This window comes from Nicotiana tabacum, chromosome 20, assembly GCF_000715075.1.
Source record: "Nicotiana tabacum cultivar K326 chromosome 20, ASM71507v2, whole genome shotgun sequence".
Taxonomy (NCBI): Eukaryota; Viridiplantae; Streptophyta; class Magnoliopsida; order Solanales; family Solanaceae; genus Nicotiana; species Nicotiana tabacum.
The window spans coordinates 90,376,232-90,488,834 of NC_134099.1; the positions used below are offsets into that span (position 1 = coordinate 90,376,232).

General features: G+C 38.3%; 3 protein-coding genes and 3 long non-coding RNA genes across 6 annotated transcripts; 1 reads left to right on the forward strand and 5 right to left on the reverse strand.

Annotated features, from left to right (window-relative positions):
* Positions 1–13,385: 13,385 nt before the first annotated feature.
* On the forward strand, positions 13,386–18,150 carry LOC142174856 (uncharacterized). Its single transcript, XR_012703947.1, has 4 exons — positions 13,386–13,590; positions 14,894–14,994; positions 16,689–16,756; positions 17,889–18,150. It is a non-coding gene; the product is annotated as an uncharacterized LOC142174856 (long non-coding RNA).
* An 8,960-nt stretch (positions 18,151–27,110) lies between these two features.
* Positions 27,111–30,516, reverse strand: LOC107767301 (glyceraldehyde-3-phosphate dehydrogenase B, chloroplastic). Its single transcript, XM_016586264.2, has 9 exons — positions 30,031–30,516; positions 29,831–29,938; positions 29,426–29,587; positions 29,130–29,297; positions 28,362–28,522; positions 28,208–28,269; positions 28,034–28,083; positions 27,514–27,920; positions 27,111–27,373 (listed from the first exon to the last, which is right to left on the reverse strand). Exons 1-9 carry the CDS (start codon positions 30,127–30,129, stop codon positions 27,241–27,243), a joined length of 1,350 nt encoding a protein of 449 aa, XP_016441750.1. The 5' UTR covers positions 30,130–30,516; the 3' UTR covers positions 27,111–27,240.
* Positions 30,517–30,927: 411 nt separating this feature from the next.
* LOC107767302 (uncharacterized) lies at positions 30,928–35,251 on the reverse strand. The gene is made up of 5 exons (XM_075239946.1): positions 34,989–35,251; positions 33,389–33,509; positions 32,903–32,999; positions 32,583–32,669; positions 30,928–31,291 (listed from the first exon to the last, which is right to left on the reverse strand). The coding sequence occupies exons 1-5, from the start codon at positions 35,047–35,049 to the stop codon at positions 31,157–31,159; spliced, it is 501 nt and encodes a 166-aa protein (XP_075096047.1). The 5' UTR covers positions 35,050–35,251; the 3' UTR covers positions 30,928–31,156.
* Positions 35,252–50,864: 15,613 nt separating this feature from the next.
* LOC107822360 (flavonol 3-O-glucosyltransferase UGT89B1) lies at positions 50,865–52,573 on the reverse strand. The gene is given in 2 exon segments (XM_016648893.2): positions 50,865–51,034; positions 51,036–52,573. Coding segments are annotated over 2 exon segments (1,407 nt in total). The 5' UTR covers positions 52,416–52,573; the 3' UTR covers positions 50,865–51,007.
* Positions 52,574–57,069: 4,496 nt separating this feature from the next.
* Positions 57,070–65,933, reverse strand: LOC142174841 (uncharacterized). Its single transcript, XR_012703920.1, has 2 exons — positions 65,343–65,933; positions 57,070–57,377 (listed from the first exon to the last, which is right to left on the reverse strand). It is a non-coding gene; the product is annotated as an uncharacterized LOC142174841 (long non-coding RNA).
* An 11,432-nt stretch (positions 65,934–77,365) lies between these two features.
* LOC142174842 (uncharacterized) lies at positions 77,366–83,775 on the reverse strand. The gene is made up of 2 exons (XR_012703921.1): positions 77,642–83,775; positions 77,366–77,555 (listed from the first exon to the last, which is right to left on the reverse strand). It is a non-coding gene; the product is annotated as an uncharacterized LOC142174842 (long non-coding RNA).
* Between the last annotated feature and the right edge of the window lie 28,828 nt (positions 83,776–112,603).

The following is a 112,603-nucleotide window of genomic DNA, read 5'->3' on the forward strand; positions in this document are numbered from 1 at the left end:
AAGCATGACATCAAATTCTCTGTTTATAATCTAGTTGTCTTTCTTTGAATTGCATAGTGCTACTTCTAGATTCATAGTATTTCTTAATCGTTTCATAGTTTAATCTTTGATTTCCTGCTATTGTATTTAACCTTGGGCTGTTGAGATATGGATTTGACTTAGTTGAACAATACGTGAGTTGTATGGTAGCGTTTGATTCCAGGTTAATTTTATGGTTATTTGTTATATTCTGGGTTCAAATGGCTTCAGAATCTATTGTTTGGCTTATGAGCAACATGGATGAAAGCATTAAGTGTCTGATGTTGGGAGTTCTGTTGAAAAACTTTAAAGCTCAATGCAACTACTTGAAAGCTATTTTTGGATTGTATTTACCCTGTTAAAGTCAGTACTTGAATTCTGCCTCCCTGGCATTAGTATTTGCATGCATGAATGATGTTTGCTTTAGACTTGTGATTTAACTCTGTGATATCGGGAGCCTATTTCCCCCAATGAGTATATTGTTTACTTTTAGCTTGGGACTGTTAAATTCATTTGGAAAATCAGAACCGTTTGAGCATGAGTGTAGGGTTGTTTGTAAATTGGAGTTATTTTATCATATATTGCATAAGCTTAATATCGTTAATCTAGTTACTGAACTTTTCTTTTAGCTGCAGGCTCTTCTTTTGATTTGGGCTTTATGTTGAGCCCAATTACATTCTCATGTCATGTTCAAACTATTGGCAATTGGTTGTTAGGCACATAGCTAGCCTAAATTCTTTTAACAATCAAACGTGGGTTCCGCTTCTAATAATCCTTTAGCTTTCAAATTGCAAAGTAGTTTGGTTTGAAATTAAATCAAAAGTTCAAGTGGTCTTTTAATAAATTAACTGGATTATTAATGTGATTTCGAAGTGAGTCATATTATGCGAGTTATAATAGTAGCCCTCCATAGTTAGTTCAAGTTCTTAAATGCATGGCCCTCTACTAATTTCTTATGATTTAGATATAAATAACAAATGTTCATAGTTTGCTTTAGGCCCGTTTAATATACCATTGCGATTGTGGACACGTCCGCATGACATGATTGCAAATTCTAAAGGTAACTCGAGGGATGCGTTCGCGCAACATCAACCAATTTTTCGTAAATAAATAAATAGAGCATTATTAATTATGGGAACGTTCGCGTGACATGATTTTTGACACGCCAAAGGAAAAGAGTACATGTACGCGCAACTCAATTCTTTAATTACGAATAATCAAGTGATTTAAAAGCGATTAATAGGTAAATGCACACAGGTTCTAAAAATGAGTAATTAAACAATTTTAATAAGCCAAGTATGATCAAAGAGACCGTGCTAGAACCACGGAACTCGGGAATGCCTAATACCTTCTCTTGGGTTAACAAAATTCCTTACCCGGATTTCTGTGTTCGCGGACCGATAATAGAGTCAAACTTCCTCGATTCAGGATTTTAAACCGGTGACTTGGGACACCATAAATTATCCCAAGTGGCGACTCTGAATCTTTAAATAAACAAATCCCATTTCGATTGTCCTTTAATTGAAAAAACTCCCTTGTATTTATACCCTTTACGGGGTGTGGGTAAAAAGGAGGTGTGATAGGCATTACATTGGTTCTTTTGTGAAGCAGTGTGATGATGAGGTGCGGGGTGATTCTGCTGTTTTGGGATATTTTGAGGAGGTGTAGGGTTTTGAGTGTTGGGGAAGTTGATATCTGGGGTGTTGAGGGAAAATGACAGGTTTGCCAGATTCCAAACCTGATCGAGCTCTTCCTGGAATTTCAACAGTTTCTATTCAAGTTGTGACACGTTCTCGTTAGAAACCCAAATACCCTGGCCATCAGTGGCCTCTACCCCTTCAGCTGTGTTCTCCTTCCTGAAGTTGTTTAAATCTTCCATTTTGCCTTTAATCTTGCCTTTAATGGGACTAAGAGGAGGAGTGGGTGGAGGGACCCTGGATCTTGTGAAATAAGATGATAATGCCAGAGAGCACGAACTAACTTTTGGGGAGGAGAAAAACAAAAACAAAAATAAAACAAAGGGTAATCAAGTCAGTAAGGATTATAAAATGTATTGCAATATTTAAACACATAGTGCAGGAATGTAAGGCGTGTCCTGATTTGGGAACCTCTTTGTGCCCGAGATAGGCCTAGCGACAAATAGACTTGGAGAACTTTTAATGCTAAATGCCTCATTTTATTGATAAAGATAGGTGAATCCCAAAACGGTACTAAATAAGCAAGAAATAAAAGTCACTAATGGCCATTGGCCTTATTACATTCATAAAGCGAAAAATTAAATTCCTATTTATTTGGTCCCAGAAGGACCTTCCCCAGATTCGACATCCTTGGCTCCGTTGAACAGCTTCCCCAAATCGCGAAGTCTCAGCAAGAGGTACGCTCTGGCTAGATGTCCACCTTTGGTCCCTTCAGCCTTTTGACAGTCTTCAACCCTTTTGAGAAATTTTCCCTCTAGTTCTACTATGCCTCGCTCCAAGTATCCTAGCCTTTTGTTGGCACTGATAGTCATGTCTTTCCATTCCTCAATCAGCTTCTTGTTGGACTCTTGTATCTCGCAGTGTTCGCTCTCGCATTCACGGATCCTTTTGTGCAGCTGGTTGTACTTGACTTGCACCTCAGCCTTTTCATCTATAATTTTGTGACTTCGAACGAACCCTGGCTGGCCCAGACCATCCCAATTGTCTTCCAACCAACCCGAATAGAAAGGGGTACAACTGATATGATATCTGTCTGGCTTGATGGTGTCTTTCCCCATTACGATCTTGCAGTGCCACATGTGTTGGGCTTGGCACTTGTGGGGACTATCATCATTTTGGAAGCTAGCTCGAAGATGGCTTATCTTGTCGACCCTGGGTATGATTTGCTTCCTACTTGCTTGCCTCATAACTCGAAGAGGACGTAAGGGTATGTTCCTCTTAGACCAATCAGTATCAGGAAAGGTGCATCTCTGGATCGGGAGATGAACTCTTCTGTCGGAAGCTACTCGAACATCCATTGAACATGTTCTTCAGTCAGATTATCAAAGAGCTCAACCCATTCTTTGGCATTCTCAGGCTGAGCGAACATATCAGGGATGTAATTTATTCGCTTTGGGTGGTGGAAAGCGATGTGATCATCCCAGGCCCTTCGCTGAATTTCTTATCGGTATTCGCCCTTTTGGAGATGTTCCATGAGCCAAAGCTGAAGTAGTAGAATGCAGCCTTCGAAGAGTCTCGCTCCTCGTTGACACTTCTCTAAGGCTCGGTATATGTCTGCGATGATCATAGGTACAATGCTGAATGTCTGCCCACCAATCCCCTCCATTAGGGTTTTGGTTACCATAGCCAGCTTGGTATGGATTCTCCCTTTCTTCACTGGAAACACAATCAGACCCAGGAAGCAAAATATGAAGACAAAAACCCTATGATGGATATGTCCCAAGGACGTGATGGCAAACTCGTCATGGTAGGTACGGTATGATTTGTTGTGACCGTACCTTTCATACAGGTAGTCAAAAGGGATGTACGATTCCTTCAGGCATACCAATTCTGCATTCTTTTTCAAACCCATCATTTTTAGGAAACCATTGCTTGTGCGATTCTCAGGTATTAGCAAACCTGGAGTTTCCCACACTAGACCAGCGAGTCCTCCTATCTCCTCTAGAAAAGGTGTCATTTCGATGTCCCCAAAGCGGAACACGACCCTTTCACAATCCCAAAATAAGGTAGCAGCTTCTATTATCATGTTGTTAAGCTGGATCTCTAGGAGGGATGGTAGATTACCCAGATATTATTTGACAAGGGTTTTTTCACTAGAATGTAAATCTTCCCACCAACTTATCAACCTTGGGTGGATATTGGTGACCATGCTGAATCTGGGGACTTCGTGCCTTATATTTCTGCAAGACAAACAAGGTTATGCCTTTACCCTCACCAGACTCGACTATTTAATATCAACAATTAGCATGAAACATTTAGTTCTCCAAATAAATGCACAGAACGTGATGATGTCCGTTTGGGTTTAGAGAAACCCAGTGGACTTTGGACAAGGCTATCTTAAAGGATCATTATGTGGACAACATAACTGACCCGTCTAGGTTTTACCATGATGCATGCACAATTTAAACAGAGTAATGATTCTATGGGGTTTTAGACTGGTATCCTTGAGCGAACAACTCAAGGGGGAAGGTACGGAATTGTCGACTGCACCGCTGATCAACTAGTTTTACCGCAAATAAGCCTTTCCGAATTTAGGGGGTAATGATATAGGAAGGGCACAACCACTCATCAAGCATTGCTATAGTATTTGTTTGGCACGAGTGGAGTATGATGTTGAGCATGATTATGCAATAATTAAAAGCATGTTGACATGTATTTGCACGTTAAGAAAGCGATAAATACAACAGTTTTATAATTTAAAGCAGTTATAAAGGAAGGAAACAAGAAAGATATGCTAGTTTTGCTTTTGAAGAAGAAATTAAATGCTTAAAGAAATTAAATAGATAATTGCACATATGGAGGGGTACGAATTCACAAAAATGTTATGAAATGGTAAAAGCCTAAATATCCCCAGCAGAGTCACCATGCTATCGTGCCTCCTTTTTCCTTGGCGGAATGGGGTTTATAATATTTTGGTTGAAAACCTTTCCTTTTGGAATGGGGGTTTGTATTTTTGAGGAGTCGCTACCTAACGATTTAAAGTGCGTTAGGACACCTATGGGGTTCATTTATAACTACGTTTGGTAACCAGAGATAGGGTAAGGGCTTGAAATTATCCTAAGGGGAAGGTGTTAGGCACCCCTCAGGATCCACTAGTGTGGTTCTCGGCCAAACAGTTTTTGTGAATTTGTACAAGTAGAAAATAAACAAGTATGGCTCAAATAGTTGGGAATTTAAGCTTAAATACACAAGTGTTTAATAAAAAAACAATTAGTGAAAAAGCGAGATTTTTTAAAAGAATTACAATCTAAGCATATTCGCAAATGTAAATGGGGTGTCCTAGGTTTGTTTATAATATGGATCACATCAATGCAATACTCAGTATGACACTCCTCAAAGAGGGGTTACACGTGGTATTAACACACCGGTCATCATGTTCATATCTACCCTTTCCAGCCCCATGAAGGTAATTAAAGCAAAGGTTGGTCTCGACCTCTATTGCATGTTGTTACTCGTCCCTTCCTATCAGTCCCGAAGGAATTTAGAACTCCTATCCCATAAAGGGGAGTTCTAGGCAGACCCTCAAGTTTAAAGGTAAAATACTAAGGCGGCATACAATAAACAAGTAGGACTTTAATAAAGGGGAGCATGGAAGACAAATGAAAGGCTCAGATATACCTCCACACATAGTACACATAAATAGCATGACTCATACACAATTAAGGTCTAAATTCAGATCCTAACAAGGTATCTAAGTGATAACAGAAGAACCTGATTTTTTACATGACTCAGAAAAGAAGTCTGAATCAGGCTTGCCTACTAATTTTAACACGTTGACAGTTGAACACTAATCACAAAGACGGTTCTGGTTTTATTTTAAAGTTGATTGCATAAGGCTTTCCTAGGCGTGAAATAACATGTAGCAGTTAATAATTCTAGGTTGTTATACCTAATAGCATGCAGTTCTAAATGTTGCAAACATCCAGAGACTAATTACCAGTTTGTTTAGAACAGGTGGACCGTTTATACTTCTGTGTTTAGACTAGGTGTGATTGAATAAGTGCGATCCTATAACATGATTTCTAATGTAGCATGATGCATAATAACTCAAACCGCATTTCTAAATGCATTTCAAGTTATGCACAGTTTCAAAATAGGCAGGAGTGACTGTTTTTTTTGTTGTTTACCTAAAGCAGGATTTCTAAGTGTGGATGAAATACTGAAAATAGTACATATAAATCCTAAATAGCATGATATCTAATGCATGGAATGCTTGGAATTTTGTACCTAAACATGGTTGCTATTGCGCATAGAGAAAGTAAACCTAGGAACATGATTTCTATCCCGGATTATACTACAGCATGCATATTATCTACCCTTTTTCACTATCCAACCCTAGATTCGTTTACAAATTATTACAGACCAATACTGAAATGAACTACATAAGAAAAGTAAAAAAAATTACACTATAGAGAGCCTGAAACAGGCCCAGACTTTCAGCACCTGATTAGGACTTCCTCCCTAAGTTATGTAATAAATCACCTCAAGCGCCAAGATTGTTCCATAGTCTTTCTCATATCTGGGTGTGACAGAGTTCCCTAAGGACCTCAAGGGATCCCGGGCAGTGCACACACCCAGATTTTATAGCCAAGACAGAGTAAGTGCAGCATGGAAAGGCCAGCTTTTATGTGTCCAAGTTCAGGTGGAGCTCAAGGGTCCCAAGGCAAGGCTCACACAAAATGGGCAGAACCTAGTGGTCTAAGAGTATATGTGAGAGTTCTTGACATAGATTTAAAAGAGTTGAGTTGGAAATAGTTTTGACAATGATTAGTTTGAAATAAGCTTTAGAAAGCAATAGAAGAGTTTTCCTTGGTGAAAACCCAGTTTAAAGAAGAAAAGAAACAGGACAACCAACAACTCAAAACCAAATCAACATACATAGTTCAAACACAAATAGGGAAAGGAGGAATTGGGGATACGTAGTTCATATGTGAAAGCATATTTGCACACAGGTTAACACCATAGAAATACTATAGAACTTGAATAGTCACAGCAATAGCCTATTATAAAAGGTTCATGTTAGGAGCTTAATAGTATTAGATTAAGGGATGCTAAACAGAGTTACTCATTAGGCTTAGGGGGAAGGGTTCAGAATCACATAGTGACTAGGTGTCATGCTTATGATGTATTGGGGGTTAGGGGTAGGGCAGAATAGTAGTTGAAAATGCAAGAAAGTAGTAGACATACTGAATTACAAGGAAGGGGGTAATCATATGGATAAATAGGCATGCTAATTGCAAAGGAGACAGCAGAACCACAAGTAGAAGCATAAGAGAAACAAAAGGAAGTGCAATACAAATAGAAACATATTATTTTGGGTGTTGTAAGTTAAACTAAAAACATACCAGTAAAAATGAGAAAATAAATGCAGAGTGAGGAGTGAAAAAGCAGTATAATGAAAGAAAGTAGAGCAGTAGTGTGTAGAGCAGTAGAGTGGTAGAACAATATAATCACTCAGTTTTGGCTTACAGCCGACTGAGTATCAAGTCAACAACAAGAGAAATAAGAGAGTATGTATGTGTGTAAGAGAGAGTTCAGAACAGTGTAATTGTTCATATCCTATGCTAAAGAGAGGGTTGAGCATTTATAGTCTAAGAACAGGCAGGAAAATAAGGTAATAAGTATTGACTTAGCACAATTAGAAATAATACAAATCAGAATCAATTAAAGATCCGCACTTCAATTAGGGAGTCATAGTTCAAACGGGTACAAGTTGTATCAAATAGGAAAGGAATTACTTATAAGACTGATTTTACCAAAGTAGGAGTAGAAAAAGCATGTAGCATGTAATAAGGACTAAGTACAGAATATTTTCGAGTAAGGAAAGTACACGTTAAATAACTAACGGCATATTTGGCACATAAATAAGGTAGAGTACAATTTTAATTCTGAAATTAAGTTCAAAGAATCGTGAATGAGATTGAAAATCACCAGGAATCAACACAAACTAAGGAAAGTATCACAAAAGTAAGGAAGCAATTCGAAAAATCAGTACAAAATTACAAGGAAAATACACAAAATCACAGATTCAGGGAAGATATTGCATGTCTAAGGAGATTACACAAAATCAATATAAATTATGTGAACAATCAATAAAATAAATAGTCAGACCTATTAAACGAAAAATAACACGTGTTGAACAAAATCAGAGAAAGCAGGAAGCACAAGAGCATATAGAACATACATGAAACCTAGAATGTTCATAAGAGACATGCAAACACATCGCAAACAGACTCAAACTTTAAATCGAACCCAGAAGTATTAGGGTTTCTTAACAAAAATGAATCGAGCAAAAGGAAAGACTCAAGTGATGTTTAAACATGCTAAAAATCACAAAGTAATTGCTAAAAATCATAAAGAAATCGTTTTTTGCAAAAGGGTTTTGAAACCCTAGTCTGGAAAATGAGGAAATCGTTTGAAATCAGAGAAATCTTTTGAGGAAAACAGGTGAGAACCTTAGAAGACACATAGATCCATCACAGATCTAAAAAGATCGGAGGATTTAAAGCTAGGGTTTCCAGAAAAGTAGCAGAGATGATAGAATAGGTCAAGAACCCATAGATCCATAATAGAACAAGAAGGCGTTCTTACTCACAAACGGAAAATGGCCTGAGACAGGCTAATAAACAAAGTTCCAAACCGGAACCAGTTGGGGTTCCCTTGAGAAAACCTCAAGGATCCAAGAAATCGACGAGCCATGGCGTGTGGAAGACCAGGTCCGGTCGGAGAAGACATAGAAACATTGTAGGAGGGGTTCACGCTGGTGACGGAGTTTTAGGGTTAGGGTTAGGTCTTAGAGAGAGTTTGGAGAGGAAGGGATTCAAGGGCGGTGCAAATGAGAGAATGGGGTAGGGTTTGGGGGTCGTTGGATTAAAAAAGGAAAGAAATAATGTAGATCATTGATCTGGGAGATCAACGGTCGAGATTAAATGGGGTAGGTGGGTTCCAGGTTTGGGTATGGGTTAATAGGGTGTGGGTCGGGTTTTTTAATTGTAAAATTGGGTTGGGAATTAGGGTCCGATTTGGCTATAATTGAAAGACAATTTTGCTATAATTTAAATAGCCAGTTTTTTTCCCTATTTAATTTATAAAAAATAGTAGATAATTTCTGAAAAATAATTTAAAATGCTAATATGATTTATAATACATAATTAGCAATTTAAAAATAGAGGATCCAATTTTATGCATATAAAACATAATTAAATTTTAAAAGGGCTAATATTGCCATTATGTGCAATTTAGCTTTAAAAATACTATATGTAATTATAAAAATATATAAAAATTACCTTAGCCATATTTTGGCATAAATATAGAAATCCAATAGATGAATTATCAAAACAATAATTTTGGAAATAATTATTGGAGATTTTATGGATAAAAAAGGAGAAAATAAATCAATTTGAAACCTTAAAATTGTGGAAAAAATAATAAAAACCTTGGGCATGCTTATATATGTTATTTTGAAGGTATTTTGCATATTTAAAATATATATGCTATTTTGAAGGTATTTTGCATATTGAAAATATATAGGAAAAAATTGGGTATACACATGCCCCAAGAGTCCAAACTGGGGCAACTCTTAGAAAGTTCAAGTGAAAAAAAATAGTCAAAGATCCATGCCCTCGGAAAATAGAAGTTAAGGCAACTTGTAAAGAAAAAGAAAAAATAAAGAGACAAAAAGATGAAAAAAAAAATAGTTAGGTCAGACGTTTGACCTGATTCCTTTAAAAAAGGATACGTAGACAGCCTTACACGGTTCGGTCTAACCAAATAAAAATTCAAAAAAAAGAAGGAAAAAAAATCCTTAGTATCTGAAACTGGGGCAAAGATTTTATTTCACTTTCTAAAGAGTCGATTCCAAGAGTTGTGTCAATTCCATAGTTGTAAGTCTATAACCCCTCATTTTGAGTCTACTTTGAGCCTTCATGCCGACCTCTCTTTCCAACCCTTTCCAAAAACCTTCCAAATAAAGAACTCTCGATATGCTTTCAAGATGCCGAGAGAAGGATGTAACGAGCAACGGTTGCAGCGGGACATAGAATAATGTCAAGTTGCTCACACAAGAAAGCAAAAGAAAAATAAAAATAAAATAAATGAGAGAGTCTTACTAGTGAAAATCTTCACGGACGACGGTAAGCAGATATGAATAAATGAGAGAGACTTCTTGGTGAAAACTCCCCGGGGAACCACTAGTCGAAAGTGAGTCGTGAAGCTAATGCAAAAGATTGGCACGAACAAGCCCGACTTCAAAGTCATAAGAATGTTAAAAGAAAATATTGGATCAGTTTGTTAGATCAGGCCGCTAAGTCCAAAATGCATGTCATGATCATTAAGTCTAGTTACCGTAAAAAAATCTTCCTTTTTGTCCTTCACGACAGAGGCATTTCTTTGTATATTGTTTCTTTGCATCATTGTGTCCTTCACTCTGAGTCCATCCTTGTCAAAACAAGCAAGAAAATATTTCAAAATCTGCTACCAGCTTTTCAGTTGCACCAAAATAAATTTCGCCAGCACACTCAGTTGTTACTTTCAACGTGCCTCGAGGATTCATGCAAAGGCTCCCCCCAAAAGACCCTTGTCAGCATACTTGGCGTACGCAAAGATAAGTGGTAATTCTCTCTGATAGAAAATAGCTCAAAAAGCAGAAAGTCATTCAAGATATCAGAAAAGATCACCTAAGCAAAGATCTCTTTTTGGGATAAGGCTGATTGAGCCACAAATACAAATGGTAGTGGGAGTGAAATAATCAGTGTTGATATAGAGCAAAAGTCTCTTAAAAGCAACAACAGAGTCTCCCAGCAGTGCAACCAACTACCAATATAGTTGGTCTTCCAAAGGCTGGATGATCACAAAGCCAAGCTGCCAAAGACATCAAGGCGACAAACTGACCATCACTTTTAAAACTGACAAAATTTTCTTTGTTTGAACAAGAATAAAGCAGTGCAAGGAAAGTGGTTTCAAAAAAAAAGAGAAAAAGAAGAGAATAGAATAGTCGGCAAAGGGAAGTTTCTCAAATCTTTGCCTTTATTTGTCTTGCTAATGAGTATTAAATTTTGCCAATGCACTCACATTTTTCCTACTAGGATAAAAAACCCTAGTCTGATGAATTTTCTCCCAATAAAAATCTTAGTCTGATGAATTTTTCTCCTAAAATAGGAAACCTAGTCTAATGAATTTTCTTCTAGGATAGAAATCTTAGTCTGATGAATCTTTCTCCTAAGATAACAAAAAAAGGGACCTAGTCTGATGAATTTTCTCCTAGGATTGAAATCCTAGTCTGATGAATCTTTCTCCTAAGATAGAAAACCTAGTCTGATGAATATTTCTCCTAGGATAAATGTCTGAGTCTGATGAATTTTTCTCCTAAGATAGAAGAACTAGTTTGATGAACTTTCTCCTAGGATCAAAATCTTAGTCTGATGAATCTTTCTCCTAAGATAGAAAACCTAGTTTGATGAATTTTCTCCTAGGATTGAAATCTTAGTATGATGAATTTTTCTCCTAAGATAGAAGACCTAGTCTGATGAACTTTCTCCTAGGATAGAAATCTTAGTCTGATGAATTTTTCTCCTAAGATAGAAGACCTAGTCTGATGAACTTTCTCCTAGGATAGAAATCTTAGTCGTATGAATCTTTCTCCTAAGATAACAAAAAAGGACCTAGTCTGATGAAACTTTCTCCTAGGATCGCAATCTTAGTCTGATGAATCTTTCTCCTAAGATAGAAGACCTAGTCTGATGAATCTTTCTCCTAGGATAGAAATCTTAGTCTGATGAATCTTTCTCCTAAGATTAAAACCTAGTCCGATGAATTTTCTCCTAAGATAATAATTTTAAACAAAAAAGGGGGTCAATTAGTTTTCTTAAGTTATTTCTTTAGTTTTCTTGAAGTCAGGGGTCCCGCCTAGAGAATAGGGTCAGTTTTTACTTTAGTCAAGCTTAGTTTATAGTTTTTCACTAGCTCAATCCTAAATCTAGGAGACGCACTTTCTAGTCTGGGTCATTCAGGTTTTTTTAGTAGACACATTTGCTAGTCGAAATTTTCTTGGTTTTACTCACAGGAGACGCACATCCTAGTCGAGTCTTTAGTTTAATCTCATCATTGCATCAATAGCATAAGTAGTTTACAGTTTTGCTAACAACTCACAAATCTTCCGAATGCAAACTGAGGCAGAAAATTTTGTTTGTTTTGTTGTTTTGATTGCACGCACCCATCTGGAGAACAAGAGAATTCATTTCGGAATTATTTCAAGTTTCAAGTCAGTAGCAGGCGCCCACCTGGAGAACAAGGAAATTCATTTCAGAATTCAATTCAAGCTAGCAGTAGCAGAAGCTTGCGGCAAGAATGCAAGTCAACAATCCGAGATGACCAATAGAAGTACTCTCAATCCAAAAAAAAGGAAAATAAAAAGAAAAAAGAAGTTAATCCAAAATGTAGAAGCAGATGAAAGATATGAATTGCTCAACACATGGCTGAAGTCACGAGCACTACATGTCCGGTCTTGAGCTAAAGAAGCCATGGAAGAATGAACCTACACCTGCATCTAGCAAGCATCAAGGTTCAAATCAAAGGTCTGCATGAAGAACCCTTCAAGACTCAAGATCAAGCTTCAGAAGACTTAAAGATAGGAATCTTGTAACTCATAGCTGATAGGTTTAGTTAGTTCTTTTAGATTTTGATTTTAATGTAAACAAGACCGCGGACTGGAACCTCGACGGAATAACACCTCACTCGACTCATCCTTCCTTCTTTTCCAAAACTACACTGACCTAATTCCTTTATAGCCAAGGATATGTAGGCAACCTCAGAAGCAAGATTCAGTAAAACTTTTCAAATGCTTCCCGTGGAGTATCCAAACGGGCAAATATCGCTCATATTTGCTCACTTTATCTGTGCCCGAAAACTCTTCGTGTTCCCGAGCAAAGAGGGGCAGCTGTGAGCACGTGATTTTTTCCTGAATAATAATATTCCTACAAAAGTCACAAATGGATTTTTATTTTAAGTGTTTTATTTTTTTTAGGAATTTATAGTAATTGTTTGCATTTAGTTACATTTTGGTGCGTATTAAATATTTTAAAAAAACTCATGGGAAATACCCTAAAATGTTCAAATTTCATGCATTGCATTTTTAGGTTGATATTGAAACTTTTAGGTTTAAGTTGTTAATTAATTGCATTAATAAACAAAAGAATAAAAAAATATTGGCCATTTTTACATTTTTAGCTTTTAATCGCAATATAGCACTTTTCTTGCATTAGCTTTGAGTTAATTATTTATGTTTAGGTTAAAAAAATATAATTTTATAAATTAAATTTTAGTCTAGGATTTTTAATTAAATTTAGTAGTTTAAAAATCAAGAAAACATTAAAAAGGGAGGGGGGAACATTGATTAAAACCCGAAATTGGGCCAAATCTAATTTTTTAAGCCCAAGTTTTTTGCCCAAATCACGCTTAGCCCAATAACCTTCCCTTCTACTTAAACCCTAGCCCACTCCTCTACCCAGCCCAAAACCAGGCCTCAACCCATGACCCGCTAGACCTACCCCTGACCCGCCCCAATCCCCTCTCTAAATCTCAGTCTTTGATCCAATTAAATCGAACGACCCCTATTCCTCCCCACTATCATATAAAAACCTAATATCATCCAAACTCTAAACCTAATATAACTAAATCAAACAGCGCCCCTCCCCCTTTTAACCCTATTGCTGCCATCAACACGCCCCAGCCACGCCAGCTCCACCTCAATCCCGCCCACATGATCCCCCTCATCTCATCCTTCACGTCACCCAACCATAGCGACTTCTGACAACAGAAAATATTCCATTTCCCCCTTCTCACGCGCTCTTGCTTCTTTTTGATGGAATTCGGATCAATGGTATACGTAGGATTTTAAGATTTTAAATCCTAGTCTTCCATTTGTCTTAGAACCATCCAGAAAAGAGAACAAAAGGGGATTTTTGTTTTGGGCAGAAGGTTTTCAAATTTAAGGGGGTCGAAGAAAAAGAGCGAGGGTTTTGATTTGAGGGTTTCTATATTCTCCTCTTCTTTTTTGTTTTTTCATGTTTTGAGATATATAAAGAAAAAATATATATGTCAAATTCGTCTGGTTTCAATTTTTCAAAAGTCAAAAATACAAAAAAAATCAGTTTCTTTTTTTTTAATTCCTCTATTCTGGACTTGCTTGATTTTACTCGATTCAGTGGTGTATTTTTGTTCATTGAAAGCAAATCTCAGGTTATTTTTATCCCCATGCTTTATTTTGGTGTGATCAGCGTGTGACTGATTTCAGAATATGTGTTATACTCCATGTTTTAAGTTGTTGCTCTTTTAACTTTGTATTAATTGGTTGTTGTATGTGTTATTAATGAATATGTATTAGAATGTAGGAATTGTTTATGGAGCTGAAAATAGCCTGTGTGTGTTCTGGTCTTCCACTTTACATAGTTATGAAGGTCGGATTTGCTTGACTTTGGTATGAATGATTGAGGTTTGATCTAGTCTATGCTTGATAAATGAGATGCAATTGTTGTTTATCGATTCATTGACATTTACAAAACTTCTCGCACATCTCGAATTCAATACAAGTATATGAAATTATCAACCAGTTAGTTTTTTTACTGCTGTTTTGTTGCTTAGTCAGTTGCATTTATTAGAACATGCTACGAATGCCGGAAGTTTAGTGATTCATGTTTGTCATGAAGCAGTAGCTGGTTTAGATTTCAGTCATCTAAGAGGAATTGATTTAACTTAGGTACCTTGTTAAGGATTGGTTCACTCTTGTCATGTTTGATTTAGCTTTGTATTCATGTGGACTATTTTTCCTCTACGTCAATGCGCTTCCTTTGATTGACGACACCAATTAGAGGATCTTCACTTTCTATCACTTTATGCCAATTTACAGAGGCACAACATTTGACTTGTATTTCGCTTGGCATCAATCTCAGTTAGCTTAAGTTCGTGGTTAGTTAAGTCCATTTTTTAGGAGCAATCACAAATCCCGCGACCTTAATTTTGCCTAAATACATGTATTTCTCCATTGTGGAGCATGAATAGAATAGGCTACTTTTCTCTTCTTCTTCTTCTTCTTCTGATTTTTCTCATTTCTCATTCTGATAATTTGATAAGTAACACTCTTATTAGAATTGGTATTTTATTTCTTCTTGTTGTTGAAATAACAGTTGCATTGGTGTGAATATAGCGATCCTAAGGGATTAGAGGTTGCAAGTTGGTTGACAGTAAGATTAGATATGGCAAGGCTGTGCTGGAAATGGATTTATATGTAAGTTATGAGCTCATCTATATCTGTTGAAATGATATAAAGAAAAGGGACCTTGTCCCATATTTTGTCATTTGGCATTTTCAACATGTTTTTGCTTTAGTCACAATAGAACTCACTGGTATGATTAAGTTGGTATTTGCTTGGCGTGCATAATTGAGTGTTATGTTGTCTTGTTGGTTAATGATCACCCGAGGTTATTTTGCTCATGGGCTTAAGAATAAAACTACTAGTGATAAGAGATTGAGCTTAATATGCATTGACGGGCCTTTTCACGCAATCATCGATGTAACGACCCAGCTGGTCGTTTCATGAGTTACCGCTCTGTTTCCCCCATTTCTACTTCTTTATGCTTTATTTATCCGTATTATGTGGTATCGGGTTAGTCGGATCGAATCCAGAATGGTTTTGGTACGGTTTGAGGCACTTAGTCTCTTTTGAGTAAACTTAAGTTGGAAAAGTAACCGGCTGTTGACTTATGTGAATAAAGGCTCGGATGTGAATTTCGATGGTTCAGATAGCTTCGGTAGATGATTTGGGACTTAGGAGCGTGATCGGAATGGGATTTGGAGGTCCGGAGTAGATTTATGCTTGAATTGGCGAAAATAAAATTTTGGCATTTTCCGGTTGATAGGTGAGATTTTGACATAGCGGTCAGAATGGAATTACGGGAGTTGAAGTAGGTCCATTGCGTTATTTTGTATGTGTGTGCAAAATTTTAGGTCATTCGGATATGGTTTGATATACGTTTTGATTAAAAGCGGAATTCGGAAGATTTTGGAACCTTAGGCTTGAATCCGATGTGTTTTGGTTGATTCGATGTTATTTGAGGTATTTTGAAGATTTGTATAAGTTTGGATATTGGTATATGACTAGTTCGTGCTCTTGGTTGAGGTCCCGGAGGCCTTGGGGTGATTTCGGATGGTTGATGGGAGGTTTTGGAGTTGAGTTTGGTAGCTGAAGTCTTATGGTTGTTGTCAATAACTGCATCTGCGGTTGGGAGGCCGTAGGTGCGACTCCTGCAGATGCGGAAGCAAGACGCAGAAGCGGCCAAAAGGCAAGTCAGGCAAAGTCATAGAAGCGGACTTATGGACGCATCTGTGATGGCACAGTTGCGAGAGAATGACCACAGGTGCGGTCCTGAGGTTTTTTTAGTCATTTCCGCACGTGGGGTGGATTAGACCGCAGAAGGGGTAGCGCAGAAGCGGAGAAAGGGACCGCAGGTACGAAATACCTAGATCAGAAAGTATATAAGGTTTCCTTCGCGAATTTTTGCTAAGTTCTCCATTTTTGAAGACGGGAAGTGAGCTAAGGCAGTGAATTTCAAGGGGAAATCGATGAGTATCAGTTGGGTAAGCTACCTAAGCTTCATTACTTGCGTTTATGACCATTTTTTCATTGTTTAATCATGGTATTAGTGGAAATTAAGGAAGAAAATTGAGGAATTAGGGCTTGATATTGGAGAGCTTTGAGTGGGGATTTGAGGGGCCATTAGAGGTCCGATTTCGATGCTTTTGGTATGAATAGACTCGTGGGAGGATAAGGATTCTATTGATGTGATTTTTGTGGAATTTTGAGACGTGAGCCCGGGGGTCAGATTTAGATCAATTTCGGGATTTTTTTGGTATAATTTGATTATTTTGCATGGGCTTCGTTCCCTTAGCATATTCTAATGTTATGATTCTAATTTTGGATAGATTCGGAGCGAGTTGAGGCCGAGGCAAGAGGCAAAGGCATCGCGGAGTAATATTTCATCCGGTTTGAGGTAAGTAACCATTGTAAATCTGTAACTGAGGGTATAAAACCCCGGTATTTCGTATTGTTTTGAAAAATGAATTGACACACATGATGGGTGACGAGCGTGTGGGCGTGCACCGGTAGGGATTGTGACTTGGTCCATCCCGTAGCGACTATTAAGCTGCGTATTTGATTTGAAATCTTATGATATCACGTATATTAGAGATTGATACTATATTATGGGTTGTATGCCATGTTTGGGGTCCTGTGCCAACATGTTGAGACCCTTAGGGGAATTTTTACTATTTTCCTCACTCTATTTGTTTGAAAGCATATCCTCAGTCATGTTTAACCTGTTTATTTCTTTGACCTAGTTTTTGTCACTCTACTCCTTAAAATGTGAAAATTGTTTGGGCTGAGTTCCCTGACTTCCACTGTTATGCCCGAGTGGCTGTGAGGTTAATGTCTGAGAGAGGTTGAGGACCTAATGGTGAGGATTATAAATATTACAGATCGGGTTGCACGCCACAACAATATTATACGTATATATTATGAATCGGGCTGCATGCCGCAACGATACTTATATGGATCGGACTGCGCGCCGCAACAATATGACGCTTGGGCGGGCTGCACGCCGCAGCGATATGACGCTTGGTCAGAAGGAGCCCCTCCGGAGTCTGTACACCCCTAGTGAGCGTAGTCCACTATAAACTATGGATCGGGCTGCATGCCACAACGGTTATTATGATTATTACTATTTTGAGATATTATTGAGCCGGAGTGCTGAGTGTGAGTACTGTGTGTGAGTACTGTGTGACGAGAGCTGAGTCACGAGTGACTGAGAGGCCTGCCCGAGAGGCTATATTTATGAGTGATACATTGCCCGAGGGGCCCATTTATGATATTTTTGATGCTTTCATTGTTCTTTTATATTGAGCCTTTGTTGAAAACTGCTAAGTAAATGATTTCAAAGTATTTCAATTGAAAACTGAAGTTTTTACGAAGTAATTGGCTTTTAAATTGTTGAGTTTGGTTTGATACTTTGTTGCCTACTTTTATATATGATTTTTTTAACTGTTCGTCACTGCACTCAGACCCTATTTACTTTAGCTACTTATTGAGTTGGCGTACTCACTTTACTCCCTACACCTTGTGTGTAGATCCAGGTACCCGAGCGGCAGAGTGATGGTCCCCAGCATTATTGGAGCTTACCGGAGACTGCAAGGTAGCTGCACGGCGTCGGCAACCTTGCTTTCCTCCTTCCTATCCTTGTTTTCTAAATTTTAGTGCTTATTATGTATTAGTCAGTCGGACTGGTTGTATTTAGAGGCTCTAAACTTGTGACACCATATTGTTGGGCTGTGTTGATATATTTTTGTACTGTTTTCCACACATTTTAGTTGATTTATATATTTCTTATGAAAATTTGAGACTTAATCAGTTTTAGGAAATGGTTTTACAAAATGAATTCACTATGATTACTTGTTGGGTTGGCTTGCCTAGTACTATGATAGGCACCATCACGACCGGGGTATCTGGGGTCGTGACAATCGAATTAGGGATTACATAATTCATGAACATCATAGTTTGCTTTAGGAGCGACTTAATCTACCATCATGATTGTGTACACGTCCGCGTGACATAATTATGATTCTAAAAACAAATCGAGGTATGCGTCCCCGCAACTTCGACCAAACTTTCTTAATAATAAAGCGTGATTAATTATGGGCACGTACGCGTGACATGATTTTTTACGCTCCAAACTAAATGGGTACACGTACACGTGACTCGTTTTTTAAGATAATTCTATAATCACGAATAATCGAGTAATTAGAAGCAGTAAGAGGTAAAAATGTACATAGGTTCTTAAATAAATAATTAGACAATTTAATTAAGCCATATATGATTAAAGCGATCGTGCTAAAACCACGGAACCCGGGAATTCCTAACACCTTCTCCCGGGTTAACAAAATTCCTTACCCGAATTTCTGTGTTTCGCAGACTGTAAAATAGAGTCAAACTTCCTCAATTCAGGATTTTAAACCAATGACTTGGGACACCATAAATTATCCCAAGTGGCGACTCTGAATTTGAATGAATAATCCCGTTTCGATTATTGTCACTTTAATTGGAAAAACTCCCTTATACCCTCTTTTGGGTAAAAAGGGAGGTGTGATAGAAACCTGACGTTGGGTTCCCCGACCTCGACCGGGATCAGGGCTTCGGTGCCATATACTAAGGAGAATGGTGTTTCCTTCATACTAGATTTTGACATTTTTCGATATGCCCAAAGGACTTTGGGCAAAATTTCTCTCCATTTTCCCTTAGCGTCATTCAATCTCTTCTTTAGATTCTGAATGATGGTCCTGTTTGTTGATTCGGCCTGTTCGTTCCCACTAGGATGATATGGTATCTACAAGATCCTTTTTATTTTGTGATCTTTGAGGAACTTGATTATTTTGCTGCCGATAAATTATTTTCTATTGTCGCATACTATCTCGGCAGGTATTTCGAATCGGCATACGATGTGATCCCAGATGAAGTCTATAACTTCTTTCTCTATGATTTTCTCGAAAGCCTGTGCTTCAATCCACTTAGATAAATAGTCAGTCATAAATAAAATGAACTTAGCTTTACCTGGGGCTGATGGTAGAGGGCCGACGATATCCATTCCCCATTTCATGAACAATCATAGGGGACAAGACTGAATGAAGTTGCTCCCCGGGCTGGTGGATCATCGGTGCATGTCTTTGGCATTTTTCGCATTTTCGAACTCCTTGGTATCTTTTTCATTCTATCCCAATAGTACCCTGCTATAATGACTTTGTGAACTAGTGATTCGGCATCGGAATGGTTTTCGCAAGTACCTTCATGAATTTCTGGTAGGATGTAGTCAGTGTCTCCCGGACCTAAACATATCACCAACGGCCCATCAAACATCCTTCTATACAATGTTCCATCTCCGACCAATGTGAATCGTGTAGCTTTCATTCGTATAGTCCTTGATTCATTAGGGTCCGATGGGAGCTTCCCATTCTTTAAATTATCGATATATTTGTTCCTCCAATCCCAAGTTAGGCTTGTGAAGTTTATTTCGGCATGACCTTCTTTGACAACCGACTTTGAGAGTTGTACGACAGTCCCTGAGCTAATTTCGTCATCTTCGACTGATGACCCCAAATTTGTAAGGGCATCGGCCTCACTGTTCTACTCTCGAGGTGCATGTTGTAGGGTCCATTCTTTGAACCGGTGTAGGGTTACCTACAGTTTGTCCAAGTACCTCTATATTCGATCTTCTCTAACGTTGAGGGTATTGTTGACTTGGTTAACCACGAGTAGGGAATCACACTTGGACTTGATGACCTCTGCTCCCAAACTTTTAGCCAGCTCGAGACCTGCAATCATGGCCTCATACTCGGCCTCATTATTAGTCAACTTAGGGGTTTTGATAGATTGTCTAATCATATTGCCTGTGGGTGGCTTCAAAACGATGTCTAGTCCGGACCCCTTCACATTCGAAGCACCATTTGTGAAAAGGGTCCACACCCCCGAGGATGTACCCGATTTTAGGAATAGTTCCTTTTCGACCTCGGGTATGAGGGCTGGCATGAAGTCGGCCACAAAGTCCGCCAATATTTGAGACTTGATGGTTGTTCAGGGATGATATTCAATATCGTACCCGCTAATCTCAACGGTCTATTTGGCCAGTCGGTCCGAGAGTTCGAGCTTGTGCAAAATGTTGTGAAGTGGGTAAGTGGTTACAACACAAATTGGGTGACATTGAAAATACGGTTTTAATTTCCTAGAGGCGCTTATTAGAGCAAACGCTAATTTTTCTAAGTATGGGTACCAGGTCTCGGCTTCACCTAAAGTTCGGCTAATATAGTAAACAGGAAATTGCGTATCTTGCTCTTCCTGAACTAGGACACCACTTACCGCAACCTCTGAGACTGCCAAATATAAGTAGAGTTGCTCAATTGCTTTCGGAGTGTGAAGCAATGGGGGGATAGAAAGATACCAATTTAACTCTTCTAACGCCTGTTGGCATTTCGGGGTCCAAGTGAAATTGGTTTTCTTTTTGAGCAGTAAGAAGAACCTGTGACTTCGATCTGAAGACCTCGAGATGAACCGGCCTAAAGCGACTAGCTGCCCCGTTAATCTTTATACGGACTTAACGATGTCCAAAACTGTGATGTCTTCGATCACCTTGATTTTATCGGGGTTGATCTCGATTCCCCGATTTGATACCATAAAGCCGAGAAATTTTCTCGAATCGACCCCGAGTGCACATTTCTCGGGGTTGATCTTCATGTTGTATTTTCTCAATATGTTTAATGTTTCTTGCAAATGTGTCAAATGGTCATCTGTGCGCAAGGACTTAACTACCATGTCATCAATATAAACCTCCATTGATTTACCTATTTATTCTTTGAACATTCGGTTTACTAGGCATTTGTAAGTAGCACCAGCATTTTTTAGTCCAAATGGCATTACATTATAGCAATAAGTACCATACTTAGTAATAAACGAAGTCTTTTCCAAATCCCCGGGTTCATTCGTATTTGGTTGTACCCGGAGTAGGCATCGAGAAAGTTGAGGATCTCGTGGCCAGCCGGAGCATCTATCATTCAGTCGATATTTGATAAAGGAAAAGAGTCCTTAGGGCATGCTTTGATAAGTCTTTGTAATCTATGCACATTCTATGTTTATTCCCTTTTTTGGGGACTATGACTACGTTTGCTAACCATCCGGGATATTTTACTTCCCGGATAGATCCTATTTGATTCCTTTCGGTGTTAGGAATTTCAAGACTTGATGAAGCGTTGAAGGTACTTCCCTTATATTATGGATCCAAGGTCTTCCGAGCAGCGCATTGTACCTCATTTCACCTTCGATTACGTGTAACTTTGTTTCTTGGATAATTCCAGCCACGTTTACTAGCAACATGATTCCCCCTTTGGTGGTTTCACTTGCCATGTTGAATCTATTGAGTACTTGATCTGCAGGCATGACTTGATCCTGGAGGCTGAGTTGCTCTACGACCCTCGATCGAATAATGTTTGTCGAGCCACCTGGATCAACCAACACACGTTTAACTTGAATTTTATTCATGAGGATAGATATTACCAGTGCGTCATTGTGAGGCTATTCGATCCCCTGTATATCCTCATCATTTAAAGATAAGGTATCTTCTGGTAAGTAGTCCCGGGTACGCTTATCCCTTGTGATTGTAACCTTGGTGCGTTTAAATATAGGGCCCTGAGGAATATCGACCCCACAAATGATCATATGAATCACGTGCTACGGTTCCTCCTGTTCGTTTTTCCTGTTTGCATCCCTATCTCTGAAATGATTTTTAGCTCGGTCACTCAAGAACTCTCGAAGATGACCTTCGTTGAATAAACGAGCTACTTCCTCCCTCAATTGCTTGTAGTCTTCGATTTTGTGACCATGGGTTCCATGGTATTTGCATATTTGATCAGGGTTTCTTTGATCCCGGTCAGACTGTAGGGGTCTGGCCCATCTAGTATCTTTGATCCGTCCAATAGCTGATACAATACCCGATGCATCGATGCTAAAGTTGTATTCCGATAATCGTGACGCTTCCTTGGGCTCGACATGTTTATCGAAGCCACTCTTACTCATGAGTCCTCGGGAGTTTTGTCCTCAATCATTCCTTCGATTATTCCGAACAGGATTACGTCCTAGTCCACTCTTTCTACGATCGACGTTGTATGGTTGGTACCGGTTTCTATTTGATCGAGGCTCTCTGTCGATGTCTCTTTGAAGCCTGCCTTCGAATATATTCGGATAAACAGAATCGGAAAGGGGCTCCCAACTGATCATCCTCGACTCTGATCTTTGACTGGTATCGATTATGTACATCGGACCACGTCACATCTGGATATTCAATCAGGTTTTGTTTAAGTTATCGTGATGTTATCGAACTTCGTTAGTTCAAACCTTTGATGAAGGCTTGGACATCCCAATCATCAGTGACCGGGGGCAAGTCCATGTGTTCCATCTAGAACCGAGATACGAATTCACTTAACATTTCGTTGCCTTTTTGTCTTACTTTGAAGAGGTCTGATTTCCTAGTCACGACCTTTATTGCCCTAGCATGTGCCTTTACGAACGAATCAGCGAGCATGGCAAAGGAATCGATAGAATTGGGCGGCAAATTGTGGTACCATATCATTCCCCCCTTCGATAGAGTTTCTCCAAAAAATTTCAACAAAACAGATTCAATTTCATCATCTTCTAGGTCATTTCCTTTATTGCGCATATATAAGAAGTGACATGCTCATTAGGAGTGGTTCCATTGTACTTGGGAATTTTTGGCATGCGGAATTTTTTTTGGAATGGGCTTCGGAGCTGCATTTGGTGGGAAAGACTTCTATATGAACTTCTTTGAATCCAAACCCTTTAAAATCGGGGGTGCCCCAGATATTTGATCAACCCGTGAGTTGTATGTTTCTACCTTTTTATTGTTAGCCTCAATTTTCTTTTCTCCTAATTCGATCCGTTTAGTGAGCTCCTCATTCAGTCGATATTTGATAAAGGAAAAGAGTCCTTAGGGCATGCTTTGATAAGTCTTTGTAATCTATGCACATTCTATGTTTATTCCCTTTTTTGGGGACTATGACTACGTTTGCTAACCATCCGGGATATTTTACTTCCCGGATAGATCCTATTTGATTCCTTTCGGTGTTAGGAATTTCAAGACTTGATGAAGCGTTGAAGGTACTGCCCTTATATTATGGATCCAAGGTCTTCCGAGCAGCGCATTATACCTCATTTCACCTTCGATTACGTGTAACTTTGTTTCTTGGATAATTCCAGCCACGTTTACTAGCAACATGATTCCCCCTTTGGTGGTTTCACTTGCCATGTTGAATCTATTGAGTACTTGATCTGCAGGCATGACTTGATCCTGGAGGCTGAGTTGCTCTACGACCCTCGATCGAATAATGTTTGTCGAGCCACCTGGATCAACCAACACACGTTTAACTTGAATTTTATTCATGAGGATAGATATTACCAGTGCGTCATTGTGAGGCTATTCGATCCCCTGTATATCCTCATCATTTAAAGATAAGGTATCTTCTGGTAAGTAGTCCCGGGTACGCTTATCCCTTGTGATTGTAACCTTGGTGCGTTTAAATATAGGGCCCTGAGGAATATCGACCCCACAAATGATCATATGAATCACGTGCTACGGTTCCTCCTGTTCGTTTTTCCTGTTTGCATCCCTATCTCTGAAATGATTTTTAGCTCGGTCACTCAAGAACTCTCGAAGATGACCTTCGTTGAATAAACGAGCTACTTCCTCCCTCAATTGCTTGTAGTCTTCGATTTTGTGACCATGGGTTCCATGGTATTTGCATATTTGATCAGGGTTTCTTTGATCCCGGTCAGACTGTAGGGGTCTGGCCCATCTAGTATCTTTGATCCGTCCAATAGCTGATACAATACCCGATGCATCGATGCTAAAGTTGTATTCCGATAATCGTGACGCTTCCTTGGGCTCGACATGTTTATCGAAGCCACTCTTACTCATGAGTCCTCGGGAGTTTTGTCCTCAATCATTCCTTCGATTATTCCGAACAGGATTACGTCCTAGTCCACTCTTTCTACGATCGACGTTGTATGGTTGGTACCGGTTTCTATTTGATCGAGGCTCTCTGTCGATGTCTCTTTGAAGCCTGCCTTCGAATATATTCGGATAAACAGAATCGGAAAGGGGCTCCCAACTGATCATCCTCGACTCTGATCTTTGACTGGTATCGATTATGTACATCGGACCACGTCACATCTGGATATTCAATCAGGTTTTGTTTAAGTTATCGTGATGTTATCGAACTTCGTTAGTTCAAACCTTTGATGAAGGCTTGGACATCCCAATCATCAGTGACCGGGGGCAAGTCCATGTGTTCCATCTAGAACCGAGATACGAATTCACTTAACATTTCGTTGCCTTTTTGTCTTACTTTGAAGAGGTCTGATTTCCTAGTCACGACCTTTATTGCCCTAGCATGTGCCTTTACGAACGAATCAGCGAGCATGGCAAAGGAATCGATAGAATTGGGCGGCAAATTGTGGTACCATATCATTCCCCCCTTCGATAGAGTTTCTCCAAAAAATTTCAACAAAACAGATTCAATTTCATCATCTTCTAGGTCATTTCCTTTATTGCGCATATATAAGAAGTGACATGCTCATTAGGAGTGGTTCCATTGTACTTGGGAATTTTTGGCATGCGGAATTTTTTTTGGAATGGGCTTCGGAGCTGCATTTGGTGGGAAAGACTTCTATATGAACTTCTTTGAATCCAAACCCTTTAAAATCGGGGGTGCCCCAGATATTTGATCAACCCGTGAGTTGTATGTTTCTACCTTTTTATTGTTAGCCTCAATTTTCTTTTCTCCTAATTCGATCCGTTTAGTGAGCTCCTCAAACAATTTCATGATGGTGGGGTCAGCTCCCGATGCGTTATCGTTCCATTTTTCCGGTATAAGCTCGACCCTATGAATCACTTCCTGTGATGTATCGAGTTCGATTCTACTTGGTGCTCGATTCTGATTTTGGAGTTGTGCTATCGCAGCTTGCTGAGTCTGCAACATTTCAAATAGCATTCGAAGGCTAATCCCGCCTTCTTCACCACTCTATGCATTCTGATCGGCTGCCCGGGCATCTCTGCGGGTGCTATTTTCAGGGTCAGCGCCTAAATTTCCATAAATCACAACACGAGAATTGACATCGACTGGATCTACGGTCTGTGGTCCATTGGGATTGACTGGAGATACTCCATTTCCTAGGGCGACTATGTGCTCGTTTTCGCCATGAAGACCAAGGCCGGTGTCTGTATGAGTAGGCACTGCTTGAGAGTTTGACATGTTGATTCCTGAAATCAAAGATACTTACGAGAACAAGTGTAAAAGCAATGTGTGTTATGAGGATTAATACTAGGCAATCACTATTATCCTTGGCCCCACGGTGAGCGCCAAACTGTTTACCCTAAAAATTGCATAACAATTAAACTTATAATGTGATTTTAAGGATATGTGATTTCACCTAACGCCAATTAATAAACGTAAAAATAAGTGATGCAAATTGACAATAATATAATGCAAACCAGCGTTTGGACAGAGCTCTCGAGCTCGGACACCCTCGACCTAGTTATGCAAGAAAGTGAAAGGCAGAATAAGCTGATGAATAAGAAGTAAACTGAGAAATATTTTATTGCTTTGATATTCGTGAATGTAAGGTGTCTACAAATGATGGGGACTCCTCTTTATAAAGTAAAGGAGTCCTAATTATCGTATAACTCTAATTACAGAAGTAAATCCCATAATTAGCCTAAACAATCGCCATTGACTTGATCTGTTCCGGAATTTTCGCCGTGATACGGATATCTCGCATTTCCGTTATTGCACTTCGTTCGGAGTCTGTCATATATGGTCTCGATCATTGTTGGCCTCGATCTCGACGAGCACCTCGATTCTCGAGCTTGATACTTTATCTTAGTGCTCTGACCTGATCCAGTACGAGACTGACCCACGATGTGATTCCCTGGTCTTCGATTAAATGGCAGAATCGAACAAGTCCTATTTTACCCGTATACAATGATATTACTTAGAAAATCACAATGACAATGGAAGTACTATTCGTTCCCTAGAATCCAAGCAAAGCAAGCAATTATCGGATTATATGTTGCATCTTTTAGTAGTGTGTCCATTTATGGATGATCAGATCTAGAGATACATGTACTGAAGACAAAGAGTGTTTTTACATAGAGGAATATGGGAAAAGACAGCTATAGCATGTACAAAGCTGCTCATAGTGAACGCTGAGGTTGGACCAGCTAAAGTGAAAGGGGATAAGAGCAAGAGTTTGTTGTTCGACGCGTGCATACTTGCCAAATCATTACAAAAACAGGAGGTGCAGAAATGGAAAATCATCAGTGAAGTATGGGTGGAGATGCTTGCTTATGCTGCTACACATTGCAGAGGGAACAATAAAGGAGGAGAGCTTCTTACTCATGTCTGGTTTCTCATGGAGCAATTCCAGATATACAGAGGCCATGCTAGAGCCAAGCCCATTGTCAAGTAAGACCTAAATGTATTGTCTGTTATTATTTTGATTATTAGTCAAGAAAATACATGAAAGACACTTGTTGAGTTAATGCAAGACAGAGTTGTTTCAGTTAGTTTCCGGGGACTTTATTTCATGCCATGGTTACCACTTACCAGGGTATCCGTCAAAAATTTAGTGCATAATTTCTTGAAAATGAATAAAAGCATATATTAGGAATGTGCATTATTTCTGAAATGCATCCTGGTGAGTGGTGAAACCAGTCTCTACTGACTGTACACATATGATTTCCAACTGTGTAATTTGACTGTCATATATTAATGGTCTTTCCTTCAGAATAAGTATTTGGACAACAAAAACAATTGGCTTCAAAAATCATCCATCCATTTCAAACAAAAGGTATAGAAAGCAGATAGATTATTCGTAGACTTTGCACTCCTTGTCAGCAGGGTTAGTCTTGCAGTAGTCCTCCAAGGCGTCTCCACTTCCTTCCACAGATGAACCAGGCCATTTGCTTGCTACCAGATGAGCCAAGTCAACCACACGTTGGCTGCAATTTTACCAAGTACGGTCACCGGTTAATCAAGGATATATATGTGCGCGTGTATGTGTGTGTTTAACATTAGTTGCTAATGCAAAAGATTTTTCAGGCTGGTGGTATAAGCACGGAAAAGTTTGTGCTAAGTTTACCTGTATCCCCACTCGTTATCATACCAAGCGACAACCTTGACCATGTCATCTCCCATAACCATGGTCAAAGAGGAATCAATGGTGGAGGAAACATCACTGCATCGGAAATCAACTGATACGAGTGGAACATCACAAACAGCCAATATGCCATTCAGTGGACCGTCAGCTGCCTTTCTGAAAGCTGCATTGACATCTTCAGCTGAAATTCCTTTCTTCTCAATGTTGACAACGAGGTCAACAACCGAAACATTAGGTGTTGGAACTCGGAGAGCAATGCCATTGAGCTTGCCCTTGAGCTGGGGTAGCACTAGAGAAACAGCCTTGGCTGCACCAGTGCTGGTTGGGACTATGTTCAATGCTGCAGCTCTCGCTCTCCTCAAGTCACGGTGTGAAGCATCCAGAAGCCTCTGCATACAACAAATACAATCGAACCTATTTAAGACTAATTATCGTTTGACAAGAGAGCACCATCGGAAGGTGCACATTTCACAGATTTCTATTCAATATCTCATATGATTACCTGATCTCCGGTGTAAGAGTGAGTTGTTGTCATTGTACCCTTAACAATACCTTCAAAGTGAATGGAAATAGTCAAAAATACTTCAAAACCATAGAAATTGTGAACAACGATTTCAACAGTATAATGTGACTGTGATAAGCGTGAAATATATGGCTAAAACTATCTGCTGCTTACCGAATTCTTCATCCATGACTTTGACAAAAGGAGCCAAGCAGTTAGTGGTGCAAGAGGCATTGCTGCATTTGTAAAGTACTGAAATTTTCAGATTTGGAACATTTGATGACCACCTTTTTGAACAAGTACATAATTCATTCAGTGAAGCATTGACCTTACGATATTGGCAACCTCGTGAGAGTAGTCTTGTTCATTCACTCCAACAACGTAGGTCGGAATATCAGCACCTTTTGCTGGAGCAGTGATAATAACTTTCTTGGCACCAGCTTGGATGTGCTTCCCAGCACCTGGACCATCAACGAACACACCGGTTCCCTGGAGTTTCAAACAACATAATTACATAGCTTAATTAGCACCTTTTTCTCAGGATTCAGCATCTTGTGAATGCTGGGCTCTTATTGATCAGGATTAATGTCAACACAATTCAATCCTGATTGATTTAATCTAATTAAGAAAATAAGGTGATGATGGGATTGAAGGAGATAGGTGGAAGTCATAAGCTTAGGGGAGGATATGCTGCTATGTTGCTCGGATCCTCCAAAAATGCTGCCGAAACTATGTTGGATCCTCCAAAAATGAGCAACTTTTTGAGGATATCCGAGCAACATAGATATGCAGTACTCAACTGTTATAATGAGGCATGACTTCTGATACTCTCTATGTTAATTATGTATATTAGCAGGAGATTTAGAGCTATAGACGGGTTAATGATTTCTAAAATTAGTAGGAAATATGAATAATAATTGGATGCATTACTTTTAAAATGATAACAACTTTTTCAGTTTCTTGTTTCTTCTTTGCTACCTCTCTTTTGGGTTCAAAGATGGAAACATGAAGTTACTGGGATTACCACAAATTCAGAAAACCTGTCTAAAGAACTAAGCTTTTTAATCAGAACTAAAGTAATTTATAAGTAGTTCACCTCAATAACAATGTCAATACCGAGTTCAGCCCAAGGAAGCTTAAGAGGATCCCTGCTAGAGACAACCTTGATGTGCTTTCCATCAACGCTAATGGTTTCATTATCCACTATTTTCACATCAGCCTTGAATGTTCCGAGCATGGAATCATACTTAAGCAAGTGGGATGCCTGCATTAATATAGTATTGCAGTACCTTTTAATAAAGGACTAGGAAAAATTTGATAGTAAAGCCAGGAAACTGATATTGATCAGTTTATTTATTGAAGGAAAAGAATAGACTTTGGAATAGTACTCACATTCTTGACACCGCCACTGTCATTGACGACGATGACATCCAGTGGTGAATCTTTGCGGCCATGCCAACAACGGAGGAAATTCCTGCCAATGCGTCCAAAACCATTGATAGCAACCTTCAATTTGGCAACAGTTTCTCCCTTCACAGGAGCTGATCCTGTGGTCTAATTTGGGATAGAATTAGATGAGGTCCAGAAAAACAGTTACAGAATACTACTACTCCGTTTCATTATATATGTCAGTGTTTGATTGCGCATGCAGTTTAAGGAGAAAGAATGACTTTTGGAACTTGTGGTCTTAAACATGTCAATGACATTTCTGTGGGTATAAGAATATATCAACAGCCTGTGACGTCTTAATGTTTTGCTTGGCTGTCTAAAACAGAACTGAGGACAGTATATAATTACCTTGGGAGTGAGTTGAGCAGACACAACATCAAAGAAGGACGACTCCCTGTTCGAAAATGTCACACATCCACTTGATCGAAGACCAGAGAACTCGGCTACTTCAAATTTCTACAAAAAGAAGTTAATTCAGAAAGCCTATAATTACAAAGAAATTTCCATGCACATTCATTGAAAGGAGAAAGATTTTATTTAAGTAAGACCTTGGAGAAGCATTGAGTAGGGAAAGAGTGTGAGTTCTTGGCAGGAAGCCTTGTGCTTGTGGGAATTCTTGAGGGAGCCAAAGCTGCATGAGAAGCCATGGCTGAAACTAAATGGTATTGACAAAAACTACTTAAATCCTTTGCTATATATATACACTTTTAAGTTAAGGTTTTTCTCCACCATATATCCTTTTAATATTCAAAATCAAGTCATGGTTGCAATTGAGGTTCAAGAAATGAGTGGTGTATATATCAAGATTGATAAGAGATAAGAATAAGATGATTTCCTCATGTATGTATTCATCACAATCTCAACCACAGATTGCTGGAAAATCCATTTATCTCTTTACCATAATTGTGGGAGCACATCATTTACAGTGGGAAAATGCATGACAAAGAGGTAAAGTGATAGCAACATATGGCATGTTACTACAGGAGACTACTCCAATAAGAACGGCATTTTTATATATTAAGAAACAATTACTCACATTTTACCCTTAGTGGCATGATTTTATAGCAAGAGAAATGTCATGACATAGTTATAACCACAAGTTCCGAAAGTCTTTCTTTCTTATTTAAATTCCGTCCCCAATCAAACACTTTCACATAAAATTATATGAAAGGAATCTTTTTTTTTTTGGAATTTACCTTGGCATTATTCTGGCTAACTGGAGAACTACTACAAGAATTATACCAGTGTCCATTCATTAGATGATGGGACAATTTAGAGATGGTCTTGCAGAAGGATAATTTCAGTGTAGAAGTACTGGCCTGAAAACGAAATGGCGCTCTCCGAAAAGAACCAGTGGTCCTCTATAATCCAAAGAATCACCATTTTTTCTTTTTAAAACTTGGCCAAAAGAACATTCAACTCACAATTCAATTTCACTATGGAACTTGCACGACCAAACCAAGGCAGTGAGATTAAACAGATTATAAGCATGTACATTAGAGTTGGAAGCTTGTGGTACAGAACAAAAACATAGCAGAGAATCACATTTTATTTCTCAGTTTGCATATTCATAGCAACACTAATGATATACTAAAACTGCAACCAGGAATGCTCTTAGAATATGCTCAATGTCTTCTGAAAGTTGATCTCTACATGAAACAAATAGAAGTGTTCTTATATAACAGTTTCGACTTCATCTAGGTTCACAGCAACTCCATTTTGCGTGTCTCCCGACCTCAACTGGTTGGAAATGTCATCAATAGCGTCGTTCAGCTGAACAATCTTCTCCGTTAGTATCTTGCGCTGTTTCTGCAGAGAAAACAGCACCCATACATTAGAAGAACTTGAAACAGAAACAAGAATATCATTCTCTTCACAATAGGATTGATTCCAATTAGGAGAGGCAAGTTTTAGCCCTCAGTTTTTTTGTTTTTTTTTTTGGGAGGGGGGGGGGGGGAAGGATAAGAGTATTCTTCGGAAGCTATATGACTCAAGCAAAGTAACAAAATAAAATAAAGGTGACAGTTTTGATGCAACAAGCCTTTCCTCTTTCTTGCAATAGAAATAAAAAGATAGAGAAATCAAGGAGCACAACACATTTGTATAAATCACCGAACTAGGTAATTAAAAGACCAAGAATAGCATCTGCATACAGTTACCCTAAAGCTTTCTAAAAAGGATTGTCAAACACCATTTATGTAGTATTCATTATTCAAGCGAAATTTTTAGTTCTAAAAGTAGAAGACACTCAGTTGGCTGCTTCAGATCCTTGCAGCACACTGGTTCTGGAGTATCTTCTCTAGCCTTTACATCTCTTGAAGAGTAATTTGTCTCACAAGTTCATGACTACATTATGGAACTAAACATAATTCAACAATCTACTCAATTATCCCCCCTTTCTCCAACTAGAATACTTTACAGGAGAAATAATCACAACTGATAGCAATAGCTGGTTAAAATACAGAAGTAGCACCACTTGAGTGTCCATCCATAGGATTTTGGAAAGCACCAAATCTTTGCTGACTAAGAGCCCGTTTTGGACATAAGAAATTTTTCCCTTTTTTCCAAAAGAATTTCACTTTTTTTTCCAAATCAGCGTTTGTTCATAAAATTTCCAATTTCCATTTGAAGATGCATTTTGGAAATTTTCGAAAATTTGAAAAATTCCATAAAGCTGTTTTTCAAAATTTTCACTCAAATCACTCACAAAACTTCAAAAACAACCCAAAATTATTTTCATGTTCAGACACAACTTAAAATTTCAAATACCATTTTCATTTGAAAAAAAATTTCACCCTGTTTTGGAATTTTACAATTCTTATGTCCAAACGCCCACTAAAATCATTACATGTTCGCTTTAGAATGTTTATACAGTGAAGATTGAGGAAGGTTGAAAGTGACAGATAGCTACACCTAGGCAGACTGTTCATAAGGAGAGATTCATTCAACCAGAACAAAGGATTCCGATAAACATACATACATACATGTGTATGCGTGTGTACAGTCACACAAAAAAGAAAAGAAAAAGACACATACACTCCCCCCCCCCCCCCCCAAAAAAAAAATTAAGAAAATGGAGACATGCAGAATACCAGCCTACCTCCAATGCTTTTTCTTCATCATATATAAATTTGGGCAATTTTCTCATGAGGTCCTTCTTGTCTGTTTCAGCTAATGCCTTGCTAATCTGTAAAAGAGAAATTAAAGGGCAGTCATCTTACCCCTCCCACGTACAGCAAGAGAGGAGAAATTCGGAAAAGGCATTTAGAGCAAAGACGACAAAAGACGGTAACCAATAGGGAAAAGGTCACCGCCTATAGTCGTCTTTATATCAAGAAGTGATGAAGCAACATTCACAAGTATTTTTAGAGCAAAGACGACCAAAGGCGGTGAGCAATACAAGTGCTACTGCACTTTTACCTGAGGCGCATAGATACAACCAAGTGCACCAATGATTACTCCTCCTAAAAGAAAGCCACCAACAAAAATTCTGGTATTGCCTGGCCTTCCACCATCACTGCCAATTAACAAGAAAGAGAAACATCCCATAAGATATTTTCTCCTGTCGGTGGATCACCAATGCGTGAAAGAAACAAAAGTACAATTTTCTTTTCCTATTAAATGGAAAGAGCCAAATTTACTTATGTCACTCCAGAGTAAATTGGATTCACAGTTTTGCAGAACAACTGTCGGACCAAACTAATTCAAACATGATCAGACAGAGGGTCCATTTATTAGGGATTGACCTTTTCAATTGATTTGGTCTAATCAACTCTAACATTAACTTATTAAGATGAAAATATAATCTATCGAAGGACTACTAAGCACCAAACAAAAGAAGGGTGATGCAACATCAATGTATATGTTGCATACAACTAGAGCACATGAGAATACGAGAAGAAATACCTATATCCAGCCTGAACGGTCAATGAACTTCTAGATGAGGATGATTTTCCTCTGCTCCTTGGACTGAAGGCCAACTTGGTGGCGCCACTGATACTTTGGTCTGCTGACTTCAAACTAGAGCCTAGCACATTGATAAAATTACCGGACTTATGCCACATTACTCATCTAGGTTTGGTTGAAAGAGAGAGCCATCAATGCAATGCAACAACTGACCGTGCCATGTATGACTAAACCAATCTTATTTGTCATGAGAACTTTTAGCTTCACGCAGTTCCGCAGATAACTTGAACAAAAAACACGCAATCCATTTTATATCCAACAATTTGCATTCAGATGTTATACTTAAAATAATTGAATAAGAAGCAGAGAAGGTTGTTGAATCTTATCAGGCTCTCTTATTTTTAATGTATTGAAATAAACACCTGGCACAAATTCAAATAAACATTTTGGAAAATGATGCTGGAACAGCATAAGGGTCACTGTATCAAGAGAATACTCTACAATATGAATATCTAAAGGCCACTCTGTTCATATCTGTCTTAGTCCAATACTATATAATACTCTCTTATTCATTTTATACAACAACTTTCTTTTTTTATTCCAAAAAGATTGACACCTTTTTATATTTGAAAAATGTTTAAATTTAACACTCCCGTTTTTGCCATTAAAGCCCTTACAGATATGATCTTATAGGAATTGAAGTGACTTCCATTGTTTATGTCTTTAAGTTTAACGCTCCGTAATAGCATATTTGCCAGCATGTACTTCCACTGTTTATGTCTTATTTTGACTGAGCACAAAATTTAAGAATATAATGAAGACTTTTGAATCTTGTGGTCTTAATTAAAGGTGTGTATAACATACAAATAATATCCTTTGAATCGTGTGATCATAAACTTTGTATCCAGTCAAACACTACCATATAAAATGAAAGACAAGAATATTTCTTATAATCAAATTGGTGTTACTTAAGACTGGATGTTCCATAAATCTCACATTTATCCCTACACGGACATACAAGTCTGTGTTCTTAACTAAAAAGCTCCAATGAGAAAACTACCTAACATAAGTATAACAACAACAAAAAAAGTTAATCGCAACTAGTCTGTAGCTACTAGCCCATTTTGATTTGTTCTTAACTAGGGTCTCAAGGTCTTTTGAGACACAAATTACTACAGGCTACAGTTAGTTTACTTTGACAGATAAGGAGACACAAAATATTGAAATACAGAGTACAGACCTCTGTAGTAGTCTTCCAATTACGCTATTACGGAGCTTAATTGATGTAAATTAATCCTGGCACTATTTCCTTATTAGTTCTTTCTAAAAAGAACAAACCCTGATATATGTGAAAACAGTTTAAAATTTTCATTTTTCTCTTAATGACATTCTTTTATAATCACAGAATCTCATGACATATTCATTTGAAACATGAGTTCAAAAAGTCTTTATTCTCGTACTTAATTACGTTCCCAATCAAACACAGTCACATTCAATCAAACAAAGTCACATAAATTGAAGTGAAGAGAGTAATGGGTGTAGCAAAAGCAGCGAATTATAATAATAATAATGAAAATTTAGAATATATATAAAGAATTACCAGAAGAGAAACGGAGAGAAAGGTTTGTTGGTAAGAGCAAAGAATTTGAAAGAGCTACCATCCTGTGAGGATAGGATGAGGGATTAAAGAGGAGGAACACGGAAGACAGTCACCGGAAAATGAATCAAAGGTGGATGACGGCGGCCGGCCGGCGAAAGAAAGAGAGAGAGGGGGGAGGGGGAGGGGGGAATGAGGTCTTCGGAGGGGGGATCAGAGAAGTGATATTGTTTTTTTAGTTCGATGAGGTCGATGATGATCAACATAATTAACCACGACGCGTGGATATTTGTGGATATTTGTTTGGGAACCAAATGCGTAAAAAACTAAAAATCAATAAAATCAAAATAATAAGGAAAAATCAAAAATGATATCGATAGAAAATTTTAATAAAATTATTAATATTCTATTTTGTTAAAATTTTCTCTTATATAAGATTAAGTTACCTGTTTTTTAACTTAAATTAATTAAGATTGTTTAATTAAAATAAAGGTGGTCAAAAGTAGTTTATCCTTCAGCATCACCAATTAATTTAGAAGTGTAATCTGAGAAAAAAAAAAAGGGAGAATTATACGCCTTATTACTTGGCCCCATAACCCATCAGAAAATAGTCCACGTTTGAAATCTTTACCACGTATGACTCTGATTGACATAGCTTGAAAATTTACTTTTCACCCGTTAGCCCACCCCTTTAAATTGTTTTTGTCACGATCCAAATCGATGGGTCGCGACGGATGTCCGAGTCTTACTTGTCAAACACCCCTAAGCATGCGTCTAAGATATAAACTTGAATTTACGAGAATAATATACATGAAGGAAACCTACCCAAAAATGCATACGTACATATACATGCAACATACGTAGGGCGAGCCGACAAAGCAGCTATAGACAACTATGTACCTCAAAACTGGAAGCCGGCAAGGCCACATATTATCCAACTAGACATACTGTCTACAGACCTCTAATAGAAATATAACTGTACAAAGACAGGACTGAGCGAAGTCATACCCATATATATACAAACATATCATACCAAAATCAAAAGCAGCTCCGGATCAAGCCAACTCTTGCTGATCAAGAATCCTAAGAAGGGGACCGCAAGCTTGCCTACCTGCACCTGCGGGCATGAAACGCAGGCCCCGTGAAATAGGGTGTCAGTACGAAAAATGTACTGAGTATGTAAGGCATGAAAATCTGTACGTAAAAGGCATAGATGAAACATGGAATAAAGAAATCCATCTGTAAATCTGAATAACTTTGTAAATTCTAAAATATTTATAATGTTATGCACGTGCATATAAATGTCGTGTCATGCATGGGTATAGGTGTACATAACATCATCAATCCACTGAGGACATCCCATCATATCATCTCGGCCACTGTGGGCAACATCATCAACATACACCAACTGATAAGGTGGTGGTGCGTATATAACACCGTAACATTTTTCCCATATCCCATATCCCATATATATATATATATACGTGTATATAACGTCATCTGGTCATGGGTCAATGTACATGTATAAATGAATGAAATGCATGAAAAATATGTAATAATCTCAATATCCCTTCCGAATAAACTTTTTCAGCTGCGTATTATTCTGAGACCCATGAACAGAAGATATAATAATATGTCACATAAGGAATCAAGAACATAGAGACCCCTAGTATTTCTATGAATATAGTCATTTATGAAAACTGTGCATTTGCTCGCTTCTTCTGTATAACGTGGACCATGCCAAAACGAAAGAAGGGATGGCCTTAAGATACCTGTAGTAGGAAAAACTCCATATAATATTCTTGGCGAAGATTGCACCGTACTCTTTTAGAACCGCAAACTTTGGATGGAATTAAGCTTCTGTTCTTTGAAGTATTTGAACGAATTTTAAGCTTCTGCTCGTTGAAGTGTTTGAATGAATTTTTAAGCTTCTTCTCGTTGAAATGTTTGAAAGAAATTGAGCTTCTGTTTTTGAAATATTCAAACCAAGAAATGATAGGTTCTTGCTTTAGGATTTTTGGTCATTTTTTGGTTCCTTTTCTCTAAACGAAATGGAATCAGATTGTGAATCAATCTTTTCCTATAAAGCTCTAAGGTAGCCACCTAATACTTAGAATGACTAAGAGTCATTTTATGCTACTACGTTACTTTTCTTGGGGGTTTAAGCTTATCTCATAATTCATTAATTAACTAGGTAATTTTCCGTTATCCGGTAATTAACTAATTATCCGTATAATTAAGAATTATTTCAAATTACCTAAAAATACTACTCATTTTTAATATACTTTATACATCATACTATCACGGCCATATGGTACCTTGTATGGTATTAGTCCAAAAATATCTAGTATTATCGCTCGACCCGTATTTTATCCCAAATTGGCCACTTTCAATGAAACTCATTTTCTTTAATTCGTGTACTTTTTATCCTTTATGGCACTTACTTATCGCTTGTTATAAATAACATAAATATGTTAATCTCAGTATAATCTCATCCCCGAGTCTACATCGATTAACTGAAGACGAAACTTTTAACGTATGAAAACACGAGATGTAACATCCCTTCCCCCTTAGAAACATTCATCCTCGAATGTTTAACTCTTAGGGATCTATATAACCTTGGCAGAGTCGCCTTTGCAACAATGCTACTAACAACTCTTCCTGATGAAACTCAATAATTTAATGCCACATAGGATCATAATCATCAATAACGGCAATGGCCTCACACGACCAATACACAAGAATCTGTGCACGTACCTTGAGGTTATGATGTCTCAGTCGGACCCTTTTCTGGAGGAGGAAATAAGTAGGGATATCTAGACTTCATGTCTTCCTCAGCCTCCCAAGTCATTTCTTCTACATTGTTGTTTCTCCAAAGTACTTTCACCAACGCTACCTCCTTAGTACATAGCTTACGGATTTGTCGGTCTAGAACGGCAACCGGAATTTCCTCGTATGATAAGTCCTCTGTAATCTGTACATTACTCGTTGGCACCACTCAGGGAGGATCGCTAATGCACTTCCATAACATTGATACATGAAAAACCGAATGGAAAGACTCCAATTCCAAGGGCAATTCTAACTCATAAGCTACTTGGCCCACTTTCCAAATGATCATATAAGGCCCAATATACCGTGAGATAAGTTTGCCTTTCTTGCCAAACCTCATCACACCCTTTATAGGTGACACCTTTAAGAATACCCAGTCATCAATCCCGAACTCTAAATCTCATTGTCGCACGTCAGAATATGACTTTTAACGACTCTAAGCTGTCAATAGTCGATCCCGGATCAACTTTACTTTGTCTATGGCTTGCTGAACCAGGTCTAGCCCATGTAATCTAGATTCTCCAACATCAAACCACCCTATAGGCGACCTACACTTCCATCCATAAAGAGCTTCGTATGAAGCCATCTGAATACTGGAATGGTAGCTATTATTATATGCGAATCCAGTAAGCGGCATATGATCATCCCAGCTACCTTTGAAGTCTATTACACAAACTCGTACACATATCCTCCAGTGTCTGAATAGTACGTTCATCCTGTTTGTCTGTCTGGGGATGAAATGTTGTACTTAGACTTACTTGAGTCCCCAATCCTTTTTGGAAGGACCTCCAAAAGTTAGCTGTAAATTGAGCTCCTCTATCCGAGATAATAGATACAGGGACACCATGCAGTCGTACTATCTCCTTAATATAAAGCCTTGCATAATCCTCTACAGAATATGTGGTCCTAACGGTCAAAAAATGGGTCGACTTTGTAAGCCTATCAACAATCACCCATATCGAGTCAAACTTATGCTGGGTATGAGGTAAGCCTACAATGAAATCCATATTGATTACTTCCCATTTCCAAGTCGGAATCTCCATAGACTGCAATAACCCACCGAGTTTCTGATGCTCAATCTTAACCTGCTGACAGTTATGACACTAAGCAACAAACTCCGTTATATCCCTTTTCATTCCGTCCCACCAATATGCTTCCCTGATATCATGATACATCTTTATCACTCCTGGATGGACAGAATAACAAGAATAGTGAGTTTCTCCCATAACCTGCTGATGCAGCCCTGCAACATTAGGGACACATAATGATCCTCGATATCTGAGGACCCATCTTCTATAGTTTCAAATGGTGTCTTATCCTTCTGAGGGGTGGTATCCCTATAATGAACTAACATAGGATCCTCGTATTGGTGTTCCTTTACTTCAGTTACTAAAGAGGATGTTGTCGTATCCTGAATAGTAATTCCAATATCACCTGAGTCCAGTAACTGAACTCCAAGGCTAGCTAACTGATGAACCTCATGGGCTATTCCCCTCTTTTCTGGCTGTAAATACGACAAGCTACCCATAGATCTATGGATGAGGGAGTCGACTACTACGGTCGTTTTCTATGGATGGTATAAAATATCAACGTCATAGTCTTTGAGTAGATCCAACCATCTCATTTGACGTAGATTCAATTCCTTTTGCTTGAAGATGTACTGGAGGCTCTTATGATCCGTATAGATATCAACATGAATGTCTTACAAGTAGTGCATCCACATATTTAGTGCATGAATCACCGCGGCTAACTTTAAATCGTGGGTCGGGTAGTTCTTCTCGTGTTTTCTTAGTTGTCTAGAAGCATAAGCCACAACCTTACCATGTTGCATCAGCACATAACCCAATCCAACGCCTGAAGCGTCACAATAGATAACATAACCATTTGTCCCTTTTGGGAGCGTTAGAATCGGTGCTGAAGTTAATCTGTCCTTTAATTCCTGGAAACTCTGTTTGCAAGCATCAGTCCATTGAAACTTTGCACCCTTATGAGTCAACTTTGTCAAAGGTGCTGAAAGGGAAGAAAATCCCTCTACAAATCTCCTGTAATAACCTGCCAAACTGAGGAAGCTACGAACCTCCGTCGGTGTTGTGGGTCTAGGCCAAGTCTTTACTACCTCAATCTTTTGTATATCCACCCGGATGCCTTCACCTGAAATTATTTGCCCCAGTAAAACTACCAGAATTCACATTTAGAATTTTGCATACAACTTCCCTTTTTTGTAGAACTCTGAGCAAAGTACGTAAATGATCTGCATGCTCAGCCTCTAAACGAGAATACACCAATATATCGTCGATAAATACAATTACGAACAGATCTAAAAAGGGCCTAAACACACGGTTCATCAAATCCATGAATATTGTTGGGGTATTGGTCAAACCGAACGACATAACACGAAACTCAAAGTACCCATATCTGGTCCTGAATGCTGTCTTCGGAATATCTTCCTCCTTAACCCTTACCTGATGGTACCCGGACCTCAAGTCTATTTTTGAAAAATACTTGGCACCTTACAACTGATCAAATAAATCATCAATCCTCGGGAGCGGGTACTTATTCTTGATCGTCACCTTATTTAACTGTCTATAATCAATACACATCCGTAAGGAACCATCTTTCTTCTTAACAAATAACACAGGTGCTCCCCATGATGATGTACTAGGTCTGATAAAGCCTTTTTCAAGCAAGTCATTTAGTTGTTCTTTTAACTCTTTCAGCTCTACGGGGGCCATTCTATAGGGAGAAATAGATATTGGATGAGTATCTGGTAGTAGGTCAATAGAAAACTCAATTTCTCACTCTGGAGGAAGGCACGAAAGTTCATCGAGTCAAACATCGAAAAACGCATTAACCATAGGGATGGACTGAATGGTTGGTGACTCCACTTCCACATCCTGAACCCGAACTAAGTGATAAATACAGCCTTTTCTGATCATCTTCCTTGCCTTGAGATAAGAAATAAATCTTCCTCTCGGTGATGTCGTATTACCTTTCCACTCCAAAATAGGCTCCCCTGGAAATTGAAATTGGACTATCTTTGATCTACAATCAATGTTGGCATGACAAGAAGCCAACCAATCCTTACCCATTATAACATAAAATTCTACCATATCTAACTCGATTAGGTCTGCTATGGTAGATCGACCATGAACTACTATTATACAACCTTTATATACTTGCTTAGTTATCATTGAGTCCCTAGCAGGTGTAGACACCTCAAAAGGTTTAACCAGTTCAGGTTTTATCCCAAATTTACTAGCAACTAACGGAGTGACGTATGATAAGGTGGAACCTGGATCAATCAGTGCATATACATCATATGAGGAGACTTCTAATATACCTGTAACAACATCAGGCGATGACTCCTAGTCATGTCGTCCTGCCAACGCATAAATGCGATTTTGAGGATCGCTCGAGCTAGATTCTCTGCCTCTGCTTCTACCACGACTCATTGGTGCTTATGGACCTTGCCTAGGGGGCATACTGATGATGACGAACCAGCTACAAATCCCGCTAGCTAAGTTACGCTTGCATCACCTCTCATCGGACAATCCCTCTTAACGTGGTCTGAATAACCACAAGTATAACAAACACCTAGTCCCATACCACATTGCCTAGTATGCTGCTTACCACATTGAGCACATTGTGGAAAGGGCAGCCTCATCTGACTTGACTCACCCCTATACTGAGAACCTAAGGCCTTGAAATTCTGACCAGACCCTGAACATGTGGAGTGATCAAATCTCTTACCGCCAAACTGAGGGGGCATGCTAGCCGATGGCTAGGCTGGATACCTCGGGTACTGTTGCCTCTGACCACCTCGAAACTTACCAGAAGGACCCGAAGACCTCGCTCTCTTATTTTAGGCCCTATTATGCTCACGATCGGCCCTCTGTTTCTGCTTACACTACTCTACACCCTGATCATACGCCTGAATACGAGAAATATCCATGTTCGGCTGAAGTGAGACCGACATACAATCGTTAAGCAACTGCGGCTCTAATCCCATCACGAATCGGTGAACCCGATCCTCCATCTTAGATACAATAGTGGGAGCATACCTAGCCAATGAATCAAACTGAAGATTGTACTCCCGAACACTCATGATACCCTGCCGAAGGGTCAAGAACCTATCAACTCTGGCCTGTCTAAGCTCTGGTCGCAGATAATGACGAAGAAAAGCTTTTGTAAACTCCTGCCATACTACTGGAGGTGCATCCTCACCTCTGGACAATTCTTAAGACTCGTACCAATTAACTAAAACATCTCGGAGTCTATAGAAAGCTAGCTCAACCGACTCAGTCGTAGTGGCCTTCATTACCCTTAATATCCTCTGCACTCTATCAATAAATACCTGAGGGTCCTTGTTTGGATTTGCCCCAGTGAATACCGGAGGGTCTAAATTAATGAAGTCACGAACCCTCACACTGACAGACCTATTTGCATGACCAATACCTACTTCCTGACGCCAAGCCTGCGCGGATACTAATCGGTTTAATAGCTAAATAGCATCTCTCATCTCTTGACCCGGTGTATCTGGCTGAGGTGTTGAATGTACAGGGGTGGGCGCTGGAGCTAGCGCCCCTCGGAGCTCTTCTAGAAAGGGCGGGGTATGTGAAGTTAGAGATGGAATCTCACTATGAGACTCTCCCCGAGCCCTGGTAACTCGTGGCACTTGACTAGTAGTCTCACCAACCACGGACTTTCCCTTTTGAGTTGATGTAGTCTTTGGAGGCATCGCTGAAAATATAACATATCGTTAGGAACATGAATTCTTATATCGCACAATCTAAGACAAAAAGAGATGATAACATCTTATATGTCCTGTAGCCTCCTGTTTATAAGTGTGATGCACAACACACCCATAAATAAGACTCTACTAGACACGGTCTGTAGACAACCCTAGGACAGAACTGCTCTGATACCACTTTTGTCACGACCCAAACCGATGGGTCGCGATGGGTGCCCGAGTCCTGCCTGTCAAACACCCCTAAGCATGCGTCTAAGATATAAACTTGAATAAACTCTGCTGAATTACCAGATAATATACATGAAGAAAACCTGCCCAAAAGGCATACGTACATATACGTGCAACATACGTAGGGCGAGCCGACAAGGCTGCTATAGATAACTATGTATCTAAAAATTAGAAGTCGTCAAGGCCACATACTATCCAACTAGACATACTGTTTACAGACCTCTAACAGAAATATAACTATACAAAGACGGAACTAGGCCACATTATACCCATATATATATATATATATATAGATATATACAAACATATCATACCAAAATCAAAAGCAGCTCCGGATCAAGTGGAGCATGCCAGCACTCGCTGATCAAGAATCCTAAGAAAGGGGACCATCAGCCTGCCTACCTGCACCTGGGGCATGAAACTCAGGCCCCGTGAAATAGGGTGTCAGTACGAAAAATATATTGAGTATGTAAGGCATGAAAATCTATACGTAAAAAGCATAGATGAAACATGGAATAAAGAAATCCATCTGTAAATCTGAATAACTTTGTAAATTCTGAAACATTTATAATGTTATGAATGTGCATATAAATGTTATGTCATGCATGGGTATAAGTGTACAAAACATCATCAAGCCACTGAGGGCATCCCATCATATCATATCGGCCACTGTGGGCAACATCATCAACATATACTAACTGATCAGGTGGTGGTGCATATATAACGCCGTAACCTTTTTTCCATATCCCATATATATATATATATATATATATATATATATATATATATATATATATATATATATATATATATATATTGTATATAACGTCATCTGGTCATGGGTCAATGTACATGTATAAATGAATGAAATACATGAAAAATATGTAATAATCTCAATATTCCTTCCGGATAAACTTTTTCAGCTACGTGTTATTCTGAGATCCATGAACAGAAGATATAATAATACGTCATACGGGGAATCAAGAACACAGAGACCACTAATATTTCTATGAATAGAGTCGTTTATGAAAACTGTGCATTTGCTCGTTTCTTCTGTATAGCTTGGACCATGCCAAAAAGAAAGAAGGGATGACCTTAACATACCTGGAGTAGGAAAAACTCCGTATAATATTCTTGGCAAAAATTGCACCGTACTCTTTTAGAATCGTAAAATTTAGATGGAATTAACCTTCTGTTCTTTGAAGTATTTGAACGAATTTTAAGCTTCTGCTCGTTGAAGTGTTTGAAATTTTTTTTAAGATTCTGCTCGTTGAAATGTTTGAATGAAATTGAGCTTCTATTTTGTAAATATTCAAACCAAGAAATGATAGGTTCTTGATTTAGGATTTTTGGTTCTTTTTCTCTAAATGAAATGGAATCAGATTGTGAATCAAACTTTTCCTATAAAGTTCTAAGGTAGCCACCTAATTACTTAAAATGACTAAGAGTCATTTTATGCTGTCACGTTACTAGGTTGTAATTTATTAAGTATTTATTCACTTATAAGTCAATTGGGTAATGTCCTGTTACCCGGTAATTAATCAACTACCCACATAATTTAAAAATTATCTCAAATTACCTAAAATTACTACTCATTTTTAATATACTTTATACATCATACTATCACAGCCATATGGTACCTTGTATGGTACTAGTCCATAATTATTGGGCATTATCGTTCGACCCGTATTTTATCCCAAATTGGCCACTTTCATCGAAACTCGTTTTCTTTAATTCGTGTACCCTATATTCTTTATGACACTTACTTATCGCTTGTTATAAATAGAATAAGTACTTTAATCTCAAGATAATCTCATCCCCGAGTCTACGTCGATTAACTGAAGACGAAACTTTTAACGTACAAAAATGCGAGATGTAACAGTTTTATTTCTATTCTTCGTTCTTCTTCTCCCCATGTCCCGACTTTGTACCCTAAATATTCTCTACCATTATTATTCTCCTTCAACTCTCTTTCCATATTCAAAGCTGATAATCACTATTTGGATAAAGAAGAAGAAAAAATAATACGTAAAAGAATTAGTTTTTTTTGGAGTCATATCAAGATCATTTATTCCATTAGAATGTAGAGAAGTGTGTTTATTGTCATGCATTAAATAGGTTCACTTGATAGATTACTGGATCATCAAACTAGAAAAATAGAAGCCACCTTTAAAGGTCGTTCAAAGATTCGATTTCGGAAATTGAATTTTCCATTGTTACTTGTTTGGATTGAAAGTTGTCGTAATTGATTGGAATCATCAAGAGGATTTCAAAACTTAAGCTTGAAGTGATTTGGAGTAGATTTAAGCTAGATTTGAGTTAAATTTCATAAGATTATCAAAGAAGAAGAAGAACCCGTAAAGCTCCATTGATAGGATGCATTTGTATAATAGTGTATAAACACCTCTTATACACTATTGTATACAAGATTGATACATCATTTACAGGTATTTGGTGAATTTCTCACATCATCTTCTTCTTCTTCTTCGCCTATTTATTTAGTGTATCACGAGCACTTTCACTAATGTGCTTATACATCTTTATACAATTTTATACAACTATATACATAATGTACCTTTTTGTATAAAAATGTATAACATTATATAAAAGTGTATAAGTATCTCTAACAAACTTCCTGTACATTTTTTCACTTGCAATTCTTATTTAAACTAGTCTAAATCCCCATCAAATGACTTCAAATTTTGTATACAACCTACCTAGACTATTTCTAATGAGTTCATACAACATCCACATTTTCACTAAATCATATTTGAAATTTTGACAAGATTAGCACTGAAGAAGATGAAATTGTAGGTTACTTGCATCTATTTATGCATTTTTGTAGCTAGGATATATATGTATAAACTTGAGGAAAAGGGAGAATGAAAACTCACGGATATTTCACGCTTGAAGAGCTGGAGGAAAAAAAAGATGAAAAAAGAATTTCGGATCTAAACTTCTTGATATTTGGCTACATATTTGTAAACTTGTAACTGGGCTAAAATACTGCAAGGTAGCTTATGAAGTGATTTATTGTGTAGTTCTTTAAATAAAAAAATAAAAGATAGGTTTGAGAAGAATCAAAAGTCTCGGTCGCTAATTTAGAAAGTAAATTAAAGTGTAAATTATGCCAATAGAAATTAAAATTACAACTGGTACCAAGTGTATAAGTTTTTCTTTTTTAAAAAAAAGAAGAGAAAATGCATAAAGACCCCATTCAAATTGTCCTGAAAAATTATTTACACACCTAAACTTTACGGGTGTCCTAACACCCCACTATTGTTTAAAGAATTGTATTTATTTACTCCCTCCTAAGGTCTGGCCAGCCGCGCGTCTTAGACAACCGAATTGAGCGCGTCCTTACTTTCTTTTAATCGTTGAAAACACCAAAAAAAAGAAATAAATTTTTAACGTCAATATTACCCCCAACCAACGGTAAAATCCCCTCTTCCCCAATATTTTACCAAACCCAATTGAAGAACCCTAATTTCTTCTTCTTCTTCTAATTTCTGCCGAAATTCCATCAAATTGCCCTTTGAAGTTTTAATCTTTGAAGGCAAAGGTTAATCTTTCTCCTTCTTAAGAAACCTAATTTTTTTCTTTTATTATTTTTATGTCTTTCTCCTACAATCCAATTATCTTATCTTTGAAAGCAAATGCAAATTATCTGACTTTGATATTGTCTTTTTGTGTTGTAGTTGTTGCAATGCCTTCAAAAGGCTTGAATTTGACAAGGCTTTGCACGGAAGAGGAAGAAAATGAGTCAAGTAGAGAAAATCGATGCAACCATGGCTATGTGTTGCCTTTGTTAATAGCTTGGACCCCTCGGAACCCAGGAAGAAGATATTGGGTTTGTCCATACTATGGGGTAAATGATAGTAAAAATTCTTTCACTAATTGAGTTGTGAAAAATTAGCATTCATTATTTTCTTTTGTTATTCATCTTAGGGTCCACGATCTTGTGATTTTTGGGTTTGGAAGGATTCCGAAATTGATCCTAGGTCTAAATTTGTTATTCCAAAATTGCTTGACAAAATGGGTGAACTTGAGAATGCATTAGAAGGCTTTGAAAATCTTGCCAAGCCGAGGACAACTTTAAAGGTTGAAAACACCATAGAAGAGGACAAGATGAAGAAGATTGAGGCTCAATTAGGAGAGGCATTCGGTATTTTGGTTCGGTATTTAAAAATTTCGGTTCGGTATTCGGTTTATCAATTGTGTATACCAAATACCGTACCAAAATATTTTGGTACGGTTCGGTATTTCTTATTTTGGTTCGGTACGGTTTCGGTATGGTTTCGGTTTAAACCAAATCTTCAGTGTCTAGAGCTCCCAGCTGAAACATAATAGAGGATCATTTAGATACAATTTCAGCGTTTTCCTACTCATTACTACATAAACATCTCAGTAGAAGAATTCCAGGAATCGCATCAATAGATTGCAATCATAAGAGAACGTTTCCAGTTCATTGTTGATTAATGTATCAGAATCAATATTGACCGTATAATTATTATCCAGCGGGACTTTAGACTCAGGGTTGATCGTAATATTATTACCCAGCGGGACATTTTCGTTTGAAATAGTGATAGGATTCAAGTCCGGATTATCAGTAGGGATTGATGATTTGGATAGAGAGGTACGTTGAGCAAAGTCGATGGCAACGAATATGGGAGATTTCTGGGAGTTTGAAATAAGGAGGAAAGTAACGAAGATTAGCAAAAGGAAAAAAGAGAGGATGAATGGGTATTTGCATTGCTTCAAGATATCTTGCATGGACGATGAAGATGATGATATAGCCATTTTTGGATTGAATATTCTGTGTCTGTTCTTTTGTGATCTCTCTGGCCAGAGAGATAAGGGAAAAAATGATGACGTGAAAAAATGTAGAATACACATTGCACTATTTCGGGATACCGAAATATAAAAAATCCAATACCGTATACCGAAATTTTTGTACCGAAATAAACCGAAATACCGAAAAAAAACAGAAACTGAAATACCAAATTAATTCGTTTCGATTCGGAATTCGGTTTTTCAAATTTTATGCCCACCCCTAGGCTCAATTGGTGAAATTTCAAGATGATATGAAAAAGATGAAAGAGAAGGAAAAGAAGTGGAAGAGTAAATTGGCTAAGTCAAAAGCTAGGGAAAACGTACTTTGGTTCATTATATTGGGATGTGTATTATTCTTGTTGCTTTTGGGTATCCAGGAATCTCATTGAAAGAAGATGCAATGAGGTTGCCATTGTGAATCTAGTTTTGTCATCTCAATATGAATGTAGTTGTTGCTTGTAGGTTTTATTTTGTATGTAGACAATGGACCTTTCATTCGAATGTAAGCCTTTTGTAGTTTTGTCATCTCAATATTTTGTAGTTTTCTCATCTCAATATGTATATAGTTGTTGCTTATCAATTGTTGTTTCTAAAGAAACGATGTTTTTATATTGTGAAGTAAACTGCATACTGCATAAACTTCAGAACCCAACAATCAACAATAGACACACAACAGTACTAAGTTTCATTGTCACCAATCAAAGTATTTCATTTCATGGCCAACACACATACTATCAACTTTGTGATCCCATCACATTTCTAATCTGTACAACACATAGATCACCAAAACATCATATATGCATTTGTGGTATAAAAGTCACAAAATGAGTTAACAAAACAACTGTTTGTTGTCATTGTAGCAGTAGCAAAACAGACACCAAATGTAACAAAATGCTAAATGCAGTCTATAGCTACCTAAAAATCCTTATCAAAATACAGAATTGCAGTCTATAGCTGCTTAAAATTTTAGCATAATGCAGTCTATTGCAATATAGTCATCAACAAAATAATATCTTCATCAATTGGGTTGATTTGTAGTGGTGCTTTCCTGGCTCAACTTAGCAGCCCTAGACCTTGTTTGAATGAGTTTCTTGCCTCTCGATTGTTGAAGCTGCCTTGATGTCATAGTTTTTTACCTTTCCATTTAACACCTCGTGTTGGTATGGCCTAGATCTCCAGTTACTTCTGCCGAAGACCTCACATTCTTAAAGTTTGTAGATGACATTCCAGGCTGCCAAAGCCTAACAGAAAAACAGACAATGAATTCACCATTTTGAATTTTGAAGCCACTTTGAGTGTGTAAAAATCCCATCCCAACCATCCTTGGTTTCTTATATTGTGTTCTTACATCAGTGCTAGTACCAACATCCTACATCAAATAATCAAAAGTAAAAATCTGGTAATTATTTAGAAAAGAGAAAGAAGACATTAAAGGGAAGAACTTCACCTTTTTTTTAGAACCTTTTGGCCTACCCCTTCCTCTTCCAGTACTTTGCTTTGGTGGCTTTGAACTACCAACACTTGCAGGCACAGAACTTGCTGAAGTAGCAGTAACATTACTTCCAACAGCTTTTGCACAGTTGCTTCAAAACAAATATAGAACCCAACAAACATTTTCTTTACACCTTCAAAAGTTTCTTCATTAAGCTTTACTACACATGTACTCCCTGGATTAGATCTAAGCAACTCATCCATATAATCTAATATCCTGCCATACTCCAGTTTATGATCACCCATTATCTCATTCAACACAATATTTTTTGCCCTCCTACAAACTGTCCTCCCAACATATAATCCCATTTTTTTCTAATCAACTCCTGAAACTTGAATATTCTAATGTTAGGTTGTTCTTTTATCCTCTCATTGAACCTTTTGGCTAACAACTTTGAATTACATAGCTTGTTTCTGTTAGTAGGGTCACATTTGTGAACTGGATTGTAGTTCTTGACTACAAAATCCTTAGTCCTAGAATCATGACTAGCAACTAGAAGCCAAGGACATGATGCCTTCTTGCACTTAACCCTCACCCTTGTAGGTTCATTTACATACTTTTCTATAGAAACCTTTTGTTGAACAACATATTTAGTTACAACTTCTCCGAAATCTCTCACACTTGCAAATGCAAGTCCAGTTTCCCAAACTATTTTCTTGCGAGTCTTGTCAAAGATTAGTTTTCTTTTAGTCTTTCTTATTCTAGCTTTAACTTTCTGTTGAACCTCCCCTTCACCTTCATCATCAATATCATCTGGCTCAAAACTAGCAGCTTCATCTGAGTGGTAATAAGGCTCATCACCACCTATCTTACCTTCTAAACTCTTCTTCTTCCTAGATTCATATTCATCATACCCCATATCTGGCCCTCTCTTACCTAGTTTAACATGTTCTTGTTCAGGAGCGCTTTCTTTCCTCTTCCTCCTCTCTACAATCCTTCTTTATGCCCTAAATGCCATGTATTCCTTATGTGTATCACTTCCATAATCAGCTTCTCCTTCTTCAAACAACTCCTCATGCTCTGAATCTGAGCTATTATTAATGCTGCTACTAGATTCAGATGAATTTGATTCAGATGAGGAGTTTGAACTATCATCAGTAGTAACAGCTGTAAGCACACTGATATTGGAACTATTTTCAGCCGTATTGGATGCCTTTTCAGAAGTTCCCAAACCCTCACAGCCTCCCAAATTTTGACCAGATTCCTTCTCAAAAGTAACATTACTATCACCCCCACTTGGCTGACATATTCTAATAGAGGGGGACCACTACAACTTCATCAACCATGTGATCTACATATACCTCCAAAATATCCCCATTTTTTAACTCTTCACAAATACCCATAAAGTCCCTATCAACCCTAATTACTACCAAACCAGGACAATTAGGTGGTCTAATATTGATAGTAGGTTTCATGTAATCGTCAAGGTTTATTTCTTTCATTATGTAAGACCTCCTGACAATGTTTTTGTTTTTTGATTTATATATTTATAAAAACTAGCCCTAGGCAATGCCTAGTGGATTGCAAAAAAAAAATGGTTATAATTTTACTCCATATATTGTTTAGGTTACTAAAATCAAATCAGCTACAATACATTGGGAAAGCATTTGAGTTCAATTTGAATTAGAAGGAAGGTAACAGGAGATTATGAAATGCAGAAATGGAAGAGTACTATACGCTGGAAAAAGGATGTCAATCAAGGTTCGAGTTAAAGGACGTATGCGCATTGAAAAGAGAAAATGCCGTAGAACCTCAAAAAGTTCGATGAATTATTAACGTGGCTAACTTGATTTACCTAACAATATATGAAGGTGAACCGTTTTCTACCTTCATCTTTTGTGGGCCTATCAATCTCAAGTCTCAAAAGTACAATTTTTCTTCTTCTTATGATCAAATAGTTTCATTTTGAAGTTGACCTAATTTGCTTGACAAATGCATCCAAATCTTGACTAGAGCTCCCTCCCTTTTGAAGGGCCTCTAAGACAGAATCATGGAGTTTACTCATTCGCTCTTTCTGTGGGGGGGCTCCAGTAATTGACTCGGATAAGATATGAGCCAACTCGACTGAATCTGGGACTACCTGACAACCACCTTCGCAAGCTCTAATTCCCACATTGAGTTCGTTAACCAACAATTCTGCACTTATAAATTGGTCTGCACCCATAGGCCATGTTAGCATGAGCACCTTAGAGGATATGCCTTCTAGTATCGAGTTCCATCCGCAATGAGTCAAGAAAACACTCACAGCTCGATGTCTTAGTATCGCAACTTGTGGAGCCCAACCTTTGATTATCAACCCTCTATTTGCTACTCGATTCTCATATTCTTTCGTGATCACGTCCTTGTAGCCTGCGACGTGTCCTTCCTCTTGAATTCTCAAGCACCACACGAAATTCACCCCACTACACTCCAAGGCTGTCGCCAGGGCATCCGCTTGCTGTCGTGTCAACATTGCACGACTCCCGAAGCTCACATAAACAACTGAATCATCGGCCTTGTCGTCTAACCACGTCATCACTTCATCACGTGGCATCACACTCGACCCGCCACGTTGAAAATAATATGGGCCTACCAAATTATTGTCCAAAGGTAGCAAGGGCCCAACGGCCCAAACCCTATCATGGCCCATTTCTTTCTTTACTCGATCGATAAAAACACCCTCTATTTCTCTACAAGAGTTAAACACAACACCCCAACTCTTCATATTTTCAAAGTAACCACCTCTCAAGAATTCCCAATCGGGGTCTCCTTTTTTGTACTGACTGCTCAACGTACTCACCTTCCACCGAGGATACTCCGGCGTATTGGGAATATTAGTGAAAGTAATCAAAGAGTTTTCATTAGTTGTAGACAAGATTTCTTCAACGTTGCTCCATGTGTGACTTATAACTAAGCAAGTAAAAGCTCCGGACGGCCAAAAGGCAATACGTCGAACACCTAGTCGGCATGCCAGTTTATGAGTCCAACCAAGGAAGAAGTCTGAGATAATGGCCACAGGAGGTGACGGGTGGGTACGGAACCAATCGACAATCGGATCGTAAAGCTCAGAGGTTGCACGAACCCTTGCAGCAAAACTGGATCCAGCAGGGAGTTGAGGAAATGAAAGGCAAAGTGTTTGAATAGAATCGGAAGGGTGAATTGCTCGGATTGGCTCGAGTAATGGTAGGTTTTGTGGTGTGACAAGAATTGTGAGTTTTAGGTGATGATTTATGAGGTGGTTGGCTAGGTCAAGGAGGGGGATTATGTGACCTGCAGTTGGAAATGGAAATAGGAGAACTTGTGCACCGGAAAACGCCATTATTAAGTTTTAGCTCAAACCAAGACTTTAATTTTTGCCAAGTATTGCAAGTTTGTACATTAATTTGGTTTATACTATGATATGTTATGTGACTTCTGATGTCATGCCTGACGCTTACAAAGTATTATATTTCAAAGTTTGGGTGGTTTGTCTTCTTTTTTTCCAATCAAATGAAAACAGTACCATTATCCGGGTTGATTGGTACACGAACTAAATTATTTTGGAGGGATTAATTTATCTCACTTGAGAGGTGGGATAATATAATTTCAAGTTTGATTGGATAAAATAGAATATCATGTAGTAGAATTGGAATTAAATTTATACCGTCTATCAAACATGGTATAAATTTAATTTCATACCTTATCCCATATTCTAAATGTGTCATATATGTTTAACACGGCCTGGACTTCTCACACGTTAGTAGTTCCATCATATTTAATCTTCTAACCACTACTATTGCATGTGGCTTCCTTTCACACGACATTAGTCGTTTATTCGTCCTACTATTCCATATACTATTTCCTTTTGAGCACCTGCGCAAACCTATTCATTGACGTTTTATAATCAACAAGTTCTGGCGGATAAGGCTCCATATTGTTGTTTTATGATTAAGGACTATAGTTGAACGCGTTATAATTTAATTAATGCATGTGTCTTGATGATCTATTTTTAGAGGAAGATTTCGATACTTGCGTGTTGTTAATTAATCAATTGAAGTGTCTCAATACGGTGAACAATATTTTAAAAGATATTTTCTAAACGAGCCTTGAAGCGACGCGTATCGAAAACGCACCGAGACATGCTAGCAGGGCATAAGTATCATGAGGCATAAGCCTCGGCATTCTGGCGTTCGTTTAGTGGTGTAAGCCCCGAGAACTTTTCCAAAATTGAGCTAAAATTACTTAAAATTACTTAATATTTTTTTTTAAACTTAAATATGTAAAAGTATAGTAAATTTTCAAACTAAAAATCTCAAAAGTCAAAGATCATTTTAATTATTTGTATTAATTTCATAATCTATTCTCTTTGTCATTTGATGAGTAACAAATATAGACCTTTGCCTGCGAAGTGCAAACTACAAAGCAAAGAATTTTGTCCTTCAATTTTTACTCTGCTTCAACGCTTGCATTTTCCTTTTTTGTGCTTTATTTTTTCAATTCCTTTTTTTGTTTTGCATTCCTAATTTATTCCTTTCAAGTTAATTTTTGATTTTATAATTTCTTTTGCGCTAATTTATATATTATTTTGAAATGCATGTCTCTATTCTAGCTATTTGTATTACTAGTCTCAGAATACGCGCATTGTGCGCAAACATTATCTCGATGAGTATGAACTATTAAAAATTATAATAAAAATTATGTTTGAATGATAAAACAAAAGTTATAGAAAAAATATGAGTTCTTGAAAATAGTATTTGTTGTATATCGCTAACACAATAAAGAAAGAAACTATACCCCATATAAGTGTCACGATCCGGAAATTCCATTCTCGGAAACGTGATGACGCCTAACATTCTACTTGCTAGGCAAGCCAACGTTAGAATTTATCCATTTTTAACAGCTCGGATTAAATAATAATAAAGAAACCGAAATAACTGAAATAAATTCTGAAGTAAAGTGCAAAAAACCATAACATCTGAAATATCTAATACAACTCGAATCTGGTGTCACAAGTGCACGAGCTACTGGAATACTACAAATAGATTCTGAAATAAATACAACTGTTTCGAATGAAATGAACAGTAAGAGAGGAAAGAGGAAGGGGACTTCAAGGTTTGGGAACGTCAGCAGATCTACCTCAAGTCTCCGAATGTGAAAATCCGAGCTAGTGCACCTCACGTACAGCTGGGACCAGTACCGAGCTCTGCACAAGAAGTGCAGAGTGTAGTATGAGTACAACCGACCCAATATACTCCGTAAGTGTCTAGCCTAATTACGACGAGGTAGTGATGAGGTTATAATAGGACACTCACATAATAAAACTTGTACAAACATAGCTGTATGTACCAAACAACAACAAATAGAGATTTATTATTTACAATTGGGAGGGAATATGCAAAAGGGGGACAAGATACGATAACTACGACAGGATCGACAACACAAGACAGTCAACTAAATCATCAACTAATAAAGACGGATAAACATACGGAATAAAGATGGAACGACATCACCCTTCGTGTTTTTACTCTCAATCTTACCATGTAATGATGACATATGTAGAATGAAATGACACGGCATCACCCCTCGTACTTTTACTGTCGATTTGTCCATGTAACAATGAATAATTGATATAGATGGCATGACATCATCCTTCGTACTTTATCTCTCTTTCTTTCTATGTATTAGTCAATAAATGATGTAATAAAACGACACGACATTACCCTTTGTGCTTTAACACTCTTCCTTACCATATAGTAATGAATATAAAAAATTCGAGAGATAAATAATGCAAAGGGTGTACTTTACATCAATAATGGTTCCAAGATACCAAACCTCAACTCCCAAAATACTCAACCATCACAATTAATCCATAAATACGGAAGGAATGATCAAATAAGTAATAATCTAATCTAAGCATGGATGTCATAGATTAAGAGGCAATAAATCACAAAGAAACAAGTTCTACCGTATGCTTTAAGTCAAGATTAACTACGATACTTACGTCGCTCCGCAACCAATTCAAAGTTCAACTATGGCCTTGCCTTTCGAACAAGCCTCCGAACCAACCAAATCTAGAAAATTATCAAACAAACGATTCAAAATAAGCCTTAGAAACTACCCATGAATGAAAGAGGTTCAATTTTGATCATTATCGAAAAAGTCAACCCCAGACCCACTTGGTCAAAAATTGAGGTTTTAACTAAAACCCGATCAACCATTCACCCCCGAGACTGGTTATGCCATTTGTTTTGAACTTCGACCTCAATTCGCGTTCTAAATTCTAATTTTTACAAAAATCTCTAATTCTACCCAAATCTCTCATTTCCACCATGAAAATCCTAGGTTTAATGATGAAAACTTATGAAATGTAATGGGTAAATGAAAGGAAGTAGATTAAGGTCAATTACCAATGAATTGAGGAAGAAAAGCTCTTGGAAAAATCGCTTCTAAGATGTTTAGGGTTGAGAATTTGAAAGAATGAGGTAAAATCCCATTTTCCCTTCTTATGTCCAGGCGCAGATGTCATAATTATGACCTGGGGTTCGCAATTGTGAACCCCGCAAATATGAAAAATCCTTCGCAAATGCAAAGATTTCATACTTCTGCTGTTATCGCAATTGCGATGGTTCGTTCGCAAATATGAACTGGGACTTCTAGCAATTACGACCATTTTGATCGCAAGCGTGAACTCTGTTGACCCAACCCCACTTTGCAATTGCGAAGTAATTGCTTACAATTGCGAACTTGACAGAAGCACTGTAACATCACAAATGTGAAACCAGACATCGCAATTGTGAGGTCTGGGATCTGCACCAGAAAAGGGTTTTACTAGTTATTTTTCTAAGTCCAAAACACTCCGAAGCCTATTCGAAACTCACCCGAGTCCTTGGAGCTCCAAGAAAAACATGCACACAAGTCCAAAACTTCATACGAACTCGCTCGCGCGATCAAAACACCAAAATAACACCTAGAACTACAAATCAGATACAACGAATAAAATTTTCAATGAAACTTAAGAACTTTCAATATTTCAATCGAACGTCCGAATTACGTCAAATCAATTCTGTTTTGTACCAAATTTTGCAGACAAGTCATAAATATGGTATGAACCTATGCCAAATTCTGAAATAATAATTCAGACCCGATATCAACAAAGTCCAAACTTCGGTCAAACTAATTAATTCTTTAAACCTTTAAGCCTCTAATTTTCAATAAATTGTGATAATTCGAGCTAGGGACTTTCAAATTTGATTCTGGACATACGGCCAAGTCCCAAATCATGATATGGACCCAGCAGGAGCGTCAAAATACTGATCCGTTTCTGTTTGCTCAAAATATTGACCGAAGTTAACCAAAATAAGTTTTAAGACATGATCACATTTTTATCAAATTTTTACATAAAATCCTTCCGGAAAAGACACAGATTATGCACACAAATCGAGAAAGACTAAATAGAGCTAATCAAGGTTTTAAAACACAAAATTTAAGGTTAAAACTGTAAGTGACCTATCGGCTCATCACAATAAGGCCTAAATCATATCAGTTAATATATTCAACTTAAAAATTATTGAAAATTTTATAATATCCTTATTTCAATTTCACAAATTATGATTCTTCACTTTTAGTTTTAGCAAGAATGCATTAACCCTTAAAAATTTAAGAGTTATTCCGTTAAATTTTATTTGAAAAGCAATATATTCTTAGGTTCATCATAAAAGATACAAACAAAGTTAAGTAACTGACAGAAGATGCCTTTTTTCCTCAACGAGAAAATACAAATTGTGCTATTACTTTAATCAATAAGAAAAAATATAGTAAATATTTTCAATAAATTAGTAAGGAACTAATCGTCTATGATTGTAATAGAATTACGTATTAGTCACAGATTCTAAAAAGACTGTGTTAATACTATCCTAATGTCACGACCCCAAACCACCCAGTCGTGATGACGCCTATCACAATACTAGGCAAGCCGGATCAACACAAATAACATAAAGGTCATTTGTAAATTCATTACCAAATCAGTTATGAACACAAGTCTGGCATTTAATTTAACAAAATACGCGAAATAAAACAGGTACGCAAATACATCCACACCGCCCGATCCTGGTGTCACTAGTCATGAGCCACTAAGATACTGTCCAGTATTGACTACTCAATATAAGAAGAAAAGACTGAAATAAATAACACTAAGGATATGAAGGAGAAAGGCAGGTCTGCGAACGTCGTGCAACTACCTTGCTATCCCCGGAAATACTCAGAAGCTACTGAAGCTCTCACTATAATGCTCTGGCACCTGGATCTGCACACAAGGTGTAGGGAGTAACGTGAGTACGCCAACTCAGTAAGTAACCAAAGTAAATAAAGTCTGAGTACAGTGACGAGCATTTAAATCATATACATAATCTAACATAAAATCTCAGTGGAAATATCAAAGTCAAATCCGTAGTTCAATTTCCAAACAACTCATAAAAACTTCAGTTTCAATGAAAGTTATTTAAAATATTTGTTCAACACATTTTCAATAGAAGCTCGGTATAAAGGAGAGTGAAAACAGTAATTTCATAAACAAGACCATCGGACTAAACATCGCTCACATATATATATATATATATATCCCCTTGGACAGCCTCTCAGTTACTCGTGACTCAACTCTCGTCAAACAACACTCTCACTCAGCACTCCCGCTCAATAGATATCTTATAATAATAACCGCTACGGCATGCAACCTGATATGTAATATATGGTCGACTATGCTCACTGGAGGTGTGCAGACTCCAGAAGGGCTCCTACAGCCCAAGCATAATATCATTGCGGCGTGCAACCCGATCTAACATATCGCTGCGACATGCAGCTCGATCCATATAAATATAGCTGACTTGTGCAACCCAATCCATAATATATATATATATATATATATATATATATATATATATATATATATATATATATATATATAATTCTCACCATCCGGCCCTTGGCCCCTCTCAGTCACTAACCTCACAGCTACTCGGGCATTTCAGTGAAAGATAGGGAAACTCAGCCCAACAACTTCCAAATATTTAAAACAGAGTAATGAAACTAACTCAAAAGTAGACAGGTAAAAATCACGACTGAGGATATGATTTCGAGTCAAAATAGTGTGAGGAAAGTAGTAAAATACCTCTGAGGGCTCAAACAGTTCGGCACGAGGCCCCAAACATGGCATTCAACCCAAATTAACATGGTTCAGTTCTAAAGCAATAGATGTCATATAGAGTTTATCAAAATAAGCAACTCTACAGTTTTCACGGGACGAACCAAGCCATAATCTCTATGGGTGAACGCCCACACGCCCGTCACCTGGCATGTGTATCACCCCATTTACCAAAATAGTACAAAATTCCGGAGTTTCATACCCTCAGGTCCAGATTTACAATCGTTACTTACCTCGAATCGGATGAAAATCTACTCCGCCCACTCGACTCAGCCTCAAATCACCCTGAATCTATCCAAAACTAGAATCATAATATCAATATATGCTAAGAGAACAAAGCCCATGCAAAAATAATTAAATTACATCAAAAATCCGAATTTGGTCAAATCCGACCCCCGTGCCCACGTCTCGAAATTCGATAAAAATCATATCACTAAAATCTTTATCCTCCCACGAGTCCATACATACCAAGAACATCAAAATCGGACCTCAAATGGCCCCTCAAATCCCCAATTTAAACTCTCCAATTTCAAGCCCTAATTTCCCAATTTTAACACTTGAATCCCACTAATTTCATGTCTAATCAGTTAGAAATCACCATAGAATTGAGTATTGAGTTCAAAAACCTTACCTCCAAGCGTTACCCCTCGAATCCCTCTTCAAATCCTCTCAAAAAGCTCCAAGCCCGTCTCAAAAATGGTAGAAATGGGGCAAAATTCGCCAAGGGAAGCTTATATACTTTCTGGCCCATGGATTCTACACCTGCGGTCCTTTTCTTGCTCCTGTGGTCAAACCAACCGCATATGTGATTTTCACTTATTTCCCTTAAACTGCACATGCGCCTCCCTACCCGCAAATGTGGTCTCGTTCCATCTTCCGCATCTACGACTTCTGACCTTCTCGCTTATGGCCGCATCTGCGGCTGCTCTAGTGCTTCTGCGGTCCCCAATCCGCAAGTGCGGTTATGACAGGAGCAGCAGCTGAAGCTGCTCAATTTCAAAACCAAACTTTTCGAAAATCATCTGAATTCATCCCGAGGCCCCTGGGACCTCAACCAAAAATACGAACAAGTCCCATATCATCATTCAAACTCATACCAACCCTCGAAACACTTAGAACAATATCGACACATCAAAAAACCCTCGGATTCAAGCCTAAGGTTTCCAAAACTTCTGAATTCTGCAAACGATCAAAAAGCCTATCAAACCTCATCCGAAAGACCTGAAATTTTGCACACACATCACAAATGACATAGCAGACCTACTCAAATTTCCGGAATTCCATTCCGACTCCAATATCAAAATTTCCACTACCAATCGGAAAATGCCAAATTCCAATTTCGCCAATTCAAGCCTAAATCTACCAAGGACCTCCAAATTACATTCCGATTACGCTCATAAGTCCCAAATCACCTAACGAAGCTATCCGAACAATAAAAATCAAATTCCAAGATCATTTACCTACAAGTCAACTTTCGGTTGACTTTTCCAACCAAATGGATAACTTAAGAGACTAAGTGTCTCATATCACTCCAACACTGCTCCAAACTCGAACCAACCAACACGATATGATAAAATATAGTTGAACAACACGTAAAGAAGTAGAAATGGGAAAATGGGGATGTAACTCATGAAACGACTGGTCGGGACGTTACATCCTCCCCCTCATAAACAAACGTTTGTCCTCGAACAAGTCAAGAAACATACCTGAAGCCTCAAATAGGTGAGGATATCTATTCCGCATATCCATATCGATCTCCCAGGTAGCCTCCTCTATGGGCCGACCTCTCTATTGCACTTTCACTGAAGCTATATCCTTCGACCTCAACTTTCAAACCTGACGCCCCAAAATAGCCACTAGCTCCACATCATAAGTCAAATCACCGTCTAACTGAACCATGATGAAATCCAAAACATGACATAGGTCGCCAATATACTTCCAAAGCGTAGAAACATGGAATACCGGATGCACACTCGACAAGCTAGGTGGCAAAGCCAACTCATAAGCCACATCCCCAATCCTCCGAAGTACCTCAAAAGGCCCAATGAACCGAGGACTCAATTTAACCTTCTTCCCAAATCTCATATCACCCTTTATGGGTGAAACCTTCAGTAAAACCTTTTCCCCAACCATGTAGTACACATCACGAACCTTCCTATCAGCATAACTCTTCTGTCTCGATTGCGCTGTATGAAGCCGCTCTTGAATCACTTTCACCTTGTCCAAGGCATCCTGTACCAAGTCTGTACCCAAAAGCCTAGCCTCTCCCGACTCATACCAACCAATTGGAGATCTACATAGTCTCCCATATAAAGCTTTATATGGAGCCATTTGAATACTCGACTAATAGTTGTTGTTATATGCAAACTCCACGAGCGGTAGAAACTGATCCTATGAACCCCCAAAGTCAATAACACAAGCACGTAACATGTCCTCCAATATCTAAATAGTGCGCTCGGACTGCCTATCCGTATGAGGGTGAAAAAATGTGCTCAACTCAACTTGAGTACCCAACTCTCGCTGCACGGCTCTCCAAAACTGCAAATTAAACTGAGTACCTCTGTCTGAAATGATGGAAATTGGAATGCCATGCAAGCAAACAATCTCCGGATGTAAATCTCTGCTAACCGCTCTGAAGAATAGGTAGTACACACAGGAATGAAGTGCACGGACTTGGTCAGCCGATCCACAATTACCCAAATAGCATCGAACTTCCTCATAGTCTGTGGGAGCCCAACTACAAAGTTCATGGTGATCTGCTCCCACTTCCACTCTGGAATATCTAACTGTTGAAGCAAGCCACCCGGTCTATGATGCTCATATTTTACCTTCTGACAATTGAGACACCAAGCTACAAATCCCACAATATCCTTCTTCATTATCCTCCACCAGTAATGCTGTCTCAAATCCTAATACATATTCGCGGCACCCGGATGGATGGAATACCGCGAGCTATGAGCCTCCTCTAGAATTAACTCCTGAAGTCCATCTACATTGGGCACACATATCCGTCCTTACATCCTTAATACCCCATCATCACCAATAGTCACATCTCTGGCATCGTCGTGCTGAACTCTATCCTTGAGGACAAACAAATAAGGATCATCATATTGGCACTCTCTGATGCGATCAAACAAGGAAGACCGAGAAACCACACAAGCTAAGACCTGACTGGGCTTCGAAATATCTAACCTCACGAACCGATTGGCCAAGACCTGAACATCAACTATAAGAGGTCTCTCCCTAGCAGTAATATACACCAAACTACCCATACTCACCGCCTTCCTACTCAAAGCATCAGCCACTACATTGGCCTTCCCCATATGATACAAGATAGTGATATCATAGTCCTTTAGCAGCTCCAACCATCTCCACTGCCTCAAATTAAGATCTTTCTTATTGAACAAGTGCTGGAGGCTACGGTGATCAGTAAACACCTCACAAGACACACCATAAAGGTAATACCTCCAAATCTTCAATACGTGGGCAATGTTATCCAACTCTGGATCATGAACATTGTAGTTCTTCTCATGAGGCTTCAACTGATGAAAAGCATAAGCAATCACTCTACCCTCCTGCATACACACACACCCAATACCAACTCTCGAAGCATCACAATACACTGTATATGAACCTGAAGCTGAAGGCAAGACTAACACTAGAGTTGTGGTCAAGGCAGTCTTGAGCTTCTGAAAGCATGCCTCACACTCATCCAACCACCTGAATAAAACACCCTTTTGAGTCAATTTGGTCAAGGGTAATGCAATAGATAAAAATGCTTGAATGAACCGACGGTAATAACCCGCCAACCCAAGAAAGCTGCGAATCTCTATGGCTGAGGACGGTTTAGGCCAACTCTGAACCGCCTCTATCTTCTTCGGATCAACTTGAATACTCTCGCTAGACACCAGGTGCCCCAAGAAAGCCTTTGAACTGAGCCAAAACTCATACTTGGGGAACTTTGCATAAAGTTTCTCCTCCCTCAACCGCAGCAATACCACTCTCAAATGCTCCGCGTGCTCCTCCTGACTATGCGAGCACACTAGAATATCATCAATGAATACAATGACAAACGACTCTAGATAAGGCCGAAACACGTTATTCATCAAATGCATGAATGCTGCTGGGGCATTGGTCAGCCCAAAAGACATCACAAGGAACTCATAATGACCATATCGGGTCCTAAAAGCAGTCTTAAGAATATCCGAGTCCCTGATCTTCAACTGGTGGTACCTTGATCGGAGATCAACCTTGGAGAACACCCTCGCTCCCTGAAGTTGGTCAAATAAATCATCAATATGAGGCAAATGATACTTGTTCTTGATTGTAACTTTGTTCAACTGCCTGTAATCAATGCACATCCTCATCGTGCCATCCTTCTTCTTCACAAATAGAACAAGAGCACCCCAAGGTGACACTTAGGCCGAATAAACCCCTTATCAAGGAGTTCTTGAAGCTGCTCCTTCAACTTCTTCAACTCTGCCAGTGCCATACGATACGGTGGAATAGAAATGGGCTGAGTTCCCGGCACTAGATCAATACCAAAATCAATATCCCTATTTGAGGGCATGCCCGACAGGTCTGCAAAAAACACATCGGAAAAGTCCCTCACCAGTGGAACAAAATCAATACTAGGCATCTCTGCACTGACATCTCTCATAAATGCTAAGTATGAAAGACAACCTTTCCCAACCATCCGCTGGGCCTTCAAAAACGAAATCACCCTACTAGGTTAAAATCAGTCGAACCTCGCTACTCAATCTGTGGCACACCCAGCATAGACTACGTCACTATCTTAGCATGACAATCCAATATATATCAACACTGAGATAGCCAATCCATGCCTAATATCACATCAAAGTCCACCATACTCAGCAACAAAGGGTCTACTCGGGTCTCCAGACCCAAATAGTCACCACACACGACCAATATACTCGGTCCACAATAATAGTATCACCCATCGGAGTAGATACATGAACAGAAGAAATAAGAGACTCACGGGGCGTATCCAAATAACCAGCAAAATATGATGACACATATGAAAAGGTGGAACCAGGATCAAATAACATAGAGGCATCTTTATGGCAAACTGAGACAATACTTGTAATCATCGCGTCTGAAGCAATGGCATCTGGTCTGGCTGGGAGGGCATAAAAACAGGCTTGTCTGCCACTTGATCGGCCTCCCCCTCTAGGGCGACCCCTGGCTGACTGACCCCTATCCCTAGCTGCCTAGGCAAGTGGTGAAGTAACTAGAGCTGAAGTCGAGGGCTGACTCCTATGCTGAGATGGACCCTCAAAAAGACGAGGACACTGCCTCCTCATATTTCCAAACTCTCCACACTCGTAGCAACTCCCTAGTGCGGGGAAAGGGGACTGAAGGGAACCCCTAGGATCGGAATGACCAGTAGAAGGACCTGGCATGGAAGAGCCATGAACTGATGGAGCACGGGACAAACTCTGGGTTGGTAGGGCACTAAGTGATGAATGGACCTAATGAGATTTGTGAGAACCATGGCCCGATGATGCCCCACAATGAACTGGGCGGGCTGACTGAGCATGCCTGAATGGGCAGCCTCTATCGTGCTGAAACTGACCTCACGAAGGAGCACCACCAAAACTACCAGATCCCCAAGGCCTCTTAGCCTCCCTCCCATCTCGCTCTTGGCGACAAACTGACTCAATCTCTCGAGCAATATCAACAACCTTCTCAAAAGTAGCACCTAACACTCTTTCTCTGGTCATGAGAACCCGAAGCTGATATGTGAGGCCATCAACGGACCTCCTGATCCTCTCTCTATCCGTAGGAACCAACCAAACAACATGACAAGCTAACTTCGATAACCTAATCTCATACTGCGTCACAGTCATATCACTCTGACGTAACTGTCACACCTCCTTTTACTAATGGGAGTTTTTTCCAATTTAAGTGACAATCGAAACAGGATTATTTATTCAGATTCAGAGTTTCCACTTGAGATCATTTATGGTGTCCCAAGTCACCGGTTTAAAATCTCGAATCGAGGAGATTTGACTCTATTTTAATGTCTGCGAAACACAGATATTCGGGTAAGGAATTCTGTTATCCTGGGGGAAAGTGTTAGGAATTCCCGAGTTTTGTGGTTCTAGCACGGTCGCTTTGATCATACTTGGCTTATTAAATTGTTTAACTACTCTTTTTAGAACCTATGTGCATTTGCTTCTTTTAATTAAGAAATATCTTGATACAGGTCACGCGTACGTGTACCCATTTTCTTGGTGCGTCAAAAACTATGTCACGCGTACGTGTCCACAATTAATAACGCTTTATTAATATTAAGAAAGTTTAGTCGAAATTGCACAAACGCATACCCCAATTTTATTTTTAAGATCGTAATTAGGTCACGCGAACGTGTACACAATCATGGCAATATATTAAATCACGCCTAAAGAAAGCCACGAATATTCATGGATTATTTATTCTAAAACTAGTTAAGGTCATTGAGAGATCATGAATATAGTTCCATGATTCATTTAGGACGTAATTCATGAGAAACACATTTGGCTTTATACGAGCAGAAGAGCTGAAACTAACAATTACAAAAAGTGTGTCTTCATAAGCTTAACATCATGAACAAGACAAAAGGAATCAAAGAAGATACGATCAAAAAAACTGATATTAAATGCTAACTAAGGAAAAACAAAATCTTAAGCTTAATATCACTTAAACTTAAGCATATCTGTCCAAATTTAAGGATTGTTACATGAATAGATTCAAATCTTAGAAATCAAAGAGCCATTATTCAGTTAGTCGAGAGACGCTGAATTCTAATCTTGTGATGAAGCTTAATCCAAACATCCAATTGATTAAACCCAAGTCAACAATGAACAGAGATTATCCTAAAAACCTTCATACTAGTCAACATTAATGTTATAGAACACAGATTATCAACAACAAAATCTCAGCATGGGGATAACAGTCATATCAATAACATAATGAGCAAAATCAATACATGTTATCTTAGATGAGCAAATGAAGCATTTACCCAATCAATATAACAAATCGGTACAAAATGAAACTTAAAATGCACACCTTAAGCAACTGCAAATTTCTTCAATACTTGACTAAATACAGAGCCTCCAACGAACTGAAACTCAGCAATTCGAATGGAACCTCCAATCTAGACCTCAAAAACTCGTCAGAATCGTGACAAAATCCAACAACAACAATGGCTGAAGCTCACCTTTCGGAAGTATCGCTGCTGGTCATTTTTGGTGAAGCAGGGGTGTCCAAGATTAAAGTCGAGAATGAGATGGGCGACACATATGGAGGAGTGGCGTTGGTGGCATTAGGCTGCTGAGTTTTTTGGGTGGAAATTGGGCCGTTTAGTATGAGGTGGGGCGCTGATTTTTTATTAGGTTTCCTACTGATCCCTCTTCTCTGTTGGAATTGTAATGGAGATGAAGAAGCAGGGGTCTCTCATTGTATCTGTGTGTCTACTATCGGTGAGGAAGAAGCCACGCTGGGGGGAGGGGTTCGATTTTGGAGCTTATGTGGCTGATTTGTTTTAGCTAGATTAGTGATTTCTAGGTTAGAATGCTAAAACCTAAAGGGAACTGCTGGAAAATCTATCTTCATGAAGAAGATGACGTTTTGGTGGTGGTGGTGGGGGGTCTCTTGACTGAAAATGGCGTTGATGGTTGTAGGATCTTAGAGTCTAGGTTATTTTTAGACTAGTTTTTGGTTATATAGAAAGGTTTTTAGGTTAAGGGGGTATGAGTTTGGTATTATTGGGCCTTAAAATTAGGCCAAATACTAAAAAAATGGACTACAAGATTAAAATAAGATAACTAACCCAAAACTAACTCTTCCTTCTAAATATATAATTTATAATATAAAAATATAAAACTAATCTTAATTAATTGAACCTTACTATATTAAAACATGAAACTATATTTGCGTTTTCAAGATTATATAAAAATAAAAATAAGGTACTATTTTTGTATATTTTTTATTTGAATTTATGAAAGATACGTAAACTAAAATATTTTTGTAATTTTTATTTTTTGTGACGAAATAAAGTAAAAGATTCAAAATTAGTTGAAATAAAGATATTAGGCCTAAACTAAATATTTACATGCTAAAATATAAAAAATCTTGGGGAGGGTCAAAAACCACATGTCTACAACTGCCCATCTTTGACTGAGAACGCGAAGAGTTTTCAGACAAAGAACGACTAGACAGGTTTTTTGACCCGACCCTTATTTAGAGAGACCAAAAGCTAAGAGAAAGGGGAATGTGACCGAGACCTGGTATCTGAGCTGCCTACATATCCTTGGCTATAAAGGAATCAGGCCACGTGTAGTTCAGAAGTTAGTGAGAGGATGGAGTATACCGAGGTGGAGAGCCGATCGAGGTGCCTTTCCGTCGAGGTTCCAATCCGCGGTCCTGTTATTACATCAAAATCAAAAAAAATGAAAAAGACTAACTAAGCATGTCAACTATGAGTTACAAGATTCCTATCTATAAGTCTTCTGAAGCTTGATCTTGAGTCTTGAATGACTCTTCATGCAGACTCTAGATTTGAACCTTGGTGCTTGTTAGCTGCAGGTGCTAGCTCGCTCTTCTTAAGCTTTTTGGATCAAGATCATATATGTGGTACTTGTGACTTCAACCACATCTTGAGCAGTTCACATTTTTCTCTGCTTATGTATTTTGGATTCACTTCTCTTTTTTTCTTTTTTCCCCTCTTTTTTTATTCTAGATTGAGACTACTTTTGTTGGTCATCTCGAACTGTTGACCCGCATTCTTGCTGTGAGCTTCTTTTGTTGCTGACTTGAATTGCATTCTGAAGTGAATTCCCTTATTTTCCAGGTGGGTGCATGATTGTCAAAACTTGAACTGTCTTCCTTTGAAACTTGAACTGCTTTTTTGTTCTCCAGGTGGGTGCCTGATTGCCAAAACTTGAACTGCATTCCATTGTCCTCCAGGTGGGCGCCTAATTGTCAAAACTTTAATTATATTCCCTTGCTCTCTAGGTAGGCGCCTGATTGCCAAAACTTTAAATGTATTCCCTTGCTCTCCAGATGGGCGCCTGATCTCTAAAACTTTAACTGTATTCCCTTGCTCTCGAGGTGGGCGCCTGATTGCCAAAACTTTAACTGTATTCCCTTTCTCTCCAGGTAGGCGCCTGATTGCCAAAACTTTAACTGTATTTCCTTGCTCTCCAAGTTGGCGCCTGATTGCTGATCTTTAATTGTCTTCCTTTCCTCTGAAACTTGAATTGTTTTTCCTTGTTATCCAGGTGCGCCTGATTGCTGACACTCGAACCATCTTCTCTTGCTACTTGAAACTGTTTTCCCTTGAAACTTGAACCATTTTCCCTTTTTCTCCAGGTGGGTGCCTGATTGCTGAGCTTGACCTGTCTTTCCCTGAAACTTTAACTGCTTTCCTTTTTTCTCCAGGTGGGTGCCTGATTGCTGAACTTGACCTGTCTTTCCCTGAAACTTGAACTGCTTTCCCTTGTTCTCTAGGTGGGCGCCTGATTGCTGAACTTGACCTGCTTTTCCTTGAAACTCGAATCATTTTCCCTTTTTCTCTAGGTGGACGCCTGACTGCTGGACTTGACCCATCTCCTCTTGTTACTTGAAATTGTTTTCCTTTGAAGCTTGAACCATTTTCCCTTTTTCTCTAGGTGGGTGCCTGATTGCTGAGCTTGACCCGCTTTCCTATGAACTTGTGTCGTCTTCCTTTGTTCTCCAGGTGGGCACCTGATTGCAACAAAACAGACAAAACAAAAGAAATTTTTCTGCCTAGTTTGATATTGTGAACATCTGTGAGTGTTAACCAATTTTTGTTATCAAAATAAGTTCTAAGCTAAATTCCCTTTTCCTGAAAAATTTCAAACCAAGTCTCATCTCAAAAGTGAAAAACTTAAATGCTAAATTATACTTCCCAAAAGTAAAACTCTTGTTAGACCTTGTCACTTGCGAGGGTCTCAGAACTTACTAAATCCCGTTATCTAGGAGGGTACTAGAAACTTACTGCCGAGCCTGTCTGGCACCTGCTTTACTCACGGAGGGTTTCTCCGAAACAAACAAAATTTCCTGCCCCTGTTTCAATCAAAGAAAAATCTTGTTAGTTTGAAAATTTGGTGGTTAGTTTGAGGCATTCTTGCTGAAGGTAGCCTTTCCACTGCCATGCTTTGTTCTGCTCGGCTGCATATGACTGGCAAAAAGTGACCTATAATCAGCCTACTGTTTTAACATGTCTAATTTTTCCATCTGAAACTCTGTATTTCTACCCATAATTCGTGAAACCACTTGATCACTTAAACCCCCGCTAACACCTTACTTTCCATCATGCTATTTCTGGCATGCCAGCCGCACTTTGCTTTTGTGCAATTTGGAAGTTGGTAATAAGCTTTGCAATACTTTCTTTTTGTTTAGAAAGGCTAACATTGAAAAATCCTTAAAGGAATACACCCAAAAGGAAATGAAATGCAATGACTTCGAGAGATATGAATAGAGAAGAAAAATCACAACAGAAGAACTGTTTGAGGAAGTAAAAGAAAAGAGACTTATCTGAGTGAGGTTGTTGGCATCAATGATCATAACATGTACTTTGGATTAATCAGCCTAGTTCATTAAATCAATCCTCTTTTAGTCTTCACACTATATGCCCGGGGTTCCTACCATCTGATTCCTTTGCGAAGTCGACAACCTTATTCGGCTTGCGGTGCCCTGAAGGGTTTTTACCAGTAAACCTATCTCATTTACTCATTTCTCAACCCATTGTCGCTTTATGGTGCCCGTGAGGGTTTTCACCAATAAGACTCTCTCATTTTTTAATTTCTCTTAGCTTTCCATCGCCTTACGGTGCCCGTGAGGGTTTTCACCAATAAGACTCTCTCATTTTTTAATTTCTCTCAGCTTTCCATCGCCTTACGGTGACCGTGAGGGTTTTCACCAATAAGACTCTTTCATTTTTTTCATTTTTCCTGCTTAGACAGGAGTGTTGCCCCTGATATGAATCACACCTCTACTTTCTCGACTTGGCATCTCTCGAGGACTGATCGGAAGGTCTTTCTTTGGACCGTAATGTGGGCTTTTGGATAGGGTTAGAAAGAAAGGATATCACAAAGGCTCAAAACAGCTTGAACGGGTTCAAAATTACAACTTTGGAATCAGATCTCTTACAACAACCACAACTTCTGCCCCAGTTTTTTTGCTTGGGGACTTTTGAAATTTTATTTTGATGGGACCGAACCGTGAGGCTGCCTACGTATCCTTAAAGGGAATAAGGTCGAACATAGTTCATGTCATAGGAATTGCTTTGTTGTTGTTACTTCCCTCTTCTCTTTTTCCTTTCCTTTTCTCTTTTCTTTCTTTTCTCCTTTTTTTCTTTTTTTTTTCTTTTTCCTATTTGTTTTCACTCTTTTCCATTCTTCTCTTTCTCTTTTCTCTTTTTTTTTCTTTACTTATCTTTTGCGTTCGTATTTCTGAATTTTGCTACTGAATCCAAAATAGGGGTATGAAAAGAAATAAGTAAGGCTCAAAGGGGTATCAAAGGATAAAGTGTTTAGATAGCAGAATAAAATACCTTCGTCATTCCAATCTTCAAAATATGCCAAGTACAAACAACAATTAGACAAACCAAAGAAATCATACATAATATCTTTTGACTGCATCCGAATTGATAGCCATATCTACACATTTGCCTTCTATATCTGTTAAATATAAAGCACCATTAGACAACAATCTTGTTACAATGAATGGCCCCTGCCAATTTGGGGCGAACTTGCCTTTCACTTCAGCCTGATGTGGAAGGATGTGTTTCAATATTTGCTGACCCACTTCAAACTTCTGCGGACGCACCTTTTTGTTGTATGCTCTTGCAATTCTTTTTTGATACAACTGTCCATGACACACTGCCGCCAATCTTTTCTCATTAATCAAACTCAATTGATCGAGATGGGTTTTGACCCACTCATCATCATCAATTTCAGCTTCAGCAACAATCCGAAAGGATGGAATTTCAACTTCTGCGGGTATCACTGCTTCAGTGCCATATACCAACAAATAAGGAGTTGCACCTACTGAAGTGTGAACAGTAGTATGATAACCCAATAGAGAAAAGGACAACTTTTCATGCCATTTCCTGGAACCTTGCACCATTTTCCGAAGTATCTTCTTTATGTTCTTGTTGGCTACCTCGACAGCTCCATTCGCCTTGGGGCGGTATGGGCTGAAATTTCGATGCATAATCTTAAACTGTTGACATACCTCTTTCATCAGATGACTGATAAGATTAGCACCATTATCTGTGATGATCACCTTTGGGATTCCAAACCGACAAATGATATTTGAATGAACAAAATCGACCACTGCCTTCTTGGTCACAGATTTGAAAGTTTTAGCTTCAACCCACTTAGTGAAATAGTCAATGGCCACTAGAATGAACCTATGTCAATTGGATGTTGCTGGCTCAATTGGTCTGATGACATCCATACCCCAAGCGACAAAGGGCCATGGTGCAGACATTATGTGCAATTCGGATGGCGGAGAATGAATCAAATCTCCGTGTACTTGACATTGATGACATTTGTGCACAAAACTGATGTAATCATGCTCCATGGTGAGCCAATAATAACCTTCCCGGAGAATTTTCTTTGGCAGAACATATCCACTCATATGCGGCCCGCAGACTCCGGCACGCACTTTGGTCATGATAGTCGTGGCTTGTCTAGCATTTATGCATCTTAACAATCCAAGAACTGGAGTTCTTTTGTACAAAACTCCTCCACTGAAGAAAAACCCACTTGTTAAATGTCGAATTGTTCTCTTTTGATCCCCCGTGGATTGTACCGGATACACCCCCGACTTGATGTACTCCCTGATATCGTGGAACCAAGGTTCACCGTCAAGTTCTTCTTCCACCATGTTACAGTAAGCATGCTGATCATGGACCTGAATATGCAAAGGGTCAATATAAGCCTTATCTGGATGATGTAACATCGACGCTAGAGTAGCTAATAATCAGCAACCTCATTGTGGATCCTAGGTATATGCTTGAACTCCACTGATCTGAACCACTGACAAAGATCTCGCAGACATTGTCGGTATGGTATGAGGTTCAAATCTTGGGTTTTCCATTCTCCCTGAATCTGCTGCACTAAAAGATCTGAATCTTCCAAAACCAACACTTCCGAGACTCACATGTCCACAGCTAACCTTAAACCCAGAATGCACACTTCGTACTCGGCCATGTTGTTGGTACAGGACGAAGCTGAGTAGTGATCGGGTAGTGATGCCATGTTTCAGAAATGAGTACAGCTCCTATCCCAACACCTTTCATATTAGCATCACCATCAAAGAAGAGTTTCCAATCGGGCTTTTCGTCCTTCTCAATCTCGTCAATATGCATTACCTCTTCATCAGGGAAATAAGTCTTCAAAGGTTCATATTCTTCATCCACCGGGTTCTCGGTCAAGTGATCGGCCAAAGCTTGGGCTTTCATCTCCGTCTGAGTCACATATACGATGTCAAACTCTGTGAGCAAAATCTGCCACTTTGCGAGCCTTCCTGTGGGCATGGGCTTCTGAAAGATATACTTTAAAGGATCCAGGCGAGAAATGAGGTAAGTAGTGTAGGATGACAAATAATGCTTCAACTTATGTGCTACCCAAGTCAGGGCACAACATGTCCTTTTAAGGGGGTATACGTAACCTCATAAGATGTGAACTTCTTGCTGAGATAATAAATGGCTTGATCTTTCCTGCAAGTTATGTCATGCTGACCCAACACACAACCAAATGAGTTATCCACGACAGTCAAATAAAGAATCAAAGGTCTCCCGGGTTCCGGCGGGACCAATACAGATGGGTTCGATAAATACTCTTTGATCTTATCGAATGCTTCCTAGCACTCGTCAGTCCATTTGGCCGCAGCATCCTTCTTTAGAAACTTAAAGATGGGCTCACAAGTCATCGTGAGATGAGCAATAAACCTGTTGATGTAGTCCATCCTCCCTAGAAGACTCATCACCTCGGTCTTGTTCTTTGGCGGTGGTAATTCCTAGATAGCCTTGATTTTTGACGGGTCCAACTAAATGCCCCGCCAACTGACTATGAACCCCAACAGTTTCCCAAATGGAACACCAAATGCACACTTTTCAAGGTTGAGCTTTTGATTGTACTTGCGGAGCCTCTGGAAAAACTTTCTTAAGTCTCTAACGTGTTCAGACTGTTTCCTGGACTTTACGATCATATCATCCACGTAAACCTCAATCTCCTTGTGTATCATGTCGTGAAATATGGTTGTCATTTCCCTCATGTAAGTTGCCCCAGCACTTCTCAAACCAAAAGGCATGACTTAGTAGCAATATGTTCCCCACAGTGTGATGAATTCCGCCTTTTCTTCATCTTCCTCATCCATTAAAATCAGATGATACCTCGCATGGCAGTCCACAAAAGACCTAATCTCATGCTTGGCACAATTATCAATCAAAATGTAGATATTTGACAGTGGGAAATTGTCCTTTGGACTTGCTTTGTTGAGGTCACGGTAGTCAATACACACTCTGGTCTTACCATCTTTCTTTGGTGCATGCATAACATTGGCTAACCACGTGGGATACCGCGTGAATCGAATGACCTTTGCATCAAGCTGCTTTGTGACTTCTTCTTTAATCTTCACACTCATGTCAGTTTTGAACTTTCTCAACTTCTGCTTGATGGGAGGAAATGCTGGATCAATTGGCAATTTGTGGACCACCAAATCGGTATTCAAGCCTGGCATGTCATCATACGATCATGCAAAAATATCCTTATATTCAAACAATGCTTTAATTATTTCTTCCCTGATTTGCGGTTCAAGATGGACACTTATCTTAGTTTCTATGACATTATCTGGATCCTCTAGATTGATTGCTTCCATTTCATTCAAATTAGGCTTGGGTTTTTCTTCAAAATGATTTAGTTCCTTACTAATCTCCTCAAATGCCTCATCCTCATCATATTCTGATTCATCATCGCACTCTATTTCTTGGATTATTATTTCAGAATTAGACTGAATTTTAAGACTTGGCCGAATATTCCTCATGCATGTCATGTCATTGAAACCAGCATAAAAAGAACTGTACATAGAAGAAATAAAACAAAAATAAAACTATCAAGAATGATGGAAAAAGGAAATTGCATTTCATTGAAAATAAAGGATAACAGGGTTTGTACATCAAACAAGCAAAAAATAAAAATCTGGGTCATAACCCTGGAATGACCCAGATAGAAAGGAAAACAAAACAAACTACAAGACTCCTTTTGAGTAGGGAGAGGAGTAACCTTCCAATTGTTAAGCTTTACATTCGACCCGACGAACTGCACGTCTGATTTGCTAGAACCTTCTCCAACTTCCGCCATGTTTACATCATCAAACAACCTTGGAAACCTTTTAATTAATTCTTCATCAATATCAATCACAGAACTTGCACTACAAAAAAAATAGCGTTTAGCGACGGATTTTAGCGACAAGCCATATTCCGTAGCTAAATGACGACGGATTAGCGAGGAATTTTATTGTTTGTCGCCAAATAAGCTACAAAAAATTTAGTATCAAATATAGCGATGGATTAGCGACAAAAATTTACATCCGTCGCTAAAAATGGGCGCTAAAAAATGGCGCCTTTATTTACCTACAAAATTAGCGACGAAAGTGGGGCGACAAAAATTATTAAAAAATAGCGACGGATTTAACGATAAAAAACTTTGTCGCTGCGTTTATCTTACTTATCAAAACATCCCAAATTTAATTGCAATGAAAATTCCGTCGCTAGATTTGTAGAAATAATTTTGCCCAAGTTATTATTAGCGACAGAATTATGTCCGTCGCTATTTCCGTCGCTGTGTCTTTTTAAAGTTAATGTTTATCTAGGGCACAAATCTGCTTACAGACTCACATTCTCTCTCTCTCTATCAAACTCGCCCACTTTCTCGCATCTTCAATAATGTGATATTCTTTCTTTCTTCCAATTCAACAAATTAGGCGTGAATCTAAGGCTCATATACAATGGGAACATAGATATCCATATTTTTTTCTTCTAATTTTGCTGGTTCATAGCTATTCCTAGGTTGTTTGAACATGCCATCAAATGGGTGTTTCTTCAAATGAGTCTTTTGGTGAGTTCAAGATTACTTTTTTCCACTATCTTTTAATTTTATATACATTTTTTAGTTCTACCACTTGTATAGAATTTGATGGATACTTTGAATACTTCTTTAACCCTCTGGATCTAGTATTCTCTTTGTTAATCTTTTGATTTGGACGATTACGTAGTGGACCCCAACTATTTTAGAATTGAGTTGTGTTGTATGGCTGTGTTGAAATACTTTTTGGTTCTAGTAATTTTGTTGAATTTAACAACAGCTTATTTACTTTTAAAGATGCTATTATTTTTTGGACAAGGTAATAATGCTGCTTTAATCTTCTGGATTTGGTATTCTATTTGTTAATTTAGATCTTAGTTCAATTCTAAGTTAGATTTAGACTATGTGATATATAGCTGGCAAATTTATACTTCCTCCTATTTTCTTGATTTGGTTCTACATGTGCTGTAAGTTTGCTTCAATTTTATGTCTTTCGGTGAATGGGGTATTAAAAGGTGCTCTATATTATCGGGTTATTATTTGAGCTTCTATTCATGGCTTGTGTTTACTTATTTTTTGTTGTAATCTTTTATTGTTCTCATTATTGTAGATTAAATTGATATGATTTTCATGCTTCAATGGCTTGTTGATACATATTTACTCTAGTCTCTTTCAAGTTAGATATTGTATATGAAATTATTATTATGCTTTATCTCATAAACACTATGAGATTGAATGCAACTTTTTTGAAATATTCTTTCAGGATTTTGTAGTGCAAGTGAAAGACGGATTTGCACCTTGAAGTTCTTTGTTAGCTATCTCGATGGTATTTTTACAATGAGTACTATTATTAAATGATGGTTAAAGTTCATCTAGTTGACTATTATTAATCTCAAAAGGAAAAAAGTTGATCTACTTGATTGTCATGTTCTGTTTGTAGTTTGGCCTATTATTTTATGATTTTTTGTTATTTTCCAGTTATGCAATCTTGAAAATGATCTAAGGTTCTCATTCTTTCCCAAAAGGAAGGATCAACAGGTATTGCTGATTTGGCTGCCAATTACATTAGAGAAGCTTGTGACAACATGTATTTAAATAGAGACATTGATTAATTTTCTTTCATCCTTTCAATTTGCTTTTGTGGACCATAAAATTATATAAATTGATACTTATCTGCCCTGCAAAAAAAAATTTGGAATGCATTAATAACCTCCCATCATTTTCCTATTATGCTACAAGTCTTCAACATCTTGCTACAACACTCATTTTAAAATGTTTCAGTGCAAGTCATTTACATATTAAATGTATTATGAACGCATTAGAGATCCCAATTTCTTTACTGTTTCCTGATGCGTATATTGGTTGCATTGCTTTGTTTAACAATGGATTACTGTTTCTTAACTCTTTCATCATTACAGTTTGCTTTCGGACGCTTCTTACTATTTCTCCCACGGGGTTAGTCTATGCTTGTACTATTGTTTTTTTATATATTGTTATTGATATATGATATACCTTGAAATACTGCCTTCTAATTTGTTCAGGTTAGAACCTTCAAGAGAATGCTCTGAGTGTATAACTAATTCTTTCAAGCATGAAATTAATTCTAATGGAATCAACTGGAAAAGCGTCTCGGATGAGACAAAAAGATTTTATTTTGGAGAATTCAAGGTATAATCCATCACTATTGAATTTATAAAGTATATTAACTTTTATATGTATTGTTCTCTTCCTTGCAAATGAGCAGACCCGACTTAGTATTCCTGAAGAACTTGAACCGGTAGGTTTTATATCATGTTATACCTTTAATAGAAGTTATATTTGGATATGGATGCATCTCATGATTTTACTTTCTCATGTTGTTAAATCTTATATCAGTAAGAAGTTTTATTCTCCCTCTATAGCTATATTGAAAAAAGTCATTTGTCTAAATGGAAAGATGTAATGTACTTGTAAAAATCGGAGCTGATATCATATCGTATCCTATGTTAGTTATGCTTCTTTTATCTTATTTGAGAAATCTTTTTTATTGTAGTTGGTTACTGAGTTTTAGCTGTGAGAAATCGCAGTTTTGGTTGTAATTAAAATGGTAAATTTACATAAAGATGCTGTATAGGCTGTGATTTGGTGGTGTTTGATTGTAGTGTAGCTCGAAAATATTTTGTCTTCTACTTTCTGCGTCTTTTAGAAAAGGTTGGGAAGAACTGGAGAAATAAGAATTCTTCTTTATGAGATAATATTTCAGCTGTTTTATTTATTTAGACGATGTGAGAGGTGACACATTATCGATACCTTCATTAATTTATTTCTAAGTCCAGATCTGTGTATCTCTAATTTCTAGATATTTTGATGAGGCTGCTGTACAGAAGGTCTTCTTGAAGTCCCTTGATAACTATATCAAGTGGCGCAACTATATGAACATCCCACCTGTGTGGAGCAAGTAAGGTTTCATGTTCAACGTGTTTTGATCGTGCACTGTAAAATTATTTCATCTTAATAGAACTGTAGTTTTTCTACTTGGAAAAATATTTTCATCTTAGTATAGTCAAAAACTGCCATTGATACTGTAACTGATATTTTTGTGCTCTGAGTTTCTGATACTATGCTTGTGCTTTTGCAGTTTGGATGTAGTTAGCAAGGAGAAGAAGTTGTTATTCATTTCTTTGTATTTCTTAATCTGGGGTGAAGCTGCTAACATTCGGTTCATTCCAGAATGCTTGTGCTACATATTCCATCATGTATATCAATTTGGTGTACCTTTTGTCTCTTGACCATTTTAGAAATCTTTTCAATTTGATGATCTCCATTCTCCTTTGTCTTCTTGTGATAATGACCTGTCAGTATATTCTAAGTTTGTTCTTTAAGTGTAATTTGCCCTTTGTCTCCAGGGCATTCTCTTTGGTGGGAGGGTATGTAGGATTATGGGATAAGAGGGTGCACTATAAATTTCTTAAGATGAAAGGGCAAAAACCATAAGAGAGAAGCCATAATTATGATTACTTCATCCCAAACGTTTTGATCTTACTTTTTCTTTGCTTGGAACAATTAATTTTACGACAGATGGGAAGGGAACTGGAGGAGATACTATGACAGCAGGGTGCACATCATCAGCTTGTTTAGTTTCTGGTTGTTGATCCTTTGCTCATAGACCATTTCATCCTCCAAACTGCAGTTTATACACAGCTGATAAATCCAAAAGTGACAACAAAATCGAATGTGGTTACTATAGACGAAGTAGATGATAGAATTTACCTTTCTGTTTTTGATGAAGCTGAAGCAGGCAGAAGCATATTGGCTAGTGTTGTAGCATCTTTACTACAAACTATAAAAGTGTGCATGAACAGCTAAAAAAGGTTACAAAGTGTGCATGAACATCATCTTTACTCATATTGGCTAGTGTTGTAGCATAAGAATGGTTACCTCATCATAAGTTTGTCACAATGCTAAAAGAATCTTTGTAATCCAGTTATTTGTTAGATACCTCTAGAACTCCATACAAGTAGCTACAAACTTGCATTGTGACAAAACTAGAGAATACCAAATTGTTCCTTGCTTCGTTGTATTTCAGGTGAAATCCTATCAAGAAATGTTCTAATGGATATAAATTTGATTTACCTTTGGTAGTTAATTTGCTAAGTCATGAATATTTTGAAAGTTTTTTCGAGTTAAGATCTTAACAAACGCAAGTGATGCTCTTCATTGCCTCAAATGCATGTGTGTTAGACAATTGAATTATCTTACTAGGCTACTAGCTGAGGAATCTCATTACAATATCATGGATGTATGTCAAATGACAATTAACTTCAAATTGTTGCAACAATACCATGAACTTATATGCTCTGTGTATTAAGCTCTAACTTGTGTCCCCGTGCTTTTGGATTTCCTCAAGTATACTAATTATTAACGCTTCTACAGATGTGGCACCTACAGTTCCTTCCTCTTCTGCTGCTGCTAACATTGATGAGGTTCATGCATTGGGTTCTGGCGATGACCATGACTCTCCAGCCTCGCATAGTTAGCCTATTTTGTTTAGACTTTATATTGTTGGTGCTTGTGGATGTTTTGTACTTAACGATACGATTGTATGCATTATACTATATATTATGGTCCTTGTTGAATGTTAATTTATATTAATATCTGTGACTTTAATTAAGTATATTTAATAGCATTTATGTAATATGCTTGAACAGGGTACATTTAAAATAATAAATAATTTTTTTTAAAAAAATTAGCGACAGATATGTTTCGTAGCTAAAATTACAGCACTAAATTAAATATTGCGACGGATTGGCAACAAAAAATTTTTATCGCTGAAACCAGGAAGAACTAGCGACGGATTGTTTCGTTGCTAAAAAGAATAAACGACGAATTTTGTTATGAAGTGTAGCGACAAAATTAGTCAAAATAGCGATGACACAAAGCAAAATAGCGACGGATATTTTGGTCGCAAAATTTGGCTACAGATATATTTCATCGCTAATCCGTCGCTAGATCTGCGACGATTTTGTATTTTTCGTCGCTATGAGCTTAGCAACGAGCATTTTAGCGAAAAACTTGAATCCGTCGTGAATTCGTCGCTAAACTCTTTTAGCGACGGAAATAACATCTACCGCGACGGAATACGTCCGTCGCTAACCGCTGTTTTTTTTGTAGTGATCCAACTCTATCATTTATTCGGATTGTGTGATTGTGTCCTCTTCCCATAAGAAGACTTTCTCTCCTCATCCAATATGCAACATTTTCGATCAATTCAAGAGATATTGCTGCTTGATTACTGAGACTTATCGTACCCAAGTTTTCAGGGAGGGACACTGGCTGTATGATACCCTACAGAGATTCACCCAGACCTTTACCAGGTACGAAGTCATTTTTCAGCATTTCAAAGGCCACCATGACTGATGCAGAGGCTATCTTTGGAGTTGGAACACATTTCCCTTCTGGAACCTTCTCGACCGGCACTGTTTCAAAAACTTGATAGACCTAAGGCCCTTTGTCATCTTCAGCCTCAATGAACGGGACAGAGGCATCACTGTGAGCACATAAATTCTCCTCACCATGCACGATGATCTCCTGTCTATCCCACTCGAACTTGACCATCTGGTGCAAAGTGGACGGGACTGCCTTGGCGACATGTATCCAAGGCTGACCTAATAGCAAATTGTAAGAAACGGCTATGTCCAGTACCTAGAAATCCATGGTGAATTCCATCGGTCTTATTATCAATTGAAGCACTATATCACCAATCGAGTCTTTTTCTCCACCGTCAAAACCTCGGACGCATATGTTGTTTTTGTGAATTCTATCATCATCAACTTTCAACTTGTTCAGAGTAGAGAGAGGGCAGATGTTTGTACTGGAACCATTGTCGACTAACACCCTGGTGACCAAGATTCTTCACATTTTACCGTAAGATAGAGAGCTTTGTTGTGTTCAGTACCTTCCATAGGCAATTCGTCATCAGAGAAGGTGACCATGTTTACCTCAAATATTTTGTTGGCGATCTTCTCTAGATGGTTCACCAAAATTTTGTCGGGGACACGAGCTTCGTTCAGAATTTTCATCAGGGCCCGACAATGCTCATCATAATGGATCAACAATGATAGCAAGGAAATCTGAGCGGGGCATCTTTCTCAGCTGCTCCACGATGGAGTAATTTGTACCTTCATTTTCCTCAAGAACTCCTTCGCCTCTTCTTCAGTGACTACTTTCTTTACCAGAACTGGATTATCTCTGGATGTTTTAGTTTTCCTTAACTTTTCCGGGGCAAAACATCTCCCCAAACGAGTTAATCCCCGGGTTTCATTGACTTCTTCTTTCACTTTCTTTACCTTATAGGTCATTATCACCCATTCATAGTTCCATGGGATAGCCTTGGTGTTGATTACCGCCAACTAGGTTATAGGCTTGATGATGACAGGGTCCGTACGGGCACCTTCTACAATTATGATAGGCTTATTTGCCAACCCTAGCAAGACTACTTTTGACTTTTCTTGCTTTGCTACAACATCACTTGGGGATCTTTTCTCAACTACCACAGATGGCTCACTGTTTGTCATGCTCAACTTGTTCACTGATCAAACAACCGTTGGTTTTTTGACTGGCTTGACCTTGCTAGACCAAATCATCATAACGGATTGTGAAGGCTTCTTGGGTTCCCCCTCCTTGTGTACTATCTCGATCATGTTTGTTTCCTCATGGGTTGGCAATGGGTTCTGATTGGTATTGGGTGCCTCTGGAGTTTGGACTTCAATTCGATTTGTGTCGATGAGCTCCTGGATGGAATTTTTCAAGTGCCAGCATTTCTCCGTATCATGCCCCGGAGTACTAGAACAATATGCACAACTCAAGGAGTAATCAAGATTCTTTGGAGGAGGGTTTGGAAATTTCAACTCAATTGGCCTCAGCATATCCAACTGCCTCAATCTTAGGAATAAACTGGTATAAGACTCCCTCAATGGGGTGAAAGTTTTTTTCCACTACAACCTCTCATTTTTGAACGCTGAATTGGGTCGGAAACCCGGGCCGGTAGGGTTTCGGTAGGCTCATGGGGGTGGGTAAGCATTTTGTGGAGCTGGGTAGGTGTTTTGTGGGGCTGGGGCACTCCATTGCGAGTAGGAAGGAGGTTGAGTATATGACTGGGCATGGTGGACAGAAATCTGGGGGTCTGGTGATGAGAAGTAATGCTGGGTTGGATTATATGGGGTTTGGGTGTAGGTTCGGTGATAGGGTCGAGGCTGAGTATAATGGTGTGATGGGCCCGTGGGTCCAAACCATGATCCTAAATCAACTGTTGCCACATCTTCTTTCTTCTTCCTTCCGATCACTCCTCCAGTATCATTCTAAATGGCTTGGGTAGTTGCTTTGATGGCTGAGTAGCTCATGAGTTTGCTTGATTTAAGCCCTTCTTCCACCATGCCACCCATCTTCACTACCTCGTTGAAACATTTGCCTATAGCTGATATCAGATGGCCAAAGTAAGTAGGCTCCAAAGCATGCAGAAAGTACTCCACCATTTCACATAGCACATAGGATGCATCAGGATGGTCTGTTATTTTGAATATTTTCCTAGACGGACCCAACCCCTGTGTTGAGTCCCCTAAGTCAAATGCACATGATGCAAACAAACGTTCCTACTAGGGATCCGACATGAGGCTGTGTTTTTCTAGGTTTAAATCCTGGGGTTGTGTTCTAGACCTGGCTTACCCAAGCGGACAACTCGAGCCAAAGAGAGGGTAATGTACTGGGATCACTAAGTCTACCCGACCTCGTTGCTGGCCCAGCCCCGTTCTTATTTGGAATAACTTCTACAGAAAAAGAGGGTCACATGAACATGTGCACCATTTTCAGAAGACTCATAGGGGTGACATAAGAAGGCAGTTATATACAATTCAGACAATATTAAAGCGGTAAACAGATAACATTTATCACAAAAGGTTCACAGAATACAGTAATATTAACAATAAATGAAACCAAGTAAAAATCATATTAACAAGTTCGAATTCTTGAACCCTGAACCAGATATTCTGGGTCCGTTCCCCAGCAGAGTCACGAGAGCTGTCACACCTCCTTTTTACTACCCCCGTAAGGGCATATTGGAGTTTTTCCAATTTAAGTGACAATCAAAATGAGATTATTTATTCAGATTCAGAGTCTCTACTTGAGATAATTATGGTGTCCCAAGTCACTGGTTTAAAATTCCGAATCGAGGAGATTTGACTCTGTTTTAATGTCTGCGAAACACAAAAATCCGGGTAAGGAATTCTGATAACCCGGGAGAAGGCGTTAGACATTCCCAAGTTCTGTGGTTCTAGCACGGTCACTTTGATCATATTTGGCTTATTAAACTGTTTAACTACTCATTTAAGAACCTATGTACATTTGCTTCTTTTAATTAAGAAATATCTTTAAATAGGTCATGCGTACGTGTACCCATTTGCTTGGCGCGTCAAAACCTATGTCACGTGTACATGTCCACAATTAATAACGCTTTGTTAATATTAAGAAATTTTAGTCGAAGTTGCGCGAACGCATACCCCGATTTTGTTTTTAAGATCATAATTAGGTCACGCGAACGTGTACCCAATCACGACAATATATTAAATCATGCCTAAAGAAAGCCACGATTATTCATGGATTATTTATTCTAAAAATAGTTAAGGTCATTGAGAGATCATGAATATAGTTCCATGATTCATTTAGGACGTAATTCATGAGAAACACATTTGGCTTTATACGAGCAGAAGAGCTGAAACTAACAATTACAAAAAGTGTACCTTCATAAGCTTAACATCATGAATAAGACAAAAGGAATCAAACAAGATGAGATCAAAAAAACTGATATTAAATGCTAACTAAGGAAAAACAAAATCTTAAGCTTAATATCACTTAAACTTAAGCATATTTGTCCAAATTTAAGGATTGTTACATGAATAGATTCAAATCTGAGAAATCAAAGAGCCATTATTTAGTTAGCCGAGAGACGCGGAATTTTAATCTTGTGATGAAGCTCAATCCAAGCATCCAATTGATTAAACCCAAGTCAACAATGAACAGAGATTATCCTAAAAACCTTCATGCTAGTCAAGATTAACGTTATAGAACACAGATTGTCAACAACAAAATCTCAGCATGAGGATAACAGTCATATCAATAACATAATGAGCAAAATAAATACATGTTATCTTAGATAAACAAATGAAGCATTTACCCAATCGATATAACAAATCGGTACAAAATGAAACTTCAAATACAGACCTTAAGCAGCTATAAATTTCTTCAATACTTGACTAAATACAGAGCCTCCAACGAACTGAAACTCGGCAACTCAAATGGAACCTCCGATCTAGACCTCAGAAACTCGCCGGAATCGTGACAAAATACAACAACAATAGTGGTTGAAGCTCTCCTTTCGGAAGTGTCGCTGCTAGTCATTTTTGGTGAAGTAGGGGTGTCCAAGGTTAAAGATCGAGAATGAGATGGGCGGTAGATATGGAGGGGTGGCGTTGGTGGCATTAGGTTGCTGAGTTTTTTGGGTGGAAATGGGGCCGTTTAGTATGAGGTGGGGCGCTGGTTTTTGATTAGGCTTGCTACTGATCCCTCTTCTTTGTTAGAATTGGCATGGAGATGAAGAAGCAGGGGTCTCTTATTGTATTTATGTATGTATTATCGGTGAAGAAGAAGCCACGCTGGGGGGTTTCGATTTTGGAGCTTGTGTGGCTGATTTCTGTTAGCTAGATTAGGGATTTCTAGGTTAGAATACTAAAACCTGAAGGGAACTACTGGAAAATCTATCTCCATGAAGAAGATGACGTTTTGGTGGTGGTGGTGGTGGTGGTGGTGGTGGGGGTCTCTTGACTGAAAACGGCACTGATGGTTGTAGGGTCTTAGAGTCTAGGTTATTTTTAGACTAGTTTTTGGTTATATATAAAGGTTTTTAGGTAAAGGGGGTATGGGTTTGGTATTATTGGGCCTTAAAATTGGGCCAAAGACTAAAAAAATAGACTACAAGATTAAAATGGGATAAACTAACCCAAAACTAACTCTTCCTTCTAAATATACAATTTATAATATAAAAATATAAAACTAATCTTAATTAATTGAACCTAACTATATTAAAATATGAAACTATTTTTGTGTTTTCAAGATTATATAAAAATAAAAATAAGGTATTATTTTTGTATATTTTTTATTTAAATTTATGAAAGATACGTAAACTAAAATATTTTTGTAATTTTTATTTTTTGTGACGAAATAAAGTAAAAGAGTCAAAATTAGTTGAAATAAAGATATTAGGCCTAAACTAAATATTTACATGCTAAAATATAAAAAATCTTGGGGAGGGTCAAAAATCACATGTCTACAATAACTACTCGAACTGCCTGTGCAGCTTCTCCATGCGAGAATGTGGCACATACTTCTCCAAAAAGGGAAAGGAGAACTGTTGCCAGGTAAGGGGCTGCACCAACGGGCCTATGCCTCTCATAAGCCTCCCATCAAGTGAAGGCAGCTCCAGAAAACTGAAAAGTAGTAAATGCTACCCCGTTGGTCTCCAGAATACCCGCTGTACGAAGAATCCTCTGACACTTGTCCAAGAAACCCTGGGCATCCTCGCCCTCTGCACCACTGAAAGTCTACCAAACCTCTCCAATCGACGCTGCTCATCCTTAGGCATAATTTGTACTACAAAATCCTGAGCAGGTGCAACCGGTTAGGCTGGTAGTGCCTCTGATGTCTGCAATCCTTGAACAACCTGCTCGGGTGTGCGGGCGGTAGGAGTCTAAGTGCCTTCCCCAGCCTGAGAAGTGGCTGTTGTAGTAGAAACTGCGACCACCTGAGCAAGACTAATGCATATAGTCAAGTTCTGAGCCAAGGTCTCCTGAAGACCCGGAATAACAATAGGCACAACGGGTGCCTGAGATGGCCCCGTTGGGGCATCCCCTACTAGAATCTGATCATGAGCTGGGGCGACTGGTGGATCTGCAAGTGTTGCCTCATCTGTTGTACGGGCTACACCTCCGCCCCTGCCACGGCCTCAACCGCGACCTCGGCCCCTAGTGGCCCTATCTGGTGGTCATCCATCCTGACTGGTAGCACGTGTCCTCACCATCTGTGAAAGAATAGAATAACAGAAGTTTAGTACTAGAATCAACAAATTCGCACGACAGGAATTTCAAGAATGTGAAATTATCCTAAAGGTTCTACAGCCTCACGAGGATAAGTACAGGCATCTCCGTACGGATTTGCGAGACTCTACTAAACCGGCTCATGACCCGTGAGACCTATGTAACCTTGGCTCTGATACCAACTTGTCACGACCCCAAACCACCCCGATCGTGATGGCGCCTATCACAGTACTAGGCAAGCCGGATCAACACAAATAACATAAAGGTCTTTTGTAAATTCATTTCCAAACCAGTTGTGAACATAAGTCTGGCATTTAATTTACCAAAATACGTAAAATAAAATAGGTATGCAAATACATCCACACCCCCGATCCTGGTGTCACTAGTCATGAGTCACTAAAATATTGTCCAGTACTGTCCACTCAATACAAGAAGAAAAGACTAAAATAAATAACACTAAGAATAGGAAGGAGAAAGGCAGGGCTGTGAACGTCGTGTAGCTACCTTGCTATCTTCAGAAATACTCAGAAGTTGTTGCAAGCTCTCACTCGAATGCTCTGGCACCTGGATTTACACACAAGGTGCTGGGAGTAATGTGAGTACGCCAAATCAGTAAGTAACAAAAGTAAATAAAGTCTGAGTGCAATGATGAACATTTAAATCATATAGATAATCTAACATAAAATCTCAATGGAAATATCAAAGCCAAATCCGTAGTTCAATTTCCAAACAACTCGTAAAAACTTGAGTTTCAATGAAAGTTATTTAAAACATTTGTTCAACACATTTTCAATAGAGGCTCGGTATAAAGTAGAGTGAAAACAGTAATTTCATAAACAAGCTCATCGGACTAAACATCGCTCATATATATATATATATATATATATATATATATATATATATATATAGAGAGAGAGAGAGAGAGAGAGCCCCTCTTTTTAGAAATCTCAGTTACTCGTGACTCAACTCTCGTCAAACAACACTCTCACTCAGCACTCCCGCAAAATAGATATCTCATAATAATAACCGCTGAGGCGTGTAGCCCAATCCGTAATATATGGTCGACTGCGCTTACTGGGGGTGTGCAGACTCCGGAGGGGCTCCTATAGCCCAAGCGCTATATCGCTGCGGCGTACAACCCGATCCAACATATCACTGTGGCATGCAACCCGATACATATAAATATCGATGCGACGTGCAGCCCGATCCATAATATATATATATATATATATATATAATCCTCACCATCCGACCCTTGGCCCCTCTCAGTCACCAACCTCACAGCCACTCGGGCATTTCAGTGAAAGATCAGGGAAACTCAGCCCAAACAACTTCCAAATATTTAAAACAGAGTAATGAAACTAACTCAAAAGTAGACAGGTAAAAATCATGACTGAGGATATGCTTTCGAGTCAAAACAGTGTGAGGAAAGTAGTAAAATACCTCTGAGGGCTCAAACAGTTTGGCACAAGGCCCCAAACATGGCATTCAACCCAAATTAATAAGGTTTAGCTCTAAAGCACATAGATATCATATAGAGTTTATCAAAATAAGCAACTCTACAGTTGTCACGGGACGGACCAAGTCACAATCCCCATGGGTGCACTCCCACACGCCCGTCACCTAGCATGTGCGTCACCCCATTTACCAAAACAGTACGAAATTCCGGAGTTTCATACCCTCAGGTCCAGATTTACAATCGTTACTTACCTCGAATCAGATGAAAATCTACTCCGCGATGCCTTTTCCACTCGACTTAGCCTCAAATCACCCCGAATCTATCCAAAATCAGAATCACAACATCAATATATGCTAAGAGAACAAAGCCATGCAAAAATAATCAAAAATTACATAAAAAATCTGAAATTGGTCAAATTTGACCCCCGAGCCCACGTATCGAAATTCGATAAAAATTATATCACTAGAATCTTTATCCTCCCACAAGTCCATACATATCTGTCACACCTCCTTTTTCCGCCCCCGCGAGGGTGCAAGGGAGTTTTCTCCAATTGAAGGACAGTCGAAACGGGATTTATTTAATTATTTAAGAGTCGCCACCTGGGAATTTTAAGGCGTCCCAAGTCACCAATTTTAATCCCTGAATCGAGGAGAATATGACTCTGTTTATTATTCTGCGAACCAGAAATCCTGAGTAAGGAATTCTGTTAATCCGGAAGAAGGTGTTAGGCATTTCCGAATTCCGTGGTTCTAGCACGGTCGCTTAACTGTTTTATTATTGGCTTAATTATCTTGATTTTTATTAAAAAAAACTTCTTATTACGTGATTTTTTCTACCGTTTTTACTTATTGTGGTTAAGAACCCTTCTTTGAATCGAATTACGCGTACGTATATTCGTGTTATAAATTTAAAAAATGCGGAATTGTGTCACGCGTACGTGTACACAATAACTTTTGATAATATTTATTGAGTAATCATTTTTCGAAATTATGTCGAATCAAGAATATTTGTTTTTCTGAATAATGAACCGTACATCTCGTTTTTTTATGAAATTGATTTAACGTCTGAAAAAAAATCCTTTTATTAAATATTCGTTCGAAATTGCGCGTACGCATAATCCGAATTTTTTGCTTTTAAAAATATAATCAGGGTACGCGAACGTATCCCTAATCGCGTGACATATTTGTAATGATATTATGGAATTTCCACAAAAATATTTGTTATATCACGAGAAATCTCGTTTTAAGATACTCTTTAATTTTTTGGAAAAGAATCCACAATTTATTAAATGTTGACCATTGATTATAATTTCCGAATATAAATTATATTCATTCTAATTATTCAAATTCAAAGGACAGAATAAAAATATGATTAATACTATCTTTAAAACAAATATGACATATATATATATATGCCAAGGAATAAATTACATATGAAACTAAAAATGAATGATTCATAAAGGAAAGGAAATATTTTCCAAGAATTTTCATTATTACTTGATGCAAATTCTATTTTTTAATTACCAATGATTTAATAGTGTTGCCATTTGTGTATATACAACTCAACTTATTCTCATATACTCGTTTTAATCTTAATAGATGAAATTAATCTACTTAGTTATGCCTATGATTGAGTTAGGATAGATATAGATATAATCAAACCAATTTGATTTTCAATCTATGTGAATTATTACTAACTATTAATTTTCACATTGTATAAGTTCCTAAGCCCTTTATTACTAAGAAAGAGAACAAGTCTTGTTGACTTAATAAAATGATATTGCATACAATATTACTTACTATATTTGACATTTTTAAACATACGGATTATACTAACGCATCTTTCAACTATAAATTATGAACACAACCAATGTTATGCCAAAAGATGGCAAATTGCAGCTAATCATCATCTAGCTTTAAACAACCACTAATTAACTAACAAGATAAGCTAATAGCATATTTTCTTTGATAATGCTATATTATACCATACCTTTCTAACAATACCATGAAGTGTAAATAAACCAACTTTCTGTCATACTTCCTATTTACACAACTCATAGGTAACTAAATTAATGAAATTTGACATGGATATCATTATTACAAAGCTTCATATGAATTTTGAAATAAGACAATTAACTTGTAGCCATCGAGTCGAACTTACTACTGGTTAACCAATATGAAACTAAAGCTGAAAGTTTCAACTAAAGAACTCAAATGAGTAGATGACAGTATTACAATTCAAACTCTATTTATCTATCATGTTGAATCTCTTTCCAATCATAAAATTTAAAAGACATGTACCTGAAAATGAAGGTAGGAGGAGTAAGTTTCAGCAGTAGCAGCAGTAACAAATTCAGTAGAATATACTGATAACACAGTAAAATCTGAACAAGAATAGGATTCGAAGAGCCCAGATGCACAGTAAAGTACTTTTAAGAAACACTTCGGATTTTAACTAAACAGTGGAATCACATAAAGTTGAACAGATTCAACAAAAAAAACCAACATTTCAGATTTCAGTTTTTCTTCAGTTTCAAATTCAGTTTGTTTCTGATATTCTGTTTCTGCTGCTGTATCTGTGTGTGAGTGTGTATGTGAGTGTTCTATTTTCTGTTTCCTTCCTTTAAAATCTCAGCCCTCAAAATCTCTTAAAAATTCTCTCTTAAAAATTCTCCCTGTTCAAAAATTTTCCTCCCTTTAAAGTCTGTCCAGCTCCTGTATTTATACAGGGCTGGTTGCACCCTCTTCATGTTGGATGGACCCTTTCTTTCTTTTAAAAACAGAAAATTTCCATTAACAAAACTGTTTTTCCACTTTAAATCCCATTAGGCTAACTTTTCCCTGATTTTCAGCAGCCCATTATCCCTTGTTCCCCATTAGTATCATTAACTAATAGCCATTAACACTACATTATAATACACTAGCCTTAACACCCTGTTTTTTACTGTTTCATTTCCAAAAGTGCCCCTGAAATCCTGATGTTATTACTGAAAAATCAGAACCTACAGCAAAACAGATTCTAAAATCTGTACAAACTTAGTTATTCTTCTGATTTACAGCTATAACCAATCCTATTAACCTCCTAATACAATTGTATTTGACCAACTTTTGTAAACTTGAATCCAAACTTGACATTACAACAATATTTCACTGAATTCAGAACTAACAACATATTACTGAAATTATCACAACAATTCAGACTGGACCTAACACTGAACTAGAATCAAACACACACAGGATCATTGTCAATACTGACAATGTCCTGAAACCTTAATGTTCAGACAATAACATATATACAACCTTTATTATGACAGATTCATATAAACCAGGATGATTTAACTGACGAGTATCTACAATATCTGTCAACAAACAGTACATAATGATAGAAAACAGGTTGTTTCAATCAGTATTATTATGAATGAAAATTCATAATATAACTAATCGACGAACTAAATCGAGTCGATTATACACAATGTAACTAAGCATAATCAATCAGAAACAATTCACATTTAAAATTAGGTAGACGGGTAGGAGACAGTATGATAATAACAGATGGAAAAATTACACGGACTAAAACAAACACAAAAATACATGTATAATACACAAAAATAAATAGAAAAAATACCTATGAATCTTCAATTTTATTCCGACTCGAACTCAACTTGGATTTCGGATTTTTGTTTGAAATCAAACTGACCTTAGTCGAAGTATTTTCCACTGAAAATACTTCGACTAAGGTCGATTGAACCTCAATCTTCACTTAATCTGAACAGAATCCAAAAGTTTAGTATTTTTAGGGTTCTTAAAAAAACTCGATTTGGGATTTAACCATTTCTGGTCAGATTCGAGAAGAACCAAAGATGTTCTAGGCACGAGGGAGGCCAGGGGGTTAACTGGTGTGAGTTTGAAATGGATCTGAGTTTGTTCTTGTTTGGTCCGAATCTTCAAAAGAAGATTCGAGAAGTTCCGAACTGATTCGAACCAAACAAACGATAGATCCATACTTAGGGTGACTAGGGGAAGCTATGGTGTCGGTTTGGGACTGTTAGGTTTAGATCTGAACTTGGCTCGAATCTTCAAATGAAGATTCGAGAACTTTCGGGGAGATTCGAACCAAGCGGGTAACATATTCGTATAGAGGGTGTTCAGGGGGTTCTGGGGTGTCAAGATGGTGACCGGCGGCGTTGATGCCGCTGGGTTTCAGGCGGTGGAATCCTAGGGCGGCTAGGGTTAGGAGTGGGGGTTTGGGACGATGATGAACAGTGTAGGAAGGGGGGGGGTGTTTGGTTAGGGGCCGGGGTAAGGTTTGGGATTTATATAGGGGTGGGGTGGACTGGTATCGTCCGTTGGATCAGGTAGAATGGATGGCTGAGATCTACTCACTTAACCAAACGGTGTCGTTTGGTTTAAGTTAGGGGGACGGGTTGAACCGGGTATCGGATCGGGTAAGGGTCTTGGGTTAGGGTGATGAGATCTTGGCCGTTGGTTGGATTTAATCCAACGGCCCTTGATGAGAGGTGACCAAACGACGTCGTTTGGTATTAGCTTGGGACTGGTCAGACTTGGCTGTTTGGATTGGGCTGTGAGGGGGGGATTAATGTTTTGGGCCTGGATTTTAATCCAGGTCCGATTTTTGTATAACTTTTTTTTTTATTTTATTATTTTCTAATTTCATTATTAAAAAAAATCTTAATTAAAATTATAAAAACAAAATTACTATTACAAAGATATTAATTACCTTTTTAACAACTATTAACACATAGACAACATTAATCACACAGTGGAAAGAAAATAGAACAAAATGCATATTTTTATGATTTTATTTAAATTAACTTAATTAAATGCATACTTAAATCCTAGATATACATGAAACATGTATTTTTATTTTAATTTTATTTAATTATAACAAAGCAAACATTTTACGGACATAAACAAATATTTAACACCACGTAAATTCAGAAATTACACAGCAAAAGAAATTTATTTTGATTTATTTTGGAGTAATTTTTCGTAAAGCAAAAATCACGTGCTCACAGCTGCCCCTCTTTGTGCGGAAACTCGAAGAGTTTTCGTACAAAGATAAAGTGAGCGGACACGAGCAATTTTTGCCCGTTCAAATACTCCGTGGGAAGCATTTTTTGAAAGATTTGACCGAACCTCTTCTTCGAAGGTTTCCTACATATCCTTGGCTATAAAGGAATCAGGTCAATGTAGTTCGGGAATTTTTTGGTAGCTGGGACTACCATGGGACTGTGATGTTACTGCTGCTTCGTGCTGTTTTTACTGCTCGCTGACCTCCTTATTACACCTTACTTTAAAGGAAATACAAAAAGCTAAATTAGATTATGGTACAGGAATTGTAAAAATCTTATCTAGATCATGCCCTTGCGTTTCTTGTTGTCTTGATATCTTGGTGACTCTTGGGCATTTGGCTTATTCCGTATTCTTTTTCATTATGTCCCGTATTTTCTTTTGGGACTCTTATTGTTTCTTGCTGGGGATTCTGTTGGACTCCTCTGCTTTATTGATTCTAAGCGTGCTCCTTTTTCATATGAGCGGGCTTTTGATTTCAACATTTCGATTTCATTCCCTCGTTCTTCAGGTGGGTGCCTTGACTGCTTCTTTCTTTCTTCATCCTTATTCTCCAGGTGGACGCCTGACTTCTTCAATTTCTTTGTCCTCATTCTCCAGGTGGACGCCTGACTTCTTCTTTTCTTCATCCTCATTCTCCAGGTGGACGCCTGACTTTTCAATTCTTTATCCTCATTCTCCAGGTGGACGCCTGACTTCTTTAATTCTTCATCCTCATTCTCCAGGTGGACGCCTGACTTCTTCTTTTCTCATCCTCATTCTCCAGGTGGACGCCTGACTTCTTCGATTCTTTATCCTCATTCTCCAGGTGGACGCCTGACTTCTTTAATTCTTCATCCTCATTCTCCAGGTGGACGCCTGACTTCTTCTTTTCTCATCCTCATTCTCCAGGTGGACGCCTGACTTCTTCAATTTTTTCATCCTCATTCTCCAGGTGGACGCCTGACTTTTCAATTCTTTATCCTTATTCTCCAGGTGGACGTCTGACTTCTTTAATTCTTCATCCTCATTCTCCAGGTGGACGCCTGACTTCTTCTTTTCTCATCCTCATTCTCCAGGTGGATGCCTGACTTCTTCGATTCTTTATCCTCATTCTCCAGGTGGACGCCTGACTTCTTTAATTCTTCATCCTCATTCTCCAGGTGGACGCCTGACTTCTTCTTTTCTCATCCTCATTCTCCAGGTGGACGCCTGACTTCTTTAATTCTTCATCCTCATTCTCCAGGTGGACGCCTGACTTCTTCGATTCTTTATCCTCATTCTCCAGGTGGACGCCTGACTTCTTTAATTCTTCATCCTCATTCTCCAGGTGGACGCCTGACTTCTTCTTTTCTCATCCTCATTCTCCAGGTGGACGCCTGACTTCTTTTAATTTCTTCATCCTCATTCTCCAGGTGGACGCCTGACTTCTTCTTTTTCTCATCCTCATTCTCCAGGTGGACGCCTGACTTCTTTAATTCTTCATCCTCATTCTCCAGGTGGACGCCTGACTTCTTTAATTCTTCATCCTCATTCTCCAGGTGGACGCCTGACTTCTTCAATTTTTTCATCCTCATTCTCTAGGTGGACGCCTGACTTTTCAATTCTTTATCCTCATTCTCCAGGTGGACGTCTGACTTCTTTAATTCTTCATCCTCATTCTCCAGGTGGACGCCTGACTTCTTCTTTTCTCATCCTCATTCTCCAGGTGGACGCCTGACTTCTTCGATTCTTTATCCTCATTCTCCAGGTGGACGCCTGACTTCTTTAATTCTTCATCCTCATTCTCCAGGTGGACGCCTGACTTCTTCTTTTCTCATCCTCATTCTCCAGGTGGACGCCTGACTTCTTTAATTCTTCATCCTCATTCTCCAGGTGGACGCTTGACTTCTTCTTTTCTTTGTCCTCATTCTCCAGGTGGACGCCTGATTTCTTCAATTCTTCATCCTCATTCTCCAGGTGGACGCCTGACTTCTTCTTTTCTCATCCTCATTCTCCAGGTGGACGCCTGACTTCTTTAATTCTTTACCAGGTATTTCCTGACACAAATATTGTATTTGCCCCTGTTTTTAAATCAAAGAAAACTTCGTTAGTTTAAAGCAGGGTGGTTGGCTGTGGTATTCTTGCAGGTGGTGATGTTTCTCTTCGTCTCTTTTTATTGCCTTGGAATGATTGAAAAGACTGTTTTATCTTTGTAATTGATCCTTGACTATAGGATTCCCCTCTGTGTGTTTTCCTTCAAAACCTTTCAACTGTAATCATGTGCCTCTTTTGACTTTGCTGATCCACTTTTGATTTCATCTTTCTTACACCCATATTTTATCTCCTACCTTTTGTGGCTGTATTTTGTAACCTTGAATCTTGGTAGTATACCTTGACATCCCTTCTTATTTGTTTAGAATAAAACTTATCTCAAAGCTTGTAGAAAGTAAGATTATTAGTAGCGAAATACGCTGATTTCGACAATTATAGAATGAAAAGAAAAATCCAATTTTTTTTGGATGACTGTTGGAAAAGGAATAAAGGACTTATCTGATTGGAATTACTTGCACCAATGATCAGGGTATGCACTTCGGATTAATCAACCCAGACTTTTAATCAATCTCCTCTCAATTGTCTCAAGGAGTTTTCATCGATAAATTTTCCTCGTTTTTCACTTCTTCACTTCCTTTTCGCCTTATGGTGCCTGTGTGGGTTTTCACCTATAAGACTCTCTCATTTTACTTTTCTCTCAACTTCCATTGCCTTATGGTGCCCGTGTGGGTTTTCACCTATAAGACTCTCTCATTTTACTTTTCTCTCAACTTTCGTCGCCTTATGGTGCCCGTGTGGGTTTTCACCTATAAGACTCTCTCATTTTTACTTTCTTTCCTTGTTTGTACCAGAGTGTTATGAACCACTTTATTTGCTTGCCTCAGCATTTTCTAAGATTGATCGAAAAGTCTTTTTGGTATAGGGTTAGAAATGAAAGAGGTATTAAAAGCTAAATAGCTTTGGTATGGGTTTAAGATTACAACTCTTGGAATCATTTCTTATTTCCGACACAATTCCTGCCCCAGTTTCTTGATTGGGGTCTCTTAATGTTTCTTTTCCGTGCACATTGTGCATGTGGTGCACCCTATGACCGAGCCGTGAGGCGCCTACGTATCCTTCTTTGAGGAATCAGGTCAAACGTAGTTCACTCCATAATAGTGAAGATTTTGATTAATTTTTATTTTATTGATTCCAAGAGAGGGTAGGAAAGAAACAAGTATGGCTCAAAGGGGAAGCAAATGGTATAGTGTTTGGATAACAGAATAAATTGCCTTTGTCATTTCAATCTTCGAAATAGTGCTAAATACAAACATTCAAAAAGTTATGCATAATATCTTTTTACCGCGTCAGAATTGATCGCCATATCTATGCATTTGCCTTCAATATCTGTTAAACATAGTGCACCATTCGATAATACTCTGGTCACAATGAATGGTCCTTGCCAATTCGGAGCAAATTTGCCTTTTGCTTCGACCTGATGTGGAAGAATGCGTTTCAGCACATGCTGACCTACTTCAAACTTCCGGGGACGCACCTTTTTGTTGTATGCTCTTTCTATTCTTCTTTGATATAATTGACCATGGCATACTGCGGTCAATCGTTTTTCGTCAATCAAGTTTAACTGTTCTAGACGGGTTTTGACCCATTCATCATCATCAATCTTTGCTTCGGCGATGATCCGAAGGGAAGGAATCTCAATTTCTGCAGGAATTACTGCTTCAGTGCCGTATACCAACAAATAAGGAGTTGCTCCTACTGAAGTGCGAACGGTAGTGCGGTATCCCAATAAAGCAAATGGTAATTTTTCATGCCATTGTTTTGAACCTTCTACCATTTTTCGAAGTATCTTCTTTATGTTTTTGTTGGCTGCTTCTACTGCTCCATTCGCCTTGGGCCGATATGGGGTAGAGTTACAATGTGTAATCTTAAACTGTTGACATACTTCTTTCATTAAGTTGCTGTTAAGATTAGCACCGTTATCTGTGATGATCACCTTCGGGATTCCGAATCGACATATGATATTTGAGTGGACAAAATCGACCACAGCTTTCTTGGTCACTGATTTGAATGTCTTGGCCTCAACCCATTTGGTAAAATAATCAATAGCTACCAGAATGAATCTGTGTCCATTGGATGCTGCCGGCTCAATTGGTCCAATCACATCCATGCCCCAAGCAACGAAAGGCCATGGTGCCGACATTGTGTGCAACTCGGATGGTGGAGAATGATTCAAATATCCGTGTATTTGGCATTGATGACACTTGCGTACAAAACTGATACAATCTCGCTCCATGGTAAGCCAATAGTAACCAGCTCGGAGGATTTTCTTTGCCAACACATATCCACTCATGTGGGGTCCGCAAACTCCTGAATGTACTTCAGACATGACAACTGTAGCTTGTCTGGCATCTATGCATCTTAATAATCCAAGATCTGGTGTTCTTTTATACAAAACTCCTCCGCTTAAGAAGAATCCATTTGCTAATCGCCTAATGGTCCTCTTTTGGTCTCCTGTGGCTTGTGCGGGATATATCCCCATTCTGATATACTCCTTGATGTCGTGGAACCATGGTTCACCATCAAATTCTTCAACCATATTGCAATAAGCGTGCTGATCATGGACTTGAATATGTATTGGATCTACATAAGCTTTATCCGGATGGTGCAACATTGATGCCAGGGTAGCCAATGCATCGGCCACCTCATTATGGATTCTTGGAATATGTTGGAATTCCACTGATTGAAACCGCTGACAAAGATCATGTAGACATTGCCGGTACGGGATGAGCTTTAAGTCTCGGGTCTCCCATTCTCCTTGAATTTGATGTACCAAAAGATCCGAATCTCCCATGACTAAGATTTCTCGGATACCCATGTCTGCAGCTAGCCTTAACCCCAAAATGCAAGCTTCGTATTCAGCCATATTATTGGTGCAATAAAATCGTAATTGAGCCGTAACAGGATAGTGATGCCCTGTTTCAGAAATGATTACAGCTCCTATTCCGACTCCTTTCATGTTAGCGGCCCCATCAAAGAAAAGTTTCCAGCCAGGTTTTTCAATTTGTTCCACCTCGTCGATATGCATTGTTTCTTCATCGGGAAAATAAGTCTTCAACGACTCATATTCCTCATCGACCGGGTTTTCGGCTAAATGATCGGCCAGTGCTTGAGCCTTCATTGCAGTTCGAGTCACATAGATGATGTCGAATTCCGTGAGCAATATCTGCCACTTTGCAAGTCTTCCTGTTGGCATAGGCTTTTGAAAAATGTATTTCTACGGATCCAACCGAGAAATGAGGTAAGTAGTATAGGATGACAAATAGTGTTTCAATTTTTGAGCTACCCATGTTAGGGCGCAACATGTCTTTTCCAAATGAGTATACTTAATCTCATAAGCTGTGAACTTCTTGCTAAGGTAGTAGATGGCCTGTTCTTTTCTGCCAGTGAGGTCATGTTGCCCCAATACACAACCAAATGAATTTTCCAAAACCGTTAAATAAAGAATCAAAGGTCTTCCTGGCTCTGGCGGGACCAATACGGGTGGTTTTGACAAGTACCCTTTTATTTTGTCGAATGCTTCTTGACACTCATCGGTCCATTTGACTGCAGCATCCTTTTTTAATAATTTGAAAATTGGCTCACAAGTTGTTGTGAGCTGAGCAATAAACCTGCTGATATAATTTAGCCTTCCCAACAAACTCATTACTTCAGTTTTGTTTCTTGGGGGCGGCAGTTCTTGGATGGCTTTGATCTTTGACGGATCTAGCTCAATGCCTCGTCGACTGACTATGAATCCCAGCAACTTTCCGGATGGAACTCCAAATGCGCACTTGGCAGGGTTAAGCTTGAGGTTGTACCTGCGAAGTCTTAAGAAGAACTTCCTCAAATCTCCAACGTGGTCGACCTGATGCTTTGATTTAATGATCACATCGTCCACGTATACCTCAATCTCCTTATGTATCATGTCATGAAACACTGTGGTCATTGCTCTCATATAGGTTGCTCCGGCATTCTTTAAACCAAATGGCATTACCCGATAGCAATAAGTTCCCCATGGTGTGATGAATGCCGTCTTTTCTGCATCTTCTTCATCCATTAGAATTTGATGATACCCGGCATAACAATCCACGAAAGACCCTATATCATGCTTGGCACAATTGTCGATCAAAATATGGATATTGGGTAATGGGAAATTATCCTTTGGACTTGCTTTGTTGAGATTGCGATAGTCGACGCATACTCTAATTTTGCCATCTTTCTTTGGCACAGGAACGACATTAGCCAACCAAACAGGATATCGAGTAACTCGAATGACCTTTGCTTCCAATTGTTTGGTGATTTCTTCCTTAATTCTCATACTCATATCAGGCTTGAATTTTCTCAGTCTCTGCTTAACAGGAGGCACCGTTGGATCGGTGGGCAATTTGTGGACCACCAAATCAGTGCTCAGGCCCGGCATGTCGTCATACGACCATGCAAAAACATCTTTGAATTCTATGAGTGCTTTAATTAACTCTTCTCGGATCTTTGGTTCCAGATGGACACTTATTTTAGTTTCCCGGACATTACTCGTGTCCCCTATATTGACGTCCTCGGTATCACTCAAGTTAGGTTTGATTTTTTCCTCAAAGTGAATTAACTCTTTACTAATCTCTTCAAAAACCTCATCTTTATCATATTCTGATTCATAATCACAATATATTTCTTGAATTAATATTTCGGAACCAGATTGATTTTTAAGACTGGGCTGAGGATTCCTCATGCATTCCATATCACTAGAGCCATCGTAAAAGGAACTGTACAGAAAAGAAGAAAAAGAAAAGAAAACTATTAGGAATGATAAAAAAGGAAACTGCTTTTTTATTGGATGATGAAAGATAACAAGGTTTTGCACACTTCAAACCAACTGTAAGGTAAACTTTGGGATTACAACCTTGAAATAACCCAAAACAAACTGAAAGAAAATAAAAATAAACTACCAAGACTCCTTTCGAATTGGGAGAGGAGTGGCTTTCCAATTATTGAGCTTTGTTTCTGGCCCAACGAATTGAACTTCTGTGTTGCTACACCCTTCTCCGCTTTCCAACATATTCACATCACTAAACAATTTCTCGAACCTTTCAATTAATTCCTCCTCAGGATTGACCCGGGATTTAGGATTTGTTGTTATCGGGCGATTTTTAGCGCCGGTCTTGACAAAAGACTTTGACAGATGTGGGACTGGTTTTGGAAAAACCCATGTTTGGTGTTTCAGCTTCCTGGCCCTTATCACGTCATTGGCAGTGGGTATGAACCCTAAACCGAATGTTCCCCAGTTCTCGGGGAGAGATACTGGTTGTACAATTCCTTGTAGAGATAAGCCCAGACCTTTGCCGGGTATAAAGCCATTCTTTAACATTTTGTAAGCTACCATGACTGATGCAGAAGATATCTTTGGATTCAGAAGGTATTTCCCTTCTGGAATTTTCTCTACTGACACCGTGTCGGACACTTGGTACACCCATGGTCCTTGGTCAATTTTTGTTCCCTCGACCGGTACAATGGTACTGCTGTGAGCATTTAAACTTTCTTCTCCATACACGACTACTTCTTGATGATCCCATTCAAACTTGACAGCCTGATGTAGTGTTGACGGGACTGCTTTAGCAGCATGGATCCATGGTCGACCCAATAACAAGTTGTAAGAAACAGATATGTCCAACACTTGGAACTCCATTGTGAATTCAACTGGCCCTATAGTTAGTTCCAACACTATGTCGCCAAATGAATCTCTGCTTCCACCGTCAAATCCTCGTACGCAGATACTATTTTTCTGGATCCTTTCCTCTTTAATTTTTAATTTGTTTAAAGTGGAGAGAGGGCATATGTTTGCACTGGACCCATTGTCAACCAATACCCGGGTTACTACGGAGTTTTCACATTTCACGGTGAGGTAAAGAGCTTTGTTGTGCTCGGTACCTTCCACAGGTAATTCATCATCAGCAAATGTAATTCTGTTTGTCTCAAAGATTCTGTTGGCTATTTTGCCCAAATGATTTACAGAGATCTTTTCAGGAACATGAGCTTCATTCAGGATTTTCATCAACGCCAGACGGTGTTCCTCTGAATGGATCAGTAATGACAACAATGAAATTTGAGCGGGGGTCTTCTTTAATTGATCCACAACAGAATAATCATGGAGCTTCATTTTTCTTAAAAACTCCTCCGCCTCTTCTTCCGTCACAGCTTTCTTTGTTGGCATTGGATTGTTTTTAGTTTTTCTCAGCTCTTCGGGAGTAAAACATCTTCCCGAACGAGTCAAACCTTGCACCTCACACACTTCTTCCTTGATTTCTTTGCCCTTGTACATTACGGTCACCCGTTCATAGTTCCATGGGATGGTTTTGTTGTTGATGATTGGCAGCTGGATTACAGGTGCAATAATAACCCGATCTGTACGTGCTCCTTCCACGAATACAACGGGTTTGTTAGCAACCCCTGGTACTATCACCTTCGGCCTTTCTTGTTTTGCGACAACTTTGCTCGATGATGCCTCCTCGATTATCATAGATGGTCCATCACTATTTCTGTTCTGCTTAGATACCGGCTTCTCCTCTGTTAACTGCTTATCTGGCTTGGTTTCATGAGACTTGATCATCATGACAGTTTGTGATGGCTTCTTTGCCTCTCCATCAGCTTGTATGATTTCTATCATGTTAGCCTCCTGATGGGCTGGCATTGGATTTCTATTGATATTTGGAGCTTCAGGGGTTTGAACCTCGATTTTATTAGTATCAATCAGCTCTTGTATTGCATTTTTCAAATGCCAACATTTCTCCGTATCATGGCCTGGTGCACCGGAGCAATATTCACAGCTAATGGTGTAATCCAGATTCTTTGGTGGAGGATTGGGTAGTTTGGATTGTATTGGTCTCAGCATGTCTAGCTGTCTCAACCTGTGGAACAGACTAGTGTAAGACTCTCCCAATGGAGTGTAAGTTTTCTTTTTCTGTTCCCTTTCTCCCCTGAATGCTGGCCTAGGCCTGAAACCTGGTCAGGGGTAGGCTCGTGGGTAAGTATTTGATGTGACAGGAGTACGCCAATTGGTGTGAACAGGTGGCTGATTGTATGCTTGAGCATGGTTAATGGCAAAATGAGGCTCTGAAGGGTGATAGTAGTGTTGGGATGAATCATGGTGGTAAGCTGATTGGCGAGGTCATTGCTGATTATAGTAAAGCGGTGAACCCCTGGGTCCCGGCCAAATTCCTGAATCAACTACGGCTGCTTCCTCCCTTTTCTTTCTTCCGATTCCTCCTACCCCACCTTGAATAGCTTGAGTAGTTGCCTTAATTGCTGAATAGCTCATGATTTTATTTGTCTTGAGGCCTTCTTCCACCATACCTCCCATCTTCACTACTTCGTTGAATGATTTCCCAACCGCTGAAACCAAATGGGCATAGTAAGTCGGTTCCAAGGCTTGGAGGAAGTAGTCTACCATTTCGCTCTCCTTCATAGGAGGATCCACTCTTGCTGCCTGTTCTCTCCACCGGAAGCCATACTCTCTGAAACTTTCATTGTGTTTCTTCTCAAATTTTGTCAAAGATAGTCGATCTGGGATGATTTCCAGATTGTATTGGAAATGGTGTGCGAATGCCTGTGCTAGGTCATCCCAGGTGTACCATCTCCCATGGTCTTGGCGTGTATACCACTCCAAAGCTGATCCGCTTAGACTTTGACTGAAGTAAGCCATCAATAATTCATCCTTTCCCCCAGCTCCTCGCATCTTGCTACAGAAACCCCTTAAGTGGGCTACTGGGTCGTCGTGCCCGCTGTATAGGTCAAATTTGGGCATCTTGAAGCCAAATGGCAATTGTACATTAGGGAATAAGCATAAATCTTTGTATGCTACACTGACTTGCCCACCTAATCCTCGCATGTCTCTGAACGATTGTTCTAGACTCTTGACCTTCCGGAACATCTCTTCTTGCTCAGCTTTTTTGGTTGGCTTGTCAATTTCGGTTGGGAGATCAAACCGAGGAGCAGGTGAATTGATTTCGGAGGCTTTGAAGGTGGGCTCCGGGGGTAATATTGGTTGTCTTGGGCCTGAAATGTAGGCTCACTAGGAGATTTGTGAAATGTAGCAGGGGGAGGTGCTACGAAAACAGGAGTCATAGGTGGAGGAAGGTACAGAACTGGTTTTGGAGGTGGAGACTGTGGTGTCTGAGAGGTGGAGCCTCGGTAGTGCTGATAAATGGGGAAACTTGGGGATAATTCAGTGGTGATATTATCCTGAGTTTGGATCATTGATGGAGCAGGATTATTTGGGTAAGCTGGGGGTAACTGTCCTGTAGACCAAGCTTGGTACATTTCAGCCATTTGCTGCTTGAGCTTAAGCATTTCTTCTTTCATTTTCCCGACATCCATATCTTCTATCTCCATACCTGTGTCAACATCTGGGATAGACATACTTTCGGGTATTGGTCCTTTGGATCTTGTGTGATATGATAATATGCCAGTATACTCTTTAGAGAAACTAACTGGTTGAATTCTGAATTCTGAAAATGAACAAACTTGTTAGTTTTGAGAGTTTAACACATATATAATCACACGTTGAGATGCAATGCTCCTAGACAAATAATCCCTTTCTATTATGCATTCGCTCGGTTGCTTGTGTCGTCCCAGCCTTTTTGAAAAATTGTCATTCGCTTTTATTTACTATATATATCTTTATCGTGGTGGTCGAATTTTTAGAGATTGCCTACGTATCATGCCAAACATGAATCAGACCTTGCGTAGTTCAGACCAAAGTCAATCATGTTTATTTATTACACAAAGATGGAATTACATTTGAAAACTTTAAGAAAATAGCTTGAAACACACATACTTAAATCAAAATAAAGATACAATTCATAACATATCACAATATGCCCCACTTTCCACTTTTGTTCTCTAATATTGGATTATCTGCTCAATGTGGGGCTTGACCTGAATGGCCTCCCAGCGTACGATACATCCTTTCCAACTCCATTGCTAGATGACGAGCAAAAGTGGGCGCATGCTCTGTAAACACTTCATAATCCATTCCTTGGCAGTTTACATAACTTTGAGATGTGAAGACTGCCAGGTCGTGGATTTGTGCCCTGAAACCTTGGAGACGTTGGTCTTGGTCTTGTAATTGCTGCTGACGAGTGGTGGCTATATCTCTGACACAGTTTTCATGATCTAAAGCTGATTCTAATAGAGCTCGGAGTCTAGCCTGCTCTAACCTTGCTTGCGATCTTTCCCTGTCGAGGTCTGCTTGTTGATATTCTCTGTTGCATCTTCTTGCCTCTTCTAGTTGTGCACGAAGCTGGTCTTCTGATCGCATCCAATAGTCTTTTTCCTTCTTGAATTGAGCCTTGTCTTTTTCGGATTGCCTATCTTGGCGTTCCTTGTTAGATCTGGCTTCTTCGTTTAATTGTTGGATCCTTTCTTTTGCTTTGCTCAATGCCCTTTCGTTTTCCGCAAGCATGGAATCATAATCTTGCATTTTTTCGAAGAGGTTGGCGATGGTTTTTTGATCCTTCCAGCTCCTTTTTGGCGTTTCAGAGACTCTTTTCATTTTTTGGAACCGAGCCTGAAGATTTTCATTCTCACAAGCTAGACTCTTTTTCTCGCCTTTGGCTTCTTGTTCTTGCAAATCTTTCTCCAAACTGAGGCTTCTTAGATTTTCTTTTAGGGCATGGATAGTGGCTTTGTACCCTTTTTCTTTTTCTCCCCAAATCAACCGCTCTTGGATTTTATCATTGAAGTTTTGAACATGGGGTCTTTTTGTTGGCCTTTTTAGCTCAGGTTCTGGTACATCATCCACGCGAGACCGCTTTTCGAACCACCTTGCATATCCAGGATTTATCTCACCCTTGGTAGTGTCTAGGACTTGAGTATCACTTTTCAAGTATCGGCACCCATTCCACATTTGCTGAAGTAAAGCTTTGGGAATAGTGGCTTCTGGGTGTAATTCGATTACTTGCATACTCAAATCTTCCTCATCAGGAACTACTTGATATCTCCCTAGTTGCCTTAGGACTCTTAGTGGTGCATATGGCTGAATACTTCTCAATCCCAATAGTAGTAGATAACTATTTGAGGTTGACATATGTATTACTTCTCTCATCGGGAGCCATCCCAGAGTCCATTCAATTTGATTTGCCGTTAAAGCCTTTAGATGAGATACCCATGCTTCTATCCCTTCTGGAGCTTGATAATTTTTTGTTCTTTCCTCATAGCTCTCAATGCAATTAGCTTTGTTCGACCCATACTGTATGATCTTGGGTTGTTGTTGGAGATGTTCAATCACCCACATTTGCAACAAAATTTTGCATCCTTCGAAAACTTTCGCTCCTGATTTGCATAAAGTCAAAGCCCGATAAATATCTGATAGAATGATGGGGACAAGGGTGTGATTTTCTTTAGTGGTGAGGATTTGCACAACTTTTGCGGTGCGAATATCAATTGTTCGCTCTCTATTTGGGAAGACCATGACTCCTAGAAAAGCCACCATGAAAGCAAATCGACGGTGTATCTGCCAAGTGTCTTTGTTTTGCTTATTAGTAAGGCCTTTCTCATGAATTTCGAACCCATCTGACTTTCCAAACCTGGAATACAAAAAATTGAAGGAACAACATCCATTGATGACATTGCTTTTCCTGATTTGACTGCTGATGTTCAGAAGACCGAAGAATCGATGTATTGAAGGAGCCTTTGTGAATATCAAGCTTTGATTTCTTAAACTTCCGTCAAAACCAACATAGCCAGCTATCTCCTCTAATGTAGGAGTAAGCTCGAAGTCAGAGAAACGAAAAACATTGTGAACAGGATCCCAGAACGTTACTAATGTCGTAATCAGATCATCCCGAGGCTCAACTTTCATAATGTCCGTAAGATTTCCCAAATGCTTGACGACCCATTTTTGACCGTCTTCGCCTAAATCATACCACCACATTTGAAGCTGACATAGAAATTCCTCCGTACTTGTGGATGAGGGGCTTTGTGTATTGCTCATTTTGTATCTGAAATTTAATTTTAATAAAGTCAAAATTTATACTAAAAATCATTTTCGAAATTTTTTCTTTTATTTAAAAAAAAAAATTTAAAACTATATTTTTTCGAAATTTTTAAAGCAACCCATTTTATTCCTTGCTTCTCACCATGATTTTATTTAAGCTGGTCAACAAGCATGTTCGAGGCGAATGAATGCACAAATAACAAGTAGGATGCATCATGATGGTCTTTTAATTTTTTGGTTTACCTGTCCTAGACAGACCCAACCCCTGTGTTGAGTCTCCAAGGCCAAATGCATATGATGCAAATATTCGTTCCTACTAGGGATCCGGTACATGGCTGAGTTATTCTAAGTGTAAAACCTTAGGTTGATTGTTCTAAACCTGGCTTACCCAAACAGACAGTTTGAGCCGAAGCGGGGGTAATGTACCGGGAGCACGAAAGTCTGCCCGGCCTAGTTACTTGTCCCAACTCCGTCTTATTTGGTATGACTTTAACAGAAAGGTGGGTCACGCGCACGTGTACACCATAAATTCAGAAGACTCAGAAAGAAAGGGGTTTCGTAGCAGTTATATATATTCACAATTCAAATAATATTAAAGCGGTAAAAAACATTTAGCATATTAGCATATAAACAGTTGATAAAAATAAAGCCAATAAAACAGATATTTTAAGCTCGAATTCTTTAAACCCTGAACCAATGGTTCTGGGTTACAGTTCACTTTTATCCCCAGCAGAGTCGCCAGAGCTGTCACACCTCCTTTTTCCGCCCCCGCGAGGCTGCAAGGGAGTTTTCTCCAATTGAAGGACAGTCGAAACGGGATTTATTTAATTATTTAAGAGTCGCCACCTGGGAATTTTAAGGCGTCCCAAGTCACCAATTTTAATCCCTGAATCGAGGAGAATATGACTCTGTTTATTATTCTGCGAACCAGAAATCCTGAGTAGGGAATTCTGTTAATCCGGAAGAAGGTGTTAGGCATTTCCGAATTCCGTGGTTCTAGCACGGTCGCTTAACTGTTTTATTATTGGCTTAATTATCTTGATTTTTATTAAAAAAATAAAATTCTTATTACGTGATTTTTTCTACCATTTTTACTTATTGTGGTTAAGAACCCTTCTTTGAATAGAATTACGCGTACGTATATTCGTGTTATAAATTTAAAAAAGGGGAATTGTGTCACGCGTACGTGTACACAATAACTTTTGATAATATTTATTGAGTAATCATTTTTCGAAATTATGTCGAATCAAGAATATTTGTTTTTCTGAATAATGAACCGTACATCTCGGTTTTTTATGAAATTGATTTAACGTCTGAAAAAAAAAATCCTTTTATTAAATATTCGTTCGAAATTGCGCGTACGCATAAACCGAATTTTTTGCTTTTAAAAATATAATCAGGGTACGCGAACGTATCCCTAATCGCGTGACATATTTGTAATGATATTATAGAATTTCCACAAAAATATTTGTTATATCACGAGAAATCTCGTTTTAAGATACTCTTTAATTTTTTGGAAAAGAATCCACAATTTATTAAATGTTGACCATTGATTATAATTTCCGAATATAAATTATATTCATTCTAATTATTCAAATTCAAAGGACAGAATAAAAATATGATTAATACTATCTTTAAAACAAATATGACATATATATATATATGCCAAACATATATATATATATGCCAAGGAATAAATTACATATGAAACTAAAAATGAATGATTCATAAAGGAAAGGAAATATTTTCCAAGAATTTTCATTATTACTTGATGCAAATTCTATTTTTTAATTACCAATGATTTAATAGTGTTGCCATTTGTGTATATACAACTCAACTTATTCTCATATACTCGTTTTAATCTTAATAGATGAAATTAATCTACTTAGTTATGCCTATGATTGAGTTAGGATAGATATAAATATAATCAAACCAATTTGATTCTCAATCTATGTGAATTATTACTAACTATTAATTTTCACATTGTATAAGTTCCTAAGCCCTTTATTACTAAGAAAGAGAACAAGTCTTGTTGACTTAATAAAATGATATTGCATACAATATTACTTACTATATTTGACATTTTTAAACATACGGATTATACTAACGCATCTTTCAACTATAAATTATGAACACAACCAATGTTATGCCAAAAGATGGCAAATTGCAGCTAATCATCATCTAGCTTTAAACAACCACTAATTAACTAACAAGATAAGCTAATAGCATATTTTCTTTGATAATGCTATATTATACCATACCTTTCTAACAATACCATGAAGTGTAAATAAACCAACTTTCTGCCATACTTCCTATTTACACAACTCATAGGTAACTAAATTAATGAAATTTGACATGGATATCATTATTACAAAGCTTCATATGAATTTCGAAATAAGACAATTAACTTGTAGCCATCGAGTCGAACTTACTACTGGTTAACCAATATGAAACTAAAGCTGAAATTTTCAACTAAAGAACTCAAATGAGTAGATGACAGTATTACAATTCAAACTCTATTTATCTATCATGTTGAATCTCTTTCCAATCATAAAATTTAAAAGACATGTACCTGAAAATGAAGGTAGGAGGAGTAAGTTTCAGCAGTAGCAGCAGTAACAAATTCAGTAGAATATACTGATAACACAGTAAAATCTGAACAAGAATAGGATTCGAAGAGCCCAGATGCACAGTAAAGTACTTTTAAGAAACACTTCGGATTTTAACTAAACAGTGGAATCACATAAAGTTGAACAGATTCAACAAAAAAAACCAACATTTCAGATTTCAGTTTTTCTTCAGTTTCAAATTCAGTTTGTTTCTGATTTTCTGTTTCTGCTGCTGTATCTGTGTGTGAGTGTGTATGTGAGTGTTCTATTTTCTGTTTCCTTCCTTTAAAATCTCAGCCCTCAAAATCTCTTAAAAATTCTCTCTGTTCAAAAATTTTCCTCCCTTTAAAGTCTGTCCAGCTCCTGTATTTATACAGGGCTGGTTGCACCCTCTTCATGTTGGATGGACCCTTTCTTTCTTTTAAAAACAGAAAATTTCCATTAACAAAACTGTTTTTCCACTTTAAATCCCATTAGGCTAACTTTTCCCTGATTTTCAGCAGCCCATTATCCCTTGTTCCCCATTAGTATCATTAACTAATAGCCATTAACACTACATTATAATACACTAGCCTTAACACCCTGTTTTTTACTGTTTCATTTCCAAAAGTGCCCCTGAAATCCTGATGTTATTACTGAAAAATCAGAACTTACAGCAAAACAGATTCTAAAATCTGTACAAACTTAGTTATTCTTCTGCTTTACAGCTATAACCAATCCTATTAACCTCCTAATACAATTGTATTTGACCAACTTTTGTAAACTTGAATCCAAACTTGACATTACAGCAATATTTCACTGAATTCAGAACTAACAACATATTACTGAAATTATCACAACAATTCAGACTGGACCTAACACTGAACTAGAATCAAACACACACAGGATCATTGTCAATACTGACAATGTCCTGAAACCTTAATGTTCAGACAATAACATATATACAACCTTTATTATGACAGATTCATATAAACCAGGATGATTTAACTGACGAGTATCTACAATATCTGTCAACAAACAGTACATAATGATAGAAAACAGGTTGTTTCAATCAGTATTATTATGAATGAAAATTCATAATATAACTAATCGACGAACTAAATCGAGTCGATTATACACAATGTAACTAAGCATAATCAATCAGAAACAATTCACATTTAAAATTAGGTAGACGGGTAGGAGACAGTATGATAATAACAGATGGAAAAATTACACGGACTAAAACAAACACAAAAATACATGTATAATACACAAAAATAAATAGAAAAAATACCTATGAATCTTCAATTTTATTCCGACTCGAACTCAACTTGGATTTCGGATTTTTGTTTGAAATCAAACTGACCTTAGTCGAAGTATTTTCCACTGAAAATACTTCGACTAAGGTCGATTGAACCTCAATCTTCACTTAATCTGAACAGAATCCAAAAGTTTAGTATTTTTAGGGTTCTTAAAAAAAACTCGATTTGGGATTTAACCATTTCTGGTCAGATTCGAGAAGAACCAAAGATGTTCTAGGCACGAGGGAGGCCAGGGGGTTAACTGGTGTGAGTTTGAAATGGATCTGAGTTTGTTCTTGTTTGGTCCGAATCTTCAAAAGAAGATTCGAGAAGTTCTCCGAACTGATTCGAACCAAACAAACGATAGATCCATACTTAGGGTGACTAGGGGAAGCTATGGTGTCGGTTTGGGACTGTTAGGTTTAGATCTGAACTTGGCTCGAATCTTCAAATGAAGATTCGAGAACTTTCGGGGAGATTCGAACCAAGCGGGTAACATATTCGTATAGAGGGTGTTCAGGGGGTTCTGGGGTGTCAAGATGGTGACCGGCGGCGTTGATGCCGCTGGGTTTCAGGCGGTGGAATCCTAGGGCGGCTAGGGTTAGGAGTGGGGGTTTGGGACGATGATGAACAGTGTAGGAAGGGGGGGTGTTTGGTTAGGGGCCGGGGTAAGGTTTGGGATTTATATAGGGGTGGGGTGGACTGGTATCGTCCGTTGGATCAGGTAGAATGGATGGCTGAGATCTACTCACTTAACCAAACGGTGTCGTTTGGTTTAAGTTAGGGGGACGGGTTGAACCGGGTATCGGATCGGGTAAGGGTCTTGGGTTAGGGTGATGAGATCTTGGCCGTTGGTTGGATTTAATCCAACGGCCCTTGATGAGAGGTGACCAAACGACGTCGTTTGGTATTAGCTTGGGACTGGGTCAGACTTGGCTGTTTGGATTGGGCTGTGAGGGGGGATTAATGTTTTGGGCCTGGATTTTAATCCAGGTCCGATTTTTGTATATTTTTTTTTTTTTATTTTATTATTTTCTAATTTCATTATTAAAAAAAATCTTAATTAAAATTATAAAAACAAAATTACTATTACAAAGATATTAATTACCTTTTTAACAACTATTAACACATAGACAACATTAATCACACAGTGGAAAGAAAATAGAACAAAATGCATATTTTTATGATTTTATTTAAATTAACTTAATTAAATGCATACTTAAATCCTAGATATACATGAAACATGTATTTTTATTTTAATTTTGTTTAATTATAACAAAGCAAACATTTTACGGACATAAACAAATATTTAACACCACGCAAATTCAGAAATTACACAGCAAAAGAAATTTATTTTGATTTATTTTGGAGTAATTTTTCGTAAAGCAAAAATCACGTGCTCACAATATCAAGAACATCAAAATCGAGCCTCAAATGGCCCCTCAAATACCCAATTTAAACTCTCCAATTTCAAACCCTAATTCCCCAATTTTAACACTTAAATTCCATTAATTTCATGTGTAATCAGTTAAAAATCACCATAGAATTGAGTATTGAGTTCAAAAATATTACCTCCAAGCGTTACCCCTCGAATCCCTCTTCAAATCCTCTCAAAAAGCTCCAAGCTCGTCTCAAAAATGGTAGAAATGGGAAAAAATTCGCGAATGGAAGCTTATATACTTTCTGACACAGGGATTCCGCACCTGCGGTCAAACCAACCGCATATGCTGTTTTCACTTATTTCCCTTAAACCGCACATGCGCCTCCCTACCCGCACCTGCGGTCTCGCAAGTGCATTCCATCTTCTGCACCTGCGACTTCTAGCCTTCTCGCTTATGGCTGTATTTGCGGCTGCTCTAGCGCTTCTGCGGTCTCGCACCTGCGGTCCCCAATCCGCAGGTGCGGTTACGATAGGAGCAGCAGCTGAAGCTGCTCAATTTCAAAACCAAACTTTCTGAAAATCTTTCGAATTCAACCCGAGGCCTCCGGGACCTCAACCAAAAATACAAACAAGTCAAATATCATCATTCAAACTCATACCAATCCTCGGAAAACTCAAAACAACATCGACACATCAAAACACCCTCGGATTCAAGCCTAAGGATTCCAAAACTTCTGAATTCCGCGAACGATCAAAAAGCCTATTAAACACACGTCACAAATGACATAGCGGACCTACTCAAATTTTTGGAATTCCATTCCGACCCCGATATTAAAATATCCACTACCAACTGGAAAACGCCAAAATTCCAATTTCGCCAATTCAAGCCTAAATGTACTACAGACCTCCAAATTACATTCTGATCACGCTCTTAAGTCCCAAATCACCTAACGAAGCTATCCGAAGCATAAAAACCAAATTTTGAGATCATTTACTCACAAGTCAACTTCCGGCTGACTTTTCCAACTAAATGGCCAACTTAAGAGACTAAGTGTCTCATATCACTCCAACACTACTCCAAACCTGAACCAACCAACACGATACGATAAAATATAACTGAACAACACGTAAAGAAGCAGAAATGGAGAAAATGGGGTTGTAACTCATGAAACGACCAACCGAATAGTTACACCTAAAAGCAGTAAGTTACAATATAAAATTTATGTTAATCAAAATTTGATTTTGTTCTACATGTTAGACAAAATCTTAATGCTTGAAGAAAAAATTAGTTTTTCCAAAGGAATAAAAGTTGATGTGAACATCAATTTTGACCATGTGGCAATTAACTCTATATATCTCACTCTATGAAATTTTAGGTTTTTAGGTATCTTAAATACTTATATTTTTATTATGTTTATTTTTTCGAACATCTATAACTATTTTTATTCTTTGAAAAAAAATTCAAATTCAACACATTACAAATTTACAAATAACCAAAATGTTATTTTCAAAATAATTCTTCCAACCAACACTAACAAATTTTTTCAAAGCCGAAATCTTCATTGTTTTTCGGTAAATAGAATATTTGGTTTATTCTTTTATACTTTTAAGCTTCATAATCTATTAAAGATATATTTAGGTTTGTTCGTATCTAGAGTCAAAAACCTAAAAACCTAAAATTTCATATCTTTAAAGATATATAAGTATTTAAATACGTATCTATTAAAGATATACTCTTTAAAATCTATTTTTAAAGAGTAAAAAAGGAGAACGATATTTCACTAAGAGTTTATACTTTTAATATACTATAGACACAAATAATGACCATTTGTAGGTTGTTAACTAGTTTTAGATTTTTTAATAATAACTTTATATTATGTCATTTTTATTCTTTGAATTACTAGGATCTAAAATAATTTTTTTACAACTCTTAGTATGTTCCATCATAGTCATGTTATAGGTGTAATCTACCTTTACGTCTTTCGCTTTTTCAAGTAAAAATATATGCTTTTGTATGGTTCGTGCACATGTTACCATGTTCATAATAGATATTTACATTTTTCTGCTAATTTTAAATTTTCTTTAATTTTAGTGTATTTTCTTAGTTATATATTTATTTTATTTTATAAAATATTAAAAATTTAACAGTTATGAGGCTTACGTCCCGTGCCTCAAGATGTCTCACCACGTATTCGATAAAACACCTCGTTTTATGCTCACGATTTTTAAAACAGTGATGGTGAGTAGTTTGAAAATCTAACTCGAGTAAGCGCAAAATTGTAACGACCCAACCAGTCGTTTTAAGCTTTAGCATTCCATTCAGTGGTTTGATGTCTTGATTTGCTTCATATTGTGTATTATCAATTGCGTGTATGGTCGGATTCGATTTTCAGATATTTCGGGACTGATTTGGATGAGTGATTCTCATTTTAGAAGCTTAAGTTGGAAATATTTACCGAGGTTACACTTTTAGAAAAACGATCCCCGAACGGTGATACATTAGGATTTTAACATGTTTTATGCCCCTACTTGCCTATGCTTTGATCATATATTGTTACAAAATAGTCCTAAAAGGCTCACAAGTTGTGCTTGATTGCAGGTTTGATCGACAAAGTGACGAAATGTAAAAGATCGGCTAAAAACAAAGGAGTGAAACCTGCTCAAGTATCAAAAACCAAGAAATCTAAGGAAAGAAGGCCCCATGCGGACCGCACAAAGTTGAATGCAGCCGCACTAG

Bases quoted from the DNA above. Each gene is read 5' to 3' on its own strand.
- LOC107767302 (XM_075239946.1), bottom strand. From the start codon at position 35,049: ATGGTAGCTCTTTCAAATTCTTTGCTCTTACCAACAAACCTTTCTCTC. The intron at 33,510-34,988 runs GTAATTCTTTAT...TCAATGTGCTAG, and splicing joins TTCTCTCCGTTTCTCTTCTG to GCTCTAGTTTGAAGTCAGCA. The intron at 31,292-32,582 runs GTAGGCTGGTAT...TTTTCTCTGCAG, and splicing joins ATGAAGAAAAAGCATTGGAG to AAACAGCGCAAGATACTAAC.
- LOC107767301 (XM_016586264.2), bottom strand. From the start codon at position 30,129: ATGGCTTCTCATGCAGCTTTGGCTCCCTCAAGAATTCCCACAAGCACA. The intron at 29,939-30,030 runs GTCTTACTTAAA...TTCTTTTTGTAG, and splicing joins CTACTCAATGCTTCTCCAAG to AAATTTGAAGTAGCCGAGTT. The intron at 28,270-28,361 runs GTCAATGCTTCA...TTACAAATGCAG, and splicing joins GAGGTTGCCAATATCGTAAG to CAATGCCTCTTGCACCACTA.